Genomic DNA, 115,056 nt, shown 5'->3' on the forward strand with positions numbered 1-115,056 from the left:
TTGGTGAGCTAATTCTGCATTTTTTTGTCTTACTGTCCTGGGTTTCCTGATAGCTACGCAGTTGGTGTGTCAGGGTCTCACAGAAGCCGGAATTTGGTTCCGACCTGAATTTGGGGTCGTCCAGCGTCTGGTTGCGCAGCGGCTCAGGCTTCCCGGAACGAATGGCTGCTCGGAACAAAGAACGCATGGTTTTGTTATGATTTGGGTTCTCACCTGTAGCAGCAGACCACTTTTCTATGCATTTGGTGTGGTAGGCCATCGGTTCCTCCTTGCCCTCCCATGGGAAGGACAACGGGATCAACCCAGCCGGTTTGGGGAACTGCCTTCTCAAAACATCAAACAATTGGCGTGAGAGTGGGCCAAAAGGTGTGTGTAATGGCACGTCTACCATATCTGCAGCGGTAGTGATAAGGACCTAAATTAAGACCACACAAGAGAACTAGAGTGATGACCAAGGCAGGAGATATCTGGTATGTATGATATGGCTTGCTTACAGCACAAGAAATCGCAGAACGAGGGGGCAGGACACTTGGACTCGGACAAGGCCTAGACGACTTTACTGTTGGTCTCCACTTCTCTGACGCGTCAAACAAAAGGTAAGCAGAAAACCGGTTATAATGCAAATTTCTGCAAGTGAGTATACCAAATAAGTGGAGATAAATAGTAAAAGTCCATAGGGTGGTGGTATTTGCATTGTTGTTGTGGCTATTGTGTTGGTGCTGGTGTTGAGACACATATGATAGGGTTGGAGTCCTTTCGGGTCGCTACCGATAAAGAACCAAAGGTCTAGGACCTTCTGATCTGGAATCAGGGTTGGGTTGGAGGCCCATGAACTGAGAATTCACAAAGAACCAAAGGTCTAGGACCTTCTGATCTGGGATTAGGGTTGGGTTGGAGGCCCGTGAACTGAGAATTTACAAAGAACCAAAGGTCTAGGACCTTCTGATCTGGGATCAGGGTTGGAGGCCCGTGAACTAAGAATTCACAAAGAACCAAAGGTCAGGGACCTTCTGAGTATTACTCAGGGTTGTTTTACGATACGTGTGTATATTTTGTGCATTTGTGCTTGTGTAAAATGGACGGTGAGTTTGAGAGAGAGCGTCAGGAGTTTGGTGGTTGTGGGGGTCCCCTGGACGGGAAGTCAATTGTTTACAAAAGTAGAAAGTGGTGAGAAGTTAACGAATGTGGTGGAAGTACAGGAGAAATTCAGACAGATTGAGGGTGAATTATATAATATATATTATATATAGAAAATATATTATTATATAATATGGCATTGGCCAGTCGAGCTTTGGCGGAGTAAGTCCTCACCCACCAAACAAAGTGTGCCGTCTGCCCCTCCTCCCTATGAGGACAAGAACTTGGGTCTCTACCCAGTAATTCGGTTTCAGGGTGAGGCGGACTTGGACGTGACAGGTGGAGACACACCTTTACCCCCATTAGACGAGGCGAGACGACAACGACGTGGACAACCCCGAAATCTGGAACCTGACACTTACGAGGACGACTCAACTAAAAATCAGAGACTGATCAGAGAGGCCCAAATGGTAGACAAGTCAGGAAACCAACCAAAGTAGCCAGAAGTGTAGATAAAAAGAACATAATTTCAGGTAAGACCCGCTCAGCGGCAAAGCCGGAAAGTAAGACATGTGACAGTAGTGATGAGGAAGAGATGTATGACGACACAAATGCAAAAGAGGACGGTACTAGTGTGTATCCCTTGCAGGTTAACAGGGGTGAATTTATGACTTACAGTCCCCTGACATTTACAGATGTAGCCAGGATGGCAAAAAAGTTGCCTCCCTTAACTGAAGGTGGCAGCCGCTGGATTGATTCAATGTTGCAGGTAACTGCAGGTCTTAATTTAGGTCCCTATCACTACCGTTGCAGACATGGACGTGCCATTAAACACACCTTTTGGCCCACTATCATGCCAATTGTTTGATGTTTTGAGAAGGGAGTTCTCCAAACCATCTGGGTTGGTCCCGTCATCCTTCCCATGGGAGGGCAAGGAGGAAACGATGGCCTACTACACCAGATGCATAGAAAAGTGGTCTGCTGCTACAGGTGAGAACCCAAATCATGACAAAACCATGCATTCTTTGTTCCGAGCAGCCATTCGTTCTGGGAAGCTTGAGCCGCTGCGCGACCAGATGCTGGACAGCCCCAAATTCAGGTCGGAACCAAATTCCGGCTTCTGTGAGACCCTGATACATCAACTCACTATCGTCACTATCAGGAAACCCAAGACAGTAAGACTAAAGAAAATGCAGAATTAGCTAACCAACTGTTAAAATTACAATTTGAAGAAGCTCACGGAAAGGCAACCAACGCCAAAAAGCAGACAAAGGCAGTGATATGGCAGGGCAGAGGAGGCGGTGCAACCTAGGGAGGACTAGGGAGGCCTGGGGAGCACAGGAAGTAAGGACACGGCAGAACCTTTGCTTACAATGGTGATGGACGGACGCAAATTTCAAGGACTCGTAGATACACGTGCCACTGTATCTACTATCAATGATAACATCAACAAATCATGTCTAACATCCCACTGCATTTCCTTGATGGGCTTCTCGGGGAAACAATGCTTGCTGCTCAAAACCTCTCCAAACTACAGTTTGTGTATGCACCCGACACGCCTGTCTGCCTCATTGGACGTGACCTTTTAACAGCGGTGCAGGCAACCATCTTGTGTGGCCAAGATATCTGTGAGTTTTCCAGACGGAACAACAATGGACTGCTATCTGGGAGGTAAGGATGGACAATGATTAATCAAACCACTCCCAGACACGCCTGCAGCTGACATCTACTGGGCTGTCCTGAACCCGGAAACGCCCGAACACCGGGGCGTGACCTCAGCATTCAACATGTGGAAGCCCTGGATCCTGACTTGTGGTGTGTATCTGCCTCCCTCTGACCAGCTGCATTGCACCCTATTTTATGACCTCGATGATAAACAACAGTACAAAGATGAGTTTAGCGAATGTGACGGTAACACATGGTCACTTGATTCCGTGCACATTTATATTATGGGAAGCGGAAGTGCTGGAAGAATCAAACTCAGCGTGGTCCACTCCACAGTGGCCTGTGTTGAAGGCCGACGGTAAAAGTTATCGCATGACACACGATTTGAGATCCATCAATGATGCCACGTACACCAGTGCTTCAAGTCCCTGATCCACATAGAATCCTGACCTTACTCTCGCCTATATATCAGTAGTTCACTGTCATTGATCTTGCAAATGCTTTCTTTTGCCTACCATTGCATCCCAACAGTCGCAAATATTTTGCTTTTCGTTGGGCAAGGAGGGTCGGGAGAAGAAGAAGGGACGTGCGTACCAGTACACTCGGGTCCCTCAAGGCTTCAACATCCCCGGCCTTTTCAATCATGTTCTTCGTGACACACTTGCTGACCTGGAACTCCCGGAGTGGTGCACCTTGGTACAGTATGTTGACAACCTTTTACTTGCCTGTGACTCTGCTGATGTCTGCTTGGATGCCACCAAACAGTTGTTGCTAAGATTACACAAGTTTAGGTTTCAAAGTTTCCAGGAAAATCTGCAATGTTGTAGGCGCATGGTGACCTTCCTCGGCCGAGTCCTGTAAGGACTACTCCGGCTACTCTATGTCGGGTGACCATCGAGCTACCATCTTGCGGCACCTCAAACCTTAGACGGTCAGAGAAATGCTTTCTTTCCTTGGCCTTTGCAGCTATAGCAGAGCGTACATCCCCTGCTATGTGGAACAGACCGCCCCTCTGAGGGTTCTCGTTAAAGCTAAGGGCTCTAAACATGGTAATGCGACACTTGACTGGACCACTGAGACATCTGACTGTTTTATCCAACTTTTACCGGCCCTGGCGACTGCCTTGGCCCTGGCGGTTCCCGACCTCTCCTGTGTCCATGAATTTAATTCTATGCCTTCTCGGTCGGGACCCGGTCCAGCACGTGAGGGGGTTGATGTGGAGGCGTCGCACGCAAATTACCCACTAAGGACATGACAGGCGTTTGTGCCCTGATTTCCTTCATTATGCCGGTAAGTGTAATTCCTGTGAAGATGGACTATCTTGTGTTCCGAGCTAAGGCAATAGCAACGGGGCCACACCGGTCTGCACCCTCTTGACACCAGAGGGAAGCCCCACCCCCCTGGCTGAACACGCCAAACCCCACCTACATCGTCGCTATCGGCATTCCCCGAGGGGTACCAGATGTGTATAAAATAATTGATCAGGTCAAGTCCGGTGGGACCGCTGGATGAGATATTTTGGTAAGTGGAAACAACTGGCTTCTACCATTCTGGTGACAGTTGGTTTGTGTATGTTGTGTATGTCCTTGGCGGTGTGTGGGTGCTGCTCCCATATCTTAGGTGCCTGGTGGAGAGTAGCTTTTTGCGTGAGACTTTGAAACCCAATTCGTACAGGCACAGCAGCACGGCTTCTGTGGCCTGCAAACAACAATCAGCAGAGTCAGTGGCGAGGAGGAGATCGTCCATCCATCTGAAAGCTGCAAAACTGACAACACCTGGCGCAAATGATGATTGAGCAAACCAGGGCTGTTCTTGAAACCTTGGGGCATGCGGGTGTACCGGAACCGTTGGCCATGATAGGTGAAAGCAAAATTCTTTCAACTCCCAACAACCTACGTCAAATGGACCGTTGGACCACACCCCCTCCGGGATGGTGTCCAACATGGGTCCGGAGAGTTTGTGATCTGTCAGTGTTTTTAGCTCGTACCTGTCAATCAAGCGATGTTGAACAACGGACACGTCTGTGCATTGGCACACCACACGATACGCCGGAGCGGCGTCCAGTCTTTAGCTGCCAACAACCGTTTCACCATGGGACCCAAGGACCGTTGTTCATGTCCTGGGGCCACAGCCAAAGAGATGTGTGGCGCCGAATCAGGTGTGCCTTTGTACCAGGCCTGTTCCAACTTAACAAAATAGACGCTGGCTGCCACCCCCTCAGGACCTGCAAAAAGACGAGAAATAATTTAACCACCACTCCATACCTTCAATGTCTTCAAATTCTTCCTGATATGTCATATCCTATTGTGTGTCGTAAAACAATGTGCAATGTAACGGGGTGGTGGGAGGCATATACGTGGCCTTGGACAGGATCCATGGTTTCCACGTCTCATAGACTGACAACACACTGCTCGGTGACGAAGTCCGAAACAGAAGGCACCAATAAATGTCGGCTGTTGTGGTTGCCGGCAGTTCTTTGAGCAGGTATTGTCCTCCTGTACTTTGGTTGTTGCAGTCCACTGTCGTGCCATCTGGCAACGTCAGGGTTAAACCAGAGTCTGTGCACAAAATAGTAGCATTAGAAGCAGTCAATATGTCACGACCAATCAAGTTCAAACCAGTTGGCACCGCCGTCCTGGTCTTGGTAGTATTGGCCAGCAGGGGGAGGTTGAGAAGCCGCTTGCTGTTGCTGAGGTCGGTGGAATGGGCCGACCCGCCCACGTGAGCCTCCTTGTGACTGCATGCCCGGTGGTTGATGAGCCCATGGTTGCTGCTGCTGTTGTTGTGGGAGCGACTGTGGTGGTCCTGATGGTGGCCACTGTCCAGTGCAGGTGAGGCAATCACATGCCCAGTGGTCAAGAGCTCCGCACACGAAACAGCCAGTGTAGCCCTGAGACGGTCCACCCCTTCTCCCACCTCGGTTAGATATGCCACCACGCCCCTGCCACATTATATTTTTCTCTTTGTATCTGAGGTGAATTCTCGTTCTTTAGCCAATTGTAATTTCAATAGTAGTGCTGCTGAATCCTTTTGTGTTTTATCTTTTTCGTCCTCCTCCTCACGGTGCCTGCGCATGTGGTGTAACAAGATCGCTTTGTATGATATTTCTGTTTCGACTGACAGATTAGGAACATCTTTTAATTTATTAGCCACTGACGAGGGCATTCCAGCTAGCACTGCCGCTCGAAACAGTGTGGTCACAGACAGCGGACGTCTCCCCAGGCCAAACTGAGGCCAGCTGTGAGGCGCAATACCTCGTTGATCCATGGGTCTGCTCCACGGGCTAGTGGAGGCCACTTACGACACATGCCGTCAATGTCTGTTATGGTAAAAGGTGTGTATTCTGTGTGCTGGCCCGCCACATCAACTTTTAAAGGCATAACTGCTTTAGATCGAGCCCCTGTGTTGTCCCGTCTCATAGGGGTTGGTGAAGACGGCATTAGGGATATGTCATCTTCCGATTGGGTATCCCGTTCCGCCGTAGGTGTCGCCGGCTGGCGCCTGCCGTAATCTGTCTCAGCAGTGTATCGGCGCCTGGTACTGCCTTCTGGCAACACATTAGACATGTCAATTCGTTTTAAAATCTTAGATATGCTTTTATTGTGTCTGGCCGAATCTATTAGGGACCTGTTTTGCGCCGCACCCTTGCAGGAAGTCGCACCGCCTGTCTCCACTGACGGGTCGCCAACCTGTGGCGCGGGGCTGCCTATGTCTGTTGGGGGATGGCGCCTTGCTTGTTGTAGGGTCAGAACGTGTCTATTTAACTCCTCCCCATCAAGGTCTACTTCCCCCTGGAATCTTAGAGAAGGATAGACTCCACTGGGAGGATTTGGATCGGGCGGGGGTGCCGATGGCGTGACCACTAGGGCCCTTCTCGCCTTCGACTGTTTTTCCCGCGTCATGTACGGGGCGGCCAAAGCCAAGCTTGCCATCCCCATCGAATGAATCATTCGCCTGGAATCTTCTAATTTTTTCAGCGTCTTCTTAAGTTCTGACTTCTGCCAGAATGACGCCTGCTCGATTTTCTCCTCCACCTGTCTTATTTATTTCATAACCTTTTCCTCCTCCTGTCTGAACTTACTCTGAACCTTCACAATATTATCCCGACTCTGTCCATCACATACTTCCCATGTCTTATGTACCATCTGTCTATCTTTATTCTTATCCTGACTTACCAAGCCACTCATAACCTGACCTTCCACAAAACCAAACAATTCACTTTCTGACACCCTCGGGGGACCCCCACACATTTCCCACTCCTCACATTCTCGGTCCAACTCACCTTCCATTCTATTCCCACAACAATTAAAACAAAAAAAAAATACAAAACTGATAGTTGCAAGGATGTTGAGCAATAATGAAAGTTATCGAATAGACCCTGTCTATTTAAGCATCCATGTGAAGTGTTCCCCTCACCGCCTGCTGGTGTACTGCCCTTCACAGGACCTGGAATGGAGCGTTACATTTACGGCCCTCCACCCAGTTGGGTACGCCGACCCTTAGTGGTCCCGGACCACGCAGTATACTGGAACACACACCGTTTTTCTCAAAACTTCACAATAATGTCACAAAACACACAATATGTCAACACACCTGCTAGCGTAATAATATTCTCAGACACATAGACACAAAAGAATAGGAGACAAACATACATGAGACACAAAGAATAGGAGACAAACATACATGAGGCACAAAGAATAGGAGACAAACATACATGAGACACAAAGAATAGGAGACAAACACACATGAAATCCTTCAGTTGTTATTGTGTTATGGGAAGACATAAACTACTATGAACTATTACAGCCTAAACTTCATTGTTCCACATTAGGAAAGACAAATGTCATATGTGGCCGAAACATGACATCTTTTTGTTGAAAACTGTTCAACACTACTAACATGTACTGACATTAACAAGTAACACTTGAAGTCATTCACACACCGGGCAGGGTGTGTCATCATTTTAACTTCAGTTTGTTCTACAGGACACTTCTTCAGGATCCAGAATTTGAGTTGTTGAAGTTTGTTTGATGTTGTCCAGCTTCACAGATTACTGTTTGCAGATGTATAAAAAATATCATTTGATTTTACCGGGAACTGCCAATGCTTTTGGAAGTTGACACATGGGAAAAACATGTGTCAAAAGGGGGGAGATAACGAATGTCATTTTGTTGAGTAATCATTGTTAACAAATGGACATGATTTTTTTTTTTGCTAGAATTGGTTTCTCCAAAACCAAAGTGAGTGAAACAAAGGTAGGTATGAGTTCCAAATTCAGAGGTTGATAATGATCACTGATCAGCAGTGGCATTGACACTCCATGGATTGTACAACACGCTGAAGATTTTGGTAAGTTACTGTATCTTGTTTTTCTTTACTATATTACTATATTTGGTACTTTGCCTTCCATAGTGGTCATGCTAATGAGAGCCAATGGTCCATTGAAACCCAAGTTTCCAGCTGTGACCAAGGAACACTACTACAGTGTGACAATGTCCGTCTTAATGCATATTCAGTCAGAGACTAGACGGCGTATTGGTTTAAATTCAGTGAAACCTTGTGTTGTTTGGCAAAAACTTAAATGCAGAGGGTGTATGTTAAAAGGCAACTTTCAAACACCAGTTAACATAGATATTGGTGGCATGATGGAAGAGTGGTTAGCGCTGCTGTCTCACAGCAAGAAGGTTTGAGAACCTTTCTGTGTGGAGTTTCATGTTCTCCTCGTGCTTACATGGGCTTTCTCCTGACGATTAGAACATTTTAAGGTTAATTTACAATCAATGTCAATGGCAAAATTTGAACAAAGTGTCGGTATTCAGTCAGGCACTACATGATGGTTGTTTACTTGGTTGCCCTTCTGCCGGAGTGGGGTATGGTCTCCCGGGGGTGTGATTCTCCTCCGGCCTGCTGGCGCCCTGTTGCTGGTTGGGATTGCTCCTCCATGGGCCCTTGCTGGTCTCTTTGGAGGGATGCTTCAGGGGCGGGTCTTGGAGAGTCAGCCCTGGCTTTGCCCGCACCCATGGGGCCGGTGGATCTCTGGCGGTGAGAGCTTGACCTGGCTGCACGGGGCGGGGTTTACTGGGTGGTACAAGGTATTATCACATACTACAGTATTAATTGGCCCTGTACCTTAGAAACCGCCCATGAATGATATGGGAAAAGGCCGAAATGATACTGTGTCAAAGCCCAGGGCAGTGATACTGATTGTCACTCGACAAGTCTTCATATTAAAGGGTGAGAAAAAGAGTAAGTCTTTGAGGAAGCAGAGGTAAGAATTCTCCGCCCTCACCGGGGCAGAAGCTCGAGAATTACCTCAAAGAAAAGTTCATTACTCTCTCACTGACAAACAACCCTGTTGTTAGTTGTCCCTGGGAAGCTCATCACAACAGGGACCAAATTATTCCCAAGATGGGAAATAAAAGTGGGAAACCACAACTTAAAAAGGAAGAACTAAAGTGTAAGGATCGGTGTTACGTTTTTCACCACCAACCAACCAAAATAAAACATCTAGAAATATGGATTAATAGGTATGGTTTTGACGGACAATTATCAATCCCTAAATTGATTAAATTGCAACACAATATTGCGAAAAGAACAAGAATAAAACAAAAAAATGCAAAAAGCTGGATATGATAACATATATTGGAAGGAGCTGACAGAGAGAAGGCATAAAGACGAGGCAAAGATGAAGGAAGAAAAGAAGGCGAGCGAAAAAGCAGAAAGTGAAGTTATAGAAAGGAAGAGTTACAAAACACAGTAAGGGAAGTTTTACTTCAGGAGTATCAGAAAGATGAAGGAAAAGTAAGTGAGGAGAAAGACACAGACAAGTTTTATACACGAAAGGAAGATAACGAAAATACAGTTATGTTTACCAAAAGAGTGAGCAGCAGTAGTCAAAATCAAGGTGTAGTAGGTGGACAATCACAATTGTATCCACAGTTCCCTGAACCCCCACATTATGACAACCACGGTGCCATAGTGGGTATGGTGCAATCCTGACAAGAGCTAAACCTCTTTCTGTTGAGTGGTCGAAACAGATGGGAAAAGTATTTTCTCCTCAATCCCACCTAGGGTTTCACCGGAAACCAATGCGTTTCCAATGATAGAGGAACCAAACACTAATGTAGCCAATATTGAACGTCCAACAATCCTAGTGTATCATACATGGACACAGTATGATGTAAAAAAAAAAGCCTTAGATGGGGTCACACCTGTAAAAGAGGATGCCGTAAGATTTATTACAGACATGAACAACTTGAGAATGTCATACCACCTGAATGGAACAGAAGTATAACAAGTGTGGATGACAGCCTTAGGGCCAGAGTGGTGTCTGTGTAAAGGAAATGGAGCCCCACATATGGCAATGGCCAACCTGTAGCCCATGATGACCCCACATTGGAGCAAAGAATCCATCAGTTGGAAGAGAGAGTCCTAACAAAGTTCAGGAGAAGGGCAAGTTACTCAACGATAGGACAATGCAAACAAAAGAATGATGAATCATTTGATGAGTATAGAGTGCGTATGATTACGGTATTCAAACAACATAGTGGCTTTATTGAGGATGATGAACCCACAGGCCCATATCAACAACAGTTGAAGAACGTGATACATGCTAATTAAAATCCTGGCATAAAAGGGTGGGTTGATAAACATTTCATCGGAATGCCCACAGCAACTATGGCAGACTATATCACACACGCGCAGCATGCAGAAAGGTGTTAAGCAACAAAAATAAGATGCAAAAAATAGACACCTTTGTTACAGAAAACAGAGAAATGCTCTTCCAAAGTCAAGGAAGATTCAGAGAAAGAGGTAGAGGAAGGAACAGGTACACAGAATATACAACACCCTCCCAACACTACTGGATGCTGGAATTGCGGTGAGGAAGGTCACTTCTCCCGTGATTGTGACAAAGGCCAGTTCAGAAGGCCAAAAGACCAAAGCCATATTCAGCATGACTAGGTGTGTCTAAACTAATACAATCAGAACCAAATGATGAACCAGTAGTAGAGATATTTGCCTTTGAACATCCCAGACTGGATTCTCAGGCGTCCACTTTAGAGGCTTATAAGCAACACTGCCATCAAAACTTATTCTTATAATTAAAAATTACGTTTTAATAGCTGTCTACTACAGTGACCATCATGCGTGAAAGGGATAAAGGAGTACTGGTAGGAAGTACGATTCTAGCACTCCCTGATTACAGCAAAACATTTATACAAACAGTAGATTGGAAAGGTCATTACATGACCTCAGTGTCACTACAAGAATATGGTACAAAGAAACGACCAATAGTGTACTACTCTTCTAAGCTAGATGCAGTAACATGCGCCATGCCACATTGTGTGCGGGCTGTATGTTGTAGCAGCGCCTATAGCCGTGGAAACAAGTGCAAACATTGTATTGTTCCATCCACTCATACTGAAAGTACCTAATGCGGTTTCCACCCTGCTATTACAGACTAACATGACATTTTTGTCTCTTGCTAGACATCTGTCTTGCATGGCAACACTTTTGTCCCAACCATGCTAAAAACTTGGGTGATTCACCACGCGATTCACCACACTCAACCCAGTTACCCTTCCACCACTCCCTGAGGTATGATAACATTAACGGGAAAAACCAGTAACTCATGCAGGATTGTTAACCGCATTACTAGAAGCAGTACAATTACCAAAACAAATTGCTGTATGTAAATGCATGACACATACAAATAATACAGAGCCGATATTTTTAGGGAATGCGTTCGCTGATGAAATGGTAAAACAAGCAGAACTACAGGAACTGAACCATCTTAAGACTGAAAAATGACAAGTTTAGTGTTCCAATGAGTAAATGACCGTAAATGCCTGAGATCATCCTGGCCTTTTGGTTCTCCCACAATGATGTCTGCAAAGATAACACAAGACGCAGCACAGGATGCTGTGTCCTGACCTTCTACTAACTTTACTGGCGGTTAGCTGGTACTGATCACAGTTTAACTTGGTACTCATCTAATCTGCATGGAATATATTTTCAATGAAACAGAATTAGACTACAGCAGTCTCTTTGTAAATCAACTTGTAAGGAAAATACCTAAAGTGAGGTGTCACCTTCCTGTCAAAGCTGCTGTAAATAATAAAAGATAAAGATATTTTCATAAAGTTGGATGGTCTGTAGTGTTGGTCCCACCATGTGACAGAGCAAAGTCTTGTCTCTGACTTCTGCTCAGGCCAGCAGATGCCACACTGTGATTCCACTACAAAAAGTGCTGATGTATGGAATCTCAACCCAGAACATCCCAGATCGGCAAAGCCATTTGAAAATAAAATCAAGTACAGTCGCTTTGAATTTCACAGCTTCATGAGTTTATCAAAATATATAATAATAAAAAAATAATGCTGATTTGTGGTTGAATAAATTAAGTAAAATACAAATATAAGGCATTCCGAAGATGCAATGGAAGATGTTGTGATATGTAGTATTGTGCACTGATTAGTAGGTGTCACTAATGTTACCGTAATGTTGGGTGAGACACAGGCAGCACATTTTTATTGCAGGATTCAACAATCTGACAACAGACATAATCCCTAACACAAGCTAAAACTCAACTCTGAACCCCTGACGTCACTGTCCACCCCCAGCTCAGCTTCCCGAGCACAGGAGCACATTTACAGCTGTACATACTGTACATGTCTGTGTTATTTCGTATTAGCGGTCAACACTTGAAACTAGTTGAGTTCAAGGAATCTATACCTCTTGTCTATCCGACTTCAAGCTGAGGGGGTCAACAGACTTTCTGATCTTGTGTTCGTGAAGTGTAGCACCAAAATGGTTCCAAATAAGTATAGTATAATTGAATAGATCATATCCAGTGGCGGCTCTAGCTGTGGGGTGCCGTGAGGTGCCGTAAGGCGGACCGAAAGAAAAAACATTTGCTTGTGTTCAGCACTCGTCAAGTCAGGATGTGTTTTAATGCATGCAACAAAAAAATGGCTGCTTGTGTGATTCTTTGTGTGGTGTAAGGCAGGCAACTCCCAATCACGTCTTAAATAAAACCATTTATTTTGCACATTTATGAAATAGTAGTGACCTCTCAGACATGTAAACAGCTCAAGGCGTGGAACACACACACGCATACTCAGACTCGCGGACTAACACTTGAAGGGAGAGGTCCATTCAAGTGTTAGTCCACGTGTCACACACTCGCAATAGAAACAAAATGAAGCGTGTGTGACGTCTATACGTAAACGTGAGAGTCAGGCCATCATGGATATGTCTGGACGGGGGTGCGAATGGCAGTGGGGGATGGAGTGACCATAAATTGGAAACAAACAAAAAACATATTCATTGTCCTTGTCAAGAAAATAAAAGCGAGGAGGAGACGATAAAGTGAAATCTTGTGTGAAACAAGTCCTCATTCTCGTCCTCCGTGATGTTGTGCTCAGTCTCATCACAAGTCTTGCTTTATAGTTTCCAGCAGCTGATTTTGTCTTTGAAATGTCAGCCTCAAGCAGAAGTGGGCGTGTGTACAGTTTGCGGACGTTAGACCTCCACCTGACCCTGACTGAGATGGGCTTTCAGCCGCTGGGCTGCACTGAAGATCTTCCTCTGATGGCCCAGCAGGTTCACGCCAAGATTCTGGATGTCTCTGCAGGCCAAGGGAGAGAACTTTACACCAACAATTACTTTCAAAACCACAAAAGATGAAGCAACCGTCTGGTTTTATCGACTCAAAAATGCATTGCATCAGCCGGAAAAAGCAAATTACCTTATGCAGTAATCCCTCATTTGTGACTGTTAATTGGTTTCAGACCCAATTGTGATAAGCAAATATCCACAAAGTAGGATTCCTTATTTAGAAATGAAATTTTTTCCACATTTTTAACATCAAAGAAAAACCCGTTTATCGTCTTATGAATATGCTTTTTAACATTATTAGAGCCCTCTACACATCTTTACACTTTACAGTTTACACTCATAGAGGGAGTAACGGGAGTGCAGCGTCATGTTGTTTACGGAAACATAGCTTGACACGTGATCACTACGCTACACGGATTTACACAACTGAGACGAAGGAGACCGGTAAGAGGAAAGGAGGCGACTGGCAGTGTTTGTGAATGATAGCTGGTGTAACTCACTATAAAGGAGCAACTCTGCTGCAAAGGCATTGAACTGTTAGCCGTTAGCATGAGACCGTATTATCTGCCGTGGGATTTATCGCATGTTATCGCAATAGCGGCGTATATCCCCCCTCTGCTAACGCCAATGCGGACTGTGACATCATCCACTCTGTCACGGGCTGGCTACAGATGCAACATCAGCATACCCTCCTTCTTCTCTCTGGAGATTTCAACCATGCCTCCACTCAACTCACCTTCACCCAGTATGTCACCTGCTGCACCAGAGACAATAAAACACCGGACTTGTACTATGCCAACACTAAGTAGGCATACACCTCAACACCACGTCATCCCCTGGGAAAATCAGATCACAACCTGGTTCATCTCCAGCCTGTGTACAAACTATGGTACACCGGCAGCCAGCTGGGTCCCGCACAGTGAAGAGGTTGGCAGACCAGGGTGGTGGTCCCGCTTTTCAAGAAGGTTGCCTGGAGGGTGTGTTCCAACTACGGGGTATCACACTCCTCATTCTGCCATCAAACCTGGTTTTTGTCCCAGTCAGGGAACACGGGACCATTATAACATTGTTTTAACAGCATAACATGGCACACTGTATTCCTGTGCACAACTCATCATTCATTACCTGTCCATAGGGTAGTGGGAATGTTAAAAAAACAAAACAAAACACGGAAATCGGTATCGGGATCCAAAATTGGAAAATTGGCATCCTTCTTTCATTCATTTTCTACCGCTTTTTCCTCACGAGGGTCGCGGGGGGTGCTGGAGCCTATCCCAGCTGTTTTTGGGCGAGAGGCGGGGTACACCCTGGACTAGTGGCCAGCCAATCACAAGGCACATATAGACAAACAACCATTCACACTCACATTCATACCTATGGACAATTTGGAGTCGCCAATTAACCTAGCAAGGAATGTGGGAGGAAACTGGAGTACCCGAAGAAAACCCACGCATGTACGGGGAGAACATGCAAACTCCACACAGAGATGGCTGAGGGTGGAATTGAACCCTGGTCTCCTAGCTAAGAGGTCTGCGCGCTAACCACTGCCGCCCCAAAATCGGCATCCTAATTAATACAAATATTTAGTATAGTTTATACACTGATTTTTAAAATGAATGAATTCTAATTCAATTCCAATCAATTCAAGTGGATTCAAGTGATAGCAAGTGAAGTGTTGTACTGACTCCATGGCAAGGCGGCTGACTCGGTCAAGTGTGTCCAGGTGTGCTCTGTCAAACTCATCCTGGTATCGCTCCATCCTCAATGCTCTCAGCCAATCACCGACTGTGGCTACTGAAGAAAAGTCAGTGGGGGTGGGGCTGAGCAGTGGCTGTGAGCAGCTCCTGCAAAGGTAAACAACAGAAATATGAAAGTTTCCTTAAATGGTGCTATTTTCTTTGATGCATGATTAACGTGCGCAGGTCCCATTTGACCCTCGGCCAACGTGTTGTGTAAGGAATCGCAGCGGCAGCTGTTGTTGTAGAACTAGGAACTGCCAGCTTTGGGCTAGGAGCCGCTCGTTACCAGCATAGCTGATGACCGGTATTTGGAGGCTGCAATGGATATAAATAGCATTAGCGAGAGCACTAATGGGGGACACATTTTCAACACGTCAGTAAAACATACCTACAATAACTGTATTAATCTAATTTATTATGAATTGTTCAAATCTATGACAGGCATAACATCAAATTAAAAGCACAAACTGAATACCATCCAGCATCCACCAGAGCCTGGAGTTCGTGAGTCAGAGAGGTCATAAGCCCTTATCTTGCTGCATTCCCACGTAGCATTTGGGAACAAATATGAGGTGAAATAAAAAGGCTAAAAATACAGTACAGTAGGCTATCTGTGCAACATAGGAGAATGTTGATGGCGCCGTTCAAAGACCGTAAAACAGTTTTATTAACACAATAATAATAATAATAAACAAAGGTCAGGAGGAGTAAACCGTAAACCGGAGTAAACAGGTGATTTTTGAATTGTGATTTGAAGGTGTCAACAGAGTCCAGTAAACGAATGTGTAGTGGTAGAGTGTTCCAGAGTCTCGGTGCTGAGCAGCTGAATGCCCAACCACCAAAAGTAGTCAAATTAAAGGGGGTGGAGAGCAGGGCAGCGGAAGATGAACAGAGTGAGCGAGATGGAATGTGGGGGGGGGAGATCAGGTTGAGCAAGTATGGGGGCGCAAGATTATAGAGTGCTTTGAAGGTTATCAGGAGGAGTTTGAGGAGTTTGAACTGGAAGCCGATGGACGTTATAGGGAGCGGATGAAATGTGGTCAGAATATCTAGCGTTGGTTGTAATTGTGGCAGCGCAGTTTTGAATCAGCTGCAGTTGATGGATGAGTTTCTGTGGAAGACCAGTCAGAAGGGCATTGCGGTAATCCAGGCAAGAAGTGACCAATCATTAACAAGGATTTCAGCTAAGTGTTGGGAAAGAGAGGGTTGGAGATGTTTGCAGATATGAAAGAAAGCTGAGCTTGAGATATTGTTTATGTGGGATTTAAAGGAGATTGTGTTGTCAAGAATGAGTCCAAGGCTCTTAACTTGAGAAATAGTAGGAACAGTCTGACAGTCAGATAGTCCATAAGGACCGTGGGTGTCATCAGCATAGCAATGAATGTGGATGCCAAAAGAACAAAAAAAAATCTGAATGAGAGCTGTTTCAGTACTGTGATAGGGCCGAAAACCTGACTTGGGCTTGAAGAGATTGTTAGATAGTAGATGGTCCTGGAGTTGAGCAGCTACTGCACTCTAGTAGCTTGGAGATAATCGGAAGGTAGCCATTTAGAACATGGGGATCATGGCAGAATTAAAAGCACATTTGGAGATCTAAGTACATTTGGAGATGTACATGGAGACCTGTCTTTTTGTGGAAGCGTTCCAGGCAGCGGCCAGTGGTCTTGAGTTTACGGAGGTCAGGATTAAACCAGGGTGCGGATCTGTGGAAGGAGACTATGCGAGTTTTTAGAGGGTACGGAGTGGAGAGTGGCATAGTAAAGGTTGACCGACTCATTAGCAGTCACAGTATGACAGGTGGTGGTGAAAGCTTAATTATGTGGAAATAGCAAGTTAAGTTCTGTAGTATTGATGTTCTTTTTTGTACACTTACAGGAGTGGGGAACAGAATTTATGATCAGAGAGGGAAGCTTAACAGATGAAAAATTAAAAGGAAGAATACCTGAGAGGCAGACCAAGTCCTAAATGTGACCTTTGTTGTGAGATTGATGAAAAAAGTAATCGGGCTGTTGCCAGGTTTCAGTTAAGGATATGATGTCAAGGTTGTGATCAGTTGGCCTACATTGCCAAAATTGACATTCCTTGACATAAAATTTTATGTAGTTATTGTTGTAGTTGCGTATATAATGGTTTACCACAGACATGCACATCCCCACTTATTATAGATAAAAAAATAATAATTTATGTGATTAAATGTGATTAATTATGAGTTAACTAGCAACAAAATGTATTGATTGAAATCGATATTCATTGTTGTTTATTGTGTATGACTCACCGGGCAAAGTCAGTTTTGAGAGACACGGGATGCCTGATGAGTCTGTCCAAGGAGGACAGAATGGACTCGAAACCTGGACGTTCCCCACGCTCGGCCTGCCAACACTGAAGCATCAGAGAGTGGAGAGCTGAGGGGCAGCTGGTGGGCGCCGGGAGGCGATATTGGTCTGCTACAGCCTTCATGACCTGCAATAAGACAAACACCCCCGTCTTCAATAAATACAATAAAGTTTTCATTCATTTGTGTAGGATTTGGGTTTTCGAAAAATTATTACCAAAACTATGCCTCGGTTTTTGTGCAGCCAAATAAAGTATCCACACGTTAGCAACAGTCAGAAAGCATTGATCAAGTACACCGGCTAAATAAGATGATGCTAAAGAAAGATTTAAGGGTCAGAACTCTGATCAAGAAGATGACGAAACGTAGGAGGGTAGCATCTGTTTCAATCATGGAAAGGTTCCTTGTTAACACAGGTTGCAGAGGAGTGGTTTCAGATTGCACCTGTTGCTGAAGTTTAAATATACCCTTAAACATTGTAATATTTAGAGAAAAAAGTCCATCATTTTAGTAGCATAAAGTTGTAATATTAAAGACAAATATTTTTGTAAAAGGGGCTGCCTGGCAACCGAGTGGTTAGCACGCATGCCTCACAGCTAGGAGACTCAATCCCACCCTCGGCCATCTCTGTGTGGAGTTTGCAGGTTTTCCCCGTGCATGCGTGGGTTTTCTCCGGGTACTTCGGTTTCCTCCCATAGTCCAAAAACATGCTAGGTTAATTGGCGACTCCAAATTGTCCATAGGTATGAATGTGAGTGTGAATGGTTGTTTGTCTATATGTGCCCTGTGATTGGCTGGCGACCAGTCCAGGGTATAACCCACCTCTCACTCGAAGACAGCTGGGATAGGCTCCAGCACCCCCCGCGACCATCGTGAGGATAAGCGGTAGAAAATGAATGAATTAATGAATTTTTGTAAAAGTTGCAATACTATGAGGAAAAAAAACAAACAATGTAGTTTTTTAAAAATTAGGTTGTAGAAAAGTTAGGTATCTGTGTGGAGTTTGCATGTTTTCCCTGTGCGTGGGTTTTCTCCAGGTACTCTGCTTTCCTTCAGATTCCAAAAATATGCATGTTAGCCTCATCGACGACTCCAAATTGTCCATAGGTATGAATGTGAGTGTGAATGGTTGTTTGGCTATATGTGCCCTGCCATTGGCTGGCGACCAGTCCTGGGTGTACTGCACCTCTTGCCGAAAAACAGCTGGCATAGGCTCCACTATACACGCCACCCTAATGAGGATAAGCGGCATAGAAGATGGATGGATGGAAATATTTGGACTATTAAAGAAAACAGGTGCAAAAGTGGGTGAAAAAAGAGCAAATAATGAATATTAATACTATGTTTTTTCACCAACATGACAAAGCTCAAATGAAATATACTGTATATAACTCCATAGCATACATAGTGTACACGTGTTGCTTTACAAACTATCACAGTGGCAAAGTTGCAGCCTTTCACTTTTCCAATCAGAGGTTCATCAGGCATGTCCAGAGGTTTCCCTCATCGGGGAAACCTCTGGACATGCCTGATGAACATTTTTCTTCTCTTTAAATTTGGTGGGTGTGGCTTATATTCAGGTGCGCTCAGCATCAGAAAAGCGGGAAAAGCATTTGTCTCCTGCTCCTGATTGTCACAGTGGTTTTTCAAAACTAAAATTCAGATTTAGAGATGGCATAAAAACAAACATAATCTGTCATCATTGCCCTTCATACTCACTTCCTGATTACTCATGTCCCAGTATGGACGCTCTCCATAAGACATAACTTCCCACATCAGAATGCCGAAGCTCCACACGTCGCTTGCAGAGCTGAACTTGCGATGTTGAAAGGCTTCTGGTGCCGTCCACCTCACTGGAATCCTACTTCCCTAATGCACGACAACACAGGTACAACAGAAAACATGCTGATTCCTGGTTTAATTAATCCAAAAACATGCATTTCAAGCAAAATGTAGCCATTCCAGCATAAAAATTGCTAAATGAAGTCAAATAGAAATATAAGGCATAAAGAAGATGCATTCAAACTGTGAATGTAGTGAATGTACCTACATTGGCGACTGGTCTGCTTTTATTGCAGGTTTAAATGATCACACAACAGGCACAATAATAAGTACGCCTAAGTACAATAAGGATTTTATTTCATGTCTATAGGGCTCCAATAATTTTTAAAAAGTGTATTTCTATGCTCCAACTATGGTAAATGGTAACTAAACTTGTATAGCATTTAGAAAGATGGAATCCTACTTGATGGAAATTCAGGTATCAAATTCAGGTATATATTGGGTGTAAAGGAGAAATGAGTGTAAGTGGAATGTTGTGATACACCAGCACACGCACCAGTGAGGCTGTGTATGTTGGCATGTTGTGGTCCAAGCTCCTCATGAGTCGGGACAACCCAAAGTCGGACACCTTGCACACCAGGTTGGAGTTGACAAGTACATTCCTGGCCGCCAAGTCCCGGTGGACAAAGTTCCTCTCTGAGAGATAACGCATGCCAGCGCCGATGCCTCGGAGCATCCCAACCAGCTGGAGGACGCTGAACTGCCCCTCATTTTCCTGCAAGGAATGGCGGGAGGAAGTCGTTAAAAGGCATGTCCGGAATTGTTGATGCTGTTGTTCTTGTCTCTCTCTGTATTGTCCCCCCCGCACGTTCCCCTCTGTTTTCTTATTCCTTGTTTTCGATCTTCTCCTGCTCTGGTCCAGACATTCCAAATTTGAATAACAACAAAACATCCGATGGAGTCAAATAATAATATACGTATATAACAGGGAAAGTGTAGTTTACACTTTTCCCTGGCAGAGCAAATCTGTTTAGCATGTAAGGGCATTTAGAGCAATAATACTATTTGCCCCAATAGCTGGACAAGACAAAAAAAAGATTGGGTGTGTTTGATTCACTCACCCTGAGGAAGGAATCCAAAGGCCCGTTCTCCATGAACTCTGTGACGATTCTTGGCGGGGGTACTCGGGTCACCACGCCCTCTAGCTTCAGCACGTTTGGGTGGTCAAACTGTCCCAGGACCCCCGCCTCACTGAGGAACATGCCCTTCTCTCTGTCGGATGCCCCCCAGCGCAAAGTCTTGACTGCAACTAAGACCTCCCTGCGCCCTGGTGGACGATAGCGTCCTCGAGATACTTCCCCAAACTGGGCTGTAGATGACAGGAAGTGCAAGTTAGGAAGCGTGAAAGGAGTATGTGCTGCAAAATAGATCAATTCCTTGACACTAATGACAATTTCATACAACTGGCATGCAAAAAGTATGACAAAGCTACAATTGTAGAAGAATAATGTCAAAATAGTATGGGAATTACTCAGAATTATGATAAGAAAATGCAAAGATGCAAGCTGAAATAGTTGGAAAATAGAAAAACAACGTAAATGGAAAAAAGAGCTGTAATTTTACAAGAATAAAATTGTATTTACAATACAATACAAAATTGGGAGAAAAAATTATGTACTTTAGCATTGAGTTGAAATATTAAAGTAAAATATTATATTTTTTAAAGTCATAATATTATGAGAAACGAACAGTACACAATGAAGTTGTCATGTTTGGAAATACGGGTAATTTTTGGAAAAGTAGGCTACAGAAAAAGTTATAATGTACTGGTATAATGTACAGCAAGGACTAGGCTCATAACTATGTGCGATCGTGCCTTTTGCGCAGCTGCCCCCAGTCTGCGGAACGGACTCCCTGATCCTCTGAGGGCGCCGCAGACACTAGACTGTTTTAAAAAAGGCTAAAAAACATATTTTACATAGTTTTCATAGTTTTTAATGCTTATTTAATGTGCATATTTAAAGTCTTTGGTCCACTGTGTCAGATTGGCTTTGGTAATTTCCACCGCCACTACTCCACTTATTTTGGTTGGTCCTATTGTGTTATTGTTCTTCTTTTGTAACTGTTGCGCTCTGAGATCATTTAGGGGCTTGTCTGAGAAGCTTACATACAAACTGAGAAAGCGTGTAGAGTGTAGTACCATCTTACTTGTTGATCGGGTGATCATAATCCATGCGCATTTTTAAAGTTCGCTGCATCCAAATTAATATAACTTTAAAGGAACTATTTGGGAGCGCTTGTGTGTCTAGCATGGATTCCTTTGTTCTGAATGTGCACCAAAGAGTTGACCTACTTTCTGACTGGCTCTGACATACGTGGGGTGGGGTTCCACGGCATATCGTCACTTGGGAATCCCGAGCTGGACTTGATGCGAGTGCGCACACGCCACTAGGTGGATATTCTGGAGGTTTTTTTCTGGCTGTGGCGAAATCTTTGGGGCTTTCAAAGTGGAAGTACAGGTGAGTCAAGTTTTATATTAGTGTTTTGGAACCAAAAACTACACCTGTTGGTAGTGTCGCGGGAGGCAGGAACGTGGTTACATGCTTGCAGTGTTCTCGAGAGCACGTCACAGAAGCTTGTGAGGTTGTCTCTCACAGATTGCCTCACAAACATGCTGGTTTCAGGTGCGTAACAACCTGCCGCTGAACCACATGAAGACCAAGAATAAGTCAGAGTGCTCGTTAGGCAGGAATAGATAGGGGGCCGCTCTGGTATGCTTAACTGACTTATCACCTTCCATTTGACTACTTCACTTCCCAGTACTTCCAATAACTTTTACTGTGGACCCCCTGGCCTCTCTGACTTTATCTCCAAGGACTCTAACATGTAATGTCCCACTGATGTACTCATTCCTGATCCTATCCATCCTGATCACTCCCTCTCCCTCCCTCTGACAGGTCTTTTCCTCAATGGCTCTGTCTCTAGACCAAACAACATTGCTGGTCTCAGCACAGTTTTGTATACCTTTCCTTTCATTTTAGCTGAAACTCTTCTGTAACACATCACGGCAGACACTTTCCATCCTTCCTGCACATGCTTCTTCACCTCCTTTTTACATCTCCATTTTTCTGAATTGACCCCAAGTACTTAGGGGCCATCCATAATTTTCAACATTTTCACAAGAGTACAAAGAGTACTCTTTTGAGCAACCCCCCCTAAAAAGAGTACAATCCCAAATGAAAAAAAAAAAATGTTGATAGGTCCATGACCAACTGACCCAATACAGCCAGGAAATTCGAATGTCCAATTGTATTGAACACGAACAAGATAAAAAATTATATCAAATGCCTCTTTTTTAATTTTTCTTTCAAGAAAATACAAATGTCTTACAAATTTGGTCTTTTTGTATTGTTCTTTCTATCAAATGATACATGTAGAAAAGTCCTGATGCAACAACCGTTTTCCACAGGATTTTTTAAACAAGGGAATACTTCTTGTATACACACATGATTACTCAAGTAGCAGGTTGCCCCTGGTTTCCAAAAGCCTGAGGAGATAAAATCTTCTTTGAAATGATGGACACAACCCTTGAACTCAACTCTATGCGAAGTATGCAATAAAGATGCCACAACTGTTTTGAAAAGGTTTAAAATCACACCTATAGTCTAGTCAGTGTATCACAGGAAGTGAAAATCACATTGATTGTTACTGCACTGTCCACAAAGTCAAATTCACCACCACAGAGTAATTCAGAAAATGGCAATCACAGCCAGGTCCATGCCCAAATATAGAAAATAAACACAGAGCTGGCGAATAGATTCAGGATGGTCGGTTTAGTTTTGATCTTCTCCATTTTCGCAACGGCACATCGGAACAAATCCGCCCTGCTCGATTCCTTCGATTTGGAACCTTTCCAAGCCGCCTGGCCAGCCGCTACAGCGTCCTTCCGCTTTCTTTCCGAACACACAAAGCAGTAAACATTGATGTATTGTTCGTATGCATTGCTCGGTGAGCGATGAATGGCAGTAATTCTCTTTTTGATGAACGAAAATAGGTAATCGAAATCACCGGAATGCGAAGCACGCAGAGCCACGTGAAGTATCGCGTGGACTGGTACGCTCTCGCGCTAGCATACGACGACAGGGGACCAGTCTACTCGCGCTAAAATTTGACTGCGTCCCGCGGTTCGAACATACAGACATCGACATTTTCTGGTTTTCAAAAAAGCGTACGTTGATGTCTTAACCCCCTCCCCCCTCGTACGGTTTGTACGCTCGTGAAAATGTTGAAAATTATGGATGGCCCCTTAAAATTCTCCACCTTCTGTGTCTCTTCTCCCTGTAATCTCACTCTTCCACTTGTGTATCTCTCATTCACACACATACACTCCGTCTTGCTGTAGCTTATATTCATTCCTCTCATTTCCAGGGCAAACCTCCACTCTTCTAGCATCTCCTCGACCTGTTCCCTACACTCACTGCAAATCTCAATGTCATCTGCAAACATCAGAGTCAGTCTGTCCATCACCATAGCAAACAAAAAGGGCCTCAGAGCTGATCCCTGATGCAGTCCCACCTCCACCTTAAACTCTTCTGCCACACCTACAGCACATCTTACCACTGTCTTACAGTCCTCATACATGTCCATCACCACTTGAACATACTTCTCTGTCACTCAGGACGTCCTCATACAATACCACAGTTTCTCTCTAGGCACCCTGTCATAGGCTTTCTCCAGATCTACAAAGACACCTTCTCTGTACTTCTCTATTAACATTCTTAAAGCAAATACTGCATCTGCAGTACTCTTTTTTGGCATGAAACCATACTGCTGCTCACAAATGCTGACTTCTTCCTTAGTTTAGCGTCAACTACTCTTTCCCATAACTTCGCTGTATGGCTCATTAGCTTTATATCTGTGTAGATGCCACAGATCTGCTGTTGTGGAAAAAATTTCTATCATCCTAAGTAGGATAGAGAATGCCTGAAATAAATACATAGCTCTGGCAGTTTTTATTACCTTTGCAAAACAAAGGGGTCAGACAACACACAGTATGCATGGCGGTCTGTAGGTGTCTGGCCAAGAGTGGTCTCTTGGCGGGAACTTTTATACTCCATAGCATGCAAATGAATTACATTACAAGAGAAAAGAGACTTTCTTGTCACTCCCCCGATGCCACCCTCATGTATGGGGGTTAGCCTTCACACCCATTCTTCTGGCACGGTTTGTCACACCCATGCGAGACAACCTCCTAGGGTCAGCCATTTGGTGGGACATCCTGATGTCCCCTTATCCCATGAAGGTAAAGCTTTGATCAAAGAATGACCTCCTCCGACACTGCCCCTAACCCCAGGTTACAGATAGCCTCCTGCTGTGCCACCATCTTTGAAGGGACAGCAGGATGTGCTCGGATGCAAATGTTGAAGCTCCACAAAAGGCCTTAAAGTAATTCAAACAATGTGTAACCTATGTTATACCTGTGAAATATAAAATTTTCCATCACATCTGCACATCACCCTTGTTCTTAAAAATGGGCACCAACACACTTCTCCATTCCTGAGGCATCTTCTCACCACCTAATATACAATTGAACAACCCCGTCAGGAACTCTCCTGCTACCTCTCCTAGACACTTCCATACCTCCACAGGTGTACCAAGTGTATCAGGACCAAATGCCTTCCCACTCTTCCTCCTTTTCAAAGCTCTTCTCACTTTCTCTTTACCAATCTTTGCCACTTTCTGGTCCACAGCAGACACCTCTTCTACTCTTCCTTCTCTCTTGTTTTCCTCATTCATCAACTCTTTAAAGTACTCTTTCCATCTTCCCATCACATGACTGGCATCTGTCAGTACACTTCCATTCATCAACCTGCTCAACAAAGCATAAGACGACCAAGTAGCCAGTCTGCGACAGATTTTGATGTAAATAAGTGCATCTGCCGAATACCCCCTTTTTCTGAGAGAGATGTGGACAAATATTTTATCCTATTTGAGCGGGTGGCGACAACCTTAAAGTGGCCAAGGAAATATGCCCCCTACTACTGCAGTGTCTTTATGGGTAAAGCCCAGGAAGCTTATGCTTCCCTCTCAACTCTTCCTAAGTCTAATTTATGACGAGGTGAAAACGGCAGTCTTACAGTTGGACGGGCAGAGTTATGTTGAGTTTGGCTGTGAGAAAATGGTACTCTTTGATCACTGGAGTAATGCACAAGACGTGAGGGATGTCAATCAATTACGAGACATAATGTTAATGTAGGATTTTAAAAAATTGTCTACCAGACAAAATTGCGACCGACATCAACGATCAAAAAGCTACTAACGTTGCTGCTGCTGTGTTAGCAGATGAATATGTTTTGACGGGCCCTCATCAGTGCAGTGCAATCCAGTCGCGCATTCTCCCACTATTAAGGTTCACTAGGTTTCAAGCATAACCTCCCTAAGAAATAAAAAGCTTGTGTGTGGTCTTGGGAATAAATATATGAATTTTCTGCCTTGCTACCAATGAATGGAGTAAATTTCCTCTTAGGGAACGATTTAGCCTGGGGCAAAAAATTGGGACAGCCAGAGGTGACTACCATGCCTTTACCCAAAAGGGCAAATCAACTGCAGAGGAAATCTACTAAAGTGTCTCCAGTGTGTGCTATCACACTTGCTAAGGCTAATAAGGACATACCATGTGATGGGTTATAAGATTTTTGATTGTGGTAGACCCAGGTATGGAATGCCAGCTGACACGGCAACCGCAATGGAGGGGCGACTGAGGGAGCTGCTGCCATGGAAACAGATCGGCGCGGCAGGCACAACGGGTGAAGGAAAGGCTCACGGAATTCAGAAGAATCCAACAATCAAAGTTCTAAATCTTGGATAAGTAGAACAGTTGATGACATTCATATACTACCGTGGTGCCAGCTTGATATTATAGGTTGTGATAGATACTCTCAAGTCTGGTATAACTTTATTCGATGCACTCATGGTTATGAGGCCAGCAAGTTCAAAGAATTAACAATAGCTGTTTGCATTAGAGGTTTGCAGTTTTTAATGATGCCAGAGATGTTAAATAACTAGGAATGGCTAATGTTCAAAAGCCGTCAATATACAAAAAAAAACTGATGACTAACAGCAACATAAATATGGAGCTGATGGTGGGTTTTCACCTGCAGGGTGCTGAATGTTGGGACACTTCTAGTGAATCCCCATTTCTGGGGTATGCTTTTTTGAAGCTTTTTCCCCTCCTCCCACCAACAGGGACCAAGGGAGATGGCTAGGTACATCCCCTTTCTTCGCAATCTCAGGGTTTTGTGTGGTTTTGTGTGATGGTTCATATGTTTTCTACGTTTTGGGGCCTGGACTGCAGAATAAATCATATAACAGAGAAAAAGGATGCAAAATATTACAAAAATATTAACGTTAAATGTGAACGGTCTAAATAACCCAGTTAAGCGACGCAAAGTCATGACCAAATTGCGTAAGAATAAGGCTCATATTATATTTCTACACAAGACTCATCTGTCTCAACAGGAAAATGAGAAGCTAAAAGGATTTGGTTATCAGAGTGTATTCGATAGTTTTTTTCGGCAGAGTAACAGGAGGGGTGTGGCCATACGCATATCCAAGTCGGTGAGATTTGAAAGCACAAAAGTAATTAGTGACAAAGAGGGACGATATGTTATCATGATCGGAAGACTGGAAGACCAAATCGTAACATTAGCTAACATATACACCCCACCAATGGCTGACATAAACTTCTTCAAGACCTTGTTTGATAGGATTGCCCTGAAGATGGAGGGAATGTTGATATGTGGGGGTGACTTCAACATTGTGATGAACAATAGAATAGATACGACAAATAAGAAGAGAAATTCCAATCATATTACTAAACGTCTTAAGACAATGTTAGCTGAATTTGATATGGTGGAGAGAGTTACACCCTTCCAGAAGAGATTTCACTCACTATTCAACTCCCAATAAGAGTTATGCTAGGATTGATTACTTTTTCAACTTAAAAAGTGACTTACATCGAATACAAGAATGTGAAATTGGAGTAGCAGATGTGTCGGATCACTGTGAGATTCATTTAACTGTTGACCTACACCCAGACAAGAAAAACACATTATGGAGACTAAACGTGGGACTCCTAAATAATAAAACCTTCATAGAAGAACCTGGGAGAGATATTCAAATCTACCTGGAGGATAATGATAATGGGGAGGTGAACCCGAATACTTTGTGGGATGCCCTTAAGGCAGTTGTAAGGGGAAAATACATAGCTAAAACAGCAGCCCTCAAAAAGGAAAAAGAGAGAGAATATAAGGAGGGAAGGGAAAGGCTACTCATAACCGAACACAAGATTACCCAGGATTCTGGGCTGCTTCCAAAGATTCAGGAATATAAGAAAAACTTGGATAAAATGTATACTATGGAAGTAGAAAAGAAATTGAAATTATGAGGCTGGACCTAGGGCAACAAAACTACTGGCTAGGAGACTTAAGAAACAACAAGCGGAGAGGATAATTTATAAAATAAGAAACCCATCTACAAATAATCTGACTTACAACCTAAAAGAGATTCAATTTTTTTTTTATAAGTACTATAATGATTTTTTTGGTCACCCCCCATCAGCAAACATTGACCAAATGAGATCCTTTTTGGAAACACTAGATTTACCTGCAATCGGGATAAAACAGAATGACCTTTTAACAGCACCTATTTCTAAATTGGAAATAGAGAAGGCCATTAGGAAACTTAAACCAAATAAGTGCCCCGGTAGTGATGGCTTGCCGTCCGAATGGTACAAGAAATTTGAGACGCAGCTTGTGCCATTGTTACAGTCCTCCTTTAACTATACACTGGAGCATGGTGTACTCCCACCGTCGTGGAACGAGGCCTTGATTTCAGTCATTTCCAAGGGAAAGGACAATCAGACCTGCTCAGGCTATAGACCCATCTCAGTGCTAAATGTTGATTATAAACTATATACGTCAATCGTAGCAAAGAGATATGAACAAATTATGAATGACCTCATAGACGAGGACCAAACAGGCTTCATCAAGGGGCGCCAAACCCATGACTGCATTAGGAGAACACTACACATTATTGACCATGTCAAGCATCATAATATTAAAGCTGCATTAATAAGCCTGGATGCAGAAAAGGCATTTGATAGCGTGAACTGGTCCTTCTTATTTCAAGTGCTCAAGATATTTGGATTAAATGAGAGGGCAATCACATGCATTAAAACATTGTACCAAAAACCAACTGCACGAATAAAAATAAATGGTAGCCTAACTGAGAGCATAGCACTTCAGAGGTCTACCAGACAGGGATGCTGCCTGTCACCAACACTCTTTGCAATTTTTATTGAACCCCTGGCACAGCTAATTAGACAAAGCACAGAATTAACTGGAATACGGATTGATGGTGAAGAACATATTGTTGGACTATTTGCAGATGATGTCATTTGCTATCTGGGGGACCCAGATCAGAGCCTGCCAAGACTGATAAACCATTTGGAAATGTTTGGTTTTTACTCAGGATATAAACTTAATCTAAGGAAAACACAAATCTTAACATTTAATTACCACCCAGCTAAGGCCCTACAAGAAAACAATAAAATACCTAGGGGTTAATTTAACACGACAAATGGACAAACTATTCCGTGCCAATTATGTTAAGGTAGACCGAGTTATTAGAAATTATATTCAAAGATGGGAAGTTCTTGTACTCGATTTTAGCTCTAGGATAGAGACGGTGAAGATGAATATACTCCCAAGGCTTCTTCTCTATCTATTCCAAGCACTACCTATTAATATTCCAGAAAAACAGTTTAAACAATAGAACAAAATGATTTTCAACGTTTGTGTGTCATAACCAAAAGCCAAGGGTCAAATTTGAAACATTACAATTGAGTAAAGACAAGGGGGGCATGGGACTCCCAAACCTGAAAGAATATTTCCATGCTGCACAGATGAGAGTGATTCTATGTTGGTGTGATGTACATTTGGTATCAAAATGGAAAAACTTGGAACGGACCATTAATGGAAGAGAAATTCAAAGTGCCATTGCGGGCGACCAGAGAGGGAGACAGGGTAGTGGGGCAGATTATCCAAACATTTCATAAGAATCTTTCACTGGTGATACAAGCACCAAAATTGGCACAGATGACGTTTAGGATACATATTTTAAGAAAAGTACGATATCCAACATAAAATGTAATATGTCTGCCAATTTTCAAGATGGCCGCCAGAGCAAATTTGAAAAACATGTACTTGTTGAAGTAGAACTCAAATAAACACAATATTTTTATGGTCAGAATACCAAATGAATGTATTATAATTTATTACATCCAATAATGAATTCCAAATTCCAATATGGACACCATTTTTCAATATGGAGGCTGATACATTACTATAAATTGGTGTTTTTATCAGAAAAGTTGTATGCTTCTAAGCTACCTGGTCACAAAGTTTACTTGTCCTCTGCTATGTATTTGTTACATTACTGTAACTTACAAATATTAATGTTGTTGGTTTGTATTACAACATGAGAGTGATGTCATAGCACAACCAGGGCACACTGGTGACATCACTGCTGCGAAACTCAGCATGGGGTTCAACGTTGGCTTGTAGTGTACTAAATGTAGTTGTTATAATTACTAACTGTTGTAGTATTAAATAGGCAACTTAGTATACATAAGTGTCTCAAATGCTATCTAATAAGCCCCTTATACATCTCAACTAGTATAGAAGTGTAGTTAGTTAGGGTTGTTAGATAAGCGCGCCTGAATAGACAGGGTGTGCCAGCGCGGGAAAGCCGAGCCAAGGGCTTTAGTTACCCGGAAGGTGTACAGATCGCACGGGATCTAAATGGTGTTGGATGAACGATCGGGCTAGGTGTAGGGGACCAAAGGGGAGAAGGTCTTGTCAAACAAACCCAACAACTTCAATCATGAAGAAGCTGACTCCAGGATTTTCACACATGCCCTCCATGCAGCCAAGCAGCAAAGTATGTGTTGATCAAAGCATGTGACACAGACATTCTTGTCATAGCAATTTGGGTCTTTGCGAGTCTTCAGGACGCTGGCTTGAAAATGTTTTGGGTTGAATTCGGCCAGGGGCAGTCCATTAGATGGTTCCCAATTCATGACTTTTTCATGGCCCAGAGAAATCCAGTGACATGCTCTTCTTTCATGCCTTCACTGGCTGTGATGTTGTGTCAGCATTTCGAGGTAGAGGCAAGACAACAGCATGGCAAACATGGGCAGTTTGTCCTGAGGTGAGTCCAATGTTCAGGAAACTCAGCCAGTACCCACGTACCATAGAAGATGCCAACCTTGACATTCTTGAAAAAATTGTTGTCACTATGTATGACAAGCACAGCAACACTACAAAGGTTGATGAGGCAAGACTGCACTTTTGCTTTGCTCAGAAACAACGGTCCTATGATTCTATCCCACCAACAAGTACATCGCTTGTTCAGCATGTCAAACTATCAACCTTCCAAGCTGCCTACATATGGGACCAAGCAACGGTCTGCCAAATGCATTCTGAAAGCCCTGGCAACTGGGGCTGGAGAAAGCAAGGGGAATCCTGGGAAGTTTTGTGGTCAACTCTTCCACCCATTGCCCAGTCCTGCCAGCAGCTGACCAAATGCCGCTGCACTGGTGAATGTCGGGGCCCATGCAATGTTATCGCTACACTCTGAACTGCACACAACTGTGTTCCTGCAAATGTAAAGAGTAAAACAATGACTCAGGCTAAATTCCGTTCAATCTATTGCACTTCTGTCATGAAGAATTGTGATACCATATTGGTCACTTCACTAAGACATTTATGCATGTAAAAGTCACATAATTGTCATTATATGACTATAACAATGGATGATATTGAAATTTTGAATACATAATTGGCTTCCTCGTGTCCAAAAACATATATTTTGATGTACAGATTATCACAATGACATTATTTTGTCATTATTTTAGAGCAAATACGATTTCGAATGACTATGAATGGTGGCCATCTTGAAAAATGGTGGCCATTTTGTATATGAAGTTGGATATCGTACTTTTTTAGTAGTAAGTAGGTTCTATTGCACAAGTGTGCCAATTTTGGTGCTTGTATCACCAAGTGAAAGATTGTTTCAGCAATATGCCCCAGTAGGGGTGTGACCATGCCGATACAATGGATAGCATACGATAAGAACTTTGTTCCAAACAGTCATGATAAGACCTTCCAGCAATGGATCCCAAGAGGTATAACCGCATGGTGTGCGATAGTAAATAAGGGGAAATTCATGAGCTTTCAAGAACTACAACAACTATTCGACCTGGGCGAAAGCGATTATTTTAGATTATTTTAGAATTACTATGACAGGAAAATAAAATTCCGGATGAATAGAAGAAGACATGGGCTGATTCAAATGGCGATGTCTGCCTACAAATCAAACACTACCAAGATAGTATCCACACTAAACGGAGGGAAAGGCAAATACTCATTATATTAAAGAAAAATGGGAATAAGAGCTCAAAACAAACATTACAGAAGCTGAATGGTTGGGTATGATTATGACCCAAAACACCACAACATCATCTCGGGTCTGGAGGGAGCATTGCTGGAAGAATATAATTAGATTTTTCATTACACCAGAAATGCTGTCAGTGTGGTACAGTCAATGTCAACCATTCACATGTGTTCTGGCTCTGCCCAAATATCATTCATTTTTGGAAGAGGGTATGTAAAACCACAGAGAGGATTTTGGGTTACAGTGTGACTTTTGTATGTGAGACATTGTATCTGGGCCACCTGGTGGGAGACTCTGTGTTAAGAAAAGATAGGTATTTGTATAAAATCATGTTGGTAGCAGGTAAAAAAGCCATTACCAAAAAATGGGACTGCCACGGGACTGTAACAGTCTGAATGCTGTGTTCTTCATCTGCCGTGCATACCGCCCCATGTAATGTCCAAATAACTCAATTTTAATTTCATCAGCACCTTATTCCAAAATTAAGATGGCATATCCAAATTTGCTTTAGCATACCTCAAGTGACTCTGTTTGTGGCATGTGCGCAGTATCAGCTTGTGCCAAGTGCGCTGACTAGTTCATCGATTCACAGTGACACCATCTGCACCAAGATCACAGTCTTTGGAGGTGGTCTATGGTTTGAGTTTGACTGTTCTCACCATCTGCTTATCTGAGATTGTTGTTGGCCTACCACTCCGGGCCTTTACTGTTCCTCAGAGTGGAACCTGACAGCTGAAATATCTGAACTAGCTTTTAGTATTCTTCCCTTAAACCATGATGTTGAAGAATATTTACTCTCAGGTCATTAAACAGCTGTTTTAAGGCTACTCTTCATAAAAGATGCAAAGAGAACAACTGCAGGGCTGTTCTCCTAAGCCTGAACTAAAATGGGAACTAAAACGATATTTATCCAAAAATGTTCACAATGACATTGTGAACATTAAGTCAATCTCACCCTCGGCCATCTCTGTGTGGAGTTTGCATGTTCTCCCCATGTATGCGTGGGTTTTCTCCGGGTACTCCGGTTTCCTCCCACATTCCTAAAACATGCTAGGTGAATTGGAGACTCTAAATTGTCCATAGGTATGAATGTGGGTGGGAATGATTGTTTGTCTATATGTGCCCTGTGATTGGCTGGTGACCAGTCCAGGGTGTAACCCACCTCTCGCCCAAAGACAGCTGGGATAGGCTCCAGCACCCCCCGTGACCCTCGTGAGGATAAGTGGTAGAAAATGAATGAATGAATGAATGAATGAATGTGAACATGAATCCCCCCATACCCCATACTAACTTAAAAGTACCAAAAATACCCAGAAGTACATGCAATTCTACTCAAGTTCCCAAGCCTTACTTATTTAACCGTTTAAAGCCAATGTGAACGTTACATTGTCAATAGCCTTAACGTTAGCAAGCTAATGCTAACCGAGGCAATGGGAGAACACCCAACCGCAGAAGTAAATAGCAACTAAATGCAGCGCAACAGAATAATCTCCTGGTCAAACTCCGCTATTACTGATAGTTGAAAACTGCATATGAAACCCAGTTGAGGTGAAAGGTAGTATGTTTACAAAGCAACATACGGATGCAACTAAAGTCAGCCTCCTCCTCCGCCGCAGGCAGACGGCTCTGTCTCCACCCCTGGCTGATCCGGGTATGCACTACGGTCTCACCGAGAAACTCATCTTCCTGATATGTTTTAATTGTTCCCGAATACAAACATTTTAAAAGTATTTGTTCAAATGAATTATTCGTAAAAAAGTCGTTATTCCTGCCATTCCAAACACCATATTCGGGCTCGGCTCCACCCCTACAGCATACACTAGCTTCTTGGAGCACAGCACACAAAAACATACACCTTTGAGTTTCAGTCTTGGATGCAGCATAATCATTCAGAGCCCTACCACAGGGCTACAATGAGTTTGTGTTTGTCTGGGTCCGGCAGATTCTTTTTTTTTTTTTCTGTTGGTCATATTGAAATGCCGGTGATCCGGCATGGTGCTGGAATACTTTAAGCCCTGCAACTGGCCACCTTAAATTCTCCTGATTGGCTTCACTTGTGTATGTAGGCCAATAGTCAGTGAGCTACCAAACAAATTTAGTGTTCCAACAATTAGTGCTAAAGGTATTTAAATCAATAAAACAATAAGACTGCCCAAATGTAGGCACCTGCCTACACGATGCACAATATTGGATCGTTGCAGGAAAGACTCTACAAGAAAGACTCTGACTTAAGTGCCGTCCCACTCATTTGCTAAAAAGGCTTTTATTGTGGTGGAGGGGTTTGAGTGCCCGAGTAATCCGAGGAGCTATGTTGTCTGGGGCTATATGCCCCTAGTAGGGTCTCCCAAGGAGGACAACAGGTCCGAGGTGACGGGACAGACCAATAGTGATTCAGAAGACCCTTATGACTAAAACAAAGAGGAGGAACCGCACCTCGCCCAGATGTGGGATACCGGGGCCTCACCCTGGAGGCAGGCAAGCACCTAGTGGTCGGGCCTTCACCCATGGGGCCCAGCCGGGCCCACCCTGAAGAAGCCACACGAGATCTGCCCCTTGTAAACCCCCCTCCTACGGGGGCAAGCATAAGGGTCCGGTGCATTGTGTGTTGGATGGCAGTCAAGGGTGGGTGGCCAAATCTGGTTCTTGAGACAAGGAATGTCACTTCTCTGGTGGGGAAGAGCCTGAACTTTCTGACTAGATATAGTTGGACTCACCCCACAGTTTGGGTTCTGGAACCAAACTCCTCGAGAGGGGCTGGACCTTGTTCTACTCTGGAGTTGCTGCAGGGGACACGGCGAGCTGGTGTGGGCTTATTAATAGCCCCCCGGCTTGGTGACTCTGTGTTGGAGTCATCCCCGGTGAACGATAGGGTCATTTCAGGGACCCTTTCCCCAGCCTGCTGTCGTTTGTGTCGGATGTGGGATACCGGGGCCTCACCCTGGAGCCAGGCCCGGGGTAGGGGCTTGCAGGCGAGCACCTAGTGGTCGGGCCTTCACCCATGGGGCCCAGCCGGGCCCACCCTGAAGAAGCCACACGAGCTCTGCCCCTTGTAAACCCACCTCCTACAGGGGCAAGCATAAGGGTCCGGTGCATTGTGTGTTGGATGGCAGTCAAGGGTGGGTGGCCAAATCTGGTTCTTGGGACATGAAATGTCACTTCTCTGGTGGGGAAAGAGCCTGAACTTTCTGACTAGATATAGTTGGACTCACCCCACAGTTTGATAGATAGATGGATAGACTCCCTTTATTGTCATTGCACAAAAACACAGTAGTGAAATTGCCAACGAAATGTCGTTGGGTTCTGGAACCAAACTCCTCGAGAGGGGCTGGACCTTGTTCTACTCTGGAGTTGCTGCAGGGGACACGGCGAGCTGGTGTGGGCTTATTAATAGCCCCCCGGCTTGGTGACTCTGTGTTGAACGTGTTGCGGTGAACGATAGGGTCATTTCAGGGACCCTTTCCCCAGCTTGCTGTCGTTTGTGCGTAAGAGCCAAACGGCAGCTCGGAGTACCCGGCCTTCTTGGAGTCCATCATGGGGGTGCTGGAGAGCACCCCAGCTGGTGACTCTGTCGTTCTACTGGGAGACTTCAACGCCCATGTGGGCAATGACAGTGTGACCTGTCGGGGCGTGATTGGGAGGAACGGCCTCCCTGATCTGAACCTGTGCACTTGATGTTACTGGACTTCTGTGCGAACCACAGTTTGGCCATAACTAACACCATGTTCAAACATAGGGATGTCCATAAGTGCACTTGGCATCAGGACACCCTAGGCTGCAGGTCTATGATCGACTTTGTCGTTGTATCATCAGACTTGCGTCCGCATGTTCTGGAAACACGGGTGAAGAGAGGGGCTGAGCTGTCAACTGACGGGGGAGGATGTTGGACAGACCTGGGAGACCCGAACAAGTAGTTAGGGTGTGCTGGGAATGTCTGGCAGAATCTCCCGTTCGTCAAGTCTTCAACTCTCACCTCCGGCAGAGCTTCATCCGAATGGGCCAATTCCGTCCCTCCATTGGAGAGGCAGTTGACTGGAGGTGTGGCCGCAAGGCGGTCGGTGTGCCAGTCGTGGTGGCAGCCCCGAACCCGATGGTTGACACCAGAGCTGTAGAAGGAGGCCTATTGAGCATGGATGGCTTGTGGGACTCCTGAAGCAGCTGACAGGTTCCGTCAGGCCAAACGGCACGCAGCTTTGGTGGTTGTCGTGGCAAAAACTTGGGTGTGGGAGGAATTCGGTGAGGCCATGGAGCACGACTTTCGGTCGGCCTCGAAGAGGTTCTGGCAAACCATCCGGCGCCTCAGAAAAGGGAAGCAGCGCCCGGTCCACACTATTTACAGTGGGGACGGGGGCCTGCTGACCTCAACTGGGGTTGTAGTCGGGCGGTCGAAGGAATACTTTGAGGCCCTTCTCAATCCCACCTTCCATAGAGGAAGCAGAGTCTGAGGACACATGCGTGGACAGTGCCATCACCGTGGCTGAGGTATCTAGGGTGGTCAAAACGCTCCTCAGTGGCAAAGCCCAGAATTCCTCAAGGCTCTGGATGTTGAGGGACTGTCTTGGCTGGCACGTCTCTTCAACATTGCGTGGAAGTCGGGAACAGTACCTTTGGATTGGCAGACCGTGGTGGTGGTGGTCCACCTCTTTAAGAAAGGTGACCAGAGGGTGTGCTCCAACTATAGGGGGATCACACTCTTCAGCCTCCCTGGGAAAGTCAATTCCAGGGTGCTGGAGAGAAGAGTACGACTGTTGGTCGAATCTTTGCTACAAGAGGTCCAATGCGGTTTTCGTCCTGGTCACGGAACACTGGACCAGCTCTACACCCTCACGAGGGTGCTTGAAGGTGCATGGGAGTTTGCCAAACTAGTCTACATGTGCTTTGTAGACTTGGAAAAGGCATTTGAACGTGTCTCTCGCAGCGTCCTTTGGGGGGGGTGAAATACAGGTGGCTGAAATGAGTTTCCTACGTAGGGTAGCTGAACTCACCCTAAGAGATAGGGTGAGGAGCTCAGTCATCCGGGGGTCATCCCGGACGCCTCCCTGGTGAGGTGTTCCGAGCATGCCCAGCCGGGAAAAGGGGCAGACCTAGGACACGCTGGAGCGATTGTCTCACAGCTAGCCTGGGAATGCCTTGGTGTCCTCCCGGTGGAGCTGGAGGAGGTGGCCGGGTACCGGAAAGTCTGGGCTTCCCTACTGAGACTGCTGTGCCGGACCTGGATAAGCGGAGGAAAATGGATGGATGAAGTGTTTCTTTCATCATGCAAACTGTGTAATCCTCACCAGATGTTTGCTGCCAAAGCGCACCTCAACCCGGTGTGTGCGCCTTGTAAACCAGGGATGTTCAAAGTGTGGCCCTTGGGTCATTTATGGACCATATTTTTTATTATAGATCAGTAAATAAGAAAAAGAGTTTATAAATCTAGATAAGCTAAAAACTAATAAGTGACAGATCATGTACACAGTACATGTCACATACACAGTATATACATTTAGCTGATGAATTAATTAATTAGTTGATATTAATTAGCTGATTAATATAGCAACTTCTCATCAATCCATGTTCATTTCACAAATAATGTGCAGATTTAAGCCCAGCCCATTTCCAGGTAAACACACCCACTTCCGGCTCATACCATGCCCATTTTAAAGAAAATTACACCCACTACCAGATAATGGTGTACTCACCATCCCTATGCAGTGCACTATTGTAGGATTGACTTATTTAAAGATTACTGGACAATAGTAGGATATGGGATGTTTACAGATCAATGGAAAATGGGCCATACCTGCACCGATCACCTCCTCGATCTTTAAGTGAGTAGAATCAATCTCTCGGGCAAACTCTTTAACTGCCTCGCTGGGGTCCTTGTATGTGGAGGGGTCTACATAATATTTCACCCCACCTGAACATATCAGAAGTTAGTGAGATGTGGCTCTGAAGATGTTGAAATAGCTTGACCGTCTCACCTCTGTTACTGATGTACCTCTGCAGCCTGTCACTGTACGGGCTTTCCCTCCTTTTACTAACACACAAACACATACACACACACAACACATCAATGTTGCATCTATTTGGTGTGCTGGCTAGACAGTATACCTGCGAAACACCACCACCACCACGATGGCCGCCACCACCAGCAGAAACGCCGCCCCTCCCATCACTGATCCTACCAGAAGAGGTAGGTGGTTCCTCGCCTGCTGGGAATGCTCCTCTGTGTGAGACAAGGTGCAAAATTATTCTCAACTGCATTTCTTTCATTATTATTATTGTTATTTACCATATTGGGCAATAGGAATAGAGGTGTTATTTAATGTCTGGACAGGGCTGTCATAATGTTAAAAAATGCAAAGATCGTAAACAGGTTTTTTATGTCTTATTTTGTTCGGTGTACTACATTGGATAATAGAAGTGTAAAGGTGACCATAGGGTTATATTTATCTAGAGGGCTGTAATCATGTTACATGTACATGCCTACGTATTTGACACACGCACGCTCGTTTAAGCTTATAATTAGTCCGGTTGGAACATGGATCATGTATAACCATTTTTACAGAAATATTATGCTGAGAAATGTTATTTGAATGGAAACAAAAAGGGTACACAAAATGTATTTTATTTGGTAAACCGGATTGATGTACCTTATTGTGAAGGGCACTAACCAGGATGTTCTGTCAGCCATCTCAGAAGAAAAAATATCAATGCATTATGTTGTTGTTGGTACCGTGTGACCGTCAATACAAATTGAACTTTCAAAAAAGACATCCGTCACTGTTATCATTGAGAAGCTTTCACTCCAAAGTAAGGACTTTTTTCTTTGAACTTCTGGAAAGGAGCGAAAAGCTAACGGCTATTGAACTGCCAAGATGACAGACTAGAACGGATGAAAAGGAAGCAAGCAACTACTATAAGTGCCGCAAGACAAGGCTATTAACTAGTCAAGAAGAAGAGATGAGCAAAGAAGGACCAGATTCCAGTAAAATACATGAGTTTCTGGTCGTTTTATGATCAAAGGAGGACAGCTAATCATAGCTAAGTATGATGGTGAAATAAGCCAGTGGCGGGAATTCTGGAGTCAGTATGAAACAGCTATCCATGAAAATAATGCATTGTGCAAGACTCACAAGTTCACTTACCACAGATCTTACCTGATGGGAGCAGCTGCTAGAACTATGCCAAACGCATGCCAAAGCTATTGAACTTGACTCCTGTTAAGAGATCAACTGATGTGGCTGCATTAAAAAAAATTGTATGAAGACTGTGAGATCCAGATACGCAGCTTGGATTCACTGGGAGTACACAGTGTCAGTTACGGCTGTCTGCTAGTCCAGTGCTTATACATCTTATCCCAGAAGACATAGCATTGCCTTCACCCGGCAACTGGACTTGAACAACGAATGGAAGTTGCCAGAGCTGATCCAGTTTCTACAGCAGGAGGTGCAGAGCAGAAAACGGGTGCTCCAGCTTAACAGACCCGGACATACTTTGAAGGATACTTCTCAAATCAACAGGCCGACGGAAAGAATATCCTGCGCTGGTGAGAACAAACCTTGAAATTGGAGTGTCCCTTCAGCAACAGCTTTGCACACAGCCAATAACACGCCCCAGACCTGTGTGTACTGTAACAGCACTAATAATAGACCAGAGAAATGTAGAGACCATACAGTAAGTGCACGTAAAGAGAAGCTAAAAAAGCTGGGCAGGTGTCTGTTTAGGCCTGAAGCACATAGTAAAGTACTGTAAGGTCTCATGTAGCCTATGCAGCCGCAGGCACCACTAGTCGTATTGTGAACAGTTTGAAGCTAAGCCAGAGGCTGACACTACTAGTAGTGAGACTACAGATGCTGTGTTGTTCTCAGTAGCCAGTCCTGTAAAGGTTAAGACAAATATTCAGACCACAGTGCTGCTTCAGACAGTTAAGGCATGGACTGTAGGCCCAAAGAAGAGAAAACTTGCTGTCTTTTAGATGGAGGCAGTCACCGTAGCTTTATTCACAGGAGTACTGACAGAGCTCTAGGCCTACCAGTCGTGAGACAAGAGATACTGAGCCTCCTTGTTTTTGGTTCCACCACTCCTGCAACTGAGAGGCGAGAGGCGAAAGTGGAGCTTCGGAACATATGGAACATAGAACAAAGACTTGAGATAGAAGCAGTAGAAACAGGTGTGTGCAGCTGTGATTAAGGTCCCAAGCGAGCCCCTTCAATCATAAATTAAGAAAAGAGGGCTGTAGTGTTTTCAACAGGGATGTTGATGACACCAAGCTAAACCACAAACGAAGACCCTGGAGTTCCACTGCAAAGTTTAATTGTCTTCTTTCACAGATATGTCTGTGTGTGTACGCGGTGAAAACTGCAACAGAAAAGGTGCATCTCAACATCTTGAGCGGCTGCTACATTATCAAATGCCCCAAGCCCAATCAATCACAAAAACCAATATCCAAATGTATCAAAATAAATCACAATACAGTCAAACTCACGGCATTCCTGCGTGATAACTCAACGTGGGTGACATCCACAACGTTCCCGTGCAGTCTCAATGAGCGATTTCCTCCCCCGCGACATCCGGAAGTGAACCGGAAGTGCATCTCCGTAAACCGGAAGTGGACCACGGCGATAACATTTTTAATACAAATTTGTATAAACTTATCTAAACAACTTTTAATCACTTCTAGCAAAATACGCACCCTTAGCATTGCTTATTCAAACCCATTAACTTATATATTCAGAAAATTGCCTTAAGGGCAACACACTCCGCACCTGGCCTCAGTGAGGTCACGAAACTTAAACATAAATTCAGTCCTTTTGCATAAGAAGAATAACCTCTGTAACCGGTCGCATAAAGGTCTTTACACGGCCTTGATCCGATGTCTTCACCTCAATCTTCCTTACATGGTGGTCTTTGCCTGGGAATGTTGCAGTGACCCTCGCCATGGGCCAACTGTTACGTGTGACCTGCTTATCTTTAAGCAAAACGAGGTCACCGACCTGGAGGTTTCTGCGGGATGCAGCCCATTTCTGTCTTTGTTGCAATCTGGGCAAGTATTCTCGCCTCCAGCGTGTCCAGAACTGACTGGCGAGAGCCTGGACCCGTCTCCACTGCTTGGTATAAAGGTCTTTGTCCAGGAAGTCTCCAGGTGGGGGTAGAAGGCAGGACTTTTGTGTGATGAGCATAGAAGGAGATAGGAGGAAGGGGCTCTCTGGATCAGAGGACACTGGGAGGAGTGGCCTCGCATTCATGATGGCTGTAATCTTGGCCATGAGTGTGCACAACACTTCATGAGTCAGCTGTACCTTGTCCTGTAGCAGCATGGAGTCCAGGATTCTGCGGGCCACACCAATCATGCGCTCCCAAGATACTCCCATGTGGGAAGCATGTGGTGGATTATATTCCCAGGTGCAACCTTGGTTTGTTAGGTACCTTTGGGTCCATTCCAAGTTCTTTTGAAGCTCCAACAAAATTGGTGCCACGATCAGAGATCAACTGTTGGGCAGGGCCTCTCAGTGCAAAGAAGCGGCGGGGGGCATTTATGCAGCTGGACGTGTCCAGAGATTCAATTACCTCAACATGGACAGCTCTCGAGCTCATGCAGGTAAACAGGATGGCCACCTCTTATTCTCAGCTTGTCCTCCCCTGGTTCGCCTTGTTGATATAGTCCAAGGCCCGAAGACATCGAGGCCGACATAAGTGAAAGGAGGGCATTCCTTGAGGCGTTCAGGTGGTAGATCTGCCATACGCTGCTGTTCCTGCTTTCCACGTAGTTTGCGGCATGTAATACATTTATGGATTACTGAGTTGACGAGTCCTTTGCCACCTAAAAGCCAAAGGCCTGCAGCTCTGATTGCTCCTTCCGTCAGGTGGCGACCCTGGTGCTTCACTAACTCATGGTGGTGACGAGTGAGCAGAAGGGAGACATGACTGTTTTTTAGGAGAATTACTGGGCTCTTTTCAATATTTTCGATCTCAGAGTGTCTGAGTTGACCTCCCACGAAAATGAGACCATCTTGCAAGATTGGGCTGAGCTTTTGCAGGGGGCTCTGTCTTGGGATAGGCTTGCTGGAATTAAGGGCATGAAGTTCTTTTTCAAAGTGGGCCTTTTGCGTCTCTTTGAGGACGACATTTTTTGCCTGAGCCATCTCCTCTGGTGTACGAACCAGGTGGCATTTGTGCCAGCCTTTGCATTTACTGTTGGGGTTCGTGCCATTGAAGGATTTTGTAAAGTGGATGAGATTTGCTATTGCTCTGACTAAGGACTTGTATGTGGAAAAGCGCTCAAAGCGTTTACCGCTGAGTACTTGGAGGTAAGTAGCGCAAGTTTTGACTTGTGGCCTGATTTCGGAATCTTTGTCTGGTTCAATCAAGTGAAACATTCCACTTACTGCAGCAGGAGGACGATGAATGAAGGATGGTCCGGTGAGCCAGGTGGACTGATGGAGTTGAGCTGCTGCCAGCGACCTTGATGCATGGTCCACTGGGTTCTCCTCCGTGCGCACATAGTACCACTGTTCGGGCTTTGAGGACAGGCGAATGCGCTGCACTCTGTTGTGGACATATGTGAGGACTCTTTTTGACTTGTTACAGATGTAGCCCAGTACTACCTTGCTGTCTGTATAAAATCGCACTGCATCAAAATGTAAGTCCAGCTCGTCCAGAATGAGATCAGCCATTTCTACTGCCAAGACGGCTGCACACAATTCCAGTCTTGGGATTGTGGGTTCTGAAAGGGGGGCGAGTTTTGCCTTGCCCATTATGAATCCGACCTGCACTTTGCCATCTGTTTGAACTGCTCTGAGGAAGGCCACAGCTTCTATCGCCTTGGCTGAAGTGTCCGAAAATAGACAAAGCTCCTTGTGCATTGCTTTACTTAGAGAGGTCGATGTGTAGGGTCTGGGAACATGCAGTTCTTTTAAGTCCTGAAGGGAGTCTCTCCATGTTTCCCATTTGCTTAGTTGTCCGCCGGAAGAGGTGTGTCCCAGTCTGAACCTCCTGAGGTGAGCTCTCTGAGCAGAGCTCTTCCTCTGATTGTGACCGGTGCTAATGGGCCCAGAGGATCATAAACACTATTAACTGAAGACAGGACACCACGCCTAGTGAATGGTTTGTCCGTGATGGCTACGGAGTAAGTGAATGTGTCTTTACTTCCCAAATGAGGCCTAGGCTCCGCTGTGGTTGCGTTTCTTCACCACTTAGATCCAAGTCTTTGACAAGTGGAGCACAGTCTTCGGGGTGAAAGGCCTGCATAACTGCCTGGGAGTTAGAAGCAAACTTATGCAGGCGCAGATTGGATTCAGCGACTGAGGCTTGTGTTCTTTGGAGCAAGTCTATAGCTTCAGCTGATGAGGGCATGGAGACCAAGCCATCGTCCACATAGAAGTGCCTCTCCACAAATGTGACTGTATCTGCTCCATATTCCTTTGCACCTGCTCTGATGGCTTTGCGCAGTCCGTATACAGCGACAGCAGGGGATGGTGAGTTCCCAAATACGTGGACTTTCATCCGGTAGTCAATCACTTCCTTGCTTATATCATTGTCCTTATGCCACAGGAAACGAAGAAAGTTGCGGTGGTCCTCACACACCATAAGACAATGAAACATTTGCTGTATATCTGCCATGACAGCGATGCTTTCTGTCCTGAAGCGGAGAAGAACTCCAATGAGCGTGTTATTTAGGTCGGGCCCAGTGAGGAGGACATTGTTGAGTGAGACGCCAGAGTACAGGGCACTAGATCGAAAACAACCCTGATTTGGCTGGGCTTTTGTGGGTGGTACACGCCGAATGTCGGAAGATACCAACACTCTTCTGCTTGTTTTAGAGGGGGTGCCACTTCGGCATGGCCATTGGAGAAAATCTTTCCCATGAACCTCACATATTGCTCCTGCATCTCAGGTTTCCTGTCTAAGTTTTTAGGAATGAGAACCTACTAACTGCCTGTTCTCTATTGTTAGGGAGTTGCTGGCGGGGTTCTTTAAATGGCAGTGGAGCAACCCAACTGTTGTCTTCATCTCTGCACATAGCACTGTCCATAATTTTCAAGAAGACGATGTCCTGTATTGAGAGCACTGGTTAATTGTCATCTTCTGTCTGGTTAAAGACTGACTGACCCAGGGTCTGTTCCGGTGATTTCCCCGGCCTGTTTGGGTGTGGCATTTCTTTGAGCTGCCGAAGACTGTCGCATGGTTCAAAAACTGTTGGGCGGCCATTTTCTAGGATTACTGTTTTGAGAGTGCTGACGGTTGGCCTATGAACATTGCCCAGACAGACCTCCCCGACTACGACCCACCCCAGATCCAAGCGTTGGGCGAAGGGTGCGTTATGGGGGCCATTGACTCTCTGCCTAACCTTGTGTGCCCGTAAAACATCGCGTCCGAGTAGTAGGAGTATTTCAGCACGCGGGTCTAATTCTGGGATGCACTTTGCTAAGGCCTGGAGGTGTGGCTGGTGTAGCACTGCACTAAGTGTTGGCATTTCGCTCCAGTTGTTGGGTATTTCCTGATACTCGATAAGCGGGGGTAGGGGAATGACCGTCTAGTGACTCAAGCTGAAAACCTTTAGCCACTTTGCCCCATGCTTCTACAAACCCGGAGCATGTTCTAAGGTTGTAGGGAATAGGTTCGTCTTTAACATGAAAAAGTTCAAAGAACTCCGGCCTGGCTAAGGAGCGATTGCTCTGATCGTCTAATATTACATAAGCTTTGATAGCCCTATCCTTGTGACCTTTAGGGTACACACATGCAAGACATATCTTCGAACATGAACGACCCCACTGACCTGGACCACAAACTTCTGTGCAGCTTGTAGCAACATCGACTGTGTCTGTGTTGTTTTCTCGCTCCCCGCCATCTTCCTTTGCAGGTAGGGGAGCCTTGTTGGCCTGTGGTGGAGGACCATAGTGCATTACCGTGTCATGGCTTGTGCTATTGCATTCAGAGCACTTTACTGTAGATTTACAGTCCTTAGCAAGATTAGTGTCTGAGGAGCAGCATCTGTAACATATTCCTTTCTCCTTGAGAAAGGCCTTTCTTTCGTCGAGTGATTTGTTCCTAAACGTCCTGCATTTGTTGAGTGGGTGTGGCTTGTTATGAAGTGGGCAACTCCTGTTGAAGTCCTTGTTGGGAGGTAAAACATCGGTTTTGTGAACGGTGATCGGCTTGGTTGTGTTTAGATTCCTGAGATTGAGTTTTTCTGGTTTTAAGAGCGTTTGGCTGTTTTGTTGGTTGAAACTTGGGTCGTTGCGTTTCTTAGCTTCTTTGCATATGAAATTGCAAAAATGCTCGAAAGGTGGGAAATGGCCTTGATTTTCCTCCTTATACTGGAAGCCATGTGCCGTCCACTTCTCCTGCATTCCATATGGGAGTTTGTCCACAATTGGACCAATTCCACGAGAAGTGTCCAAAAGGAGCAGGCCTGGAAGGTATCCGTCTTCCGTGGCGCCTTGAATCTCTTGGAGCAGGTCCCCTAGTTCACGCAGCTGGGCAGGATCTTTAATTGAGTTTCTTGGAAAACTGTCCAATCGTTGGAAGAATGACCTCTCGATTACTTCGGGTGCTGCATAGCATTCACTGAGTCTCTCCCATGCCTTGTGCAAAGCTAATGTGGGGTTGTTGACGTGCACTGAGCGTATGCGTGTCACCTGGTCGCTTGACTCCTTTCCTAACCATTTCGTCATGAGATCTAGCTCCTGGGACTGAGTTGGGCCTCGGCTGTTGCACCAGCAAATGATGAGTACCATGCTCTGTAATTCTCTGGTCTGCCGTCAAATTGATAAAGGCTTGACGTGATAAGATCTCGTCGTGTCATATATTGGGCAAACGGCTCAGCTGGATAGGAGACGCTGGCTGGGGTGCGATAGTGAGGCGTGAACGGTGAGCTCCACGGATTGAGGTAAGTATTTGGTTTCTCTAATTTGGGTTTTGTTCCATCTCTGGGTTGAGCACGCACAGTACGTTTAGTTAGCACAGCAACATTTTCTTTTGTAAGTTCTGGTTCCGAGCTAATGGGTGGCGGCTTTAAAGTCTTTATTGGGGTGATGCTACGTTACAAATGTGATGGGTGAGCTTGCTTGTGGGCCAGAGGTAGTTGGTCTTTCATGGGGACATGGTGAGCGCCTGATGTCCATTTGAGACTGTACTCACTTGTATGTCCTAATTTTATTTTTTCAGATGAAGATCCTTTACTCTCGAACTCCTCTTGTATCGCTTCCGCTTCCTCTAGCACTTGTGCTTCAGCCACGGCAGCATCAGCCTCCATTTGTAATGTTAACACTTGTAATTCTGCATCTAGTTTAGCTTTCTCCACTTTCAGATGTGCTTCTTTGGTAGCATATGACGCTCTCACCTTAGCAGCCTCTGCTTTAACTCGAGCCTGGGCGGCACTTAGCGCTGATACCGATGAGCGACCAGTCCTGCAACTGCTTGTGGACTTGTTGCTGGACGCCATTTCGACCACAAAGAATCCTCAATTGGTGCCTTTTCACTGTAGTGTTTTCAACAGGGATGTTGGTGACACCAAGCTAAACCACAAACGAAGACCCTGGAGTTCCACTGCAAAGTTTAATTGTCTTCTTTCACAGATATGTCTGTGTGTGTGCGCGGTGAAAACTGCAACAGAAAAGGTGCATCTCAACATCTTGAGCGGCTGCTACATTATCAAATGCCCCAAGCCCAATCAATCACAAAAAACAATATCCAAATGTATCAAAATAAATCACAATACACTCAAACTCACGGCATTCGTGCGTGATAACTCAACGTGGGTGACATCCACAACGTTCCCGTGCAGTCTCAATGAGCGATCTCCTCCCCTGCGACATCCGGAAGTGAACCGGAAGTGCATCTCCGAAAACCGGAAGTGTTCCGCGGCGATAACATTTTTAATACAAATTTGTATAAACCATGAATTACTTATCTAAACAACTTTTAATCACTTCTAGCAAAATACGCACCCTTAGCATTGCTTATTTAAACCCATTAACTTATATATTCAGAAAATTGCCTTAGGGCAGCACAAGGGCTACAGCTTGAAGATTTTCCACTAAAGGTTGCTAACGACCAAGAGTTGCAAGTGTTAATATGTGCAGACTACTCCTGGCCGGCAGTTACCAGTAAAGTCCAAAAAGGTGACAAATTCACTGGTGGCAGTTGAGTGTATTTTTGGATGGACTTTACAGGGACCATGATTTTGTATTTGATCCAAAGGGACTAATGAACATGTTGAAAAACAAGGACAACACAAAGAGAGGTGTAGTAAAGACATCAGACAGGATATTTGACCCCATTGGATTTCACACTCCTTTTACCATCATGGTAAAGTGCCTGTTCCAAGAGCTGTGGGAAAGAGGACTCAGTCGGGATGGACCCTTACCCAGTGATTTGATGGAAAAATGGGAAGTGTGTTGTGCAGAGTTACCACTTCTCCACATGGTGGCCATTCCCAATTGATACCACAAAGTAAACAAGGAGGGACTGTTCCAAGTTTTGTAGCCCCAAAGTTTGGAGCTTCATGGGTGCACATTTTGGACCAAGACTGGGACATAAATCTCAAATCACTGAACTCTTGGACTGGGACTCGATGATCACTCTTCACTGGATCCACAGCTCAGCCCAGCGGTGGAAGCCATTCATAGCCAACAGAGTGGCTGAAATTTAAGGGCTCACAAACCCAGGATCGTTGTTCCACCGTGCTGGTAAAATGAACCCTGACCCTGGGTCAGCCCATGCTGAGACTAATTGACAGCCAGCTGTGGTGGAATGGACTGACTTTACTGTCCTCAGCTGCAACAAAAGTGGACATTCAGAATTACTGATTCAGCCATGTCACGCCAGGGTCATGCATCCTGGTGTAAGAGACTTTAATTCAAGTCTGAGAATGTTACTGAATTTTCAGAGGGAGACAGCTTGTGAAACACATTCTTTCAGGATGTCACATTTGCAAAAAACTAAAGGTAAAAGCAGCACAGCTGGTTACTACTCCGTTACCTCAAGATGGAGTGACTGAGTCCCCTCCATTTGAGGTCACGGGGGTAGATTTTGCTAGACCCTTGTATGTTAAAACGAAGGGACAGCCCTGCGCACACCTCCTTCTGACGATGAAGATAGAGTCAAAACCAAACATCCAACAAAAAAACTAATTAGCACCTAGCAAGAGAGCCTCAAGTACCGAAAGTGCCAAGGCATCCCTTGGATGCCAAGGCATAACATCCCTGCATAATGCCATGTGTGTATTTTCTTTTAAACATTAGTAAATTAGCTTAAATGCTAAAGGGCTAGCAATTAGCATGCCAGCACCTAACAACATAGCATCACATTGTGAAAGTGTCCAGACACTTGCATTGCATGCAGTACTAAAGGGCAGAGAGGTACGGGTCGATACCAAACTATTGATTCCTGACGTGGTGATAACACAGCTTAATGCTGTATCACGGATTCTGTGAAAATGTTGATATTTGTTGATAATGTCCCTCTTATGTCTGAGAGGTGTACGGATTGCCTTCTTTGCCTTATTGTTTCTTGAATTGGCTCATCCTTGTGCATTGTTTGAGTTCCTTACTCAAGCCATTCCATAGTTTGATTCCACATACTGAAATGCTGTGGTTTTTTAAGTTGTCCTCACATATAAGTGTTTTAAATTTAGATCTTTCGTGATCCGTATTTCTCCTCTCTTGTAGAAACGTTTTGGATGGCATTTTAAAGGAATTGGTTAGTGTTAGTTTTCTGCATTATTTTAGCTGTCTGAAAATTAACTATCAGCAAGTTTTAGTATTGGTGATTTTAGAAATAAAGCGTTTGTATGTTCTCTATTATGGATGATTGTCACTGATCTTTTTGCAGTACATTTAGTGAGTGAAGATTGCTTTTATAGTTATTACCCCATATCTCCACACAATAGGTTAGATATGGTAGAACCAGAGAACAATAAAGAGTGTGGAGCGATTTTTGATTGAGAACAAATTGTGCTTTGTTCAATATTTAAATATTTTTCGCCACCTTATGTTGAATATTTGTAATATGAGGTTTCAGATAATTTTTTCATCTATTATGATACCTAGAAATGCATTTTCCGTCAACATTTCAATGTCTACACCGTCTATTTGTATTTTCTCGTATGCGTTTTTTCTAGTATTACCAAAAAGCATGATTTTAGTTTTACTTAGGTTCAAGCGCAATCTGTTATTATCAAACCACCGTTTTAATATGACCATGTCTAACCTTTTTAATAATTTCTTCTGTGCTTCCTCTGGAACAAAAAGCTGTTGTATGATCTGCAAATAATACCAGCTTTAAGTCTTTTGTGACTTTGCAGATGTCATTGATTAGAAGTTGCACAGTTTTGGTCCTAGTATTGACCCCTGGGGTCCTCCACACATAATATTTAAGAAAGTAGTAGTCCTTTCTGGTGTGCGTCAGCAGCAGGCTGACAGTCTCGCGGTTCAATGAGGTGAGTCTTGCATATGCATAGTATGGATTGTGTGTGGACATCGTGTCTGCACCCTCAAATGTCCACACATGGGGAATACGTACGTTGTCCGGACACGAGGAGAAGTTTGTGTTTGGTTACGTGCCAGCCTATGCGCGTGCTCCACGTGCACCTTCATTGAGGTGAGCAGCCCGACGTCTCATAGGGATGGAGGAGTCCTCTTCTACAGTACAGCAGTCTTGAATTTCCTGTTAGTGTACTTGATGATGACGACCTCGATGGATTGGATGTCAACATCTACCAACCACTTGTTGCTCTGTAGTGACATCCATTTCGCCTGGTTCATAAGACCTGACATAAGACCTTGATCCTCAGCCCTGTCACGATTATGTCATTCATCCTTGTGTTCTGATTCATGTCGTCGATTGTAATTTTCAGCTTCTCAATTTTATTATGTTTCTCCTCATTATCTTTTTTGATGGTGTCCCTCAGTGTGGCATTACTCTCCTGTAATGCTTCCCCACTTCCAATTTTTGGATCTCCTGTTTGATTGTGTAGATCCACTTTCTGATCCATCTGTTCCAGTTTCTGCTCCACCTTCTGATCCATCTTTTCTATATTCTGATCCATATTTTCCAAATTCCAACTGTTAAACGTTGTAAGTGGACGCCTTTACTTACTTTATATAGACTCTTATTTTGTAAGGTGCTGCACCAGGGAAGTGACGTGGCGGAGTGGCACCAGAAAGCTGCCGAGCTTCCATGTTATGTCCACAGTTACAGTCTGTCTGGAATGAACAATAAATATCTTCTGGAGGTTTGACGCTCATCACTTGTGTGACTCCAACACGCAACGGAAACACCGCTGCCTAACAGGTTATGGGCCCAGGTGGGGTTACCCAAACGTGACGAAGTTTTACCGCAAAGTATTACACGGGAAGTCAGAGATAAGTAAACAATGAAAATATCAAGAGGAGTACCGTGTATTACACGAAGGAAAGAGCTAAGAATTAAGCCGAACAAAAGACACAGCTCATTTTCAACGGAAAAGAAGAGTATGATCTTTGGGAAACAAGATTGCTTGGTCATTTGCACATCCTAAATTTGAAGGAAACTATCCTGCATGCACCCAGTGGAGCGAATGTAGAGCTATTAGCAGAAGACAGAAGAAAGAATGCTGACTGCTATGCCGAGCTAATCAGACTGATTGATGATAAAAGCTTGTCACTGATTTGACATGAAGCTGCAGATGATGGAAGAAAATATTGAAAAACATTATTCTGAGAGAAGCAAGCCAAGAATATTAACCCTATGCACGTCATTGACCAAGATAAAGATGATATGTGACGTGTGCACACAAGGAAAGTTCACACAAAGTAGAAACAGGGAGCCACACAGAAACGCTTCAAAGCCCTTACAGTTAGTACATACAGATCTACCGGGTCCCATACGAACTCCAAGCATAGAAGGTCACAAATATGCTCAGTCCTTTACGGATGACTACTCAGGTACCATGTTTGTGTACTTCCTTAAATCCAAAAGTGATGCAGTACACGCCACAAAAAGGTTCCTTGTAGACTCTTATTTAAGTTAAGTGCGTCTGTTCAGACAATGGCACTGAGTTTGCGAACAGCGAGTTTCAAGAATTATTAACAAAATACAGAATAAGGCATGAAAAGTCTGCACCTTATTCACCTCCCCAAAACGGCACAGCAGAGATAGGTTGGCGAACTCTGTATGATATGGCGAGATGCTTACTGTTAGAGAGTAAACTTCCAGATAAGCTGTGGATCTATGTTGTACAGACAGCCACCTAAAAACAGCATATTTGCATGCTCCGATTGACTGTGAACTATATGTTGCACAACCAGAAGGTTATGAAAAAGGTGAAGATCTTGTGTACAAGCTGCACAAATCTCTATATGGTCTTAAACAATCCGGTAGAAATTGGAATGCTATGTTACATGACACACATGTTATCACTGTGTGTACACAAAAGAGAAACATGAGGAAAAGATCATCCTTATCGTATGGGTTGATGATCTGATCATAGCTGGTAACAGTGACAGTGTGCTCACAAATGTGAAAGCAATGCTAACTGAAAAGTTCAAAATGAAGGATTTGGGGCAACTCAAACATTTTCTGGGAATAGACTTTGAACAAACAGAAGGTCAAGTTGTTACGTCACAGAAAAGATGTGTGAACAAAATACGTGAAAGATTCGAAATGGAAAGTTGTAAGCCGAGAGAGACTCCTTGTGAACTAAAACTGGAATATACAGAAAATGCTGACAAAATGGCAAACTCAAGAAAGTACAGAAAGGCTGTGGGAAGTTTAATATATCTGTCCACATGCAATAGACCTGACTTAAGTTTCGTGGTCAGTAAACTTTCTCAACATTTTGATGAACCAACCGAAGAACACTGGAACACTGTAAAACATGTGTTAAGATATCTAGGAGGTACAACAGAACAAGGCTTATACTTTAAAAGAAACAACCAAAGTAGACTGGGATTGAGAGTGTACAGTGATGCGGATTGGGCATCAGACAAAACAGACAGACACAGCACATCAGGTTATTGTGTCAGCCTAAGTGAAGGAAGCGCTCTGTTTCATGGAAAACAAGAAAACAACCAACAGTTGCACTCTCTACCTGTGAAGCTGAATACATTGCCTTAGTATCTGCTATACAGGAGTGTATGTATTTAGAACAGCTACTCAAAGGAATGGAGACATATGAGTATGCTCAGACAAAAGTGTACGAAGACAACCAAGGCACAATAGCGCTTGCCAAAAATCCTGTAAACAGGCAAAGGTCCGAACACATCGACATCAAATACCACTTCATAAGAGAGGTCGTGAACTGTGGTAAATTGATTCTCGAATATTGTCCAACTGAACAAATGGTTGCTGACAAAGCCACCAACAAAGTTCAAACTGAGAATGTTTGCTTAAGATATGTTTGGCACTTAAGAATGTAAAGTTCACATCTTGTATATGCCTGTGTTAGAGTATACAGGACAATGTTTGTATTTTCATGCAACAAGTTAAAGTCGAGTGGGGGTGTTAAACATTGTAAGTGGACGCCTTTACTTATTTTATATAGACTATGACGTGGCAGAGTGGCACCAGAAAGCTGTTATTAGGAAGCCGAGCTTCCACGTCATGTCTACAGTTACAGTCTGTCTGGAATGAACAATAAATATCTTGTGGAGGTTTGACGCTCATCACTTGTGTGATTCCAACACGCAACGGAAACACCGCTGCCTAAGACCAACGTCCGTACCCTCCTGTCAATGCACCGACTAGTGGTAGGGATAGTTTTCATACTGCTCAGCGGGTCTTGGCGGGGGCGGCTAATCATGCCCGGAGTGCTTCGAACCGGGCTACATGAGCTAACAGGTATTATATAGCAGCTATTTTATATTATGATGTTACGATTTCTTCGTCTTTTAATTCATTATTTCAACACTATGCCACTAAAATTTGTTTCTCATTACCGTAACATTTTTCTTTTCATATTTTGACTTTAATTCTTCTAAAATTATGGCACTTCTTTCTATTGTTGTTATTTTGACAGATTTATCTATATTTATTTATTTATTTATTTATCTTACTTTTCTTCCATTCATTCATTTTCTGCGCCACTTATCCTCATTAGGGCCATGGGTATGCTGAAGCCTATCCCAGCTGCCTTTGGGCGAGAGGTGGGGTACATCCTGGACTGGTCGCCAGCCAATGGCAGTGCCAGTGGTGGGAATAACGGCGTTTAAAATAAACTATATATACTTTTTTCAGTAACGGGTAATCTAACTAATTACTCTTACTGTCAGCATAATGCGGTTACCATTTTCGACACCCTGTTACTACAGTTATTGAAGCCGCCTAAAATGTATTATATCTACCGACTTCATAACTAATCTGCAGCGCAGTGAGAGTGTGTGAGTGTTGCAGAAGGACAAGGGAGGGGGTGAGATAACCACATAAGCAATGAGGATTGATTAGTAATATTGCGTCTTCAGCCAATCAGAGAACTTGGGTGGGCGGGTGTTTAGTGCACATCCAAAGTGCCGGGTAGTAGGTACAACATAGCGAGAGATGGAGAGTGAGGAGGACTCTAGTGAGAAGACAGCGTTTGCCAAATGGAATTTAACCTTGTTGAGGTCAAAGGTAAAAATGTACACGTCGAATGTACATTGTGTCTCAGAAAAAAAACATTGTCCACGTCTTGTGTTAGCAACTCAAACCTACAGACACACCAATCAACTGCAATAAATTCAAACCTCTGTAATTAATGGTACCCGTCTTTGCTGTGGGGTGGGGGGGTGGGGGGGCAGCAGGGCCAAGTAATGCAATAGTTATTTTTACTGGTAACTAGTTACTTTTGTAGTAGTGGAGTAACTCAGTTAGTAACTCTGTTACTTTTTTGGATAACACATATAGACAAACAACCATCCACACTCACATTCATCCCTATGGAAAATTTGGAGTCGCCAATTAACCTAGCATGCATGTCTTTGGAATGTGGGAGGAAGCCGGAGTACCCAGACAGGACCCACGCATGTATGGGGAGAACATGCAAACATGCCCAAGTGGAGATTCCAGTCCAGGTCTTCCCCATCTCCTGACTGTGTGGCCAACATGCTAACCACTTGTCCATCATGTGGCATTTACTTTTTTTGTTGCATGATATTTTTACAATGTGTCATGGACCAAAAAAAAAAAAAATACAGCCATGGGTCGTAAATGACTCCCGGGCTGCACTTTGGACACCACTGGAGTGAGTATACGGTTTATGGAAATTGCAAATGAGGGGATATGAATGTATATGAAAGTAACCAATGCCACACTGCATAGAATTCTGGAGAATGAGTGTGTGGGACAAGCCATGTCCCTACCAAGAGGCAGAGTGGTGAAATAGATGGTGTTGCTGTAAGGACCGTAACCCCGCTCATTCCGAGCTCGTATCTGGAAGGCGTAGATGGATCCAGGGATGAGGGAGCCGATGCTCAAGGTGTTGGTCTCACTGTACACACTGACTGCACCGTCCACGTCTGAGCCCTATGGGACGTCCCAAAGCCAAGCAGACATCCCCATCATCACCAACTTCACATTGGTGCTTTTCATACGAGACGCTACCTTGTCAAAGTATCTGACTTGGTACTCCAAGATGTCCCCGTTTGGTCTGTCGGGCTGAGGCCACGACAAGGTGATGGAGTCTGGAGCGTGGCTCAGCTGGTGCATCATGGGAACGGTACTGGGAACTGTGGGGGAAGATCAAGTAGAGTTCATTTCAGGCTGCACCCACAAGAGGGCACGGATGGTAGTTCATGCACATGAAAACAACATCTCATTCATCTGATTGCAACCTGGCTTCTCTACATGGACAACAGCAGGAGGAGGAGGGTGGACCTTTCCCACACCCAAATTCAAATACATTTTCATCACAACCCCCACTTCGTTTTCATCCCCTCTGCTCTTCAGTGTGTCTTTTAACTCACCTGATTGGCTTGTCGTGAAGTTGATGCTTGCATAGCGAGCAGGGAAAGGGCTGAGGGAGGACACCTCATTCATGGCTTGCACCTGGCAAAACATGTCACAAGTGGGACACTTCTTATTTTCTCATCTTTGGAACCCATCAACTTACCCACGGAACCCATGGAAACCAAATCCCCATGTTTAGCCTGAACCCTCAGTCATAGCTTAATCCCAAACTAGGGATATGTTTTTTTTGGGCCGATGCCAATACCGATTTTTTTCCATCACCCTTAGCCGATGGCCGATTTTGCTTGGGCCGATATTTGTGGCCGATACTGCTTTTGCTCCATCAATTTACATGAAAAAATGACAATGATAACAAATATTACTGGTCTCAAGTTTAAACAAATATTTATTGAAATGTAAACACTGAACACAGTAGGATTCAGCTTTCTTAAACACACATTTAAACGACATTATCAACTTTAAAAGGAGTGAATATTCAACCATGTGCAAAACATTTCTGTCGTAGTTTAAGTTTTATCTATCATGGACACACAGGGATACGCACACCCCCTGCCTCCACACTTAATTTTAACCTTACCGGGATCCTAAATCCCAACCACATTTAGCCATGCCCCCATATGTTGCATCAGGAGTGTTCAAAGTGCAGCCTTCTGTATTTTTCCATGGCCCTAGTAAGCTAACAAGGAAAATTTGTCATTTTAAGACAATAACCTTGTAATATTATGAAGAACGTTTAGTAGGACGAAGCTGAAATTTTAAAGAAAAAAATATATAATTTTTGTGTGACTGAAAGAAACAAATAAAAATAAAGTTGTCATTTTAAAAAAATCAGGTTGTGGAAAAAATTCCAAATCGATTTGGAATTTTTTAGAATATAACAATAGAATATTAACAAGAAAAAACAGCAAAATTAATAATTTTTTCACCTCACCAAAGTTTTGTATACCTTTCCTTTAATTTTAGCTGAAACTCTTCTATCACACATCACGCCTGACACACCTGTTCCATTCTGCCTCCACACGCTTCTTCACCTCCTTTTCACAATCTCCATTGTTCTGGACTGTTGACCCCAGGTACTTAAAATTCTCCACCTTTTGCATCTATGTACATCATGATAGAACAACTTCTAGCCTTGCTACCTTTCCACCTCGTCTCCTGGACACACAGTATGTCTTACCTTCCTCATCTGCCTGTTATCCAAATCTCTACCTTTTCCTCTCATAGATCCAACATTCAAAGTCCCAACTCTCAGTTTTAGGTTCTTGGTACTCCTCTTCTTATGGGCACATCTTCCTCCTCTCCTTCTTTGACCAACAGTAACATTTACAAGAGAAAAAAATCAGCAGTACCAGAACAAAGTCCAAACACTGAGAAAAAGTTTCACTCCAAAATATATTGAAAGGCGTTCTTGGCTACAGCACACGTGTTGCTCTGCCAAATATCAAAGTGGCAAAGCTGCATGCTTTTTTTTCACTCTGTGGGCCTCACAGGAGGGAAAGCGACACCCCTGCACTACATGAACCCCGGTAAGATTCCATCCTCACCACTAACTTAAACCCCCAGCCCTTAAACCTATGTCCTACCTCCCACAGAAGTATGAAATGGATGGAATGCTCGCTGAATGCTTTGAGGCGCAACGGTGACATTATTGAATGACACAAGCAGCCATGTATTAAACATAAGACCCATCGTACCTGTATGAGATATGTGACTCTGGTTAGCAGGTTGTGCAGGGTCACGCTGCTCTGTGTGAGGTTGGTCTGGGCAGGGCTGAAGGTGACGCCCTCGCCGCACCAGGAGCAGGATGCTGGGTTGGTGATGGCGGGAGACGGGCAGATGCGACACACCACCCCGTACCACACTTTGCTGCGGCCCCCCTTGTCTACCGGAGGGCGCCACCTTAAGGATACCCCACCATCGCCGCTCTCATACTCCCAGGACGGCGACACGGGAGCAGAGGGAGGAGCTGTGGAGAGGTAGCGTGGTGTGATACCTTAACATTCACATCATGAAATATCTTGGAGAGCGATGATGGATGGGCGCTCAAGCTGTGCATGTCTATGATGAACAACTCCACCGTGGTCTACTGTCCTGGAGTCTGTCCAAGAAAAAGCTCACTTGTGCAGGCGGATGAGTTGGCATCGTTGGCTGCACGGTAAAAGCCACTGCGACATTCGCACACGCTGGACCCCTCCTGGCTGGTCCTGCTGTTGGGGGGACACACTGAACACGAGACAGAACCAGGAATTGTCTTGAAGTAGCCCACTGGACAGGCTGCAGGGAGAAACACAATCATATGTTTGGTATATATTATGATTGGGTGATATAATTTATGTAATGGTAATGGTTTAATTTCATTTAAACATGCATCAGGTTGCAATTGAGTGCATCACATAATCAGTTCACTGTTCCACATGTCCAAAAAAAAAAGGAGTAGGAAGAAGCAAAGCTTATTAAATCCTACCCCTCCATCTGGTACTTTTACAATCACATAACTGTCACTTGCTGCCTTTCTGATATAATAATTATTTTTTTAATTTTGTATTTGTGATATGACATAATGGGTACAATAGTAACTGTCAATATAGTGATATATATATATATATATATATATATATATATATATATATATATATATATATATATATCACTATATTGATATATATATATCAATATATATATATATATATATATATATATATATATATATATGTATTTCTTGAATTGGCTCATTGTTGTGCATTGTTTGAGGTCCTTACTCAATCCATTCCATAGTTTGATTCCACAAACTGAAAAACTATGTCTTTTTAACGTAGTCCTAGCATATAAGAGTTTCAAATTTAGTTCTTTTTTAGTTCTTAATATTTCTCCTCTCTTGTAGAGAAGTACTGGATGACATTTTAGGTAATTGGTTATTTTTAGCCTTATGCATTATTTTAGCTGTTTGAAGATGAACTATATCAGCAAGTTGAAGTATTTGTGATTTTAGAAATAAGGAGTTAGTATGTTCTCTGTAGGCGGCATTATGAATTATCCTTACTGACCTTTTTTGCAGTACATTTAGCGAGTGAAGATTGCTTTTATAGTTATTAGCCCATATTTCCACACAGTAAGTTAGATATGGTAGAACCAGAAAGCAATAAAGAGTGTGGAGTATATTTCTGATTGAGAACATATTTTGCAGGCAGTGGTATCATCCGCAAATAATACCAGATTTAAGTCTTTCGTGACTTTGGAGATATCATTGATGTACAAGTTGAACAATTTTGGCCCCAGTATTGACCCCTTACTCCACACGTAATATATGAACTTGCAAATGTGTATTCTCCTAGCTCTGCGTATTGTTTCCTGTCAGCTAAGTAGCTTTTGACCCAGTTTAGAACTAATCCTCTGATTCCGTACCTTTCTAATTTAGTTATTAGGATGTCATGATTGATTGTATCAAAGGCTTTTGTCAGATCCATGAATACTGCGGCTGCACACTTCCTATGATCTATAGCGTTAGTGATTTCCTCCGTAATTTTGATCAGTGCCATGGAGGTAGAAATGTTAACTCTGTATCCATACTTTCTGATAGTAATTTGTTTGCATTACTAAATTTATCCAGCCTGTTGTTGAATAGCTTCTCAATAATTTTGGAGAACAGTGGTAGTAAGGAGACTGGCCGATAGTTTGTAAATTGGTGTTTGTCACCATTTTTTAAAATTGGAACAACCTTAGCTGTTTTCATTTCTTGGGGAAATCATCCGGTATGAAAAGATAAATTACTGATGTACATCAGCGGTTCTACGATCTCAATGATTACCGTTTTTATAGTGTCCATTTTGATTCAATTACAATCAGTTGATGTTTCTTTACAATTCTTGACAATTATTTCCTTTCAGACAATTATTTCCTGTCAGAAACATAGAATTAGGATTCATTTCTATTGCTTCATTCCTTTCCTCCCTTGTCCTCTTTTTCAGAATTCCTTCTTCCAGTTTAGGACCAATATTGACAAAGTAGTAATTGAACTTTTCAACTGTCTCATCCATATCATTGTTGTAGGTGTTTCCCCACCATGAAATAATTAGGGTAGTCTCTCTTCTTGTTACTTTTCCTGATAATATTATTTAGAATGCCCCAGGTTGCTCTAATATTGTTTTTGTGCTTGCCTAATAGTTGGCTGTAATATTCCTTCTTACACACTCTTAAGATTGTAGTCAACTTATTTTTTCACAAGTCTTATATGTTCTTTCTTATTTTCATACAGTATAGGTATGTAGAAAGTGTTCATTTGCTTTTTTGATGGTGGTCCTCATTACTCTCCTGCGTTAGGGTTTGAAAGTGCAGATCCACCTTTTCCACCTTCCAGTTTCTGCCCTGTATTTTCAAACTTCTAATTTTCGGGTCATGTAATCCATCTTATTTAGCAACCTCGATTGCAACTCTTGTGTGCTAATCTCCTCTTTTAAAAGATTCTCTCTTTTAAAGAAAAAGTAAATTTATGGAAAACAAAAAAACATTTCGTTTTTATTGGATTGAGGAAAAGTCCTAATATTCTGGAAATAAATTTGCATCCTCTGGTTGTTTTTCTAAAAATCAAATTTTACACGAAAAGTTACAAAAAAATTAAAAACAGTAGTCATTTTGGAAGAATAAAGTCAAAATATCAAGAGAAAAAAGGTCAGAATTGGATGAGAATAAGAGATTAACAGAAGAACATTAACAGAAGAACATTATGACATTATAGGGAAAAACAACGTTTACACTTGAATAGCATAAAGTTGACAAATAGTTGACTTTCATTTTTTCACTTTCTTTTCATTTTTGAAAGTCATAATATTGTGCAAAACAACCAATGATTACATGTTCAATTTTGAAGAATTATTGGAATCGAGTAAAAGTATAATGGCAATAAAGTAAAAAGGCAAAAAATTAAAAAGAAACAATAGCAAAAGTTGGGAAAAAAAGAGCAAAGAGTGAAGTTGCTAATAGTAATGTACTTTCTCACCTCCAGTACATTACAAAGCTGAGAATAACTTCCTAGCATAACTACCATATTTTCTGCAGCATAAGGTGCACTGCATTATAAGGTGCATGGTAAAATGCAAAAAAATATGTATTTTTATATTACAAGATTAATGGATGCAAGCAACATGACTTATTATTGACGAATCTCAATGACGTGATGAGGACTAAACCCCCACCCCCGCAAAAGATGATATATATGTACGTATGTTTCCTACAGAAGTGTCCATGCAAGTACAGGCTGTTCCCTTGCACTGCAATCCTTCCCTGCATAAACTGTGAAACACGTGTGGACTGTTCATGTTAAACGTGTGCTCCGGAGGTCGAGGCTAAACACGCCTACCTGTAGCCCTGAGCCTCGTGTGTCATCAGCACCACTGTGAGACGACTGAGTGTCCATTTGCTGCCATTTTTAGCAAAGCCGTCTATACATGCTCTTCACTTCCTGTGTGATGAGGACTGAAGGTGATAAAAAAAAATAATAATGTAGCCCGTGGGCCATTTGTGGCCCCTGGCTTTTTGAAGAAATGGAAAATAGAATAGAATTTAACAAGAAAACTGAAAATACAGCAAAAAAAAAATGAGTACTAATTTTACAAGAATAAAGTAAAACAAATATTAAGACAAAAAAGTTTTAATTTTACAAGAATAGCTTCATAATATTATGAGGAAATTTTAATCGCATATATCTGAAATATTAAAGAAAAATTATTTTTTTAAGTCAGTCATTTTTTCAAGTGAAAAAGCCAAAATATTATTGAAATGGAGTCATAATTATGAGAAGTATTATAATTATATTACAATCCTAATAGTATTATTAGAATCATAATCTAATATTATAATTGATTTATAAGGAGAATTGATCTAGTTGGAATTAAAAAAAAAACAGCAAAAAGGGAAACAAAATGGAATTTTATGAGAATAAAGTCAAAATATCGAGAGACAAAAATGACAACAAAATGAGAAAAAAGTTTTTTTCAAAATTTTACAAAAATAAACTTGTAATACATATAGGCAAGAATGTGTGACACAGCTGTTATGATTATTAGAATAATAATAAATAATAACAATAAATTCTATTCTAAGCATTCATAAATAATTATGAATGTCATCTAGACACTATCAACTTATTGCCAGTGCATGACCACCCCTATGTGAGCACTGGTCTCACCTTGGCCACCCCAATGAAAAATTGCTTGCCACTGATGTTAACTCAAAGTAGCAAAAGAGAATGGACACTAGTAAAACAAATTGTATTTGTACAAATGTTGAAAGTATTAAAAAATAAATATTCCCATTTCCATGTAATTGTGATTTAAACAAGAATAACAAGTGGTGCTATTTGGCTGTTTTTAGAAAAGGCTGGCGGGAGTCTTTAGGAGCGACCTCGTGCAAGAGGGCACGGTGTTGGTGAGCCAACTTTGACCACAAATGCAGGCATAATAAAGACGTCGCTGTGATGTTCGAGGTGTCAGTGAAAGCATCCCGCAATCTGTCTAGCGAGGAAGTATTATTATATAGTCATATAGAGTGGTGGCTTTCCATGACATGCATGCATCAATTACGCAAAAAAATGTAACGTAATTAATGAAATACATTGCTTCCCGCATTAATATGTTATTTTTGAAAGCCCTAAAAAAAAATGCTTTCTGACTATATATTATTTTTTTAAATAATGACCCTATTTCCAAAATGTATATACCTTTACATAAAATGTGATGTAGTTATTGTTCCATCCATCCATGTTTTATGCTCCTTATGCTTACTGGGGTCGCAGATTCACTGGAGCCTATCCCAGCTGTTTTTCGGCGAGAGGTGGGGCACACCCTGGACTGGTAGCCAATTACAGGGCACATATAGACAAACAACCATTCCCATTTCCCATTTATACCAATGATCAAAAAATGATTACACAATTATAAAGCCAACATATTCCAGTGGGAAAAATATGGATGTCTTGTGCGTGTGTTTTCTAACCTTATCGATGCAATCTTGTCAAGAACATGTCGTTGACGCATGTGTGTGTGCGTGTGTGTGTGTTTGTGTCTGTGTCCAGTTGGATAGTCGCAGCATGGGAGGAGAAGGGAGAAAAAACGCCCCAAAAGGGACGGAATATGAAGTGATAAAAGCCTTTCAGTGTCTTGTGGAGTTTGTGTTGCTTTTAAACAGGTGTGAAGAGGAAGAATAGACAAGGAGGTAGGAAAAAAAGGTAAGGATAGGACGAGTGAGGACAAGGATTTAAGCTTTCCTCCATCTTTAATGTCCGGTGTGCACATTGTTGGATGTGTTTTCCTACACCTTTGACACAAAACATGACTTAAAAAGCATCTCACTCATTCACAAGCAGCTTGGAACTCCCTCCATTCATCAGTCTATATTGTCCCATGTCAAAATGGACTTCTTGGCTGTTATGGGCTACTCTTTATAATAATAGGAGCCTTTTTTGTTCCTTAAGGGCCACCATATTCCTGTTAAGTGTTAGTGGCATTGGGACCCCATTGGTACAGTCAACCTGGTACAGCCACTTGGTAGTGGCTTGGTACTCCAGACCAAAATGTTAAAGGGTACCTATTATGATAATTTTTCTTCTATTTACAGTATTTTTGTTTTTCCATATTTTAATGTATTTTCTCTTCTTTTTTCCCCCTTTTTTTTCTTTATTTTTAGCGAAGTGCAGTCAGGGGAGGCAGCTCCCCATATTAATAAAGAATAATAATACATAAAAGAAATACGAATATAATTTTTCTTGCTGAATCTGCATGTTTCATGATGATGAGCGCCTCTTCTATGCTTCCTGAGCAAGCTCCGCCTACTGTCTGAACGCACGAGTTTTATCATTTGTGTTTGTCAGCATGTAGCGAATAATAATAATATAATGTTTATTTATTATCCACCATGACTTTCTAGAACCCGTGTCTGTGTGTACGACATCATTATTCTTGCTAATCCCAAAATAAAAAACATCCAAATGTCATATGAGGAGGCGCTGCACCCACCCCTTACATACATGTTTTTCACTTTATGAAAATGTGAACTCTTGAGACCAAGAAATATCTGAAAATAAAACGTCGAAAATAAAATCGATTTATTCTTCTTTTCTTTTGGTTAAAACCAGTAGTAACATGAAAAAACTCCAAAGAAGCCAGTGCCTCCTAGACACGAACCGAGCACATGAAGCAGCTCAATGTGTAATTTCATGTCAACATAATACTTTGCTGCTGCCTGGGTCAGTGACCCAGTTTTTCCTCTCTCGCTCTTTCCCTCCCTCTTTTTCAGTCCCTCTTTTGACTTCCAGCATAATCTGTCGCACGCACTGACTGTCACAGATGCGAACACACAAAAGGGAGTGACGATGCCTTTCCACTCTCCATGCAAACCCACAAACACACGCTGAATCATAATACACTCGTAGCGTACAGGCGGAGAAAAGACTAACCCAACCTTTGTTACTTCTCAAACCAATATGTTAGTGCAGGGGTGTCCAAAGTGCAGCCATTCTTGGACGGCAGCTGTTTTGTTGATGGTCTGCTGCACATTGTGAAAATATACTTTAACAGGAAAAAGACAAAATATTATGAGAGAAAAGTAAGTAAGAAAGACGTTACTTTTTCAAAATCATAATATTTGGAAAAAAAAACAACCCAAAAATCATAATTTGTGGAAAGTTTGGTTATGGGAAATGTTAGAATATGATGGGAATAAAGTAAAAATATTAGATATAAAGTCATAATTACAAAAAGAAAATTTACAAGAAGAAAGTCGAAAGAAACAACAAAAAAGGAAAAAACAGCTGTAGTTTTATAAGAATAAAGTCAACATACTGTATAAGAGAAAAGAGTAATTCATGGATGAATGGATGGGTGGATGGATGGATGATGCGAATAAAGTCAAAATATTATAGTAATAAAGTCATAATACTCAAAGATACTTACAAATATGATTTACCAAAAATGAAGTTGATATTAATATGTTTTCTCACCATGTCTTCTCACCAACATCTCAGTATATCTGAGATATACTATATATTGTGTTCCTTTACATCAGGGGTCTCAAACACGCGGCCCGTGGGCCAAATGTGGCCTGCAGAACACTAGTTTGAGGCCCCCGCCTTGATATGAAAGTTTAATGTTAGTGCGGCCTGCGCAAGTTTGATATGGATGCTGTATGGTATCATGTACCCAGAAAAAATTAGTACGTTTGATTAATGTTCATGTTAAAGGTTAAATAACTGTTAATAGTTATCCTCCCTATCCGTGTGGAAGTGGTAAGTTTTTGGCTATTTAAGTTTAAAGGAAATAACTTGAAGGCTACCGTTTAGGTCGCGAGCTCTCTAGTTTGCGAGTTAGCATGTGTCTCAAGACCCTGCAGTTGCGCAATATGTTGTAAATAAAAAGAGTATAAATGTGACTATAGTCGTGTTTTGTCATGTCTACAGGGCTCTAATAATGCTTTCTTCATTTTAATCTGAAAAAAATAATTTTGCCTACCCACCAACTATATGTGGTTTCTTAAGTTATTATTATTTGCCGTTTTATTATTATTATTATATTTATTTATCACTGATTGATTGATTTTCTTTATTCTTGATTTGTTTATTTATTTTTCATCTTATTTTGTGCATAAAAATAAAAATTAAGATATTTGAGAACAGTGGAATGTTTTATCAGAGCTTTTATTGTAGAAAATTGGAACTAAAGCGCTGAAAAAGTTTGTATATTTTTCTGTTTTTAATAAATGCGTTTGTTTTTTTTTGGAAAACCTGATGCGGCCCAGCCTTGCCCAGACCCTAGCTCCAGTGGCCCCCAGGTAAATTGAGTTTGAGAACCCCTGCCAACCACATATCAAAGTGGCCAATTTGCATCCTTTCATTTTTCTTTGTGGCCCTCGGCGGACGAAGTATGGACCCCTGCTGTCCAGCCTTGAGTCCCATGAGAAAAATACCAGCGTCAACGCAAAGCAAAGCGTACCAAAGTGAGCCCCACGCGTGTTTTTAGATGTTGGTCTGAACCAGTTATCACTATGGTGGCTCTTGTTTAGCCACTTTTTTGACATCTCATTAGCAATCTCACCTAAATGTGTGCCATTGTTTGTTCAGTGACGTGTGAAAGTAAAAGTGTGAGCAAGTGAGTCCAAAGCCTGATGTTTTCTGGAGTCCAAAGGAAGCTTGCAGAGAGCACTGTCTGCAAGATATGCAGTATCTGAGGTGAACTCCCGGAAGCATTTTATGTTTGGCTGAACATTGTTTCTTGTGTTCAGTCAGGTTTTGAGAGCTTCTTTTTCGCCCACATGAGCCGCATAAATTTGCCAGAGAGAGAGAGAGAGAGAGAAAAAATAACAAAACATCAGTCAGCGACAGCGCTTGACTGTGCATGTGTCCTCTTTGAAAAGACATGATGAGCTCCCACAACAAACCCAGCGCTGAATGTCAGTGATCATATAGCAGGCGGATGTTCCGCTCCACTTACCAGCCATAAACTCTTGTATCAATAATTCAAGCACAAGATTTTCACTTTCTTTCTATCAAAATGTCAGCACCGTACTTTGGACTTTACTAAATGTGCTAAAGTCCAAAACGGCAACAAAAGGATCCGACCATCATCTGGCTGTGTTTCCTTGTAATGGATGACTACGGCAACATTTTGCCCAGGCAAACCACATCCCGGCCTGTCAGTGGAGCAACAAAAACATTGTCAAAAAGAAGACAGCTGGGAGCCATGGGTGCGAGTGAAATTAGCGTCAGTTGGTGACAAAGAGCTTGAACATATTTCACAGCTGACTTGGCAAGACTCAAGCATTCATTGTCAGGACATGGAAGGAGCCATGCAAACCAGCCCAGGTTATAAAAAAAAGAAACCCAACTTTTAACCAACATATTCTTGAAATATGATTAAACAACAAAACTGAAAAAAAACAATAAATACCCTGTTTCTGCTTTTCTGTTTCTTCCCAATGGTAAGCCTTAATTATGACATAAAAAGCTAAAAATAAAAAGTAACAATTGTGAGATAAAAAGCCTAAAATGTGAGATATGTTTAAAATTATGAATACCAGGGCCGAGGTCGGCAACCTTTACTATCAAAAGAGCCATTTTACCCACACGGTCACTAATGGAAAATATGATTTGATGCTTACATTTGTTCTGAATCTTCCATTGTGAAATAAAGAAAACAATTGTGTAAAAGTGTCATTCTTACAGTATTTTCAAATGTGTAAAGAACACATCACATACCCAATCATGGTAGAAGGCAGGGATCTCCAACCACTTGGCCACAGGAAACGTTCAGGCAATGATGATAAATTACACTTCATAAATATACTACATATATACTAAACTACTACTACTATATATTAAAATACCTCTTCTCCTCACTTTTGGGGCGAGAAGCGGGATACACCCTGGACTGGTGGCCAGCCAATCACAGGGCACATATAGACAAACAACCATTCACACTCACATTCATACCTATGGACCTTTTACACTCTCCCATAACCCAACATGCATATTTCTGGAATGTTGTATATTTGATATACGTATATGTTTTATACATTCTAATTTATTTTACAGTCTTTACTGGTGCGTTTTAACATTTTTATTTGACAGCGTCACTTTGGTTAGGGTTTATACAATCATATTTTACAATGACACTTTTTGTTGTTTTCCCAAATATGAATTTGTTTCAGAGTTTGTAGGTGTTTTTTTTTTTTTTTTTTTTGCAGTTTTACTTCATGGTCATTATTCAAATGGAAGGATTTTTTTTCATGTTGTATGTTCAACTTTTGTTTCATCAATCATTCAACACATATGCTTAATTGTATTTAAAAGTGGTTTGATAGCAAAGGTTTGATTTCTTCCTTTCTACATGGAAATATCATGAAAAAGCCAAACAAGTCAAAGTTGTCTTTGTAACACTTTGTAAGTGTGTCTTTGTAACAAAGGCTGATGTACACGCTGGGATTTTCTTGTTCAAGTTGTTCAATCAATGCCACCCCCACCCACTTTGCTTATCCCCCCCCCAATGGTTTCCATCATTTGCAGATGAGTGGCCATTACATCGCCATGACCTAAATGTGTCACATTGCTCTCACCAGGACTCTTCCTTCCTTCCTCCCCCTTCTCTCTTCACCGTATTGTTGATGAGCATTTTGCTAATCAGTACCAATACCATCTTGGCAGCCGCACGAGTGTTCAAGCAGGAGTGTGCGTGCGTCACCCGCAAAGGTGCTATGTAGCGCGGCCACGAGCGTATGGACGCATGGCTTGATGAGCAGAATATTGACATCACGGCCAACAATGTGGTGGACTAATGTCACTTCGATATTTGGTAAAGCAACACATGTGGATATGCGAACACGTTCTACAGTACATATTTAATCTCAGCTGGAGGTGAAAAAGCATGTTAGCAGCATCAACTCTTGCTCTGTCCTATTTTTGCTCTTCATTTTTCTTGATTTTCCAAATATCACAGTCAATGTATTCTTCAATAATCTAATCATTCATTCATTCATTTTCTACCGCTGATCCTGATGGGTCGCGGGTGTGCTGGAGCCTATCCCAGCTGTCTTTGGGCGAGAGGCAGGGCCTTAGTGAGGATTAAGTGGCATAGAAAATGAATGAATGAATGAGTACAACTTTTTTCTCCCAAGCTTTTTTCCATTTCTGCTCATCTATTTCAACTTTCATTATGTCAGTTTTCTTCCCCTGGTATTATGACATATTTTAATCAAGCTAAAAGATAGCACAATATGTCGGAACTGTAGTCTTTGGAATAGCAGAACATTTGACTCACACTTGAAAGCGTCTTATAATGAGGTGTTGTGACAGTGAGTGACAAAAATATTAACTTCATGTTTTTCTTTATCTTCCTGCTTATTAAGTGGGGTTCCCAGAATGAAGGGACTAGAGACGTGTTGAAGATACATACAGTAAATGGTGTTGGAACTGTACTGCTGTTTATGTGTTCAAGTTGTGTGACAGTGTGGGGACATTCCACTGTGATCCCATCTGCCGTCAAAGAGAGGCATGCGTGCATTAACTCCACTCCTTTAATCCATAACCTAATGAATGAAATCAATTAGTTATCGTCATTAACACGTTCTTTTTGACAGTCCTTAAATAATTATAATTTTATAATAAAATAATAGAATAGGGCTGCACGGCGGATGAGTGGTTAGCGCGCAGACCTCACAGCAAGGAGACCTGGGTTCGGTCCCACCCTCGGCCATCTCTGTGTGGAGTTTGCATGTTCTCCCCGTGCATGCGTGGGTTTTCTCCGGCTACTCCAGTTTCCTCCCACATTCCAAAAACATGCTAGGTTAATTGGCTACTCCAAATTGTCCATAGGTATGAATGTGAGTGTGAATGGTTGTTTGTCTATATGTGCCCTGTGATTGGCTGGCGACCAGTCCACGGTGTATCTTGCCTCTCGCCCGAACACAGCTGGGATAGGCTCCAGCACGCCTGCGACCCTTGTGAGGATAAGCGGTAGAAAATGAATGAATGAATGAATAACAGAATAGACAGAATATGCTATTTTATGATAGACAGGGCTTTGGAAGTACAGCATATATGCATTGTTTATTTATTCACTCATGAATATATAAAAAATATGAACATCATTTATTAGAAGCTGCAAATTCTAACCGACTGTGTTAAGTGGAAAAGGAGACCCTCTGAGGTCCAGACAGACTCCCTTAAGCAGAGTCACATGACTGCCAAAACTGTATGAATGAGGCTCCACCCCCTTCATGTCATGCATTCCAATCTGACCTGACCCGACTGACCTTTGCTTCTCTTCTAACGAGTCCAAATTGGGTGACGACAACTCCATGCAGTACAACATGTAGGCAAAAATCTGTCCTTTTTTCAAACACTATACACAAATGGGGAGTTATAATTTCACACACTGCTCTGTGCTCCTGTGAATTATTCCACATGAGGAGGTGTTTATGTGAATATCCATGAAATCAATCAGACTTACCCAAGCAGGCAGACCCATTAATGTTGGGTTCATAGCCTTCATCGCACGTGCATCCTCCGACCGGCACCATCCACTCGCCTTCAGCGTTGCAGTGCATGCGAGGGCCGATGCCCCCGTGGGCCTTGCTGTGGGTGACACACGTCCCGCTCACCGACACCAGGGCTGTAGGTTCTGCTCCCGACAGTGTGGCTGGATAAGACGCCAAGTAGAGGCTGGTGGCCGGACAGCGGCGGAAGAAGACTGACACTCCCATGAGGGAAACGCAAGCCCCACTGTCCACAACGGCCAGGACAAATCTAAGATGAAAAAAAGAAGGGACCAGACTAAGAATGCAAATATGGCGACACTCGCAATGGACAGATACAGTAATCCCTCATTTCATTGGTTCCAGACCTGAACATCAGCTACAATTCCTTTGTAGTAATTCAGTATTTTGCTACAGTATTTGCACAGAAAACCTGTTTACAACCTTCTAAATATGCTAACATTATTAGAGCCCTCTCGACATGAAATAACACACCTATAGTAACCTTTACACTCCTATTACCCAATATAGTACAATAAAGAGAAAATAAAATATTGAAAACTTTACCTAACACTAGCAACGTATACATGAGGAGATTTTCCTCTTTCTGAATGGAATCTTTCCGAATGACCTACTAGAAAACAGTGTATACATGGAAAGGAATATTCCAATCTCCTGTCTACATGCACGGCTATAATCAAACGGAATAGTCAATGGGGCATGCGCAGTAAAACGTAAACAACATCACGTGATTCATCGAAGATGGCGGACAAGTGTGTGATTACCACTGTTGTTGGGACAGTTGCTACGCTTTTTTTTTTAAAGCAACTTGAAACCCATGCAACCCTGCGTAGAAGAAGAGGCGTAGAGGGGCTGGGATTAATTTGATGCAACCACAGAGTACCCACAGAGTCTGCAGCAAAGACTGGTGGGAGCAAGTACGCTGTACGTTCTGCTCGCCGCCATTTTCAAAACCTGAGAGAAGTCTCCGTGTTACGTCACAGCTGAGCATGCGCTGAAAGGATGCACCTTGACAACTTTCCGTTTGAGCGGGTACACGATACCTCAATTGGATTGGGGAAAGGAATATTCCACCCCTGTGAATCCGATTATATATTCATTCGGATTGGCACTTTTCTTTCGGAATGAGGTGTACACAAAGGTTAGATTAATTCCGTTTGAGCAAATAACCCGAATGGAATTAAAATATTTGGGTCCATGTCAAACGTGGCTACTGCCTTATTTAAGGCTGCACGCCGCAGACGAGGGGTTACCGCACAGACCACACTGCTAGGAAACCCGAGTTCAATTCCACCCTCGACCATCTCTGTGTTAAGTTTGCATGTTCTCACCGTGCATGTGTGTGTTTTCACCGACATGAAATAGCACCTCTATAGCCACGTTTTCCCTCCTATTACCCAATATAGTAGACATATTAAAGAGAAAATAAAAGATAGGAAACCTCTAGACATAAAATAACACCTTGCACGTCTATTACCCAAGTTAGTAAGGTTCCATGTTGAGTTTTTTTTATTAGGGAGGCATGATTGTGGCTGTTGTGAGATCATTCACAGCTGCAATAAAAGCCTTTTGTTCCGTCATTCAAGTCTGGTGCTTGTGTGTCTCATCCAACACCACAGTAACTGACACAGAGTGACCAGTGTACAATATTACATATTCACTGTGTCTTTGAATGCATCTTCTGAATGCCTCATATTTGTATTGTATTTAAATTAGACATTTTTATGATTTAGGCAAGCAAATTGCATCAATATGCATATATTTCTGCTAATAATCCCTTAATTCGAGAATATTACATTCTAACTGCATTTATAGTCAGAAAACTGGAAAAAGCATAATAGGTCTTCCTTAAGTTAAAATGGAGTTGTGGTTGTTTTTTGGTGACACCGAGTGGACACGTGCCACGTGGTTACGTGGTTACGTGCCTTGGAGACCATGTGTCTGTAATGTGCAAGTCCATGTGTTATTTCTGTGTTTCACTAAACACTAATGATGTCTTTGTTGGAGGTTGTAGCTGTTGTGTCAGCCACTGACTAACGAAATACACATGTATGATTTTCACCCTGTTTTCATTTCTTTTGTGTGTTTCTTTTGTTTAGGTGTTTGATACCTTTCTACACACAAGGCATCATGGCATGTATTTAAAATGTTTTCTTCCAGAACATTGTGACATTAAGCAGACGTTTTCATAGTATCCATACACTTTTAAACTCATTTCGGTTTCTTCACCTCCCACCCTCCGCATACTGTTACCCCCCTACGTGGGACGTTCCTGTCTTACCCGTTGCGTGTGAGGGGGGCGAAGCTGCGCGTCTTCACGTTGATGCGGCTGTATCTGTTGGGTTGGTACTGATGAGGTGAACTGGGCTCCACCTTGGAGAAGCTCTTGTCTGCTGCAATGGTGTCAATCTTCACCCAGCCCTCCCTGGTGTCCTTTCCACTGCTGGATGGCTAGAAATGTACATAATGGACACACAGCAACCTCTTAATATGCACTTTCATGTCATTCAAAGCAGCAGCGTACAACTTGTCTATTGCATCACACTGTGTCTTGTTAAACAAATACATAATTGTATAATTACCCTAATGGGTTCACTTCTTGTAAAGAGGCGACCTTATTTTTCTGACATGTGAAGCTAATAAACTGTGATTCACAAGATGAAAGATGCCGTCTGTAAAAGCATCCCCTCAGAGCAACTGTAAAGACACCCTAAGTGGCTGCTGCTTTATTTATCTCTGCCATGACTTTCTTCATGTCTGCACATGTCAGAATACTGAGCCTGATCTACGTGTGCAGCCGTCATCGCAGTGAGAGGGAAGCACTGTTTCTAAAGATGAGTGCATTTCTCCTCAGAGAGACAAAACGCTTTTTAAACATGCAAATCCAAGCCTGATGAGGAAGTGGACGAGAGTCAAAGAGGAGCAGGCAGCGTCTCAAAAGGGATGCTTGAACACCAGCTTGGATCCAATTTACTCTCATAGCATTGCCCAAATCTAGTCTGTATCATATATATATTGTTATGGGGGGAAAATAATATCATGTTAATAGAATAGCATTGAAATATGAAAGAATAAATGTGCATTTTTATGTCAGAATATGTAGTATGAAATATGGAAACAAAACCAATTAATGCTGTCTTTTCTGGAAAATTAGGGAAAAAGTCCAAATATTATCAGAAAAAGTCCTAATTATGATGAGAAAATTATAGGACAAAATTAAAATACAAAGTTTTCTCAAAATAAAGTCAAAATAGTAAGATAAAAAAGTTTTGTTCTAAAGAGCAAAAAGTCACAATTTTACAATAATAAACTGGTCATACTATGAGGAAAAATATCATCTAGTCATTTTACTAGAATAAAGTTGAAATATTCAACAAAAGTTATGCATTTTGGGATATTTGGAGAAACAAAACAAATCAATTGCAATTTGGAAAATGACTTTGGAGACAAAGTTATATTATGGAACCAAGTATACCAACGATTCTAAAGAAGGCTAAAATATTCACAGCACTTTCGCTGGGTGCTCGGGCCCTGATGAGAAACACAGCAGTGTTACACCAGCAAATGTAATAACTGCCCACAAACGTAATACAAATCTGCAATCGATTTATTACATTTATGGACAGTTATTAAGGACCTTGGGGTGTTGGTGACAATTGAAATGGATAAATGAACATTGAACATAACTTTTACTTCTACTGGGAACCGTAAGAAAACACCAGAGAGGGGAGGGAGCAAGGATGGCAGAGGAAGGCAGGCAGGGTTGTGGTGGGGGGGAAGGGGAAATGAAATCTTGTTTTTTTACTGTTACTGCACTCCTGCACACTGGAACCTGGATTAGCCTGCACCCCGGTTAGTGTGTTTATTGGTTTACACGAACATTTTCTATGTTCCTCACCTCGGCCACCCAGGTCTTCTCCAGTTCCCGCTGGCTGTCGGCCTGCTTGTAGTACAAGGTGAGGGTCTCCCTGCAAGTGGGCAATGGGCTTCGCAGGCTGGCGCAGTCCCGCACCGAAAAGCGCAAGGTGACAAAAACTCGAGGGGCAGAGTGGCGGTACAAGAAGGGCGTGGCCAGCCAATTGTCTTTGATATGAGAATTCTGATTGATGTTACACACCTCGAACGTGCGTATCAGCTTCCCGCGATCATCAAGGACACTGACTTCATCCCACTGGAAGAAACAGACACAAAATACTTTTATTCTTTGTTTCTTTGAAGACTATAGTCCCAGTGGGACATGTCCCAGTTGGAGTTTCTGCTAAGTCCATATGAATATTTCCTGTGAGCACTATTGTTATCGAGCACAGCCTAAATCCTCTTGGGCAACTTATTACTGGAATCCTTCCACTCCTCCAGGATGACATCACAGGTGGAGGTACCTTGTGCTTCTCCACCTTTCCTTCCTCTCAAGGAAGCCTCACAGGTGCTCCTTTGGGTTGAGGTGTGGCGAAGACACTCTATCACACCTTCACCTTCCTCCGCAAGGCACTTGTCATCTTGGAGGTGATTGTGGACTCTCTGCGTCATAATGCCAAAGTACATACTGAAATTCATGTTTCCCCTCAATAAACCACAGCTCCCCAGTACCGACAGCGCTTGTGCAGCCTCAGGACACAATTATTTTGTTATTCACTACTGATCTTTTTAGATGAGAATGATGACAAGGTGTTGCAGTGTTGCTAGTACAGTTATACTGCCATGAAAAATGTGGAGAGATTACCAAATTCCATCCCTACAATATGAGGTGTATGCTCTTTTGTCAGATACCATACTTGTTCTATAGAACATGTAAAGTTAATAGTTATCAGTACATCCACTGAAGCAAACACGCATCTGCGTAGACACAAACAAATGTCCAAAAGAGTGTGTCCAAAGTGTCAAAGACACCCTTAAGCTATGGCGGCCTTTCTGTGTCCAAGTAAATGTTAAATATTGACAGGATTAACAAAAGAGAGTAGAGCAAGAACAAGATCACAAGTTTCCATGATGAGAACTCATGACAGCTTGTCATGTCAGTGCTCACTGTTGATCTCTCTGGAGGCAGGTTCAGGCTTTTTGGTTCGTGCACTCAGGTGCAAAGTAAATCCCTGGAGAAAGAAAGTACCTCATCAATAGCTAGTACACTGAGTAACTGCAATGCCCAAAAAACCTCTTGTGGCTGCTGTGACTATTTAATTAGACTCAAGCCCAGAAACCTCCCCTTCTCTTTTCAACTGCCATTGTTCTACAAAGTTAAATGCATATAAACATAACCCAAGCTTAATCTATAACATGCCTCATTTTAAATGACAGTATGTATAGGTGTTCACCACTAGTGAATAATAACAGTCGCAGTCTTCAGCCTGCTTGTCAGTCTCGCACAGGGGTGCCCATTATGTCTTTTGGTCGATCACAAGGGTAGTGTGGCCATGGCTAACCTCACTTTGTCGATGTCATGACAGTCAACTGATATTAAGTGCTCCTCCTGATTTATTCTTGCTCCTCCACGACAAATTGATGAAAAGTGGTGCAGAGACGTTCCAAGCTACACAGCGAGATACAACTTCCATCTTTATTATTCTCGTTATGGACAAACTCAAAGAGCAGTATATAGATGTGTAGAACCAATGTTACCAGTTCACTTGTAGCAGCTAGTTATGGAGAAAACAAGTCAATTGTTTGTTGCTTTCCTTTGCATCCTAAACTCCACTATAAAAAGGTGTGTTTTTTACGCTTGTGTTTCTCAAACTATGATTTTATGATGAAGTGGAAAATGTGCCTAGACTTCGGCTGCATTGTCTTTTGTATAAATCCTTTTTATTTCTTGTATATCTATTACATTTGATAGCAAATGCTAACTGGGTGTAACACATGGACTGTGTGCATAATGAATGCAACGCGGCTACAGTACATATTACCTCTACTCAGGTTATGTACACAACTAGTGAGGAATGGCACATACTGTATGTATCTTTATTGCCATGTTGTATTATTTGTGAATGATAATGACTTTGATGAACTGTAAATGTTGAAACTGAAATATTAATCATTAGTATTTATTATAGTAGCTTCAAAGTTTACCAGTTAGATTTTATGTGTATATTTTAATATATATTTTAATATATTTTAAAGTAAGAGATAGAGCGTGTCCACTTGTAACTTGGATGCTGACAGAGTGTGTGCACCCCTATATACTGTGCATGTACATACTACATATATCTAAATATTTATAAATAAATATGTTTTCTGTTTATTGTAGCAGGTAGATGTGGGACTTGCTCATTTTAAAAGTAGCTTACAGGCTGAGCATCCCAGTTGAGGCACCGCTTCCACGTCACGCTGAAGTGGTAGCAGCTCTCCAAACTGCTGGGTCGTCCCGGCTAGCTGTCAGAGCCGCAGCTCCACTGACCAAAACTTCCAAAGCAACAGATACAATTTTGAAATATTAATAAATAAATAATATGTATGAAATAATAAATATACTACAACTTAAAATCTCCGAAAACGTTTTCATTTTGTCATGTGGGCAGCTGGTTCTGCTTGATGGTACATTGTTTTTGAATTTTGAATTCAGAATTTTGCCAATCCCGTCAGGTTGAAGAGAACTCCTTGACCAATCCTTCCAGAATTTGGTCAATAAATAGCCGTAGCAATGGGCAACATCAACATTCCTTTGCATTCCTTTGCACGTAGGACTATCCTGTTTCACACCACAATCAGTGGCTCTATTCTTTTTAAACACTGGTAGTCCCGCACAAATGTGTAATGAAGCCCTACGCCTTTCCAACGTTATTTGGCCATGTGGAAGAGTCAGCAGAGCAACCAGTAAGTAACAATTTCTCAGTGGCCTAACTGTGTTTATTTTGAGTAAGTCATAGAGCAAAAGCGCTTGTCTGTGTACCATTATTGAGTGTGCATACAGGGAGTGGTGTTGCTAATAGCCTTTTGCCACTACTATTAGTGGCTTTACTCAAGTTATTGACACAATGGTAGTCCAAACACATTCAAAGCTACCTGTTGTAGAAAACCCAACACTAAAATGCTAAATCTACTTATCAATGAGAAAAGTCTTGAAGTAACCTCTTTTCTGAATCCACATTTTAAAAAGATACATCACCATTTATTATCAACTCGTATACCGTTTATCAACTCATCCAGCCCGTGGGTAGAATAAATTAAAACAGACCATTTTCACAGGAAGCATGAAATCCAAAGAAATACAGTTGGAATAGATGCAGATTCTGGAAGACCTAGAAAGCTTTCTGTGCTGCTTATGGTGTGTAGCTGTTTATAGGAGTCCACAATGCAAAACAAAAAAATGAGCTTAATAGGTCCCTTTTCAATCAAAATACTAGGGGGAAAAGTTGTATTCTGACAAAGGAAATTTGACAAGAAAAAACTCGTTATATGAGGGAAAATGTAATTTTAGTACCATGTAGATTAAATAGTGTCCAAAAAATGGTAAAGTGATAAACAAAACTAAGTAAACTTGTCATTTTTGGTAAAATTGGTTGGAGAAAGTTAGAACATTATGGCAACAAAGTCCTAACATTGCAAAAAGAAAATTATTTCAGAACAAAGTTGAAATATTAGGAACATAACAAAACAATGCTTTGCTGAGATAGCTAGCATACATTGATCTGCAATTTTCTGCTTTACTGCGGAAACTGTACCATACGTATTTAACACTTTTTTGGCTGATCCTACGCCTGGCCTTTCAAGGAAAAGTATACAATTTTTATTCAGCAGAGTCCTGTATAAAAAGCTACAAACCTTAAGCGTTATAATGAAATACACTTGTCTCAAATCGTAAAGCACATTTATTCATTGGTAAAAAAGTTTCTAACTTTTCTAATAGGATGTCAGCCTCCGCACACATTGCTACTAAATCTTCAACAAACTGTAATGCCTGTGCTTGTCATTAAGGAAGATGCCATTCCAACTACACATGGAACATATTTTTATGACACTTTGTGGGGGGGGACCCCAAAATGTTCATTTGTATATTACTGACCCTAAGCGCTCTCTACCATGCTTTCCAAGTAGGAGGAGGGCAGATGATCGTGTGTTAAAAAACACTAGGGAGGACTCATATTTGTGATTTCATTACAAGTGAAATGCTGGCGATCTTTGTAATCCCTTCCAGTGACAAAGGACGGGTGAGGGGCTAGCGGCTCAGACACAAATGAGGACACATCCACACAGACACGCACACAGACACACACAAGACACATGAGCACACTTGGAGGAAATATCACGTAGAACCAGACGGGCCAGAGTGTAGTTGAGAGTGCTTGTGTAGGACGGTGACAAGCCAAAGGAGGGAGGAGGAGGCGACAGGGGGTGGGGTGTCATTAAGAGCATTGGAGAGAAGACATCCATGTGCCCTGCAGCCAAGGAAAAGAAGAAAAGATGGCATGGAGAGAAAAAAGTATGGGAAGAGTTCAATTGGGGGGAAAAAAAACATGTGCACACATAACCCCCCCAACCCCCATTATGTGCGTGGTGCCTCGGGTCAAATAATTACATGTCCGTCTCACGAGTACTTCCTACCATCACGCACACTCTTGGCTTTTTTAGGTCTATTTACAGTACTCTTCCATTCTTATCAAATCCATTTATTATATAGAGTTGTACCTTGGTTATCAAATCACTCTATTATACAGTCATCATGTAGAGTGGAACCTCAGTTATCAAATCCTTTTATTATGCATTCCTCATATGGAGTGGAACCTCGGTTATCATATCCTTTATTATACATTCCTCATATAGAGTGGAACCTCGGTTATCAAATCCTTCTATTATACATTCATCATATAGAGTGGAACCTCGGTTATCAAATCCTTGTTCCAAATAGGCAATTATTTAAAAAAATAACTTTTGGATGGATGGTCTTTTTTTGCCTTTATTTTTGTGAAAGGATTCTTGTACTATTTGACACAAATCTGCATTTAATTTCAACAATGTCATTTTTTAAATTCAAGAATACAAAATGAACAGAATAAAATAATACAAATACATTTGTAGCTTGCCGCTCGCCCATCGTTGACATTCGGGAGCAGCTGTTACCAACTGTTAGCATCTCTTCACTATGTCCAATGATCGGACATACACGCGGAAATGTGGAGGTGGAGAGGCTGCATAGCGGGATTGAACAGTGAAAAAGACGGTACAAAGGTCTTCAAAAAAGGCATCAACCATGTTGACCGTCTATCGTCTCGGGGACGTGAGATGGAATCGCTAATGGCACTAACCTGGTTGCAGAGACTACCGTGAGTGCACAGCTATTACACGGATTGAACAGCATATTTAATGTTTTCTAAATTTATTTTAAAAAGAGAATATACTATTTTATTTCAGTGGCTATTTTTGTGTTGGCTGGCTTAACTGAATTTAGACCTATGTCAAATATATATATATAGCACAGCTGAAATAAATTGTTTGGTAAAAATTGGTTTCAATTGCTCTTTAAGTTTCCTTAGGCAGATGGTTCAGTTATTTATTCCTCCCCCTTCTGTCATTGTTTGCATGCTACCCTCATTAAAATATGAAAACCTATGAATGTTTGGGTGGTTTTAGTTAAAGCAGACACTGTTTTTTCATTTGTGTGATTTTGTCAAAGATCAGATCACATTTGATGGTGATTTTATGCAGAAATGTGATAAATTCCAAAAGGTTCAGATACTTTTTCATACCACTGTATATATAGTAACATATCGTAATATCGATCGCTACAGAGCGTCCCACTTAACTTCCATGCAGGACTTACAGGGGCATAAATTGAAGGATGAATTCAAGGAAATATAGCTGGAATAGTTCTGGAAGATCTAAAAAGTTTTCTGTGCAGGTTATTGTGTGTAGCTGCTCTATAGGAGTCCACAACTCAATACAAAGGGTTGAAAAATGAGCATAATCGGTCCCTTTAAGTATTTAATTATTTCAACATTCTTTTTGTACATGTTCTTCTTGGAATTGTGATTTTATTCACTTTCTCATAACATTACTGCTGGTATTTCCAGTTTCTGTAGTTTTTCCGTAATGATATTTCACCAATCAAAAAAACAGCCATGGGCTGGACACAGACCCTAGCTTAATTAATGAGGAGTGCATAAGATGTGTGTGTGTAATTAGGAGCCATATTAGCAGTGCGCCACAATCACTCACAGATGAATGAACTTCACTGACCCAGGATTTGACCCTGGCACAGTCACGCAATCAGCACACACACACGCACACATAGCAACAAAAGAAAGAGCTATGCTTCCATCGCTGCAATCTTCTGATGGATGAGGTCACACGTGAATAAGACGACTGGAAACTTGAATCCCTGTTGGAGGTCTTAAAAGTTGAGGTATGGAAATACCGCCAGTAGATACACACAAACATGAGTAACCTGTCAATTATTTTAGCCAAACTGCAAGTTGTTATGGTAAGCAATGGGGGGTGGGTGGGCATGATCAAAGATAAACAAGATCTATATCATTTGGATCTTTTTTGATGATCTTTCCAGTAAATTGTACTGGGCTTGTAATGTGCCACAAAGTCTGCTTATGTAGAATATGATCAACATATTTGCACGCACACACCATTGGATATACTTAGGAGTAGTCAGTGTACAGCTTGTATAGCAGTATGCAGCAGATTGAGCCGTGAATCTATACTGCCATACAAGCTGCACACTGACTACTCTGAAGCACATTCACATTTACGTCATTAGCCAGGGTGGCCAAAGTCCGAGCCGAGGGCCATTTGCGTCTCAGAGCTGTTTTTCGACTGGCCTGCAGCACATGCTAAGAATGTAATTTTACAAGAAAACAACTACATTGGAAAACACTGTGGTCATTTTACACAAATAAAGTCAAACTATTAAGAGAAAAAAGTTACAGAGAATAAGTTCATAATATTATCAGAAAATTAACAGAATTTGAGTAGCATAAACTTCAAATATTAAAGGAAAAAGTTTTGGAAAGTTTTTGGAATTGTTGAATATTTGCACAGTGTGCGAGTGGTTAGCACGGATGCCACACAGATAGGAGATTTTCACCTTGGGCATCTCTGTGTGGAGTTTGCATGTTCTCTCTGTGCATGCGTGGGTTTTCTCCGGGTGTTCCAAAAACATGCTAGGTTAATTGGTGATAGGTATGAATGTGAGTGTGAATGGTTGTTGTTGTCTCTATGTGCCCTGTGACCAGTCCAGGGTGTACCCTGCCTCTCACCCGAAGACAGCTGGTATAGGCTTCAGCACGCTCGCAACCCTTGTGAGGATAAGGGGAAGAAAATTAATGAATATGAGTTTCTAAATATGCAATAAATACAAATGAATAAAAAAATGTCTTAGCAGGATGGCTGATAGATGGATGATAAGTTTAAAGCAGGGGAAAAGCAATCATTTTAAGAGAATAAAGTTAAAATATGAAGAGAAAAAAGTTGCAATGAAGTCTTCGAATTATGTGGAAAAATAATGTTAATTAAGTAGCACAGAGTTGAAACATTAAAGAAAAAAATATTTTTTGAAGTCGTAATATTATAAGAAACAGACAAAACAAAATAAATTGTCATATTTGAAAAAAATACAATATGGGAATGAAGTCAAAATAATGAGAGAAAAAGCAAACAAAAAAGTTGTAAATTTACAAGAATAAGTAAATGAGTAGTAAACAAAACAATGATGTCCCTCGTAGCGTCCTTGGGGGGGTGCTCCGGGAGTACGGGATTGGTGGCGCGTTACTACGTGCTATCTGGTCCTTGTACAAACGGGGCAGGAGTCTGGTTCGCATTGCCAGTAGTAAGTCGAGCCTGTTTCCGGTAAACGTTGATCTCCGCCAAGGCTGCCCTTTGTCACCGATTCTGTTCACAATTTTCATGGACAGAATTTCTAGGCGCAGCCAAGGTGTTGAGGGAGGCCAGTTCGGGGGCCTTAGAATCTCATCTCTGCTATTTGCAGATGATGTGGTTCTTATGGCTTCTTCGGGCTGCGACCTTCAGCGTTTACTGGGACGGTTTGCATCTGAGTGTGAAGCGTCTGGGATGAGACTCTGTACCTCCAAATCAGCGGCCATGGTTCTCAGTCGGAAAAGGGTGGAGTGCTCCCTCCGGGTTGGGAATGAGGTCCTGCCCCAGGTGGAGGAGTTTAAGTATCTCAGGGTCTTGTTCACGAGTGAGGGAAAGTGGGAGCGTGAGGTCGACAGACGGATCGGTGCAGCCTCGGCAGTAATGCGGTCGCTGTACCGGACCGTCGTGGTGAAAAGAGAGCTGAGCCGGAGGGCAAAGCTCTCAATTTACCGGTCGATCTATGTTCCCACCCTCACCTATGGTCATGAGCTTTGGGTCATGACCGAAAGAATGAGATCGCGGATACAGGCGGCTGAAATGAGTTTCCTCCGTAGGGTAGCTGGACTCACCCTAAGACAGGGGTGCTCACACACTTTTTCAGCATGCGAGCTACTTTTAAAATGACCGAGTCAAAATGATCTACCCACTACAAAAATGCAAAACATCTATTTATTGTCAAATGTATTGAGGATTATTTGTACGTACAATGTATGTTGATGTACCTTACATAACCAAATGAGCCAATATTGCAAAACACACATAATTAACAATTAACATTTTTTTGTAACTACGTCCACATTACTCCACATTTCCCTTCTTTGGTACTGTGATGGTAGAATGGCATATGAGGCAAACGCACTTCGAAAAAGACATTGTGAAAAAAAAGTCCACCTCCCATTCCGTATGGAAGTGATATGTTTTGCCTTTTTACTTGGTCCAGCTCCTTCACTCATTTTAGTGACCATAAACGTTAGCGAGGACTTAAAATCTAACGCAATTCGCCGACTAGCTTAGCACTTTGCATCGTTGTTTACGCATGAGCGGTGACCTAAAGGTCAAAATTCAGTTGTCATCTGATTGGTTGTCCTGTATGTCAATCAAGTAACGGGGATGGATGATAGGCTGACATCGTAAGTTCTGCTGCACTTAGAGACGTTGTTTGATTTGATTGGTCACCCGAAGGGCAACATTCAGTTGTCATCTGAATGGCTGCCCTGTATATCAATCAAGTGACGGCATTGACGCGAGGATGATATTTTTTAATGTCACGCCGCGATCGACCAGCGATCGACCAGTACCACCTCCGCGATCGACCGGTAGATCGCGATCGACTTAATGAGCACCCCTGCCCTAAGAGATAGGGTGAGGAGCTCAGCCATCCGGGAGGGGCTCAGAGTAGAGCCGCTTCAGGCATCTAGTCCGGATGCCTCCCGGACGCCTCCCTGGTGAGGTGTACCGGGCATGCCCAGCTGGGAAAAGGCCCCGGGGCAGACCTAGGACACGCTGGAGCGACTATGTCTCACAGCTGGCCTGGGAACGCCTTGGTGTCCTCCCGGTGGAGCTGGAGGAGGTGGCCAGGGACCGGGAAGTCTGGGCTTCCCTACTAAGACAGCTGCCCCCGCGACCCGGACCCGGATAAGCGGAGGAAAATGGATGGATGGATTTTGGCAACGTGTGGTCATGTGGAAAACATTACAATGTTACAAGAATAAAGTCAAAATATGACGGAATGAAATCAGAGTTATTAATGATGAATTAATTCAGATTAAATAGTTGCAAAATTGTAAAAAAAAAAAAAAAAAAACAGCAGAAATGAAAAAAGCAGTACATTTATGTCAAAATATCAAGACAAAAAATATTGTATTTTAATGTTAAAAGTTTTTTAATTTTTACGAGAATTAACAGAAAAAAGCCAAAACAAACAAAATCTTACACTCACTAATATTATGAAAAAATATAGTAATTTTTGTAACATAGAGTTGAAATATTCAAGAAAAAATACTGTTTTAACGTGATTGCAATATGAGAATATAATATAATATGAGATATTGAGAGATAGAAATCATTAGTGATGAATCTGCGGGACAAGGTATTGTCCAGTCAACTTTGTTATGGTGCCAGGCCTATGTGGAGGCCACATGTACAGTTTTACATGTCTGATTTAAGACAAGTGTCTTACCCCCGTGTCCGGGTACGTGGTCCAGCCCAGTTCTGAGGTGGACTCTGTCGTGTCCAGCAGCATCACTGTCAGGCAAACAAACAGAGAGAAGGTTGTATTCAATCAACAACCACACCAAAAGAAATGTCATCACACAGACACCCCCTTCCTTTTCCTTGCTCATCCAATCAGCAGTCATTTATGGCCTCACGGACCGTAGAACTTTCAAGCAGGAACCACCAAAAATAGGTATTTAAGAAAAGGTCCCCCACTCTGGTGTCAAAGAAAAGTCTGCAGTGGAGTTTATTTTTAAAAAGCGTATGTCCAATGAAAATCCATTGATGGGTTGTCATGGCCATTTTGCCCCAGCCTGAAAATGGAACCACAGCTATTGCTATGTCCCATCTCGGGCTGCTGCCATTGTATGTCACAGTCATCCAGTATCATCAATGTTTTCATTGTAATGCAGACCTACCAACAAGTACAAATTTATAGTACTCAACATGCAATTTGACCTGAGAGTAGCGAAATAGAAATGAAATTAGTATATACTAGCATATACGTTGTTGTACTTTTTCATTGTAGACCCATCTTGTGTATTGTCTCGTCTTGTACAGTGTTTTGTGACACCTCTACTTAGAGTATATGTCACATTTATTTTGTAAACAATTTTTATACTTTCATTTGAAAATTGTTTTGCCCTGGTTTTGTCATGGTAAACTCACTGATATCAAGCTCAGGTAAACTAGGAGACACAAGTAGCCACTGTCTGTGCTAGAATCCATCAGCGCCTTCACTTTCTGCGGAGACAACGGTTGTTCGGTGTCAGCAAAAACATCATGCAATTTTTCTACAGAGCAACAAAAGAGTCCATCTTACAGTACGGGATCACCAGTTGGTTTGGGAATCTAAATGTCAAATCAAAATCCCAGATTCTCAACATGGTCAGAGTAGCAGGTAAGGTTATGGGCAACTCAACCCTCAGAACCTCAGCGCCTCAGATCGATCGATCGATCGGCGGGTCGACGGTGGCGGCCGGCTGAAAGTTAAGGAGGAGGAGGTGGATGCTGTTGGCGGTATGTGGCGAGGTGGGCCGGTGCTCGACAGTGTCTTGGAGCATGCTGCTCACCTTCGCCGGGCAGCCAGACGGCTTGCGTCGGAGGCCGGCTTCGGATCGCTGAGAGACGAGAGGTACACGGAAACAGAAGACGTGAAGTGAAGACGTGAAGACGATTGCGGCGCCCATGGCGGCAACATGGCTGCCGGCGCACGACGCGTGAGCAAAGATGGCGGCGCCCATGGCAGCCAGCAGCATGTGAAGACGCCGAAATACAACACAACGACAGATTGGGAAGCATTCCATGTCCAATTTGAACTGTTTGCACGGGCTGTTGGCTGGTCAGATGATAATAAAGCTTTACAGCTTGCCCTGTGCCTTACTGATGAAGCTTTGTCATGTTTACTCTTGCTGAGCCCAGCTGAAAGACATGACTATGGGGCCTTGGTGGGTGCCCTACAGTGGCGTTTTGGACAATTCAGCCAGCCTAGCGCTCTGCGTTCCGAGCTGTCAAACAGGCAAAGGCAGGCTGGGGAACCGCTCCGTGTGCTGGCTGACGACATTGAAACCCTGACGAGACGTGCGTATGCGCACATGCCCACTGATGTGCAAAGCGAGCTAGCCAGAGACCAGTTCATCCGGGCCATTACCCCCAGGGAGCTGCGCATACAGACACAGTTGGCACACACCCTTACCCTGCAGGAGGCGCTAGAGCTGGCGGTGGAAAGAGAGGTCGTAGGAGGCGTCGCACACGGCGATCATGGGGGTGGCAACCCTGTGGTGAGGACCGTGGTGCAGGATGGCTCAGACAAAGAGAAGCCAGTGTGGGTGGACGAGCTGACCGAGCTTATCCATGCTACACCACTGCAATCACCACGACGCAGTTCCCGTTCTCGCCATGGGCCTCCAGGGTGTTGGGTGTGTGGCCGCCTTGGACTTTTCAGCGCGCATTGCCCCAAAAAGACTGACATCCATGGAAAGCGCGCCGCCTCCCACTGGCTCACCGGGCAGATGCAGACAGCGCCATTGACGAGATGCTGAAAGCTGGCATTATTGAGCCATCTGACAGCCCTTGGGCCTCAGGGGTGATGATGGTAAACAAGAAGAAGTCGACCAAAAAGAGGTTTTGTGTGGACTACAGACTATTAAACAAGGTGACAAAAAAGACTCGTACCCCCTGCCCCGCATTGATGAGTCCCGAGACACGGTGTCTGGTTCATCATGGTTTTCCTCATTAGACCTACGCAGCGGTTACTGGCAGGTATCCCTGATCACTGAGGCCAAGCCAAAGACTGCTTTCTGTACCAGCAGAGGTTTGTGGCAGTTCAGAGTCCTCTGCTTTGGCCTTTGCAACGCACCGGCTACGTTTGAACGCCTCATGGAAAAGGTGCTGGAGAAGCACCACCAGAGAAGAAAGATGGCAGGTGGTGGTACCCGGGTCTCTGAGACAACAGGTGCTGAGCTTTTCCCATGGGACTACTGGAGCAGGCCACTTTGGTGTGTCAAAGACACTTTGTCGGCTCCGGCAAAGTTTCTACTGGGGACGGCTCAGGAGGGATGTCGAGGACTTCTGCCGACGGTGTGACCTCTGCCCGGGCACAAGGGTCCCCCAGGTCAGTCACGTGCCCAACTCCAGCAGCTGGCAGTGGGGGCCCCGATGGAGAGGGTGGCGGTGGACATACTGGGCCCATTCACCCGCACGGACAACGGCAACCGGTACGTCCTGGTCGCCATGGACTACTTCACCAAGTGGCCTGAGGCGTATGCCATCCTGGACCAGGAAGCAAGCATGGTTGCAGACGCTCTGGTGGAGGGCATGTTTGCACGATTCGGCGCAGCGGAGGTCCTGCACAGCGACCAAGGGAGGAACTTTGAATGCTCTGTTCTCAGCAATGTGCAGGCGAAAGGCAAATGAAGCCAGGGACTTGGTTTGGGCTGCCACCGAAGGGGAGCCGGGTGGTCCTCCACAGGGACCGGTTGGCCCCGTACTTGGGCGAGGGTCACCTGCAGCAGTGCCAGAGGTCTCGGGCACCTCCCCAGCAGCACCAGGTAGCCACACCCCCACGCCCGAACACTCCTGGGGGCTCCCCGCGTTCTTTCCCATTCCAGGACTTATCACCTGCCCCCCAGCAGGTTTCCCCAAGACTGCAGGTGCAATCCAGAGAGCCCCCTCGCGGGGCGGCCTCAGAGGGAGAGAAGGCCTCCGGGCCACCTCAGGGACTTTGTGTGACCCCCTCGGGGCGAGGGTTTTTGTACGGGAGGGGGGTGGGGGGCAATGTAGCGACCCTGATGTGTTCATGTTGACATGTTGTGCTCTTGAGTGTCTTACTGTTCCGGGTGACTGTGAATGCACCAGGGGTGTAGCCGTGTCGTGTTGAGGAAGCACTGTTGCGTTGCTGGCGTTGGGTGCAACGGCGTGGTTACGGCCGACAGTAGCCATTATTGTTGTGTAATAAAAGCTTGTTAGCGATCACAGTCGTGTCCTTTCCATAGCGTCGGCAGCGACGTTACAATAGTTTAGTTTGTGAGCCTGAAAACCGGGAATGCTGCTGAATGCTTCATCTTTAAAAGTGCCTACCGTTGGAATTAGGGAGCTGTTGATGTAGTTGGAGGCTAATATGTACCGCTGTTACCAACACCGCTTTAATGTCAACGTTGGCAATTCAGTCCCATGGTGTTTGTAGGAGTTTCATTCAGCAAATGCCGGGCTGAGGTTAAATGTGTGTCGCATTATGTGTGTGCGCTCTCTAAGAGCATGCACGCACGCGCACAGAGAACGGATAGGAGCGGCCGTGTCTGCTATCAGAGGTCTTTAGCATGCACAACACGAACTTTAATGATGAGAGAAATGTTTTATATATCGTACTAAATCGTCACTGTGTTTGTGTGTGTGGAGGCGGGGGGGGTCGCGTCTCACTGCAGAGGAGCAGTCATCACATCGATGCTAGATAAAACTTAAACTATGACAGAAATGTTTTGCACATGGTTGAATATTTATTCCTTTTAAAGTTGCTAATGCTGTTTAAATGTGTGTTTAAGAAAGCTGAATTCTACTGTGTTCAGTTTACATTTAAATAAATATTTGTTTATTTTTTTTTTTTTTTGTCCCTTCCAGCCATTGGGGCAGATGGTATTGTTGATCTAAATGCCCTTACATGCTAAACAGATTTGCTCTGTGTCAGGAAAGGTGTTGGCTACAACTTCCCTGTACCATGAAATGTTATTTGCCGTTATTTGTTATGCGCATTTGGAGCGAAATAAAATAAATATTGTTTAAACTTGACGCCTGTAATATTTGTTATCATTGTCATTTTTTCTTGTAAATTGAGGCAGCAAAAGCAGTATCGGCCACAAATATCGGCCCAAGCAAAACATTAAAATACACACACACACACATATATATATATATACACACACACACACACACACATACATACACACACATATATATATACACACATATAAAAAAAAAAATATATATATATATATATATATATATATATATAAGGGCTTTCAATCGATTTAAATATTTGATACAATTAATTGCATTTTGTCCATAGTTAACTCAAAATTACTCGCATTTAATCGCAGATGGAAATACGTTTTTAACTACAGCGATAATTACATCAAATTTTATGTATTATCAATTTTTTTTATTATATCAATTTGGGAACTTTGGGCCATTATTTTAAAAAATACAGTCAGTCAGAATAATTTTTTGTATTACCATTTTCTTAGAGCATATTAGCTCTTAAACTCACAAATGTTCAGCAAATACAAAATGTGAGGAAGTGAGGCCTCTGACAATGTTTTTGTTTATTTGTGTCAGCTAAAAGTAAGATTTGCTTATTTATGATACTGGTTTTAAATTTTAAATGTTTGTGTGTTAAAAGCCTATTTAGGAACATTCAAAAAGGATTTTTATTAAAGAATTGCCTCAATGCCGGTCGAGTGGTTAGCGCGCAGACCTCACAGCTAGGAGACCAGAGTTCAATTCCACCCTCGGCCATCTCTGTGTGGAGTTTGCATGTTCTCCCCGTGCATGTGTGGGTTTTCTCCGGGTACTCCGGTTTCCTCCCACATTTCAAAAACATGCTAGGTTAATTAGCGACTCCAAATTGTCCATAGGTATGAATGTGAGTGTGAATGGTTGTTTTATTTTGGTTTTAGTTTTATTTTGTTTTTATTTTTTATTTAGCAAACATCAACTGCTTGTATTGTTTCTTGAATTTGCTCATCATTGTACATTGTTTGAGGTCCTTACTCAATCCATTCCATAGTTTGATTCCACTGACTGAAATGCTATGGCTTTTTAACATTGTCCTAGCATATAAGTGTTTCAAAGATCATATTTCTCCTCTCTTGTAGAGAAGTATTGGTTATTGGTTATTTTTAGTCTCATGCATTATTTTAGCTGTTTGAAGATGAACTATATCAGCAAGTTGAAGTATTTGTGATTTTAGAAATAAGGAGTTAGTATGTTCTCTGTAGGCGGCATTATGAATTATCCTTACTGACCTTTCTTGCAGTACATTTAGCGAGTGAAGATTGCTTTTATAGTTATTATCCCATATTTCCACACAATAAGTAAGATATGGTAGAACCAGAGAGGAATAAAGAGTGTGGAGTGATTTCTGATTGAGAGCAAGTTTTGCTTTGTTCAATATTGAAATGTTTCTTGCCACCTTATGTTGTATATTTGTAATATGAAGCTTCCAACTCATATTTTCATCTAGTGTGATCCCCAGAAGTTCATTTTCCTTCACCCTTTCAATGTCTCCACCATCGATTTGTATTTGCTGGTACGTGTCCTTTCTGCTGCTACCAAACAGCATGATTTTAGTTTTATTTAGGTTCAAGGACAATCTAGTATTATCAAACCATCTTTTTAATACGGCCATTTCTTTTCTGACCTTTCTAATGATTTCGTCTGTGCCCCCTCCGGAACAAAAAGCAGTAGTATCATCCGCAAATAATACCAGCTAGTCTTTCGTGACTTTGGAGATATCATTAATGTACAAGTTGAACAGTTTTGGTCCCAGCATTGACCCCTTGTGTGGTTGTGTGGGCACACGGAACATATTTCTGTGACCGTCCTTCAGAATAACAGTGCCGTTTGCCCCATGTCTGACTATGTCTGAAACAGACTTAAGAGACATAAAAAAACCATCAAGAATATCTTCCAGGTACAGTTGGAATAGCATGTGTGACATCTTCCTTCATCAGAAGCACAGGGATTACAGATTGTTGAAGATTGTGCAGAGGCTGACATCCCATTAGAAAAGTTAGCCACTTTCTTACCAATAAATACATGTGATTGACATTTTGAGACAAGTGTATTTCATTATATGGCTTTTAAGGTTTGTAGCTTTATTAATTTTATATCGTTTTATATTGTCATATCGTGATATATATATATATATATATATATATATATATATATATATATATATATATATATATATATATATATATATATATATATATATATATATATATATATATATGATATAAAAAGTTGTGCTATATGCTAAGGTTCATAGGCCCAACCGTAAAAAATGATTTATTGGTGTTCAAATGTGGCTGTTTTGATACTATTCATAGACCAAAATATGACTTATTTCTGCTTCTGTAGCCAAATATGTTGTAAATCAAAGTGCATTAAGAAGTTCCTTGCACAAGCCAAAACAGATAAAAAGATCACACTTTTCAAGCAAAACCATACTGATGTGTGAGTTTGTGCATGTTTCGGAGATGGTGTCTCTCAGTCTTGAAGCTACACTTAGAATGTGGCCACAGGAATTTTCCATTTCTGTTCCAAAATCTGGGATTGGCTGCCGTCCCTTCTGTCTGTCACTGTCTGTCACCGTCAGTCCTCGGCTCTGTGGCATGTGGACAAACCAATGTTTCCTAAGCATGCAAACACTTTCTGTATTATTGCATCAGGAGCAAAGCAAGGTGCTTTCAATCCCGTCTTTCTCATGTCATGACACACCAGAGAGAAGAGGAGATGTTCATCCTCACACAGAGAAGAAACCTTGTGGAAAAAAGGGGTTTGCATCTCACCTACAGGTCACCTGCCCGCTCCTCTCTATCTCATTAACAGAGAAATACTCCTCAGGCATCAGGAAGGAAATATGTTAAGATATTTATATTTCCTTCTCTTCTGTCCGACTGAGTTAGTAAGAGATTTGTTTTTCATGGATTATGCTTCCAGATGGAGACAGCAAATCTGTCAGATATTTTTTCACCATGCAAATGCATCCTACACACATTAGGGTGCATCAAATTTGAATGGAAAATTTTAATTTCATAATATCAATTTGGCTGGCATTCCATTGTTTTCTAATGAACATCAAAATGTCTTTTGCCAAGGTTTGAGGAAATCCATTGAGATTTAGGGGTGCCACCTCACACAAACTTTTGTAACATTTCGGAAAATGTGCAATTTCTAGTCTAATTTCCAAAACTTTGACCTGGAAATGTTGAGTACAATGAACTTCTATACAGCATCATTTTCTATAGGGTTATCAAAGTAAATATATTTGTTTTCTCTTTGGGCATATTGGGTATTTCTCAGAATTCAACTTTCAAGAGTCTCCATTCATTTTGCCTATTGACAAAATGAATGGCGGTAAATGGGACATGTTCACATGGCCTTACCCTGAATTTTATGTAGCAGTGATTGATATTTGACATACATATAAAGTTTAAACACTTTGTTTTTTATTTTATTTGTATTTTATTGTAGACTCAATGGGCAATAGTAACACACTTAAATAACAAACTCTCTATGCTGGCAAACTCACTAGAAACTCACATGGATAAGAACATTAACTAAATTTCAAACTTAATTGCTCAGTCTATTGTGCCAGAGTCCTCTCCACTGAGGAACATCACAAGGGAGAGATGAAATCTGAACTGAACCTCACCAGTGCATCTAACCCCAGATTTGTCATCCCACCTGCCACCAGTAACTCTCCTATTCAGGGATCAGCTTGCGTTTGCAGCGACGAAGGTTTGGCTGTTGTCATGTTCAACTGCCTGCAGCACATTCTGCAGGTGCTGCTACTTCCTGGTCATTGCGACAAAGTTGGATGTGAGGATGTGTTCCTGAAAGGAACTAGTTGTTGAGGGCAGCATCTTAGGAGAGCTGGTGGGTTGTGCTGCACAGTGCCTCAAATAATAAATGGACAAGTGTATATCACATTATGTAGGACTACAGTACCACTCTCAATAAATATGAGGCATCAGGAATACTGTCTGCTCTATATTACTGTTGTTGATGTTATGCTTGCTCAGCTATTAGCTAACTATCATTAGCAAACTGTAGCTAGCTAATGTTAGCTACAGTAGAGGCAATGAGCACTAAATACCTATAAATATGACTACAAATCATTCAAATTACAAAGACAAAACCACAAATTTGGTAGTAATATGTAATGGGAGTACGAATACCAACAAAAACATAAAGATCACCTCAGAGTTCTTGAGCTGCATTCTTTGCTGACCTCAAATCTCCATGACGACCATTGAACTGTTCACCACTTTATTCCAAAAAAAACAGATGTATGGTGGCACCCCTAAATAATCATGTATTGGAAAAATATTTGGTATGTATTGTTTCTACATATATTGGAACACTTTTAGTACCCAGCCACATCAAAAATCCAAAAATCAATTATTGAATGAATGGATATATATATATATATATATATATATATATATATATATATATATATATATATATATATATATATATATATATATATAATTATGAGTAAAAATAACATCCTTTTATAGCATAAAGTTGAAATTCATTCATTCATTAATTTTCTACCGCTTATCCTCACGAGGGTCGCGGGGTGTGTTGGAGCCTATGCCAGCTGCGAGAGGCAGGGTACACCCTGGACTGGTCGCCAGCCAATCACAGGGCACATATAGACAAACAACCATTCACACTCACATTTATACCTATGGACAATTTGGAGTCGACAAATAACCTAGCATGTTTTTGGAATGTGGGAGGAAAGAACCCACGCATGCACAGGGAGAACATTCAAACTCCACACAGAGATGGCTGAGGGTAGAATTGAACTTGGGTCTCCTAGCTATGAGGCCTGCGTGCAAACCACTCTCCACCATGCAGCCCATAAAGTTGAAATATTAATGAAAAATGACCCTATTTTTTCAAGTTGTAATTAGGGTACCTTAATTATAAAAAATATTGGATTACTTTTTCTGCTTGGAGGAATGGCTTACAACGTGCATACGTCACCCAAGCAGAGGGGGAGGAAGATGCGGGTGTTTGAAGAGGCGAGAGAGGCAACGAAAGAGAAGGAAAACAAAATATTAAAAAAAAAAAACAGACAGAAAATGTGGCTGAACAAGACATTCAACACTGTATCTGAGGCACCGTTGTATCGTTGTTGCTGTGCTGCAACAATGAAATCCTAGCGTGAAACACCTGCTCAGGATAAAAACAGATACAACGATTCTGCGGTAAAATCCGCACTCCTTTCACAATTGGCATTTATTGTATTTGACGCCGCTATGTTGTGTAGGTTATGTTGAAAAGTTACTTGTTTGATTGAGCCATGAACTCCAATGGGAAAACTGCGGTTTGAGAACAGCATGGCAGATGATGTTCAGCATTCAAGTCTTTGCATTTTCAGGTTCGAAAAATCTGTTTCTCACACACGCAAACACAATCCTGCTAAGCAGATGCTGCATACGTATGTGTCTCTCCAAAATCAATTAACCCTATGCTCCGGGGCTTTCATTCAAGCATACATGAATAATAATAAAAGTATAACTATTTGGAAATGAATATTTATGTCTTTGTAGTTCCGGGTTGCAGAGGGGGGTCAGGTGGTGGGAGGTGTCCCACTCCTAACTAAATTGTGCTTTCGCTGTGGAGACAAACGTGTACATGACGTGGTGGAAGAGCTTCATGCATGTGTCTTATTGCATGACATTTGAATGATGAATAATTCACCTTGACATCCAGAGGTAAGCGTTGAGTGCACACCTTTCGGGGATTAAGACCTGGCGACATGAACAAAATGTGGGGTGAGGGATTGGGTTGGGGGTGGGGTGGCTGGCGGTAAAAGCCCCTTTATTTAACTCAGCCACCATCACAGCGTCGCTGTTAGTGGTCCATGTGACACAAGAGACACTCAGCTTTTGTTCCTGACAGCTCTGACAAGTGCTGAGTCTGCAATCTGGACCTGAGTGCTGCTGCCTTTAATGCACGCCCATCTACTCTCTTCCTTTACTCCTCCATCATGTCCCCTGTCCCCTCTTGCCCACCCCCAACCTGTGTCATCCTGTGTGTATTATTTATCCAAAAAGTGACAGCAAGGAAGCGCTTGTGAGGGAGAACGATGGTGTGTGTGGGCGTGCGTACTCGAACTGCACAAGTTCATGGGCAACCCCTCCTCATCACTGCAGCTGAGCGACGCTCCATGTTTTATGTCTCATGTTACTTCAACACTTTCCTGCAGCTCCGACTTGTATTATGAACAAATGTAGCACAATGTCAGATAACTAGCATGGAGGAGCCCAACACTGAGCACGCAGCATGCATGCGATATTGAAACAATGTTGATAAATAGTTGAATTTGAACTCTCATGCTGAGCAACACATAAACACAACGTTGAAACAACATACATTTGCTGATGTTTCTTCACCGTCGGGTTTTGACCGTTCATCTTGGTCATTTCTCAAATAATGTTTCAAATGTGAACCCTTCACGAAACTGGACTTTGTAATAACCATAAAATGATAATAGTATGGTCTCAATTTACAACAGGGGTCTCAAACTCACGGCTCGCAGGCCCCATTTGGCGCGCGGGACGCTAGTTTGAGGCCCCTGCCTTGATATGAAAGTTTAATGTTTGTCCGGCAGCGCAAGTTTGATATGGATGCTGTATGGTATCATGTACCTTGTACAGCTTAAAGCTCTGTGCACACCGGATGATTTTGCTGTGCGATTTTGCCCCGCCCATATGCAAGCGAGCCCACCTGTTTTGCTTTTTCTCTCACCATCCACGACTGAGATCACCACCGTCACTGTGTTGTACTGCTCTGAATGTCTGAAGCTCCACTGTCATTTCTGGGTACATGATACCCTCTGGAGTATCAAACACTGGCTGGTTCTTACCGGCGCCTCGGCTGGTCGACACAGCGCTGTCAATGCATTGTCTGGCCCAACAACAACCACAATACAATGGTATTAGCAGTGACGCTACAGGCTTAGAATGCTGGGTACAAATAAATGCAGGAAATTATCCATCCATCCATTTTCCTCCGCTTATCCGGGTCTGGGTCGCGGGGTCAGCAGTCTCAGTAAGGAAGCCCAGACTTCCCAGTACCCGGCCACCTCCTCCAGCTCCAACCGGGAGGACACTAAGGCGTTCCCAGGCCAGCTGTGAGACATAATCCTTCACAATCCCCAGCGTGTCCTAGGTCTGCCCCGGGGCCTTTTCCTGGCTGGGCATGCCCAGGGAGGTGTCCGGGAGGCATCCGGACTAGATGCCCGAGCCACCTCAACTGACTCCTCTCGATGTGAAGGAAAAGCGGCTCTACTCTGAGCCCCTCTCGGATGACTGAGCTCCTCACCCTATCTCTTAGGGTGAGTCCAGCTACCCTACGGAGGAAACTCATTTCAGCCGCCTGTATCCCCAATCTCATTCTTTCGGTCATGACTCAAAGCTCATGACCATAGGTGAGGGTGGGAACATAGATCGACCAGTAAATTGAGATCTTTGCCTTCCGGCTCAGCTCTCTTTTCACCACGACGGTCCGGTACAGCGACCGCATTACTGCCAAGGCTGCACCGATCCGTCTGTCTCACCCTATCTCTTAGGCTATTTTGCAATGTGTTACTGTTGCAGTACAACTTTGCATAAAAGTTGTCTCAAATTACAAATACAACTATTTTGCAAAGTCGTTTCGAGTTTAAATGTTCAACGTCGTGAACATTGCATCAGTGTTGTGTGCCTGGTGGGCAGCAGTGGAGGAAAAAAAACACTTTCTTCCTTCACATGCACAAATTTCAATAATGCAAATATATGTACAGTTGTGCCCAAAAGTTTACACTACCCTGCAGAATTTAAGATTTTTTGGCCTTTTCTCAGAAAATATGAAAGAATGTTTTTTGTTTTATCATTCATTCACAGTTAGTGGTTGTGTGAAGACATTTATTGAAAAAAAAAACATGTTTATGCTTTTTAAGTCATAACAACAGAAACTTCAAAAATGACCCTGTCCAAAGGTTTATACACCCTAGTGGTTTTGGCCTGATACCTTGTGCGCGTGTGTGCGTGCTCAGAGAGATCGCACACAAATAACACGACATGCATTTAACCTCAGCCAGGCGTTGGCTGAATGAAACTCCTACAAACACCATGGGACTGAATTGCCAACGTTGACATGAAAGCGGTATTGGTAACAGCTGTACATATTAGCCTCCAACGACACCAACATCTCCCTAAATCCAACAGTAGGCACTTTTAAAGATGAAGCATTCAGCAGCATTCCTGGTTTTCAGACCCACAAACTAACTATTTCAAAGCAGGTGGCAATATTTCAACTAAGTTTAACTGTTAAAGGCTAATTAAAAGTTCGTACCCTTGTTGTGATTCACCACTCTTCACTCACTGGGGGAAGGGTACCGCAACTGCGTGTGTTGCAGGGTCCTGCGGCAACACAAAGCTGCCCGCCAGATGCCTGTCTGTAAATCATGCGGCGGAAAAATACATCGACGAACCCACGCGCATATCGGCCAATACCAATTCACATAAAGAACGCAACTATCGGCCCGATATATCGGCCGGCCGATGTATCGGTCAAGCCTTACTCTTCATGCTCTGAAATTGATTCTGGCATCAATACAATTTTTCAAAACATCAGTCATTTCAGGTCATGTTTGTCTGACACTGAAACTTTGACCTTTGAATGTACACAGAGTCACGTATGAAAAGTAGTTCTGAATAAATAATTTCATTAATCATTTAATGAAATGGTTTTATTATTTTACTCTTTTTATTGTTTAAATTCTGTTTTCACATGTTTGAAACAATTTTGTTTCCTCTTTTTTTTCTTGTTGCATGTTAGCCTGGCCACCTCAATACACTTCAAGGTTTAGAACAGGGGTCTCAAACTCAATTTACCTGGGGGCCACTGGAGCTAGGGTCTGGGTGAGGCTAAAACTGTCTTCAATGCTTTTACTTCTGCTAGTATACACTATACTTTTTCAGTGCTTTGGTTCCGGTTTTCCACAAAAGAAGCTCTGATAAAACATTCAGTCATGGATGGTGAGAGAAAAAGCAAAACAGACGGCCTCGCTCGCCTATGGATAGGCAAAATGTGTAATTTGTGTCCGGTGTGCACACAGCTTTAAGCTGTCATTTCTGGGTACATGATACCATACACCATCAATATCAAACTTGCGCGGGCCGCACTAACACTCATTCATTCATTTCAAGGCCTCAAACTAGCGCCCCACGGTCCGCATTTGGCCCGCAAGTTTGAGACCCCTGGTTTAGAATGAATTAATAAATTACTCAAATTCAATTATTGAGTTAAGAATGCATTTAATTAATTAAATGACTTGCATTCTTTATGCTATTATATGAAATACACGACTTTATCAATTTAAATTTATCACAAATTTAGCACAAAATAAGGGCATGGGAACAGGAACTAAGGCACAGAAAGGAAACTAAACAACTAACTAAACTCCAACATCGTGACTTAGTGAATTAGCAAATTATTGGTCTTGGATCGGTATTGCCGAAACCAGCCTGAATTTTACAAAGTATCAGATCACAAACTAAACCTCTAGTATCACACATCACTAACTGGTGGACAGTTAGTGATGCTAACTTTTGCTAGTCCCAAAAGGATTGTCACACATCCTCTGTAGCTTAGCATGACTGACGACCACAATGGCTCTAAGTAGCCTTAGAAACGCTAGCATAAGCAGTGTTAGCATTAGGTAGTAAAGATTTGCCACACACCAGCAAAACATACATACATTATAACCATGTAATTGATCTAATCGATGAATTGTGTGAACCTATGACAGAAAGTGTGCTGATGAAATATACGTATATACCTTCTAAACAAAAGTTTAGCAACTTTTTACAAATCAATTGCCGCAAGGCATGCTGGGAAATTGGAAACAAGTGGAAATCAACAGAATGGCTACTTGTTGCTAGGCAGGCTTTGCCAAGTCAACGGCAAGTCCCACCTGCACGCCACCATCTCCTGCTAACATCCCTGTCTCATTTGAAAGCGTTTATTCCTCTGCCCTGTCATCCAGCAGGCCTGTATCCGCTCCAGATACTGCACCCACAGACAGTCATCTGAGGACGAGGCCTCCACCAGACCATCATTACGCACAACCACAGGCGGCATGTGATACGCCAAGACAGGAAGGCAGCAGGAGGAGCGAGGAAAGAGTAGGCAAATTAACCACCTTCCAGAAATAAGTTGAGTTATCAAAAAAAAAAACAAAGTGTGTTGCTGTGTAGCTGATGCTGCACTGTTCCAGTCACGATAATGCAGCAAGTACAGGTCAGGGCTCCATGTTTGCCGCACACACCAACAAAGCAGTATTCTCGAGCCAGAAAGGTCGGAGTGCTTTTGTTTATTAATGCAGATAATATAACAGAACATTCATACAAACACACAAAACCTCTATCCTGAAATCTGCACTCATTTTTTAGATTTGCGTTTTACATTTGCTGCTATCCAGCCATCCGTCATGACGCTCCACTGCACCCGCAAAGACATGCACGCCAACAAGGAATGTGTCAGAACAGGCACAGTTCCACAAGAAAAATCCTCAATGATGAAAATTACACCTGATATCCCTGTTTCCCCCCAAATGACAAGTCCCCAACAAAAACAATATACCTTGTGTTCTTCAGTGAGGACGCGTAATCCGTAACCGGAACTCAATCAGTTCAATTGTCTTCTACGCATGTGCAGAAAGCGTTTACATTCGGTCTGCCTATTTTTCACGGCAGCAAGCAAAATACACCCCCATGTCACTACACAATCCGTCACAGAAACACAATCGATGCCGCGCGTGCGAATGGGGTACGTCACTTCCTCCGATAGCAGATTTTTACTACAACTTGTGCAACTTGCACTATGGATAAGATATTTTTTTTTAAAAGCGCCTTCTGCACATGCATAGCACCGACTGCTTTCCGGTACGGATTGCGTAGTGACACCCCGCATCCCTAAAACGACCTTCTCTCATTCAATCCTAGACATATTTCAAAAACCGTTCCTCGAACTACCAGACATTTTTGATGATTTTGACCCTCAGCCAGAAAAAGCTCAAGACACATCCAGTCATCACTCCTTTCCGTGGCTGTGCTGAATGCTTTTTCATAGTCCAGGTTTACTCCCCTCAGTAAACACGGTGCATAACTCCGCTGCTCACAAAAATGGCAAAATTGCATTTATTTGGAATGTGGGAGGTAACCGGAGTACCCGGAGAAAACGGAAAGAACATGCAAACTCTACACAAAATCAAACCCAGGTCTTCCTGATCTCCTGACTGTGTGGCCAACATGCTGACCACTTGTCCACAATAATGTAAATATGTAGAAGTTGTATTTTGGAGTAAGAGAGCTGTAGTGAGAGGTAAAAATGACAACGCAGCATCCCGCCAACGACTGCCACAATGGACAGTGTGCACCATTTGTTTCCCTTTTCCACGTTCCCTTACTCCACAGTGAAAAGGCGGCTTATCACACCCACTTTTGGGGGGGGGGGGGCTGGATCCGCCTAATTAACACTCGGTAAAAGAGCAAAGCTACTGGAGAACATTAACATGACCTTTGAGTGAGAATGCCAGCACTAGCCTGGTCGAGAGCAGGATGGCATGCTGAATCATTCAGGAAAGCTTGTTGGTGTATGAAATGAAACATTTCTGTAGGTACCAAAATAAACTACTAATAATCACACATGCAGCTGGACTGATGACAGGAGAAGGGCATCACTTGCACATTCTTACCTCACACAGCGAGCACAGTATTATCCATACTGATGGCAGTGTTACAGTATACCTACAGTATTATAACATTTTCATGTCATACTTGGGGGGGGGGCATATTTTTGAGCAGACAACCTGTCCCGACAAAGCCAACATGCGGATTTAAAAGGATGCCACCACTTTTGGGTCAATACTGTATTAAGTGCAGCTTTACTTCAATGACACAAAGATATTCAACCACAGAGCTGTGTGGCGGCCTTGCTCTCTCTCATCCTCATCCAGACCATCTGCTACCAACACTGATCAATGCACAGCCCCACGCTGACTGCCATACAAATGACACAGCTCTCTTTTCCCAAACAAAACCAGTCAATATCATAATGATCCTTTTTGGTAATCCTATTTAGTGAATTGATGCGTAAATAAGAGAGCAGAAATCATCTCTGTGGTCTCTGTGGGACATCTGCTAATGCCCATAGATAGACAGATAGACATGTTCATAAATGATATATGTAATAATATAGATATGGTTACATGGCCTTTCATTTGTATAACACTATTCTACCTTCAGTCTGTTGACAGGTAAATCTCCAATGCAAAATATCCTCAAATAAAAAATACAAACATAGTCCACTTTTAGTCACACTACCGGTGCTTGTGGAGGTGCATCGCAATGTACACTCCATGACTCATCAAAATCTCACTTCCTGCGACTTGAAATACCTGACAAGTATGGAGGATAAAATATACAAATACTTTACATGTATTTGCAACACCCCTAATAAAACGTTTTTAAAAGGTTTCATTTATTTTGATTTGATTTAGTTATTTTTATGTTATGCAATATCATATAAATTATATATATGAGTGTGAATGGAACCATATACATATATATACATATACGTATATATATATATATATATATATATATATATATATATATATATATATATATATATATATATATATATATATATATATATATATATATATATAGTATATATATAGTATATGTATATATATACACGTATATGTATATATATGTATATGGTTCTATTCACACTCACATTCTATGTACCTATGGACAAATTGAGTCAGCTGTGTCAATGTGATGACTGTGGTCGTGGAGTGTCAACATCTGGGTAAAATTGGGTACTTGGTACATTATAGTGATGTGATTGATCCTATTTATGATGCATTGTATAAAACTATGGCAGGAACAACATCAAATGAAAAGTGCTAAATGAATATACAACCACCATCCCACTTGATGGACTTTGTTTTTCAGAGAGGTTGTGTACCACAATGATGCACATTAGCACTCAAAGTCATCAAGTCTTACCTTTATGCATTCACACATAGTATCAGCATTTGGGAGCAAATATGAGGTGAAAGAAAAAGGGGGGAAATACATCCAATACAGCCATACATCCCTCTCTTAATCGGAAAACAGTAGAAGGTGTGTTCAATGATCGTCAAAAAAGTAGGACAAATTGCAGCTCACATTAAACTGTGGGATTTCATATTTATTTCATAGTTATAATAATATTACAATATTGTAATAGAATAATATATACTGTAACATAATTATTGAAAAGAGAAATGAAATTACATTGACTTTGTAATTTTTATTAAATGTTTTATGACTATTGCCCTGTGTTTTAGGCATTTTCATTTGTACATTTCATAATTTGCATTGTGGCAAATCTTTAATTTTACTCACAAACATTTAGAATTTAAAACCAGTATCATAAAGAAGCAAATCTTCATTTGAGCTGACACTGTAGTAAAAAAAAAACATGTTTGTGTCAGAGTGAGAGGTCTCACTAGCTCACATTTGTAATTGTGGAACATTCTAATAATAACTAAAAATAGTAATACAAAAATATGCTTGCTGACTGTAGTGTTTTAAATAATGGTCCATAGTTCCAAAATTGATACCCTTTTACATAAAATGTGATGTCATTGTTGTTGTAGTTGCACATCAAATCATTTACCACAAATTAAATTTCACCTACTTATTATAGGTAAAAACGTTTTCCATCTACGAATAATTGTGAGTTTACTGTGGACAAAATGCGTTTATCAATTGACAGTTCTAGACAGTTCTAGTGTGTATGCATATATATGTATGTATATATATATATATATATAACATTGTTTTTAAAATAAAACATTTCATGAGAATTAAAAAAAAGACAACAAAGGTGCAAAGTAGACCTATGTACCTATGTAAACTATATAAATATAGAATGTTTAGTATATATTTTTTATATTAAAAAAGTTTAAATAAATGTATTAATTATATTACATTTATACTATAGGATAATAAATAACAATATATATACACAGTATTTAAAATAGATAAAGAAGCTAGTATGCATGAGAAATGTAATATAGAAAATAATCTGATAAATAAAACAAATAAAATGAAAACTGAAATAGCAATAACGTGAAATTTTTCTGCTTTTAAATGTGTGGGGTTCGGTGCCTGCTGAAGCTGTTGATGTACACACTGCCATAACGAACACAATAAAAACATCAATACACACACACACACACACACACAGGTGACAAGAGTTGGCAATTCCCTTATGTTGGTGTTGAAATAATAGCAGCAAGTGAAAAGTTACTCCTTACCTTCTTCAGCTGAATTGGACCTGAGAAGTACACAGAGGGACAGTAGGACGATCCACATCTCCACCAAAGAGTGACACTGACGGGAGAAAGAGGAAGAGATATGTGTGTGCGTGTGTGTGTGTGTGTGCGTGTGTGTGTGTGTGTGCATAAGGGAGAGGGCGGAGTCTGCTAGCAGGAGGCGGAGTGTGGAGGATGAGAAAGGTGGGGGGAGCCATTATTTACAAAGCAAAGTAAACAAAATGCCATTATCATGAAGATGAGTTTTGAAATTCATCTCCACATGCCTGGAAGTTGCTTTTTGTAATTGTTAAACAGACATCTTTAATATTACAAATGAATGCATTGCCAGAAGGCCATCACTATGCCTGTACAGGCCCAAGCCCGTGGTCACCCCCCACTGGCCACTGTCAGCACTACAGCTTGTTGATGACGCCTGCCTTTCATGCCCCAGTTCCCAGCAATGAGGAAGACTTGACTGGACTCCTGCAAGGGGACACGGTTACTCGGTCCCATTCCCAGCAGGCTGGGGGGAAGGGGAGGGGGGGGCAGCCAACAGGCCACTAAATATATGGATGGAACAATACAGGTAAGTTCAACATAAAATTCCTTCATTCCTTCATTTTCTACCGCTTATCCTCACGAGGGCCGTGGGGGTGCTGGAGCCTAATCCCAGCTGTCTATAAATATTTTTTTGGGGGGGTGTCAATCAATTAAAATATTTGATCACAATCAATCACATTTTGTATATAGTTAACTCAGAATTAATTGCATTTAATCGCAGTTAAAAATACGTTTCATAACGGGTATAATTACATAAGTAAGTGATAAGTAGGGCAGCCCGGCGGTCGAATGGTTAGCGCGCAGACCTCACAGCTAGGAGACTCGAGTTCAATCCTACCCTCGGCCATCTCTGTGTGGAGTTTGCATGTTCTCCCCGTGCATGCGTGGGTTTTCTCCGGGTACTCCGGTTTCCTCCCACATTCCAAAAACATGCTAGGTTAATTGGCAACTCCAAATTGTCCATAGGTATGAATGTGAGTGTGAATGGTTGTTTGTCTATATGAAGAGCTTGCAACCAAAAGGCGCTAAATCCAATTTTCACTAAGTTGCATGTTTTTCATGAGTTTAATAGACCTCTGTCATGTGTATCCAAATCACATATTTTTGCTTTCAACCAAAAGGCGCTATTTCCATTTCAGATTTCAACCAAAAGGAGCTAAATCCCTTTCTTTATTCTTTATTCTGATTGGCCCAAGTTTCCCATCTATTGATAATCTGACCAATCAGAAAGAAGAATACAATTGGCACTGCACATACAGAAAGCCAGTATCAGTCCGCATCCTGTTTTGTTTGTGTACATTAAGTACACAAACAGTAATTGCTATTTTTCATGTGTCGCTCTACTGCAGCCTACAGGTTGAATGCACCTGCAATGTATGACATGTCTTGTACCATTGTCTTGTATAATTGGGTATGTTGAGTTGTGTTAAAGGTGATCATCATGGAATGTGGATGATGTTAATGTGTGCTATAATATCTTAACAAAATTTTATCAGTAACAGTGTACTAGTGGTAGGTTATAACATTTTGTTTCTGTAATGTGTGATGGTGAACGAGTGCATGTGTGTGTGTGCGTGGGTGGGGTGTATTGTATGTTGAAAATGGCTTCTGTGTTGTAATTATTTTATTCGCATAGCACATTAAAGCACCTTACATTCTTTTACAACAATGCCATTGAAGAAGTTAAAGGTGACTTCAAATTTATTTCAGCCAAAAGGTGCTAAATCCGAAAAAAAATAATAATAATTTAAAGAAAATATATAAAATACATGGTGTGTGCAGGATTTTTATAGCATGCATTTTTATGACCTATATTGATAGCTCTTTCATTTGCAAAATAGACTTGATGACCAAATAGATTGATATGTGCGTAATTAAAAATCATTGATTTTCTCGAAATCAGTCAAAATGGATTTAGCGCCTTTTGGTTGCAAGCTCTTCATATGTGCCCTGTGATTGGCTGGCCACCAGGCCAGGGTGTACCCCGCCACTCGACCAAAGACAGCTGGGATAGGCTCCAGCACCCCACCCCACCTCATGTGAGGATAAGCAGTAGAAAATGAATGAATGAATGAATGAATGAATGAATTAAAGTAATAAGTATAATTACATAAAAATATGTAAAAGGATATCAATTTTGGGACTATGGACCATTATTTAAAACAATACAGTCAGCAAGCATATTTTTGTATTACTATTTTTCTTTATTATTAGCTCTTAGCTCAACATCTGCTCGCCCACAAACGTTCAGCAAATACAAAATGTGAGCAAGTGAGACCTCTCACACTGACACATTTTTGTTTAACTAAAAGTAAGATTTGTTTATTCATGATACTGGTTTTAAATTGTAAATGTTTGTGAGTAAAAAAATAGTATTATTAAAGATTTGCCTCAGTGCACCTTTTGTCACGCCCTGTGTGGGTTCCCTCATGACAGTTTGTTTGGTTTCCGTTCTGGACTCTTATTTTGTATTTAACTTCCTGTTTTGCCCTGTCTTCCTTGGTTGCCTCACTCACCCACACCTGTCCCTAATTTGTATTGGTCTATTTAGTTCAGGTGTGCGCTTCTCCCTTTGTGGGATCATTGTTGTTTGTCCGTCAGCTACCTGAGTTGCTTTTCGCTTTTGCTGCTATTATAGCTAAAATAAATATTGTTTTACCTGCATTTGGTCCTGCTCTCTGCATCCTGGGGTCGCACCACAACACAGACATGCCGAACCGTGACACCTTTCCTTCATGAAAAGCACAAATGAAAATACCTAAAACACACGGCAATAGTCAAACATTTGACCAAAAGTGCAAACTCATTTAATTTCTCTTTTAAAACACATTAAAATACATAGAAATCAATCATTATATTACAGTAAAAATATATTTTATTACAATACTATAGAAATCCCACAGTTTTTGAATGTTTAATGTGAACTGTCACGCCCTGTGTGGGTTCCCGTGTGACAGTTTGTCTTAGTTTCCTGTCTGGGCTTTGGGTTTACCTTTTGGGACACTCTTATTTTGTATTGGACTTCCTGTCTTTGCCCTGTCTTCCTTCGTTGTCCCAATCACCCACACCTGTCCCTAATTTGTGTCTATTTAGTTCAGGTGTGTGCGTCTCCCTGTGTTGGATCATTGTTAGTTTGTCCTTCAGCCAGTTGAGTTGCGTTTCCTTTTGCTGCTATTATAGCTAAAATAAATATTATTTTACCTGCATTTGGTCCTGCTCTCTGCATCCTAGGGTCGCACCGCAACACAGACATGCCGAATCGTGACAGAATGATCCAACCAAAAGACTACGACCTCGCGGAGAACGCTTTCTGGACCTGGCAGCGTTTCAAAGCCATGGTTGACGAGGATATGGCGAGACCGCCATGGGAACTGGAGGACATGGTGCGCGGGCCGGACGACACGCTCGTTTCATTGGCGTGGTTGTATCCCGGACCCACCAACGACACTCCAGACCAGGGGTCGGGAACCTTTTTGGCTACAAGAGCCATGAAGACCAGATATTTAAAAATGTGTATCTGTGAGAGCCATATACATTTTTTTAAACATTGACTGCAATAAAATGTGTATGTTGTGTTTTTATGTAAGACCAACAGTTTTAGATATAATGGGCTCTAATTACGAAGACCAGGCCGCTACCCCACGCCAATGGGGTGTGGCCAGCACACTTTTGTGAGCAGCGCAGTGTCCAATAATAAATCAAATACTTGCTGCCATTAATGCAACTTCTGCTGCTGCATGGTTTTGCACCATACTCCGTACATGTATTTCATTCTTTTGGCCATCTTTGCCAGAAGGCTTGGTTCTGCAGCTTTAGCTAGGTGACTATTTGACTAAAGGAGGAAAGTTTACATCTTAATGACTGAGGTAGACTACCACATTACCCAGTAATAATCGAGTTTTGGTGTTTGACCTGGAAAATATCATCAGGAAAGATAGATATGGTCGGCCGTATTGCAGTAGAAAATAGATGGACGGATTAAAATGCATAAGAAAGTTGTTGATTTTTAATATTTTTAACAGTGATTTCTGTGATGTTTACTTTAAAATGTTAGGAAAAATACATTTTTATTGTGGTAAATGCTTGAGAGCCAGATACAGTCATCAAAAGAGCCCTACCTGGCTCCCGAGCCATAGGTTCCCTACCTCTGCTCCAGACCGTCCGCGACGCCGACGCAAGCCGCGGCGCCGGAAGGAGAAGCCCCGCTCGTCCTCCCCTCCACGCCGAGCCAAGGTACCCCCGCCCTCCTACTCTGCCGGTTTCGACAAACCCGACGGAAATCTCGAGTTCGACGAGTGGGCCCAGCAGTTTTTTAAGGCATTGGAGCAGGCGTGTGCGAGATATACGCCGGAGGAGCTGAAAACCATGTTATGGGGGCCGGACTACACGCTAGTGCCGATGGCTTCACACGCTGCACACCCTTTGACGCGGCGGCGTCGCCAGCGCATGGCACGTCGCCAAGAGGTGTGGCCGCCCTCTTCCGTCTCGCCATGTCACGCCACAGCACAGCTCTACCCTCTCGCTGTTGCCGAGTCGCAGCCCGTCGTGCATAAGGTAAGATTAGATGACTTTGAATGCTGATGTGCATCATTGTGGTACACAATCCCTCTGAAAAACAAAGTCCACCAAGCGGGATCGTCAATAGCAGCTCTAACTTAAATTTTAGCTGGCAGTTCAATTAAAACATCAACAGATAGGCCACTCTTATGCCAAAGTAGCACTGTATATGACAATAAAAGCAATACTTGCACTGCTTCAAAATACTAAGAACAAAGTTGTAAGCCAATAAGGAAAAGTCATAGGAGTTACCTTTTTAACTTGTTCTACAGCATCAGAAACACGCAACGTGTTTTGCGGAACTACCAGTGTGTAAAAAACCTGAGTAGATCTATTAGCAACCCTGCTTCCTCTATGCTATAATGCTACACAGACAACCGCTTTTGCTCCATAACTTATACAAAATAAACACAGTTAGAACACTGATAGAACACTGATTTTCTCAGAATATCATTTTAGTAGCAAATAGCAAATTGCTATTTTATGAGAAACAAAAATCTAAAAAAAAATCTAGTTGTAATTTTTTGAAAATTTGTTGGGGGGAAAAGTCAAAATATTACTTAAATATGCACATTTTAAATAATAATACATATATAAATATAATATAATGAAATGAATAATGATTTATTAATTAATATTAGGACTGTCAAATAATATAACATTTTAATCAGAGTAATCTCAGTTTTGAAGATAATCACGATTAATCACCATTTGCAACTATGTGAGACGTATTCCCCGCTTTTACAGTATTTTATGAACAAAAGATCAAAAATGCATAATGTCATATATTAGTATGTGTTAGGGTTGGATTATATTTCTTATATAGCGGTATACCAGTATAGAGTTTTCTAGAGTCAAGCTGAATTGCTCCCTGCAGCGGACTTTGATACATAAGATGAATGAAATGCTGTCATGAGGAGGAGAAGGAACGTTCGTGTGGGGAAGTATTTACTTGGCGGACCACTCTAACTACAAACATCAACCACCGCCGCCCAAACTAAACAGGTTGAAATGACAAAGGTTGGCAGCACCTCAGAGCATGAATGGAAGCTAGCGGGGTTAGGTTGGCTGAGCACGCTAATGTGGTTGAGTGCTCAACGCACAGAGGACATGCTACCAGCCTTCCAAATAAAAGCATTGTTTGCCGTCTAGGTGTTTAAATAAGAGTCATAAAAATATCTACATGCAGTGTGTGTAGTTGGAATTGCATGGTTGACTACAGCTTCCTTAATGACATGTTGAAGATGTCTGCTGAAATGTTAGCCAGAATCAATAAATGTGTGGTTGAGACAAGTGTATTTCATTAAATGGCTTAAGGTTTGTAGCTTTTCTTACAAGACTCTGCTGAATTGAATGTTATAGTATCGTCATATCATCATACCGTGATACATCCCAAGAAATATGCTGATACTATATGCTAGAGTCCACATCGCCCAAGGCTAGTGTGTAACAACTGCAAGTCCATCCATCCATCCATCCATCCATTTTCCTCCGCTTATCCGGGTCCGGGTAGCGGGGGCAGCAGTCTTAGTAGGGAAGCCCAGACTTCCCGGTCCCCGGCCACCTCCTCCAGCTCCACCGGGAGAACACCAAGGCGTTCCCAGGCCAACTGTGAGACATAGTCCCTCCAGCGTGTCCTAGGTCTGCCCCGGGGCCTTTTCCCGGCTGGGCATGCCCGGAACACCTCACCAGGGAGGCGTCCGGGAGGCATCCGGACTAGATGCCCGAGCCACCTCAACTGACTCCTCTCGATGTGAAGGAGAAGCGGCTCTACTCTGAGCCCCTCCCGGATGGCTGAGCTCCTCACCCTATCTCTTAGGGTGAGTCCAGCTACCCTACGGAGGAAACTCATTTCAGCCGCCTGTATCCGCGATCTCATTCTTTCGGTCATGACCCAAAGCTCATGCCCATAGGTGAGGGTGGAAACATAGATTGACCGGTAAATTGAGAGCTTTGCCCTCCGACTCAGCTCTCTTTTCACCACGACGGTCCGGTACAGCGACCGCATTACTGCCAAGGCTGCACCGATCCGTCTGTAGACCTCACGCTCCCACTTTTCCTCACTCGTGAACAAGACCCCGAGATACTTAAACTCCTCCACCTGGGGCAGGACCTCATTCCCAACCCGGAGGGAGCACTCCACCCTTTTCCGACTGAGAACCATGGCCTCTGATTTGGAGGTACTGAGTCTCATCCCAGACGCTTCACACTCCGATGCAAACCGTCCCAGTAAACGATGAAGGTTGCAGCCCGAAGAAGCCATAAGAACCACATCATCTGCAAATAGCAGAGATGAGATTCTAAAGCCCCCGAACTGGACTCCCTCAACACCTTGGCTGCGCCTAGAAATTCTGTCCATGAAAATTGTGAACAGAATCGGTGACAAAGGGCAGCCTTGGCGGAGACCAACGTTTACCGGAAACAGGCTCGACTTACTGCTGGCTATGCGAACCAGACTCCTGCCCGTTTGTACAAGGACCGGATAGCACGTAGTAACGCGCCACCAATCCCGTACTCCCGGAGCACCCCCCAAAGGACGCTACGAGGGACACGGTCGAATGCCTTTTCCAGATCCACAAAGCACATGTAGACTGGTTGGGCAAACTCCCATGCACCCTCAAGCACCCTCGTGAGGGTATAGAGCTGGTCCAGTGTTCCACGACCAGGACGAAAACCGCATTGGACCTCTTGTATCAGAGGTTCGGCCAACGGTCGTACCCTTCTCTCCAGCACCCTGGAATAGACTTTCCCAGGGAGGCTGAGGAGTGTGATCCCCCTGTAGTTGGAACACACCCTCCGGTCACCCTTCTTGAAAAGGGGGACCACCACCCCGGTCTGCCAATCCAAAGGTACTGTTCCCGACGTCCATGCAATGTTGAAGAGACGTGTCAGCCAAGACAGCCCCCCAACATCCAGAGCCTTGAGGAATTCTGGGCGGAACTCTTCCACGCCCGGAGCTTTGCCACTGAGGAGCGTCTTAACTACCCCAGATACCTCAGCCACGGTGATGGCACTGTCCACGTATGTGTCCTCAGACTCTGCTTCCTCTACGGAAGGTATGTCAGTGGGATTGAGAAGGGCCTCAAAGTATTCCTTCCACCGTCCGACTACATCCCCAGTCGAGGTCAGCAGGCCCCCGTCTCCACTGTAAACAGTGTGGACTGGGCACTGCTTCCCTTTTCTGAGGCGCCGGATGGTTTGCCAGAACCTCTTCGAGGCCGACTGAATTCCTCCCACACCCGAGTTTTTGCCTCGACAACCGCCGAAGCCGCAAACCGTTTGGCCTGACGGTACCTGTCAGCTGCTTCCGGAGTCCCACAAGCCATCAATGCTCGATAGGACTCCTTCTTCAGCTTGACGGCAGCCCTGACCTCTGGTGTCCACCATCGGGTTCGGGGCCTGCCGCCACGACTGGCACCGACCGCCTTGCGGCCGCAGCTCCGGTCAGCAGCAATGGAGGCACGGAACATGGCCCATCCAGACTCAATATCCTGGTCCTCCCCCGGGATGCAGGTGAAGCTCTGCCGGAGGTGAGAGTTGAAGACTCGACGAACAGGAGACTCTGCCAGATGTTCCCAGGACACCCTCACTACTCGTTTGGGTCTACCAGGTCTGTCCAGCATCCTCCCCCGCCATCTAATCCAACTCATCACCAGGTGGTGATCAGTTGACAGCACAGCCCCTCTCTTCACCCGTGTGTCCAGAACATGCGGACGCAGGTCTGATGATACGACTACAAAGTCGATCATAGACCTGCGGCCTAGGGTGTCCTGGTGCCAAGTGCACTTATGGACATCCCTATGTTCGAACATGGTGTTAGTTATGGACAAACTGTGGTTCGCGCAGAAGTCCAATAACATCACACCGCACGGGTTCAGATCAGGGAGGCCGTTCCTCCCAATCACACCCCTCCAGGTCACACTGTCATTGCCCACATGGGCGTTGAAGTCTCCCAGTAGAACGATGGAGTCACCAGCTGGGGTGCTCTCCAGCACCCCTCTGATGGACTCCAAGAAGGCCGGGTACTCCGAACTGCCATTTGGTGCGTACGCACAAATGACAGTCAGGACCCTTTCCCCAGCCCGAAGGCGTAGGGAAATGACCCTCTCGTTCACCGGGGCTGACTCCAACACAGAGGCACCAAGCCGGGGGGCTATTAATAAGCCCACACCAGCTCGCCGCCTTTCCCCTGCAGCAACTCCAGAGTAGAACAAGGTCCAGCCCCTCTCGAGGAGTTTGGTTCCGGAACCCAAACTGTGTCTAGTCGGAATATCTCGACCTCACACACAAGTTTGGGTTCCTTCCCCAAAGGAAGACCGCCGAAGACCAGGTCGCCTACGCACCCGCCCTTGACCGCCACCCAACACACATTGCACCGGACCCTTATGCTTGCCCCCGTAGGTGGTGGGTCTACGAGGGGGAGATCCCGTATGGCTTCTTCGGGCTGGGCCCGGCCGGGCTCCACGGGTGAAGGCCCGACCACCAGGTGCTCGCCTGCGAGCCCCTCCCCCGGGCCTGGCTCCAGGGTGAGGCCCCGGTATCCCACATCCGGGCGAGGTACGTTTTCTCCTCTTGTTCTTATTCATATTAGGTCTTCTGAATCACTCTTGGTCTGTCCCGTCACCTCGGACCTGTTTGCCTTGGGAGACCCTACCAGGGGCATATAGCCCCAGACAACATAGCTCCTCGGATCACTCGGGCACTCAAACCCCTCCACCACGATAAGGTGGTGATTCACGGAGAGGACAACTGCAAGTGAAATGAACTTTTCAACTTTTGAACACGTCTGAAAAGTCTCTTTAATAGCAGAAGAATATTTGACTCACACTCTCACCATTTTATTATGAGCCATGAGGGGTTGCGTTCAAAGACACCAGGTCATTTTTTTGAATCTGAAGTCATGTTTTGAGTGTAGATGTACTTTCTGGGATTTCCAAGCGTACTTAAATGCAGTAGACTGAATTTCTGCAGTAAAAGTTACGCGAGTAATAATGATATCCACTTATTGTTTTTCTTTCTGTGCATTTTGACCACACGTACATGCATAATAAAGACATTTTTGTAATGTTTGGAGTGTCCTTGAATGCATCTCACGGTGGGAGAGATACATATGTGGTGTTGGAAATACAAAGCTGTTCACATGTTCAGGTCCGAACAGAATTATAAGAGAGCAGCAGATTCTGTGTGGGGGACACCGCCACCGACTGCCATAACAAAACGTGTTAAACACGCCAAATGTAAAATGTAACCTTCATTAACGTTTTTAACTGCCAACGTGATAAAAAAATACAAACTGGAGATGCACGATACCTTTTTAAAACCAATGCTGATATCAATAACTTTCAGCTTCTCAACACTGATATGGTAATTATAACCGATAACTTTGTTACATCTATTTTTTTAAGTGTAGTTTGTGCACACCTGAAGCTAAGAAGAGCTGGAACAAATGAGAATGTGACCAAGTGTACCTGTTGATGAGTCCTAATGAAATATCATGACATGATTACCACTACTGGCACATCACTACATCAGGAGAAGATATATATAAGATGTATAGAGGGGGCCCACAGAGGTCTCTGGCAAACCTTTTGTACTTTTCAAACACCGCAGCGCTGGTGTTTCAGGTGGCTGATAAGATTTGGGGTTTTTTTTTTCCCCTCATTGCTGAGTATTTGTCCTTAATGTAATGCCTTCCTCTAAAAGTGAAAGTTTTAGTGAGCTCAGGGGAAGTTATGACAGGCCGGAGAAAAAAGAAGCGCTTGATTGGCTCACCGCAACAGTATGGGGTGAGTATATTGCTGGACCAATGATCAATTATTTTTAATGTTACTGGATTTACTGGTATGATGTCATAATTCCCTCATATCGGCCTGATGATTGTGCACCCCTAATAAAAACTAAAAGCAGTCTGTATTGCATGATGAAAAGCTAATGATGAAAAGCAATAAAGCCAGGAAATCAGTGGCAACAAAAGAATGTTTTTGTCAAATCCCCAGTGTGAAAGTACGCTAGATTGTTTCTAAATGCTATTGAGTGGCTAAGTGCCTCTCTGTCACGCCATCCTGGAAGCATCAACATAATCACACGTCAAGCAAGGCACACAAGACCAACTTTTTGCCCTTCTTGCATATTTTATCTTGCCACTTTGACTTGTTCTTTTTTCCCCGCAGAGCAGTTTTTTGAGGCAGCTCGCAACTCAAACGAAACAGCACAGCACCTCATGAAAAATCCATGGACATAAACATCATGGCCGTCATGAGCTTGTGCACCTTTTCAAGGTATTTAAATACACATAACACTTCAGCAAAGCAGTGCCTCTGATGTGATAGAAAAATGTCACCACAGAGCAAAATAAATAATCATATATTTTATATGATATACACGAGGGGTGTGAAGCTCAGCACTGAGGGCGATTCGATACACATCTCAATGCACTGCCAGCGATACAATACATGGAATTTTCTGGCAATACGGTACAGTACGATTCACCCTTTCACGATGCGATACGATGCGATCATCATTTAGTTCAAATCAATGCGATCCGATATGATATGGTGCAATTTTTGCAATATGCTGCAAATAAGTGTGGCGTGCTGCTGGAGGGGTGCAGAAGAAAGTCGTCCGACAACGCCACCTGGGGAATTGCGCCCCAGGAAATATAGCGCACCAAGGTTACACAAGTTCGTCACACCAATATATAGAGGACGGGAGACGGACTTCCAAAAGTATTAACAAATGTATTTGTTAGAATTACTAGGTTAAAAAAAACACAAAGAGGTCAAAGCAGCCAGAGTGCCAAATAGGCCACAAAATTGATTGCGGTAGACTACACCAAAACAAAAGAAAGGGTAGGAACAAGGACTCTGAGCGCAGCAACCAGACTAAACGAAACGGGAGCAATTCGAACCAAAGAAAATCACGACAAACCAACACCACCATGTGCGACACCAACCCAACAAGTGCAAGGGGGAAGCCACCACCCAGGGAAGTCTGTTGTGCACTGCACCAGCTACTGTCCTAAAAAAAAGAAAAAAAGGTAAAGAAAATGAACACCACTTGTGGTGGGACATTGACCGAAACAAAGACACACCCAAACACATAGCACTCACACCCACACACACCACGTAGCATAAACCAAATTAATCAAACCAATATTACAGAAAAATTGATGAAAAGCAACCCAAACAAAATTCAGCTTTGTGCGAGGCCAGGAATCATTACATTAATCACCCAACCGCTCAAAAAAGGAATCAAAACCAACTAAAAAGGAAACGGTAAACAAAGAACTTATACACAATTAAACCGCATAACAAAAAAAAGAAAATTGAACCCAAAAGAAAGTAAACGTGGTGGCGCAAAAGCCCATGGGGTATAGGCGCACAGGAGGGTGCGCTTGAAGCAGTTCAAACCGGGAAACATGGAGTGGAGGTAGCGGTAGGAGATGGAGCGGCCGCAACGGCGCTGGAGGCTTTGGGTAGCCCGTACTTGGGAGGCCCAGCTGGCAACGCACATCCCCTGCATGCAGTGCAGGCCCACGCCGAGCGTAGGGGAAGAGGTAGAGCCGCAACCTGTGGCTTCAACAGCAGAGCGAAAGGAGCTTGACACCCGGCCAACACAATCTTAGCCTCACGATGAAGAGGCCGACACTGCACTTCTTGCAAGCCCTCCAAAACGCACGCCAGGTCGCCAACAGCCAACCCCACTTTCATACACTGCCAATGGCACGACAGACCAGAGCACACCACCGGAGCACGCCAACACAGCCTCGACAGGTGGCAAGCAACAATGAGCGCCCCGGTGACGTCAAGACCCATAAATCACACTCGCAATCAAGTCCGAACAGCTGATGCCATCAAGACCCATAAATCACACTCACAATCAAGTTCGAACAGCTGATGCCAATTAAGGTGGAAGCGCAACAGCACCTGCCACAAAAGCAAAGGAAATAAAATGGAATTCAGTATGGTAAGGATTTGGCTTTATTCCTTCTAGGCACTTGGCAGTAAATTCAACTAAAGTGCTGTTTGTCTTTTACTATGCACCACTTCTTGATCATTCTTTTTGCCATCTTAAAACAGCAACAACTTTTCAAAAACAACTTTCCTCACACTTTCACATCGGCTATGTAGTTACAATAGCAGTGGTTCAGTGGTGGAGTAAAACAACTAAACAATAATTACTGCTGTAAAAAATACAGTATGCAGCAACAGCAAAGTTAAAGTGAAACTTTCAACAGTGCAATCAATGTTTGTTTATATTTCTGTCTGCAAAATACACTGCTAATATGAATGCACTAGATGGTAGGCTAATACAGTAGTCAGGAAGAGAAACTGTAAAACAACTTGTACCCTTTTAAAATTGTTTCAAAATTCAGGAAGAGCACCAACTGCGCTCTGCTGTTATGTCACCTGCTGGGCTGAACACTCGTTCAGAGGGGACACTTGTTGCAGGGATGGACAAATAGCTCCTGGACAATTTTGAAACCAGCAGAAGAGCCACTTGTTCTGACCTGATTTGCTTGGTTTTTTCCCCGGTGTCCAACGAGGAACTAGACGGGGAGGTGGCGGTAGACTTGTCCATGTTGTGGTGTAGCCTTTTTAAGGGGGTCTGCATGTTTGTCGTGCTGCCATAGTACAGCTTTTTAACGCAGCATTCTTTGCAAATGACGGACGTTTTGTCGAGCTTTCCGCCTTTCTTTCCAACTCCGTAGGGTTTTCAAACATACCATTTAAACGTTGCGAGTAGGTTAAATATAGAAATTTCCTCGCTGCTGCTTGCGTGCAAACGCCCATGCTGTTTCACCAGTAGTTGTATGTGCCTCACGGCTTCCATCCACATTCAATACAAAACACGAAATAATGATGGTGCATTCATTGCACCTGGGGAACAGCATATGAGGTGAAGTTGCACATTAATAAAACGGCGCTTGCATTGGATTTCACCAATACCAAAAAACGCATCGGGATTAGTCTAGATTTCATCAATTGCATCCATACCCAGTGAATGAGCCGATGCACTCGCATCGCGCACATGCGAATCGATGTATCGATTAATATAGATTATTTTCCACACCCTTAATA

General features: G+C 42.9%; 1 protein-coding gene across 4 annotated transcripts; it reads right to left on the reverse strand.

Annotated features, from left to right (window-relative positions):
* Positions 1-10,267: 10,267 nt before the first annotated feature.
* On the reverse strand, positions 10,268-101,476 carry ephb6 (eph receptor B6). 4 transcript variants are annotated; one of them, XM_058054173.1, is made up of 19 exons: positions 101,360-101,476; positions 82,664-82,728; positions 72,572-72,844; positions 70,955-71,124; positions 68,628-68,923; positions 56,758-56,913; positions 56,334-56,605; positions 54,636-54,717; positions 54,274-54,398; positions 54,033-54,195; positions 37,825-37,939; positions 37,695-37,750; positions 37,514-37,630; positions 20,337-20,584; positions 19,772-19,990; positions 19,153-19,302; positions 17,377-17,561; positions 15,048-15,206; positions 10,268-13,372 (listed from the first exon to the last, which is right to left on the reverse strand). In XM_058054173.1, the coding sequence occupies exons 1-19, from the start codon at positions 101,415-101,417 to the stop codon at positions 13,267-13,269; spliced, it is 3,015 nt and encodes a 1,004-aa protein (XP_057910156.1). In that variant the 5' UTR covers positions 101,418-101,476; the 3' UTR covers positions 10,268-13,266. The 4 variants fall into 4 exon arrangements, with proteins under 4 accessions (XP_057910156.1, XP_057910159.1, XP_057910157.1 ...); XM_058054176.1 differs by lacking the exon at positions 72,572-72,844; XM_058054174.1 differs by lacking the exon at positions 37,514-37,630.
* Between the last annotated feature and the right edge of the window lie 13,580 nt (positions 101,477-115,056).

Source organism: Doryrhamphus excisus, chromosome 17, assembly GCF_030265055.1.
Source record: "Doryrhamphus excisus isolate RoL2022-K1 chromosome 17, RoL_Dexc_1.0, whole genome shotgun sequence".
In the NCBI taxonomy this organism is placed as follows: Eukaryota; Metazoa; Chordata; class Actinopteri; order Syngnathiformes; family Syngnathidae; genus Doryrhamphus; species Doryrhamphus excisus.

Coding starts and splice junctions, on each gene's coding strand:
- ephb6 (XM_058054173.1), bottom strand. CDS start 101,417: ATGTGGATCGTCCTACTGTCCCTCTGTGTACTTCTCAGGTCCAATTCA. Junction 82,729..101,359: donor GTCCAATTCAGCTGAAGAAG/GTAAGGAGTAAC, acceptor TTTGCCTGACAG/TGATGCTGCTGGACACGACA. Junction 20,585..37,513: donor CGAGGAGGTGATCGGTGCAG/GTATGGCCCATT, acceptor TGTCATCTACAG/CCCAGTTTGGGGAAGTATCT.